Source organism: Microtus pennsylvanicus, chromosome 4 (assembly GCF_037038515.1).
Source record: "Microtus pennsylvanicus isolate mMicPen1 chromosome 4, mMicPen1.hap1, whole genome shotgun sequence".
Taxonomy (NCBI): domain Eukaryota; kingdom Metazoa; phylum Chordata; class Mammalia; order Rodentia; family Cricetidae; genus Microtus; species Microtus pennsylvanicus.
The window spans coordinates 3,649,675-3,793,853 of record NC_134582.1 but is presented as its reverse complement, the minus strand read 5'-3'; the positions used below and the strand labels follow the sequence as shown (position 1 = coordinate 3,793,853).

Sequence of the window (144,179 nt, the reverse complement as noted above, 5' to 3'; positions counted from 1 at the left end):
TGGAGGAGACAGCGACCTGCTGGTGTAGGTGCATGCAAGCATGTGCATGGAGGAGACAGCGACCTGCTGGTGTAGGTGCATGCAAGCATGCGCATGGAGGAGACAGCGACCTGCTGGTGTAGGTGCATGCAAGTATGTGCATGGAGGAGACAGCGACCTGCTGGTGTAGGTGCATGCAAGCATGTGCATGGAGGAGACAGCGACCTGCTGGTGTAGGTGCATGCAAGTATGTGCATGGAGGAGACAGCGACCTGCTGGTGTAGGTGCATGCAAGCATGTGCATGGAGGAGACAGCGACCTGCTGGTGTAGGTGCATGCAAGCATGCGCATGGAGGAGACAGCGACCTGCTGGTGTAGGTGCATGCAAGTATGTGCATGGAGGAGACAGCGACCTGCTGGTGTAGGTGCATGCAAGCATGTGCATGGAGGAGACAGCGACCTGCTGGTGTAGATGCATGCAAGCATGCGCATGGAGGAGACAGCGACCTGCTGGTGTAGGTGCATGCAAGTATGTGCATGGAGGAGACAGCAACCTGCTGGTGTAGGTGCATGCAAGCATGTGCATGGAGGAGACAGCGACCTGCTGGTGTAGGTGCATGCAAGCATGTGCATGGAGGAGACAGTGACCTGCTGGAGCAGCCTGATGACCAGGTGACATACACTCCTGAGGGTGTAGAGGGCAGGCATTCCCCAGCCGTGTCTCTGCATCGGTGCCTGCATGTCACTCATAGGCTGGGCATGCTTAGCAGGCTATGGTGGGGCTTTGCAATTTTGGCCTATACCCCACCCCTAGTTTTTTAAAAGTCAATTTCTACTAAGTCCTTGGCATCTCCTCCTGGCATCGTAGGTCCTGGTATGTTAGCACATTGTCTCACATTGCTTAAGCAGCAAGCCTTGGCCAGGCATGTGAGCATGTCGTAGGCATGTTGTCATTGGGAACCATAGTTTCGTCCAGGAGAGAGTATTGATTTACATAGGCCTCCGAGGGCATTAGCAACTGTAGCTCTTTACCTGATGTCGTGAACTCTAAGTGAGAGCTGCCCCTACCCACTCACTCGTCCTTGTGGCTTTCTGAGGTTGAGGAACTACTGTTCCTGAAATGGGAATGGCCCCCATCCACTCGTGTGTTTGAGTGCTTGTCCCATAGAGAGTTATTAGGGGGTGTGGCCTTGGAGGAAGTGTGTTAACGTGGAGGCAGGCTTTGAGGACTCAGAAGTTAGGCTCAGTGAGGCATTCACTTCTGCTGCCTTCAGATCAAGATATAGACCACTCAGCTCCGTCTCCAGCACCATGTCTGTCTGCATGCTTACTCCCCACCATGGTGATAATGGACTGAAACTCTGAAACTGTAAGTCAGACCCAATTATATGTTTTCCTTTATAAGAGTTGCCATGGGGTCAGCAAGTGTCCAATCCAATCCAGCCTTGCAGAACATGAATTCTATGCAAGCAGGTGTCCAGAGAGCTGGCCTGCGCCAGGAGCAACCCCAGGAACTGCTCCAGTCACACAACAAACCCACTTCCCCACCTCCATCTGGGTTACTGGGCCACTGTTGCTGGTGACATGCCTCCCTCTGAGTACACGGCCCACACGTCTGGAGAAGTGTTTGTCCGTTCTTCATTCTCCTGTCACCCCAGACAGGTGACTTTCCTAAGCCACCCAAGACACAGTGAAAGATTCTGCCCAGTGCTTTCCTCCAATCTTGTAGTTTTCCAGGAGGGAAACCCAGAGTTTGGGAAATTGCCCTGATTGGAAACAAGTATTTGGGTTCTGGGTCCTGAACTCGAGAAGCTTAGCTCTGGGTAGCTCCTTCATGCTCTTTGGAGGCTCTAACCACTTGGCTCCCCCATCACCTTCCTCTTCAGCAGTCTCTCTCTGGCTCCCCCATCACCTTCCTCTCCAGTAGTCTCTGGCTCCCCCATCACCTTCCTCTTCAGCGGTCTCTGGCTCTGCTCCTGCAGAGGACAGAAGAGGGCACCACACAAGCCTGCAGCTGTCCCAACTTCCAGGCACCATGGTTGGGGTACCAGACTGGCGTAGCTTGGGAGCACAAGGCATAGAACAAATCCACAGACAACAGGATTTTACATAGAATCTCTCTGGAAAGCAAAGAGTGTGGAGCAGGGTAGTGTTGGAGGAGACCTGCTTTTCCTGGAGACAAGCAAAGCTTCATCACTCAAGCAGGGTGGAAAGATGTCCTTGGAGAGGGCAGGGGCAAGCGCATTGACACTTTAGGATTGAAGACCAGCCAGGGAGTAACAATGGGAGGGGACTCAGGATGCTCCTACCCACTGCTCTCCCTGTGCAAACTGAGCAGCGAGGAGCTGATGCTACACAGAGGTGAAGCCCTCACTAACCAGGAGAGAACCAACCTTCCTCCCTAATTCTACAGTGAGGGATGCTATAAATGTTTAGAACAAGAGAGCGTGTGGGGGAAGGGCAAAGGGGCAAAGCTATTAATCAAAAGTTCAACTCTTGCCTGGTTTTAAGAACTTCATATTTCAGTTCAGGTTTGGTGACTCAGACCCCCAGGAGGTGGAGCACATTACAGAAGCCACATCTTCCCCGAAGCAGTTTGCAGCCTGGAAACAATCACAATGTTCCTTTTTACAATAACGTAATTTATGTAGGCTCTTGCCGGCAAATGGCCAGATTTAATTCTTGAATAGCGTAATGATGAACCACTTTAGGAGCACAGAACACTGGGCTGTTTGGGAACATTCACAACCAATATGGCTGAGAGAAAGGTGCATCCCAGGCTGGCCCAGGTCACTGGCTTTTCTTGCTCTGAGGGGAGAATTTCTCACTTGCAGGGCTGGGCACCTGGGAACAGATAATAAATAACATGTATAATGTGTAGTGAATTATGTATTAGCAGTAGGGGATGCATGAGAAAAGATGCTGAGTACTCTGGGAAGAGGCAGAGGAGGACAAATGGGTGGACCCTGGCCAGGAAGCAATTGAGTGTGCTGAAGAGGCTGGAGAGGAGAGTGTCCAGACAGTTAGGCAAAGGTCATGAAGCTGGCCCAGTGTGGCATGAGAGGAATGGGGGAGGAGACCGCATGTACCCGGCCTCAAGCAGAGAGAGGACTGCAAAAGAGCTCAAAGGGCTCCTCCGGGGACGGGGCTTTTATGAAATGCCAGGAGACAGGGTTTGGAGCGCTGTGGAGAACGGAGTTAAAGGCACCAGGAAGACAACATGGGGGTTTAGTAGGACTCCCGGGCATGCCCAGTGAACAGACAGCTTCTGAAGCTTCTGAACAGAGTCTACTGACTGGGTAATGGGCAGACAGAAATTCTTGGAACTCTCCAAGCTTTCCGGCCACCAGGGCTGCAGGATGGGGCTGCCATTCCTGAAGACGTAGACTGTGGGTAGAGCAGCGGAGAGTTAAGTCTTCAACAAGCTAAGTACAGCTGTCTGTCCACGTCCACGCGTCCAGTAAGTGGATGTTTCTGGAGACGGATGCTGGGGTTGAATTCTGAGGTGGTCGGCAGAGAGACTACGTTAAAACCAAAGCAGGGACTTTTCTGGTCTCAGTTCTTGGTTTCCCAGGGAAACTTATTTTGAACTGCTCCGTTTAATAAGATTATGCGCCAAAGCCTTGGGGAAAAAGTCCTGGTCTATAAAAATCGAGCTTATTTTTGCTCCGGCCATCAGCGTAGAGCTGTTCTGTGGAGGAAGCCATGAACCCTGCCCTACATGTGATTGAGCGCCTTGCCTGGAGTGATCCTTACCTGTGTGTCTGTGAAAAGCCTTGTATGAATGACCCTGGAGAGACAAAGCTTCTATGGTAGGCCATGCCCAGCGCAGGAAGAAATCCCATATTTGAGCCAAGCATTCATTCTCTGTATGACGTAACATCTGAAGTGCGGGTTGCCCGGTCCACCCAAATAAGGCTCGATTTTATATACCAAATCTAGCTCAATTTTAGCTTGTCTTCTGCTATTGCTTTTAAATTAGTTTAAGTAGCTTTCTTTTCTTTTTAAAAAGGACTTTTATGTTTATGTGTTCTATGTGTGTACCTGAGTGTATGTATGTGTACCATGTGTATGCAGTGCTCCAAGGCCAGGGGAGAGCATGAGGTTCCACAGAACTGGGGTTCAGGCAGCTGTGAAGCCCATGTGTGTGCCATGGACAGAACCTGGGTTCCCTGCAGGAGCAGTAAGTACTCTTGATGGCTGAGCCAGCGCTCAAGTCCCTGTTATGCAGTTTTATCATCTCCCGCTCCCTTTTTCTTTGAGATAAGGAAAACTGGGTAGCAAAGATGAGTGAGGCTTGGAGCGGGTGAGGTAGCTCAGTGGATAAAAGCGCGAGCCACCAAGTCTAATGACCTGAGTCCAGCCCCCAGGACCCGCAATGTGGAAGGGGAATACTGACTGGTAAGGGTGTCCTCTGGCCTCCACACACACATACATGTACCGACACATACAACATATCACATATGAATCTATCTGTTCTCACATTCCATGTCCTTCAGAACAAATAAATAAACAAGCAAACAAATAAATAAATACTGTTATTTTAAGACAGATTAGTAAGGCTGTATCTTAAATATAAGCTAAGCGTTAAGTAGAAACACATGGCATGGCTTTAAAAAATCTCCTCCCTCTTCAAAGATGGAACAAGCTTGTGGTTGGTGCTTGCTATTACAGAGAGACTGATCACGGACATGGAATTTCTGAAGTCTTTTTCTCAGGCTTTGAAGAAACAAGCAGAAGATGCGGGTGTGTCAGGCAAAGGAAGTGAGAGGTGTTCTTTCTGATGGCTGTCTACTGAGGCTGTTGCTGGGGTCTTTGCTGCTTGTTTTTGGTTTGTTGGCCTGAGGACTACTGAGACAATGTGTCTGTTTCTGAACCCTGAGGACAGCTGTGACTACAATCTGACCTACATCTTTTCTGTACTAAGGAGAGGTGTGAGCACGCATACACATCCTCTTGCGTCCAGCCTGAGCTGGTGTGAGGTCTGTTGGACGTGAGCTTCTGCGCATCTGTGTGCTGCCTCTACCTTTTGTTCTTGGACCCGTCCTTGCTGTGTTCTCAAACCTTCCCAGGGCTCCAAGATCCCTACCAGGGGCCAAATGGGAGGGACTAGGGAGGACAGGAAGCGCCAGATGGTGACTTGGAAACTTCATGTGGAGGTAGGGAGACGGTCAGGAGTGTGCTGGCTTTCAGGTCCTTGGCAAGGGCCCCAGAAGGCAGCAGCTGCTCCCTCTGCTGCTCCTCAGGGTTCAGATGGGACCATAATAAATCCTAGTGTGGATTTTCCTTGGAGCACGCAGGTCTGAGATCCCTAATGAAGTTGTCAGGGAAGCTGTCTCCTCGCTGCTGGGAGAACAGCTGTGTGGGGAGAAAGATGGAAGCAGGAATTCTTGGGTGCCTGCTCTGAAGAATGGCTGGAGTTAGGGCGGCTTTGGAGAGAGTAACTATTTCTTCTTTATCCATCAGCGGGTCACATACCCACCCATCTATTCTTCACCCATCACTATCTACCCATCCATTTGATTGTCTCTCTATTATATAGATATCATCTACCCTCCGTACACTCCCTTCTCCACCTCTCTGTCCCATGGCAGTAGTTCCTTAAAGAATATACACTGTAGTTGCTTCAGCTTGAAATACGAGGGGAGCTGTGCCTGCCCTTTTCAAATTGATTACTAGCGCATAGGGGGGCACACTTGTTTCATGGTGTGTGTGATTATATGTGAGTGTGTGCAAGCACGTATTTGAATGCGGGTGGTGTTTAGGACGGTATGTGTGCGTGTGTGGATGTGTATTCAAGTGAAAGTGGATGTGAGTGTGTTTGAGTGTGTCTGGATCGTGTGTGAATGAGTGAGAGAATGTGAATGTGTGTTTATATTTTCTAGCCAGCCTGATGTTTCGATGGAGAGGAACATCTGAAATAGAGGAAGAGGCCACAGTAATGTAGGGGAGCTCACACAGCTGAGGTCACTCTGGTACCCAGGCGTGCCCGCTAAAGGGGAGTAGAGAACACCCGGCTGTTTCCTGGTGGGAGTGCTTGACACTGTTAAGGTCTCAGCCTCTTAGGGCCTCCCGAGCCTGCAAAGGTAGTTCTGCCTAGCTCCCAGGAAGACACCCTGTACCACTTACAGGTAGCTCTGCCTTGCTCCCAGAAGACACCCTACACCACTTGCACTAAATCTCTGGTTTCTCCTCCAACTTTTTAGGAAAATCTGCTCATCTCCATGTGCTGGGAGTGGGAGGGTGACCAGCTGTCACCACGAGCCCCGCCATCCTCTGATGAAGGTGACCGGCTATGACCACGAGCCCACCATCCTCTGCTGAAGGAGTCTAAAGCTAGGAAGGGATTCTAATGTGAGGGGAGAGAAGCACTCACACAGGGACCTGGGCAGTCCTGGAAGAGTCATCTGGTTTCACATTCAGAGAAGAAGCCGCCTAAGGCTTCCTTGGTCAACTAAGGTGGGATCCCAACAAGTCAATTAGCAGCTGTGAGTCTCTTCTAAAGTGCAGAGGCAGATAGTGAAGCTGTCAGTTTGCCATCAGTGAGAGGGAAGTGAAGTGTTGTTACAGGGCTAGCAGGAAGAGGCATTGAGATGCTTCTTGCCCAGTGGACTTCATTAGTTACTGGCAAAGCCATAATGACGCCCACAGCTAATGGGACACAGTGGAAGGGGCAGCTTTCTGCTCCTGTAAGCATTTGCGGTCTCTACATAAAAACCCGGCAGAGGGAAAAATGACTAGTTTTCTGTCTGTGTGCTATTGGCTCCTGCTTCTTTGTAGACAAACCCTATACCAGGTCATTACTAATTGCTCAGTATCAAGCTGAGAGGGACTATTGATCTGAAGAAAGCTCTTTTCTCAACTGCTACCAGCTTTGGAAATCGAAATTGACGTTAAGCCTTTGAATTCCTTGCAAGACATAAATGGGAATCAATAAAAGAAGGTTTATTGGGGATTAAACAAAGAAATTAGCTGGGAAAGAAAAACTAAAAATAAATAATGAGCAATGACAGACAGAGTGGGTAAGAACACACCCTTGGTGACTGACAGAGACAGAGTGAGCAAGAACACACCCTTGGCAGCATCGAACCCTTTCACGAGAGAAGCCTTGTCTTTCCCGGTCACCATGGCACTGTTGTTGTGGATAGCAACTCTGATCTGAGACCTCATGATCAGCTGCCGTTTCTCATGAGGGGCTGGTCTATGTGCAGAATCGTGCCCCGCCCCCAATCTTCAGCTCTAAAGAGCCCCTGAAGTCTGTTAGGGATAAATGTAATATCATAGTTAGGTTTCTATTGCTGTGATAAAAACACTGACCAAAACAAACTTGGGGAGGAATGCATTCATTTGTAGTTCACGGTCCACAGCTGAAGGAAGCCCAGGCAGGAACCCGAGGCAGGAACTGACGCAGAGGCTGTGGAGGAGTGCTGCTTACTGGCTTGCTTCCCATGTCTTGCTCAGCTTGCTTTCTTCTGTAGCTCAGGACCACCTAGCCAGGGGTGGCGCCATCACGGTGGGCTGGCCTTTACACATCAGTAATTAATTAAAGAAATTTCTCCCTGTACTTGCCTACAAGGCAATTTAATGGAGGTGCTTTCTCAATTGACTGTAAAAGTACCACAGTCTTGGAAATTTTTCAACATTTTAAAAGTCCAAGTTCTCTTTCAAAGCGCAATGTCTCACTCTCGACTGTGGGCACAAATAAACTCTCAAACAGTGAGCCAAATCAAACCTTCTTTAAGCTGCTGCTTTAGACACTGCTCACAGCAACAGAGAAGGACCTAATTTGCATGCTCTGTCTTGCCCTCTGTCTCAGTTAGAGCTTCTGTGGCTGTGAAGAGACACCACCGCCACGGTAACTCTGAGGGGAAAACATTTCACTGAGGTGGCAGCTTACAGTGTCAGAGGTTCAGTCCGTTATCATCATGGTGGAACACAGTGGTGTGCGGGCAGACATGGTGCTGGAGAAGGAGCTGAGAGTCCTACATCTTGTAGGCAGCAGGAAATGGCCTCGAGGACAGGGAGTAGCTTGAACAGAACTCAAAGCCCACCTCTACAGTGACACATTTCCTCCAACAAGGCCACGCCCACTGCAATGAAGCCGCACCTGTGACCTAATGGAGGCCAATGGCATCCGAACTACCGCATCTCCCATGACTGATACAACAAATTCCACACATTTAGGAGTTTAAAACAACATCTTACCATTCTGGAGGTCAGAAGTACAAAGTCAGCGTCACTGCGTCAGGGTCATAGGTCACAGAATTGTGAGGTAGCAAGGTCAGCCTCTTTCCTTGCCTTTCCCACTTCCTGTAGTGGTGAATGTTTCTAGGATGGTGGCCCTACCACGCCAAAGTCTGTTTTCATTACCATATCGTCTCCATTTCTGAATTGCATCCGCCACACCCACCCTTGTATCTAGGATATTCTGTCTGTCTCAAAATCCTTAATCTAATGTAAGGCCCACTCCACAGCATGGAACTCCTGGTACTGTAAACCTTGCCAAGAATTGGTGCCTGGGATGTTGCAGACCAGAGGGGTGAACTTACTATTTGAAATTGACACAATATCGAAACTGCCTTTGAATACTTATATCGGTACCCATAGATTTTAACTATTAATAGAGGAGTTTCTCTTCACAGTAGCCATGAATTAACCCAGAGCGTCAGCTGGTCAGGGTTCAGAGAATGAGTGTGCACCACTCAGCCCTAGATGGAACATCCGTATCTCCCCCTTCTCACACGGCTCCGAGAACATCGCGGAATGGGGTCAGAAGGACTCAGAGCCGAGGTTGGGCAGAACGGTTAGAACTGCCTTCTGGACACAACAGGGTTGCTATATTCGTGAGCCCACATGGCACTGGTTGTCCAAACAGGACATGCAGACGATCAAGCATAGATGAGCGAGGGGCTCATGAACCCAGCCCTCTAGCTGAGAAGGTAACTGAAGGTCGCTGGAGAAGGGAGAGCCAGTTTTCTTCAGAAAAGCAACATCTATTGTTGCCATGCAAAAATGGACAACCCTGATCAGATCCAGAGGGCTGTGAATGGAGAACATGGAGTTGGAACAGGGACACTGCAAGGCAGGCTGAGAGGAGAATGTGGCATTGATTTGGTCAAAACACATTGCCTACCTGTCTGAAAATCTCAAAGAATGAATATATTTAAAAACCAGCCTTCATTGGCTTCTCGGCTCACTGGAATGAGAGAGAAATGATGTCTCCTGTGACCAAAAGTCCTTCATACTCCTCTTCCTTCATGACTTCTGCATTCCATCTCTTCAGTCTTTAGTCACACTGGCTACTTCCTTGCAGCTTCTCGAATGTGCAGATATGCTTTATATGCTCGCTCAAGCCCTCTGCCTGCAGGGTCTGTCCCTCCTTGGGATTTCCTTGTATACTTTCCTTCTTCCTTGTGTCTTTACAGAATGATGTCTTCTTCGGTGTGTTCGGGACGTGTGGCATGCAGCGCTATTTCACTTCTCAGGTCTCCCATCATTCCCACTCCTTCCCTGCTTGACTTTTCTCTTAGTACTGTCAATATTTTTATTGTCTCTTTTCCCACTCAGAAAGGAGTCTCATCAATGCAGAAATTCATGTTTCTTTGTTCATGGCTGGATATCCAGCTGTAGACCAGGCCTGCATATTGTGGACAATATATATTTATTGAACACATGAAAGAAGAATCCATAACCACGTCTGATGTGATTATGTCAGACGCGCAGAGTCTGAGAAGGCAAGGCCCATGTGACTGTCACCTGAGAGAAAGGCAGAGTCTCCTGCTGACTGACTTACAACCTTTGTGTCTAATCCAGAGGGCCAGCGTCATAGACGTCGAGACCTGTGCCCGTTACTGCTGTCACCCAAGCCCCAAAGGTCATTCCACACTGAGGCATCATGGAAACAATTTTCGCCTGCTTAGTTTTCCCCTTAGCCCAGAGCCACACTCTTCTGAGAAATCTTATTCTCCTGTGAAGTAAGTGCTCACTGAGCGGAACCTGGGGGCGTTTCTCAGCTTCACAGCTGCAGATATTACAACACAGGCTCACAGAGCACAAATCAACACACGCCTTGACAAGGGTGGAGAGCAAGGGAAGCCTTCTCAAAGCCCGTGGAGACTGTGGATAGCACCGCACATAAACTAGCTCGCTCGAACAGACAGGCGTTCTTTTCCTTAAAGAAAGGGCGAATAATGCCTTTGTCTATCACACCAAATAAAGTCATTTAAGACGGAACCCCCTTTGAGCTGCCAGGGCTTGCCATGACTTGGAAATGCAGTTCTGGGTTCCCCCTGAGTGTGGGAATGTGTTCTCTCCCTCGTCAGCTTTCCCAAAGGGAAAAGAATCTGTGTGGCTGGGGTAGCCAAGAGGAGGCCCCAGGGAGGGCAGTCACGCAGGTCCTTGCAAAAAGTCAGGGTCTCAGGGAAAAGGCTGCACGGTGACATGTGTCCGTGTTCCCCTGGAAGACAGCTCCTGTCCTGGCTGCACCGCTCCTGGTCTGATTTTTAATGTGGGAGATGTGTTGCTGGCGTGGAGTCTTGGGTGTCAGCACGAGGTGCTGATGAACACACCCAGGGCACAGCTAGCCTTGAAGGCTGCAGCCTGGCAGGCCAAACAGGCTATTTCTGGAAAAAATGAAAGTATAGATTGGAGCACCCCTTGTCTTCCCTGTCTGAGAGTCGCAGGTGGCTGTGTCAGGAACAATTACCGCAGGGTTGTGTTGTCATTGCTCTGTGATCACGTTCCCATCACTCGGCCTGCACTCCTGTCTCTAGCGTCCAGCGTGGTGCAGTCTCATAGCTGCCGCTCACACATGTTTATTGAACGTGACAGTGTTTCTAACTAGCGAGCTCTGTGAACAGAGAATGGAGGGTGATTACAGTCCGTAAAAATTCAGTTAACATTCCCAAGTCTGATTTTCTACTTAAAATGGCCACTCTATCTAATCTCGTCTCTGCGGCTTGGTTGATAGTTCCCCTGTACTGAGCATGAGGTCATGAGGGTTGTCACCTCAGCCTGGAGTCAAGCAGGAGTGAGAAAAGCACAGCAGAGAGGGGCTGGGTGCGGGGTACACAGTGCCATCCCAGCCCTGGGGAGACACAGACAGGAGGGGCTGGGTGTGGGGTACACAGTGCCATCCCAGCCCTGGGGAGACACAGACAGGAGGGGCTGGGTGTGGGGTACACAGTGCCATCCCAGCCCTGGGGAGACACAAACAGGAGGAGCTGGGTGTGGGGTACACAGTGCCATCCCAGCCCTGGGGAGACACAGACAGGAGGGGCAGGGTTTGGGGTGCACATTTGTAAGACCAGCACTGGGGAGACACAGACAGGAGGGACTGGGATTTGCTGGCCAGTCAGTCCACAAAATGTTACAGTTTCAGTGAGAGACCCTGACTGAGGAAGCCACCAACATGTATGCGTGCACGCACGCGCACACACACTCTCAGAAGAAGAAGGCTAGGACGTATGTTGAGATTGGTGGAAGCTAAGCCTTTAGCAAGTGGGTGGGAAGGTCCTGTTTTAAACGCTGCTTGTGTCCCAAAAGCTTTTCCAATGGTGCAAGGCCAATTATTTCCCCAAATCATTCTCCCTGGAAAGAATGTCAGCCACTATAGATTCCTCTCCTCCGACGTACAGCTTGGTTTCTTTCCAGTATACACATTACTGTGAGCTCTTCATCATAATGGGGCCTTGCTGGGTCACTCTGGTTTTCCCTGATAAGCTTTTATTGTATTTACACGCTGACTGAGGGGCTAGGAGCTCGCTAGATCCTTGACAGACAGACAGGGAAAGAGACCACAGAGAGATAAGAATGGTGGCAAACTTCCAGCTTTTCCCCTGCCCTCTTGACCTGAGATAAAGGCCTGGTGGGCATTTCCCACAAGGGCTTTCTTCTAGCTGATTGGTCCTAGCTGGTCAACCATGCTGGGGTTGGTTCTAAACATGTGACCCTTTCTTTGTTTAAGCTGAACAATCCAGAATTAGGGGAGGGAGTCCCATCCCAGGCCACCAGAGCCACTTAAAACCCTCAGCCCTCTGGGGGAAATTAGTCTTTGGTTTCCAGGTGCCCTCTCTGCCCCCTGGGGGTGGTCTTCTCTGTGTCTTGCTGTGTATACATCTTCACTTTTAATAAATCTGTTGCCTGTCACTGCCTGCTGTGCCTGAGAATTTTCCTGCTTTCTAATTCTTTAATTGGTAGAAAAGATGAACCTGATGAAGATCTGTGGATGGTAACAGGACCTCACTGCGGAGCTCCGCGTCTGACCTCAGGGGAGAATTCCTTTCTGTCAGGAGCGGATGACATCTGAGAGATCAGACATAGATTTCTTCTTCTGTTGCTCTTGTCCCTTGCTGTATTCTTACGTGACCCCATGGCTGTGCCTGTGTTTTGCCAGTGATTACACCACTTGCCCTGGAAGAACCATGCCTCCTGCCAGAGCCTCCTATCTGTGTTGACCTTGGTATCCAGCCATGGGCTGCTTTCTAGATAGGCACCCTGGGCACTGCTCCAGAGCATAGATGACCTAGGGCTCAATCACATTCACACCGAGACAAGAGTCCCAGAATACCCAGCTATGGATCATAGCCACTTACTCTCGAGTGATGCCCGTGCAAATGGCTCCAGAGGGCAGACCCACACCAGAGAGGCCAGCACTGGGTGTTAAGCAGGAGGAAGTGACCGACATCCACTCCTGGGTCTCAGAGCTGTTACCAGTGAGCTTTTACTATGGGGATCCTGAGGGCTTGGATCAGGTCCTCATGCTTGCGTAGCAGGCACCTCAGTGACCGAGCCAACTCCACTGCCGAAGTTCTGGCCTTCTTAAAGCAGACAGCGTCCTAACCCTAGAGCAAGGCTGCTTTTGCCTCAAGCAGGCTGGTCTCACAGCTCTGTTAACCTCTGGGCAGAACCAGAAATAATTAACAAATCCTTATACAGTCTGTCTTAGGGTGTAGTGATGCCATTTTTAAAAATCACATTTATTATTTTTACACACACACACACCCCACACTGGGCATATGGAGGCCAGAGGACACTATGAGGGAGCTGGTTCTCTCTTTCTATCAGGTTTCTATTCTGGGGATGAAACTTAGGTCATCAGGTTTGGTGATAATGTCCCTGGAGCAGGCTTTGACCATGAGGACTCTAATCTGGGTTCCTGAGCTGCCTTTTACAGGAAGCCAGTCCTCCTGCAAAACACTGCTCATAAAAGCAGGGAAATGTCTACCTACCCACACAGATAGGAGCCACACAAGTGTCTCACGTGGCAACCAGGGCACAGTGTCATGGAAACACTCCCCGAGCGCCAACATATACGCTCTCTCCCGTCAAGCTCCCCCAATCCCCCAGAACGTCTCTGTGTAGTTTGCTGCTTATGGCCTCGCATACTCCGGACAGATTGTAGTGTGTTCTGTAAACTCTTGATGTCTGCCTCTCCTTGGTCTGGATGGATCCCTTCCGAGCATGCACAGTACCCTCAAGACTGGAAAGGTGCAGAATGACCAGGTCAATGGCTGGGGACCCTGGCAGAGGTGTCCTGCCACCCTGCTGTGTCACTTCTCTTTCTTTTTCTTCCCCGTGCCCATGGCTGGGACAAACGGGCCTCTCCCTTCTCCTCTCCAGAGAGGGTATCATAGGACCATCCTAATCAGGACACTGCCCCATCCCCTTCACAGAGCCATTATGGGAAGGACAACGTACCTGGTATGGGCAGCTGTAACTAGACACCCTCCGTAATTAGTTGGCCACCCACGGAGAGCTACTTGAAGCTATTTGGGTCATCGGTTAGATCAAGTGAGCCATTGTAGTCCAATGAATGGGAGGCCTTGAATAGACGGGAAAACAGCCCTGCTGGAGGAGTCCCAGAACGGGGCATGGGAAAATCTGCATAGACCTGTTCCACTAGGCAGGCAGCCTTTCAAAGTGTCCCTAGCCATGACACCGTAACTCCCAGGAACAACTTTGGATGTTTGAATTGGTATTGAACATTCTTTTTAGGAATGTTTTTATTTATTCTTTGATAATATATGTGTGTGCAGTATATCTTGATCATATCCACTCCCAATTTTCTCTCCCACAAAAATATCATATGACTTGAAATCTGTCTCCGTTGAAATTCTCTGTATTCATTTTCCAGATTATGGGGGGTTGGGGTGGAATATGCCTCCTCTCCTCTCCATCCCCTCTCCTCCTTTTCCCTCTCCTTCTTCCCTGCCTCCTGAGTTCATGTGTTCAGTAGGCAGAATCCATAACACAGCAGGAGCCTCAAAGGCTGGGAAAGACTTCAGGTAGGTGAAGGACTAATTTCTCCCTGGTACCAATCTTTGCATTTCAAAGCTGGAGCTGGAAACACTTCTAGTTAAAGCAGTTATGAGAGACAGAAGTCTGACCATGGTTGCTGGGGCTGGCCATGGACTAGGGATAAGGAGCTGACCTGTGCTCAGTGGGAATGGAGTCTAAGTTCCTCAGGCTGGAAGAAGATGTGCAGGGACAGGGTCATGAAGGTGGCGCCACTTTATGCTGAACTTAATACCATTAAACTACACCTAAGATGCCAAGCATATTTTACCACAAGGAAAAGAAAAATAAAAAATAAAAACACTTCCAAAGGTTATACAGATTAGAGAAAATAAGGCATCACTTTGTAGTTACAGGCAGGGCAGACACAGGCTGGGGAGATTTAAGATTTATCCCTCCATGAAGGATTCAGTAGCAACTTTCAGAGTGGAGAATGAACTGTTGGCACAAGTTACACCATAGTGGGCCTTTCCCTTTAAGCCAGACTTGGCTATTGTACCATTAGAAATGCTGATACCATCCATGACAGAGACTTTGGGCAGCACATCATGGTTGGGAGACAGCACATGAAGATGCCTGATAAAGACCCAAAACATGCAAAAATTAAGACCTTGCTGAGAATTTTCTGATTAAAAATGAGAAAGACTCAAAGTCACAGATGAGAACCAGGAAGGGAAATTCATGGCTCAGGACTCTTGGTTTTGTTTTAGTTTTGGTTTTTTGAGACAGAATTTCTCTGTGTAACTTTGGAGCCTGTTCTGGCACTTGCTCTGCAGACCAGACTGGCCTTGAACTTATAGAGATCCGCCTGCCTTTGCCTCCCAAGTGCTGGGAATAAAGGCGTGCACCACCACAACTCAGCCAGGCTCTGTTTTCCCTGCAGGCAGAAAGACGGGATATCTGAGGATGTTCTCCTCCACTGAACACATTGTGCTTAATGCAGAGCTGGGGTTTTTTATTCAGCAGTGAGTCAGGGAGGAATTGACTGCCTGGGATCCTGAGACTAACAAGACTTGCATCAGGTCAAAACCATGCTGCAGTGAGAAGGCTGCAACCCGCTGTCAGGGTTAGGGGCTCTTGCCAAGTAGGAAGTTTGACTTAGAGCTGGTAGAATATTCCAGAGCTCAGAGTGTTCCCAGATGCCTTGTGAATAAGGAGTTAACATTTGGAGCTTTGAGAGTTAGAAATGTATGTGGGAACGGAGGCAGAAAAGGAAAGGGGAACTAAAGAAAGTTGAGTAACCAAATTTGAAAAATTTAAAGGGAAAGGAGCTAAATAAAAAGCAAGGAAAATAAACAAAATACTATGGTGGGAAGAATCTATTTGGAAGTAGATGCAGACCATGGCAATGCACAAATATAATAAAAAGTTAAAAAGGTTTACAAACACGGGAAGAAAGAAACAAACTTGCTGTTGGTTTTTGAATCACGTGACGATCTTAAGTAGAATTTGTTATTTTGAACATTGACTGGATGAGCCTGGAGGACATTGTGCTGGATGAAGTTACCCAGGCAAGTGGTCCCACTTACATGTGGCATCTTAATGTGAAATCCAGAAGCAGAGCTAAGTGGTTACAGCAGTGTCCTCTAAAATGTGAGACCCAGAAGCAGGGTTACTTAGTTATAGAGCATCCATCTAAAATGTGAGACCCAGAAGCAGGGCTATGTGGTTACAGAGTGTCCGTCTAAAATGTGAGACCCAGAAGCAGGGTTACTTAGTTACAGAGTATCCATCATCTAAAATGTGAGACCCAGAAGCAGGGCTACATGGTTGCAGAGGTGTCCTGGTTAGTTTTGTTGTTTTTGTTGTCATCTTGACACAATCTAGAGTTACCTAGTGTGATGGTTTGAAGAAAATGGCTCCCAAAGGGAGTGGCACTATTAGGAGGTGTGGTTTTGTTGGAGTAGGTGAAGGAAGTGTGTCGCTGTAGAGGTGGGCTTTGAGGCCTTTTGCTTAAGCTATGCTAATTATGGAACACAGTTTACTTCCTGTTGCTGGTGGATCAAGATGTAGGACTCTCAGCTCCTTCCCTAGCACCACGTGGTCCTGAATGCCGCCATGTCCCAGCATGATGATAAAACTCTGAATGGTAAGCTGCTGATGCAATTCAATGTGTCCCTTTGGAAAAGTTTCTGTGATCACGGTGTTCCTTCACAGCAACAGAGACCCTAACAAAGACACCTGGGAAGAGGGAATTCCAACTGAAGAACTGTGATCAGAGTGGCCCGTGGCCATGTCTCCGAGGGACTGTCTTGGCTGACAATTGATATGGGAGTGCCCATTCCTTATGAGTGGCACCGTCCATAGGTGGGTGGGGCTAGGCTATGTAAGAAAGCCAGCTGAGCATAAGCCAGGGCGAGACCCAGAGGACAAGCCAGGAAGCAGTGTTCTTCATGGCTTCTGCTTGGGTTCTGCTCGGATTTTCCTCAATGATGGTCTATGACCCAGAACTATAAACCAAATAAACCTCCCTTTCCCCTAAGTTGCTTTTGACCAGAGTGGTTTTTATCACAGCAACAGGAAGAAACTAGGACAAGGGTCAAGAGGAAAGGGGATGGAAGACGGTGGTCAGGAGGCACAGTTAGAATCAACAGCAGCAGAAGCCCATAAGAGGGTATCTACAGATGAAATACCGGTTAAAATTCATAAAATTAGCAGTCTTCCTCTAATCAGTAAGTGATTTAAAAACACAGTTGATAGAGCTGCTGTTAAAAACAGTGCTGGGAATCAAACTAAGCATGGAGTGATCAATCAAACCAAAGATATGTGACTGTGTATGAAATATTGCCTGATAGGAGCTATAGTGAGTGCAGAGACCAGCAATGCAGACATGAGTGTCTAGAAATGTATTATGAAAACATCCTGTGTCTTCATGGAAATGGCCAAGAATATGGTGGTGTAACTACTGGTCATCTTTACCAGGCTTACGAAATCTGTGGGCAAGGTTGGGAAGACCAGAGTACGATGACCCTCCTTCTGGTTTGGCCTGGTCAGGTGGGGCAGAGCCCTGCTTTTATTTTGGGTGTCCTTCATCAGATGGCTCTTCACCTGTGCTAGCTTGCAATTCCAGCCAGCTGGCACTCACTGGAGCTCCCATCTACAGATCAAATGCCACTGAATCTCCTTAGGTTACAGAGAAAGCACACAAACGCTCTGGGGGGGGGGGGGGAATGTGCAAATGGCATCAAGTTTTTCTCCTTCCTGGAGACAGTTTAGTTTCCCGCTTGGGGCCTAGAAAGTCCAGACTTGTTGCAAAACTGATTGTTCTTTAGTGAGAGTCTTCCACTTGTCTCTCCTTTAAGATTGGGATAGATGTACATCCCGCTTGAGAAAAGGCTCTCAAAAGGAAATTTAACTTCATGCCTTTTAGCAAAAAAGAAAAAAAAAGCAAACAAACAATCTAGGTTAAATCAGTTTTCCTCCAGTTTGACCTCCTATGATGAAACAGTAACTTTTGGCCACTGTTCATGAGACAGTCCACATACCCCTCCCCTAGAATCTAAGCCTAATCCTAATTCTGCATAGCTGTGTGGTGTAGAAGGTGTCCTCATCAGGGTTACTATTGCTGTGGTGAAACACTATGACCAAAGCAAGTCAGGGAGCAAAGGGTTTATTTGGCTTGCACTTCCAGATCACTGCTCATCATTGAAGGAAGTCAGGACAGGAACTCAAATACGACAGGGAAGTGGATACAGGAGCTGATACAGAGACCATGGAAGGGTGCTGTTTACTGGCTGGCTCAGTCTGCTTTCTTATAAAACCAAGACCATCAGCCCAGGGATGGCACCATGCACAATGGACTGGGCCCACCCCCATCAGTTACTAATTAAGAAAATACCCTACAGGCTTGTCTACAGCCTGGCCTTTTGGAGGTGTTTTTTCAACTGAAGCTCCCTCCTCTCAGATGACTCCAGTTTGTGTCAAGTTCCTATATAACTAGACAGTACAACAGTTACTTGCCTATCCTTCAGTTTTATTTATTTTTGTGTGGTATTATGTGTGTGTGTGCATGTGTGTGTACCTGTGCACACATTTGTGTGCAAGCCAGAGTTCCTGGGATCTGAATGTCTCCACCCTCTTCCTTCAGTGGGTTACAGGTGCAGGTGGCCATACATGGCTGCTTATTTGTTTGCCTGGGATTAGAACTCAGGTCTTTATGCTTGTGCAGTGAGTCCACTGAGCCATCTCTCCAGCCTCCTGTGTCTCGGTTTTCTAATCAACAAAAAGAGAAAAAAAAAAGTCTAAGATATCTGCAAGAACACAGAGTACTAGAGCCCAGAACAGAAGGCAATGCATTTTCAGTCCCATTGATGTGAACTCTGCAGCCACAGGAAACAGGAAGCAGACCCACTCTGGATTCAGCCTCTCCACTGACCACACCATTAGGGATTTGTAATGTCTTTTGCTAATCTGGACAGATCAAACCCAGTGGGCATTCTAGACAGATCCGAGAAACTTCTCTTACCTGCAGAACTCATGTCTACTCTGTTCCCTACTGGGCCAGCTGACTTCTCAGAACACCAGCAGAAAACTGGGTTAGGGACGAAAAGACTTACTACCAAGAAACCAGCAGCAATGCCGTAAATGCTACAAGCAGACAAGCCCTACATCAAGTATTCAGGACACGAAATCTTGGCTTAAAGCCATTTCTGAATGAGCCAAAAATAATTGCCCAAGAGGCTTGGGTTAAAGCCAAGGAAAGCAGAGAGCAGAGCCGCGGAAACATGAAACCTAGAAATGCGTTTGCCTCGAGGTTGGTCCTCCTGTCCTGTGCCCTGTCCAGAAGGAAAGGAGGTGACAGCTGCAGGCTTTGTGCAGGTCTAAGGTAGAAAATGTTCTACTGTGGGGAGCCTGGTCTTGGTGTGGTCACACCTCTTAGTTCACGAGAGCTGTGGATTTCATTGACTCCCAATGGGCCAAGGAGAGGGTGGCAATCGGAAAGGGGGTATGGAGTCAACTTTACCCATCATCCTTCATTCCACGAGTCCCAGGTTCCAGGGAGTCAGGTGCTAGGCTGAATAACAGGGACTCAGACACTCATATGAGGTGGAGGGAAGGAGGACGGCCACTCAAAGCATGTTAGTGAAGTCATGTAGCTGTCCTCCAGCTAATACTGGGACTGTCTTGATAAACCATCACAGTGTGATTATATCATGAACTGGAAATGCACTATTTACACCTATCCTACAGAACACTACAGTTTAAGCCCAGAAAAATCATCTATCATGAAGCCCCCTTTATGAGAAAACACTGAGTATATTATGAGATTGGTTGGAGACTGTCCTGAACATAGAACATTGGTGTCGCACACTTTAAAACCTCCTTAGAGTCAGGACATCTCCACTCGGAGGGTCTGTAGTATAGATACCTTCCTGAAGCCCGTGAGGGACACACTTGGTGTCTTGGGTTTTTTTCTCTTGTGGCTGTGCTAACACATCCCAACAAAAGCAGCTTAGGGAGAGAGGGTCTATTTCAGCTCACAGTTCCCATTCCATCACACTGAGGAAATCCAGACGGAAGCAGCTTCAAACAGCTGGTCACATCATATCTGTAGTCAGGATAGAGAGTGATGTGTGCTTGTGAACATCTCCTTCTTCCTGGGTCCCATCCCAAGGAACTGTCCCGTCCATGGTAGGTGGGTCTTCCCACTTTGATCGACCTGCAAAGGGTAACCCTTAGAGGGGCAGCCAAGGGCTAAGATGACCTGACCGTCCACTGCAGGAGGGCCTAAGGCTTGCGTCTTAGTTAAGTCTGCATTTGTTAAGCTGCCAATTAGCACGAACCCTGGCACTGACACTAACTTCACACTTGCTGGTCTGTCTTCTTCAGCAGACGGCTGGGCTATCCTGTGCAAAGTGGCAAAGCTCGGGGTGGAGAGGAATTGAGTAAAGGGCGGTGAAGAATGGGGATCGATCAACTGCTACCAGGAAATCATCTTGGAGGGATGATTTTAGGTGAACTTCTGAAATCAATGAGATATATAATATAATATAATATAATATAATATAATATAATATAATATAATATCCATCTCCACCTTTTCATGACTATTCAGTAAAACCGACATTTTGCACTCAGGCTCCTTGAATCTGCAGCTGAGTTCTAGGGTGCAGCAATAGCTTTATATGCCTCTTGGGCTATGTAAACATAAAGTCCATAGTAATGATAATAGCGATAGTGACAATAATAAAGCAGCAACAGTACTAATAAAATAGTAATAGCAATCATAATGCAACAGTAAGGGAGATATTAACAACAATAAGAATAATGTCCTGGCTGATTTTTTTTTGCCACCTTGACACAGGCCAGAGTCATCTGGGCAGATGGAAACTCAGTTGAAGGATTGTCTCTGTTAGACTGGCCTGTGGGCATTTGTAGTATTTTCTCCATGAAAGGTTGATGTAGGAGGGGCCACCCCACTGGGCAGGTGGCCCTGAGTGACACAAGGAAACAGGCTGAGCAAGCCATGGGGATCAAGCCAGTAGGCAGTGCTTTCCCACGGCCTCTGCTTCAGTTCCTGCCTTGAGTTCCTGTCCCGGCTTCTCTTTACAATGGACTATATGTGATTGTACGCTAAAATAAACCCTGTTCTTTTCAAGTTGCTTTAGGTCAAGGTGTTTATCAGAGAAGCAGAAATCTAAGATGGTTAATAATAGTCATAGCGATGGTGGTGGTACCGATGGGGACAGAACAGTGATAATAATAGTGATAACAGCAGTAACGACGGTGCAGGAGTAATGAAAACTGATAAATAACAGTAGCTGATAGTAACAGCAGCAGGGATGGTGACGGTGCCTCCAGGGACGAGTGTGTCCTCTCTCAAGCAAAGGAAATCCTCCCGCAGTGCAAGGCAGGTCCTTGACGAGAAGACTTGCCTAAGTGACAGCAATGCTGGCATCTGGGCTCACTAATTAGCAGTTTTTATTGCAGTAAAACATACATAGCATAAAATTTACCCGTCACATTGCTGTAAGGTATGTAATTCAGTGTGCTGACAAGGCTGGGCAGCCTTCACCACTGCATGCTTCCCGGACTTCCCTTCACCCCCTGCACGGCCACTACCAGACACACACCCTCTGCCCGGCCCTCTCTCCCCACACTGACTGCAGATACTAGTCTCCATATACTTTTTCTTTTTGTAGTTTTCGTTTGCCTAAGAAACATTCTAGAACCTGCCGGAACAAAGGGATAAAAACTTCAGGAAGGGGGTGGGTAGCCTTTCTCCATCCATCCCTAAGTGCTCCTGTGGGGCAGAGAGAGGCGGGGCAGGTTCTGAGGCAAAGGGGGCAGTGCAGGTCATGTGCATTTTAAGGACAGAAACATGCCACAACTTTAGACCAAGTCTGCATCTGTTTGGCACTGTCCTCCCTCATCCTGTACAGCATGGCATACACTCATCATGGAACTGAGGATGCCCCTCAACCCCTGACCTTTCTTCCTCTACCTCTCAAGTGCTGGGCTTATAAACTCTGCCACCGGGACGAGCTTGTGTGGTGTTTGAGGTGGAAGCCAGGGCTTTGTGGATGAGAAGCAAGCACTTGACCCACAGACCAACAGCCTCAATGATAGACTGAGTTGTGGTTGGTTTTGATATTTAATGTGTGTGTGTGTGTGTGTGTGTGTGTGTGTGTGTGTGGTGTGCTACATGTGTGCAGGTGCCTGAGACGGCCAGAAGAGGGTGTCTGATCCTCTCGAGCTGGAGTTACAGGCAGTAGTGAGACATGGCGCTGGGAACTGAACACCAGTCCTTTACAGGAGCAGCAAGCACACTTAGCCACCGAGCCTCCCTCCAGCCCATAGACTGGGTTGTTGGTTTTCTGCTCTTCCCTTGACCAGCAGCAATGCTCACACATGCTCTGGGTGTAGAAGGACACATTGGTTATTTAGCGAATGTGTTCTAGACTGGAGACAGGAAAAGAACAGCACACTGGGTATTTACAGCAGGAGCCCGTGGGCTTTCTGTTTGAAAGGTGACGGTTTCCAAGCCTAGGAGGTTTTGTTTTTCAGTTAATAGCTACACTTTTCTCTCTTAAAACTTTCCTTCTTTTCTCACGCGATTTTGTTCAGCCGCTTTGTTGTTATGAACTAAATTCTTGTGCCTCTGTAAAATTCATATATTGAAATCATTTCCCCAAATGGTGGCATTCTGTGCTTTGTGGGTGACTAGATCAAAGGACGGAGGCTCCCTGGAAGGGATTAGTGCCCTATGAGAAAGGCCGCAGGATGCTCTTCTGTGTTTTCTCTACCATGTGTAGATATAGCAAGGAGGTAGCTGCTGCAGCCTTCTAGAGCCTTGGTTGGAACCCAATCTACTTCCTGCTTGTAAAACTCCGCACAATAAGTGGTTATTCTTTGAGTCCCAGCCCTTGGTTGTCTGTTACAGCTGTCAAGGATGACTGAGCTCTCAGTAACAGAAGTTAAGGAGGCGGCTAGGAGGGTCACACACAGGCCATCATTCCCATCCAGTGTCCGACTACAGCTCTCTTCCTGGGAGTCCGCTACCTAGGAAAGACTCCAGCCCAGGGGTGCTTCTTCGACCAGTCTTCTATCAGCCATGCCTGGGAACTTAGAAGGCCTGGGATGTCTGGGTCAAGAGCAGTCCTGAAGCAGCACAGACTCGAGAACCATATCCTGGTGGGCATAAGGCAACTTTGGGCTGTGAGAAACAATAACCCTTACTGCACAATAAAAAATGTCATTTCATATAAAGAGCACCAGAGAGAGTCATGACCTCGGGACAGTTTATGACCTGACAAAGTTGGTGTCAGCCTAAGAATGGCAGGCGCATTGATTGAGTGCAGGGAACAATTTATAAACCCTGCACATGGCTTCTATTCCCTTTTTAATAATCAGGAGGGGCAATCTTACAGGTTATCTAGAGCTTGCCTTTCTCTGTCAAGTTTGCCGTTTTTGTTTTTTCATTTTTTTAGCATTTTATTTTATTTTTATTATTTTTATTTTTTATTTTTTTTGGTTTTTCGAGACAGGGTTTCTCTGTGGTTTTTGGAGCCTGTCCTGGAACTAGCTCTTGTAGACCAGGCTGGTCTCGAACTCACAGAGATCTGCCTGTCTCTGCCTCCCAAGTGCTGGGATTAAAGGCGTGCGCCACCACCGCCAGGCCATTTTTGTTTTTTCAACAAGAGCCATCCACAGAGGCCTCATCTCTCCAGTTTACATCCTGTTTATTTTAAAGACCCTTGATCTTGCAGGCAAGTCTGGCTGCTCGTACTTTTCTACAAACCTGTTTGTGTTTGTGTGTGTGTGTGTGTGTACGGTAGCTTAGAGTTTGAATGGGTGGGGCTATGAGCTAGACCAGCAGCCATTCGCAGAGACCTAGTTCTTTCTCTTCATTTGTAGTTGGATCTAAGCTGTCTCAAGGCACCCTTGGAAATGCCCCGTCAGAATTTATTTCTAAGAAGGGCCCATTGTGGAAGCTATGACTCCATTTGGATCTCACTTCCCGCCCCACCCTAACTCCTGTGTGTCCATCCACGAACTTCATCCATTAGCACAGGCAGCAATGCTCTCCCAGTGAGGCTGACCCTTCTCTTTTCAAAAACAGGGGAGCTGAGAAGCACTTTTACTCACCTAGTCCTTCTTGTCGAGGGGCTCCTCCGGCAGTTCCTACACCATCAGCTAGTTGACCGCACAGCCAAAGATTTGTGGTCCCTCACATGCCTTGCTTCAGAGAACATGGCCTTTAACAGCTACCACAGGTGTGATACAATGAGACGCAGACGTGCGAGGACACGGGGGCTCCCCGGTGTAAACATCACAGGTGATGGGGATAGTCCGGCAGTCGAGCTCCAGGGGTAGCAGCCCCTTTCTCGTGGGAGGGTGACTGGCTGCAGCAAGCACATCTTGGCACTTGTCACAGACACACCATGACTCTGTGGCCTTGAAGTTACGCACGTCGATGTGACACAAATTTGGAAGTGGCCTACCTTAGGTTTCCCAGACCACAGCTGCCTTTTCATAGGCAAGGTGCTGAGCAATAAAATACCTTAAAAGCATTTCAAAGTGCTTAGGTAGGAACAGGCTGCCCAAGGCACACACACTTGCTCCGCCTCTTTTCCTCCTGGCTCCCAATTTCTGCAGGTGCCAGGGAAAGAGCAGATTAAATCTGACATTGGTGAGTACCCGGGATTGCACTGCAATGCCGATAAGTTCACTGTGGTATTTCAAGTTGGGAAACATGAGACCATAATATATGAAGTGGAATCCGAAGTACTGACCACGCTCTCCAGGGAGCTTTTAATAGATGTGAGTAGCAGTATTTCTTGAGAATGTGCCCAGAGGTCTGGCTCCGGACACATGCTTTCTGAGTCTGAGACGTGGAGACTACTGAGGCGCTCTGGTCTGGAAGAGCGCTTCTTTGTTTCCTCAGGGCTGGGGTCAGTCTTTTTATTTCCCAGTCTAGGGTCTGATAGGGCCCGGGTTGGTCGCAATGCTTCTTCCTGGTGTAGGCTGGACGGTAGGGTCTCAGCTTATCTCCAAGTGGTCATGTCAGCCATCAGGCCTTGTTTTTCTGCTGTGCACATGAGCAGTGCACTTTACCTTCCTGGCTCTCACTATTCATTACTAGCTTCTTTAGCCAGGTGCTCCCACGGGTTTGTACACAGGGTTAGGGCGGAGGACTGGCGTGAACCTGGGAGCTTAAGGGTGCTTGTCATATGAGAAGCTCAGGACATGTATTCAAAATGAGGAACTGTGCTCTCCATCGACTGTCTAATGTGGGGACATGAATCTACTTCTAGCTAAGCAAATGCCATCCTGTTTTTTTCCATGCGAAATTGAGTATTGTTATTTCAAGGTCTGTGAAGAATCGTGCTGGAATTTGGATTGGGATTGCAATGAATCTGTAGATTGCTTTCAGTAAGATTTTTTTTTTACTATGTTAATCCTATTATTGATCCATGAGCATGGGCACATCTTTCCACCTTTTGACATCTTATTTAATTTCTTTCTTCAAAGACTTGAAGTTTTTCCCATACAAGCCTTTTACTTTTTCTTTGGTCTGGTTTCTGGACTTGTCCTCATCTATACCTTCTTTTCTGTCCATGTCATTTGAGGTTTTATTTCTCATCACATTTTCTCAGTTATTTTTACTTTCTCAGTGTTAAACCACTGTGATAAACACCATTGAGACATATGGCTTTTATTGCAAAATGTCTGCCAATATTAAAAATGAATCTCTCCTTGTTCCAAAACTTACATTTAAAATAATTTATTTAGCAGATAGCCTGGCAGATATGGGAAATAGTATATTTCTGAGAGTAACTTTGGCACTGTGGGATATACTATTCAAAGAATGAAAATAAGGCCGGAGTCGTAGCTGGGGTAAAGATTTGCTCAGCACAGGAGGGCTTCAATTGATCCCCAGCGCAGAGGGGAAGAGCCCAAAGCGTAAAGACAGCAGTGGCGACGATGGGATTGAAATATTCATCACAGAGGACTGACCGAACTCCCAGACATTTAAGGAGGGAATTCTACATAATACTTAGTTACAGGGAGATCTCCGGCTACTGATAGATGATGATCAGAAAATTTTTCAAAGATGCTGCTATGGAGAGTGAGCTGTGGGGGAGCAGGGATATTCTTGTACACGTGTAGGATGTCTCTAGAAGGATATAAAAGATGTTGGTGTTAAGGAATAATCTTTTTGTACATTTTGTCCCTTTGCCAAGACACCTTCTGATTGAATTAATGAAGAGCTAACTGGCCAATATTTAGGCAGAAGAAAGAGTTTATTCAGGAGAGCCAAATGGAGAGGATGGTGGGGAAAAAAAGGGTGGAGTCGGGGGATCTCCAGCCAGATGCTGATGAAGCAGGCGATAAACATGCCGTACTGAAAAATGGTACCGCCACATGGTAGGGCATGGATAAGAAATGTGGGTTAACCTAAGATGGAAGAGCTAGTTAGTAACGAGCCTAAGGTATCAGCCAAGCATTTGCAATTACTAGTAAGTCTCAGTGTGGTTATTTGGGATCAGGTTGGCAGGGCAGAGATGACTGGGAGTCCAAACAAAAAACTCTGCCTACAAATGGCGCCTAACATGGGGCTTCAGATATAGCAATTTTGTTTGTTTGTTATAAAATAAAACTCAGGAACAAATATTAAAGATAAAAACCTGAGATAATTGAAAGCAACCATGACATAAACCACCACCATCTGCTTCCCAGCTCAAAAGGACCATGCAACCTTCTGGCCCCACCTCTTCTTCCCAGGATCCTTTTTTTCCCCAGTCGGTCAGGGAACTAACTTCATGATCCGTCCCCACCAGCTGAATATGGACCCTGACTCATGAACTAACACTTGACTCCATTGGACATCGAACCACAGCATAGACAAAATTTCTGTAACATGTTAATAATTATCAGATACCGGGAAGAAACTGTGTATGTAAAAGTCAAGGGTGGGAAGGAAATTTGATTTTCCTCTCTTTTTTATAACCCATGAATTTTGTAATACAAAATATCTCATCACAAATTTAAAGTGTTATATAGACAAATAAGTTAAGAAAATGAGATGCATGCATTTGACAGTTAAGAATGTCGAATTCTGTGAAGCTCATGACCATTTAAGGAAACAGAAAGAAATGGGCACAAGCCCCTCCACCCTCATCATAACTATGAACCATTTTGTCTATAGCCTGTGGCTGACCTTCCAGCACACCCTGTCTCTGTAAAGGAAGTCATAGCTGCTAGGTAGTAAGGACCTGGGATGTTAGGGGTTGCTTTTCTTCTGACTCTCAGTAGGACTGGAAACTATTAACAATTGATGGAGAAAGAAGGAAGAAATATTGTCTTCTTTTAAACTGTTTCTAAGCAACTGGATTATCCTTTTAACTACCAGATTTCAGGATTCATAAGCTAGGCTGTGCGCTCGGGGTACATACTACTGCTGAGGGCAGGGACGTTTCCACATCATCCACCTGAAGGTTATTGACTGGTAACCCTTCGTCATAACTTCTCTATCCTTACTCTTCCTTCTCATTCTTTGACTGAGTTTTAATCTTACTCACGTTTACAGACAGAGCATTACTCTCCTCTCTGAGAAACAACTACAGTATTTTGGGAGTTGCCCTCTTCCTATGGTTGCGCTTCTCTACACGGCTTAGGTCTCCATCTTGAAAATCAGTTCCTCCGAACTGGATCTAAGGTTGGAGCTCTGAGCATTTGGAAGGTTTTGAGCAGTGCTCAGCTCATGTGATCTGCTGAGCTTTGTAGTTGGGCATCCTAGATACTGGTAGTTGTTGGGGAATATTATTTTAAGGTGTGTGGCTTTTGTTTATGCTGCATTTGTTTAACTCTCTGAAGCTGTAATTCTTTGCCTGTCTAAAACACTTGATGGTCTAATAATAAAGAGCTGAACAGCCAATAGCAAGGCAAGAGAAAGGATAGGTGGGGTTGGCAGGCAGAGAGTATAAATAGAAGGAGAAACAAGAAAGAAGGAGGAGCAAGGGACCAGGGAGAAGAGGACTTCAGGGGCCAGCCACCCAGCTACACAGCAAGCCATGGAGAAAGAAAGAAAGGTACACAGAAATAGAGAAAGATCAAAGTCCAGAGGCAAAGGGTAGTTGGGATAAGTTAACTTAGAAAAGTTGATCAGAAACAAGTAAAGCTAAGGCCAGCCATTCATAACTAAGAATAAGACTGTGTGATTTATTGGAGAGCTGGGGGTGGTCCCACAAAAGCCAAAAGAGTAAACATATCATACAACAGGTAGTGTCTTTAGGATATTATCTGCTGATTTCTTCAGATTTCCCTCACCAATCACTAATTAAAAAATGCCTTTTAGGTTTGCCTTTAATCCCATCTTATGGAGGCATTTTCTCAACCGAAATTTTTCTCAAGGTGAAAAGACCAAATTCACAATTGTCTAATTAAAGCAAGCTGTGTTGCTGGCCAGAAGGTTGTTTCACTATAATTGGGCTTTCTGAGAGCAGGCCCTCCTGGCTTCTTGAAGTCCCTTTCACAAGAGAGATAAAGGGGTGAGAGCGTCGGCTGTTCTACATTGTTAGAGAGATGATATGAAAGGGAAGGACTGAGGGTAAGGATGTAGATCATTTAAATGGGGTCACAAGCCATTAACCTCAGATCTAAGAAAGAGGAATTTATTCTTAATTAGAAATAGAAACCTTAACTTGCAAGGACTTGACAAAGGACAAACAGGAACTTATTCCTAACTGTCTTAACTGCAAGCAGAACCCATGACCTGCAAGTTATATTGTTCCTGTTAGGTGTCATAAGGCTCTCCCGACTCGGATGACTCCAGCTGGTGTCCAGTTGACATAAATCAGTCAGCACAGCAGTGGAGCCATAGGAAGAGGCCCAATAAAATATGCAGAGTGAAGGGCAGTGTACTGTATGGGCAGGTCTCTCTCGTATAACAGATTTGATCAATAGAGTTACATTTACTCAAACGTACATGTGGGTAAGCTTAAGGATTCACGAGAAGTTGCTAATACTCATTGCCTTGAGGACAAGAATTGAGGTGCTAAGAACTGCACCCCAACCCTTGAAACCACAGCTTTAGGGTCAGCTGCATGCCTGCGGACTCTCTGAGAGGCCCTTAGTGCAGCTGGTGAGCCCCCATCTACCAGGGATGGCTGAGGGAAGACAGCAGGACCTTTTCAGAGTCTGAGGTCACACTCCTTGCTTCCTGTTGGCGAGGAAGAGGTACTCTGCTGTTTCCCTGAAGTCAGATGGCTGAAGACCAATGGGTCCCATAGGAGGTCCCCAGTGTCTGCAGGAACAGGGTACAGTAAATCCTTCCCCACTGGATGTCTGTGTGGCACATGAGGTTCATGCCTGCTGCCCTGAAGCAGAACTGTGAGCAAAGATGGTGGGTACATTGTAAAAGGACAATCGAGACGGGGCAAAGACTGTGGTCATAAACTCCTAGCCCTAAAGAGAGGTCCGGGAGAGCCAGCGAGTATACCAGACTTCCCTGGAACCAGGGTGCAAGGCCCAGGGGACTGTGGGTAGGACAAAACTGCTGCTCAGTTATATGCATATCAATGCCACGCCTCAGAATCTCACTCAGGATCAGCCAGGTGCCAAAGTCTCTGATTCCATATCCCAGGGTGTGTGTGTGTGATGTATGTGTATGTATGTGGTGTGCAGTGTGTGTGTGTGTGTGCGTGTGTGTGTGTGTGTGTGTGTGTGTGTCTATACAGCAACGAGCTACCATTTCGCTGATCTGTCGCTGGCCTGGGTTCCTAAGTGAAAGATATTTGCTACCATTTTAATCTTTCTTTTCCCAAATAAATGGAAGTCCTGGCCCCTGAGTCCCCACACTATGAAAGAAAGACTTGGATGTTTTCCTGTTACTGCACTCTCAGGTGCCCAAACCTTGTCCTGAGCAGAACCTGAATGCAGCATTTCCTTGTTTCTGGTCAACTGAACTGAGAGTTCCACTCTGTTTGCATTAAAGCTCTCCAGGAAACTGCTTTCCCATGGCGTTTTCCACAAGGTGCAAATAGCCAGTCCCCTGTCTAAGGAGCTCCAAAGGCAAAAACTCGCATTTACTCCTTTGGTCAAGGGAAACCAAGTCTCAGTCAAGGTGATGCTCCACAGCCAGACAGGCATCGCAGCAGACGAAGGGGAACACAGAGGTCCTAGGGGGAGATTTTAGTAGTGAGCAGAATTACCCACAGTGTCTTTCTGAACACCAACATTGCCTCTGTTTCTAGGGTTGGATGACCTGAAAGATGACAACAGTAGACATCATGACACAGCTGGACACAGCTGGACACAGCTGGAAAAGGCTTCACCTGCCCATGGCTTTAGGCAACTAATAGTGCTTCTACCCGCAGGTTTCAAGAAGGTCTCTGTTTAGGGCTCTGTGGCTTGCATTTATTTTGGGCTCATTCTTACCTGAATTACTATGATTCTGTAATAAGCAAACCTTCAGTGTGCTCTGGGCGCAGTGGTCCTTGCTGACACTTGTTGAAGAGTCAGGATGGAGACTGGAGGTATCTGGTGACCTGCTGCTGGGTCCCATTGCTGGGAAACATCTGCTGTTCTTTTCTTTCCCTCCCCTCTCTTATTTTAATCATGAGGATGTCTGTTTTCCTTTCATCTGGAGGAAAGGGCAGCAGATGTGCAAAACGGCGTCATTAGCTTGGGAACAGAGACCCAAGCTGTGCATGCTCCCTCCACCATTTGCTACGATTGCTTGTCTCGGCACAGCCTGTTATCTTAGCCCCAGCCATCTGTCTTGTCCCTCCATTATAGCCAAGCTGGGTTCCCTATTCCCACCAAAATACCTGGGGCACTATACATCTTCAGTTTGCAAATGTCTGTTTCTCAGTTCTCTCACATCTCCAGCTCACTGAGAAGTCTTCCCTAATGATCTAGAGAGAGGCGCACTCGAGAAGGCAGCTCTGTCATCTACGTGCTGGTGGCAAGTGCCCCCTTGTTCTTCATCATGCCGCACACGAGTCTTCTTCCCTGGGTCCTGTAGAACAGCCCGTATCTTTGCTAACTCTAAGCTATGGAAGCTGTAACTGCAACTCTGAAGCCCTGAAACCATTAGGGGGCACTGGACAGAAGATGCTACCCATGGTTTCTCTTACCCGGGGTCTCTGGATTTCAGTACAGCTCACGTTTTCCTCTGAGACTCTTCATTCCCTCAACAGATGCCTTGCTGGTCCCATCCATTCTCTACTCCCCTCCCATTGGTTCCTTCAAATATGTTCCTCTGTGGATTACTTTCCATGTAATCATTTTAGATAAAAACTATCCACCAGCTTCAAAGTCTTTTAAGTCCACCATGAGAAGATGAGGGAGTCTGTAATAAAAGGCCAGCAGAAACTTCCAAAGCACACTGCTGTTGAAAAAGTAAGAACTCTGAACCACATGCCTGGTAAGCAGTGACATTTATACGTGACCTGATTTTAGAAAACTTGTATAAAAGACTCGTGGGATTTTGGCTGCACCAGGGCCTGGTGGCTGGCTACACCAGGGCTGTGCCAACAGTTGACATGAAATAAAAATGTGGAGAGCATGTGAATTGTCATTGCCCCGTCTTGGCTGCATCATGCATGAGGAGGTTCCTATTTCCGTTAGAGATATTAAGAGTGGAATGAAGCCGGGCGGTGGTGGCGCACGCCTTTAATCCCAGCACTCGGGAGGCAGAGGCAGGCGGATCTCTGTGAGTTCGAGACCAGCCTGGTCTACAGAGCTAGTTCCAGGACAGGCTCCAAAACCACAGAGAAACCCTGTCTCGAAAAAAAAAAGCAAAAAAAAAAAAAAAAAGAGTGGAATGACATTTCTTCTCATCAGGCTGTGGTTAAATGGTTTGTGGGATTCAAAGATGCAGCTGGGTGAAGAAACAGAACACAAGGATAATCACTACCACAGAATTTTCCAAGATGTTGACCAGAGATGTAAATGTGATATTTCAGACAAGTGGCTAAGAATTCCCAGCTAAGTGGTGACGTGGGATTCCCCTCTGTATGCTGTCAATGTTATTGGTTAATAAAGGAACTGCTTTGGTCCTATAGCAGAGCTATAGGGGAACAGAGCTAGGCAGGGAAAACTGAACTGAATGCTGGAAGGAAGGAGGCGGAGTCAGACAGAAGCCATGTAGCCCCGCCAGATACAGACTCAGATGCTGGTAAGCAACAGCCTTGTGGCAATACACAGATTACTAGAAATGGGTTAAATTAAGATGCAAGAATTAGCCATTAAGAAGCTAGAGCTAATGGGCCATGCAGTGATTTAATTAACTAGTTTCTGAGTGGTTATTTCGGAGCTGAGCAGCTGGGAACCGACAAGCAGACTCCACCAGCAAAATGGTAGAGACATGGTTTTAGTACCCAAAGAAGAAACACACTTCTAAAGAGAGTGAGAAGGGCTTCCAAGCTGGCTTAGGTTAAAACTGTTGCAAATGACCAAAGGATTGCTACCCTTGCTTAACAGCTGCTCTAATTCATTCCACCTCCTCTTTCAAACTATGATGTTCTGGGTGACAGAAATTACTCTGTTTGTTCTTTAAAAATATTACCAAATTGCTTAAAATTTGGGATTTTAAGTATTAACAGGATTTTAAGCTACAGACTTCAGGATTTTTTAAAAAAAGTTAAAATATATACTTTTATTTTTTCAAAGTTTCATATATTTATTCAATGTGTATTGATTATATTATTACATATTATATTATTATTATACCTTTACCTCCTTCAGCTCCCCCTACTGCCATCTCAGCCCGTCCTCCTCATAACTTCATGTCTATTTTACTATTATTAATAACTCACTGAGTACAGTTATTGCTGTCCATATGCTCACTGGTGTTTGGCCATTTACTGGGTCATGAGCAACCTACCGGTAGCCACTTGTCTGAATGAGAGTGACTCTCCCTCCCTCGGCAGCTATTAACTGCCTCGTTCCTTCCAAAGGGGCGGCCCCCAAGGCTCCTTCCCCGTCCCTTCTGAAAGTTTGGCTGGCAGATAATCACAGTCACCATGTCATGTTGTGTCCAGACAGACTTTAGGATTTCTCCACAGAGCCGCTGCTTTGTCCTGCCCCCAGCATGGCTGAAGCTGCCTGTTACACAACATGATTAAACAGTGTTGGGAAACAGATGTGGTGAAACCCGGACTTGGCATTCTGACGTGCTGAGCTCTGACTTGCAGGCACCCTTTCCAGTCGTCGGCATAATTAGGGAAGGGCAGAAGGTAGAGGACCCTGAGGCTCAGGTCGCCCCCTATGGCCATGTTTTTAACTACTCGTTAAGTACTTATTTTAACTACTTAAAGAGAACAGAGTGGATTACACATCATCTAGCTCGTGTTCCCAGATCAACATGTGATTTCCCCTCACCCCCTTTTATCAAACAACAGCAAAGGACTGTGACCCAGGGTGATATCAGATGCCAAGATTTTTATATCTAAGTCTTCAGCGAGGGAAGACTTTCATTTGTGGTAATATTTTGCTTTGAGAGGGTAGGAGTTTAGGTTTGAACTCGAGACATGCATGTACATCTTTCTTTAGATGTACCACACTTGTGGGGAAGGAGTTTGCTCAGTAGCAGCAGGCTATAGTTGCTGCAGCCAGAGCTGCGTTTCTCAGACTGTGCTTCTTTAAGTTCTGGAACACTTCTCTTCCCTAAAGATGGATTGATTTGAATTGCACTGTTGGGATTTTATTACTTATTCCTGTGGAGATGATGTATAGAACCTCCTGGGTGACTCTAAAAAAAGATCTCTGGGTTTGGGAGGACAAATACTACATAGCTTCTCTCCTCTGGAAAAGATGACTCAAAAAGGAAATGGAGAGACTATTGGCAAATGGGAAGAGAAAATAAGGAAGACAAAAGGAAGGTACAGTCAGGTGGGGGTGGGTCTAAGGAAGGAAGCAACTGGGCCCAGTGCAGGGTGGGATCTAAGAGCATCAGTGTTTCTCCTGATGCAGTGTTTAGAACAAGGCAGAGCTGGGAAAGGGATGGATGCTGGGCGTATGTAGTAATAGGGGGCGCGGCGGGGCTGTGTCCCCAAAACCCCAGCCGCCTGCCCGGCTAGCTTATGCCCAAAATAATTACACAGACACTGTATTCTTTTAAACACTGCTTTGGCCCATTCCTATCTAGCCTCTTCTAGGCTAATTCTCACATATTAATTTAGCTCATTTCTAATCATCTGTGTAGCGCCCCTAGGTGCGCTTACCAGGAAGATTCTAGCCTATGTCCATCCTGGGTCGGAGCTTCATAGCGTGCATCTTCCCTGGAGCGGGCAGCATGGTGTCTCTCTAAAGGCGTCTGCTCCCGAGAGGAGAGCTGCGGAGTCTGACCTCACTTCCTCTTCCTCCTGGCATTCTGTTCTGTCTACTCCACCCACCTAAGGGTGGGCCTATCAAATGGGCCTAGCAGATTCTTTATTGCTTAGCCAATGAAATCAACAGATTGATATATGACACTCCCACATCACTTCCCCTTTTTCTGTTTAAACAAAAAAAAGGAAGGCTTTAACCATAACATAGCAAAATTACATATAACAATACAGTTATCAAGTAAAAGTTACATCAGAAACATTTATACATATAACAAAATTGACCGTAAATCTCTATCAATAAAGAGAAATCTATACTAATGCAAATTATTTGTGTCTATATCATATCCCCCTTTAAATGTAAAAGAACGTTTATAAACCATATTTGGGAACATGGGCGCAGTTTTTTCTCTCCAAACTGCTTCCTGCTGAATGGGGGCGTCGTTAATTAGGTCTTTCATGGTATAACCTGTGTGCTAGTTTCATCTCAGTTGGCAGTTGAGCAAATCAATTTTCTGAAGATGTTCACAGCAACCCTTCAGGAGGACGTGGTCCATCATACCAAATCGGAATTGAAGAAATCCATAGAGTCTCATCCTCTGTGAAAACAAAAGAAGAATCTCTTTTCCAAAGTATCATATCCTTAGATCCAAATTCTGAAATCATAATATCCTTATATCCATTATGGTTTAGCTTGGCAGCCCATGTAATGAAATGTCTCTCTGTACTTAGCTCCTTCACAGTCAAAAATTTTAAAGAAAACACAATGTACATAATCCAGACTCTCTGTGAATTTTCCATCTTTACGCGGCTTATTTTTATTTATATCTATAACTATCTGTACTCTGTCTCTTTAAAGACTTTATTTTTACTTTTTTCTTTTTAAACCATTAACTTTATTCTCTATATTCTTTTTCTTCTCTCTCCCAAGCCAACGTACATTCATCCAACAGTGTGACTCATTTAGTGGTCTGAATCTGTCCTATTGTGAATCAACAATTTTTTACTATCCAGGAGCACTTTTGATTTGCGCCTTTAAATCACTAGGCGCTTAAGAATCTACGCTGTGACATTCCTAGGTTAACTTTTTGCTTTTTGAGCATATATCTTTGACCTGGAATAACCCTGTAGACCAGGCTGTCTTTGAACTCTCAGAGATCCGCCTGTCTCTGCCTCCCAGGCATTGGGATTAAAGGTGTTTGCTACTACTTGAACTCACAGACATCTGTTTGTCTCTGCCTTTTAGGCACTGGGATTAAAGGCGTGTGCTACCACACCTTGAAGTCACAGAGGTTTACTTTAAGAATTTTAACTTTTAGTTTGCATATATTTTTAACACACTGTAAACCATTTAGAAATTTTCATTGTCTTTGAATCTCTCTTTACTGTGTATCTCTCTGTTTCTGACCACAAGAGCCTTTAATTTACCAAGCAATCTCAGTAGGACTAAAGGCGTGGCTTTGCCAGCTAGATCCAGTCCATTCCTTAACTTTCCAGCCTCATGGCATTTCAAGGTCCCTGCCAGCCAGCGAGCTACAACAGACAACACTCAAGTCCTCTCTCGGTAGCTGGCCCTCCTGCCTCAAACAGTCAGAGTTTGCCCTGGCAGGATGGCCCAGAAAGCCAGCATTTTTAAAACAACACAGGTTTGTTCCTGCTGCTGAGTCAGGAAAATTTCAAAATGGAGGACGTACCATTTTGTGCTAGCTCTGGGGCTACCAGGTAGGAGCGGCACTCAGCAGTTTAATTCTGAGACTGAGCGTGCAGCACAGAAATTCTTTTCATCCAAGTAACATCCAAATCTGACACGCAGAGCACTGCGCAGTCTGAAAAAACGTCCCTGTATGGCGGCAGGAATCCGCCATGCTCTTCCGCCTGCCTAAGCCTGATTCTGCCTTCTGCCCAGGAGCAGGCGGGGAGCTCTGAGTCATCGTCAAGGTCTCAGAGCACTCTCCTTCCGATCCCAAGCGGGAACACAAACATAAAGTCAGAGTTTGCACTGGTGGCACAGCCCCAGGAAGCAGCGCTTTAAAATAACGCAGCTTTTTTTCTTCTACGGCTGAAAACCGAAAAGCATGTGTTTAGCTTTTCGTCAACACCGTTTAAGTGTTTTGTGGCAGGACCTCTTAATGAGCTGCAGGCTTTGCAGCTAAAGCTGAGTCAGGAAGCCTCTCTTAGATGAGGCGCTTGCTTGCCTCTAGCAAGCAGAGCAGACCCAAGAAATTGCCATAAGAAACATACTTTATTCTTTTCCAAGCTTTTTCAGGCTTTTTGTGGACTCAGTTAGCCCCACGTTGGGCGCCATTTGTAGTAATATGGGGAGCGGCGGGGCTGTGTCCCCAAAACCCCAGCCGCCTGCCCGGCTAGCTTATGCCCAAAATAATTACACAGACACTGTATTCTTTTAAACACTGCTTTGGCCCATTCCTATCTAGCCTCTTCTAGGCTAATTCTCACATATTAATTTAGCTCATTTCTAATCATCTGTGTAGCGCCCCTAGGTGCGCTTACCAGGAAGATTCTAGCCTATGTCCATCCTGGGTCGGAGCTTCATAGCGTGCATCTTCCCTGGAGCGGGCAGCATGGTGTCTCTCTAAAGGCGTCTGCTCCCGAGAGGAGAGCTGCGGAGTCTGACCTCACTTCCTCTTCCTCCTGGCATTCTGTTCTGTCTACTCCACCCACCTAAGGGTGGGCCTATCAAATGGGCCTAGCAGATTCTTTATTGCTTAGCCAATGAAATCAACAGATTGATATATGACACTCCCACATCAGGCGTACACTAAAGTTCTTGGAGAATATTGAGCAGATTTCCGTGAAGGATTTTTTAATTAATAATTATTATCATATACACACATGTGTATATATGTGTGATATGTGCATATATGTGCGTCTTTCTGTTTTTCATATATATGTATATATATACATATATATATATGATATGTGCATCTCTTTCTCTCTGTGTTTTTCCATCTGTGAGCTTGCAGACATCCCACAGCGCCCCTGTGGAAAGCAGAGAATGGCTTGCAGAAGTTGGTTGTCTTCTTCCACAGTGGGATTCAGCGATCGAACACGGGTCATCGGGCTTGCTCAGTGAGCGTTTCTAAGTGCTGCACCGCCTTACCAGCTCTGGGAATACTTTTCTTTCAAAGTGTATGGCTGCATCTACTGTTGGCTATGCAGGGCAGGGGTTACCAGCTCCTTGCAAGGGAGCCTCCTGAGGGTGCAGAGTGGGGTGGATATACTGAAGGCCAAGGTTCTGAGCAAGGTGTTCTGCGAGCCCATACTTCTGTGAGTGGTACGTAACTTGGATTTGGGCTGTGCAGTAACAAATGCATCAGGATCTGACATTCCCACTCCATTCACCGAGGGGAGATGTCAGTTGCTGTCCCTATGAAGGATGTCGCCATACACCCGCTGGTCCAGTGGAAACCTTAGGCATCCATACCTTGCTCTTCCCATGGTCTCCAGAGAGGGGCTGGATTTCTGTGGAGGAAGGCCACTTTCTCCTCTAACACTGGCACATAGGACACACCAGGCAGCTTAGAGAGATGTTGAGAAGTCCCCCGGACCATCTCCACATACCCAGCAAAGTTACTGATTAATTAAACCCAGTAAAACAGTTTGATTTGTAAATCCCCATTTCTTATTCCCCGATTCTCATCCCTTGGGAATTACACAGCCTTGCTAGAGAACCATCTTTGAATATCTCAAAGTCCCCTTCTGAATGTAAGCAGTTTCTTTATACTTTGAGGTCTCCAGAGATGAGGCTGCCCGTCAAGAACATCATGGGTCCCAGCATCAGGGGGCCATACTGCCTGCCCAGGCAGGACAGGTAGAGATGGGGAGCATGCCTGTGTGCATGTGTAGAGAGAAGAGCAGCAAGGCATGCTGGTTAATGTTCTCCTTGGCTTTATACACCTCGCTGAGCAGATCCAGCAGGCGGACTATTCAGTGGTCTCTGGAAGGAGACCCTTCCTGTGCCATGCTGATGTTCTGTCAGGCAGGGGAAGCCAAGCCGTATGTTCTGATGAAAATATTTTCTGATGATGTGGAACAAACATTCTGTTTCTCATCATCCCTCAGAACTGAGCTGCACTTGAAATCAGGTTAACAAGAGCTAAATTTAATCATCGTGTGACTGGATTGGGTGCTCGCATCCTGGGGTATCGAGTATCCTACTTTCTGTTGCTCTTCTCGGTTTCATCGCCTTATTTCCTTAGGGACTGCAAAGCTATGGGAGGCAGCAAAATAATGAAATGTGGTAAATCTGGTCAGAGAAAAATATGACTAAAACACTTTCCTTTGTTTCATTTCTACAACCCCATATTAAGTGTAGGTTATTTTGGTTTACAAAGTACAAAAGCTGGCTCTTAGAAGGAAAGAGGCAGGCAGAATTATTGCTTTGCAGGTTACAGGGATTTCTCTACTTTATAACATATAAAGGTCCTTATATATAATATACTTATATGTATTTATTATAATATATACTTATATATTATAATAATATTCATTTATTTATTATACTTATATATTATAATAAGTACCTATTATGAAAATATATGTCATAATCATTTATTCCCACCTGCACAGTTATGCTGAGCTTTCATGAAATTGTCTGAGAGGGCATGTCATTGGTCCCCAGCACACACAGAGGGCTGTTCTGCATTCAATGCTTCTGCCCTCACCACTGGCCAACTGTATGGGTCTGGAGACCAGAGGGGTCAGGAAAATGTGTCACTGAGAAACTTTGGACTCCCTGGTGAAGGAGACTGAGTATCTGGCCTTTCTGTTGGTAACTGTAAAAAATAACAGTTTCTCTGGTAAGTCTCAGCTCAGCATTGTAAGCTAGGATCTCATCCTTCTAAGCAATCGAGCCATAGACACTATTGTTGATACCCCAGAAACCCCTACCCTCCAGTTGGTAGGCTCTACCCTTCACAAGACACCAGGACCATTTCGTAACTTCCTTACTTGCACCATGGTGGTCCTGCATTTATCAACTGCCAGGATTCTGAGCTGGTCTCTCACCTTCTCTCCTATTCCCTGAGCCCTAATCTATCCATGCCACAGCAGCTACAGTAGCCTGCCAAACCCTGTGAGATTGGGTCACCCTGTGGAATAAAGCAAATGCTCTCCAGGGGCCCATGGGACCCGGTGTGGTCAACTCCATCCTCCCTCTGGCTTCTCTACTCCAGCCACTCTCGGCTCCTTGGTGCTCCTTGAGCCACAGGCTGGTTTTGTGTCTAAGAACCTCATCTTTCCTCCCCTGCTGTAAACCAACGTCACCACCCTCTGATAAACCTCACAAGTGCTTGACACATGGCAAATACCTTAATGAATATCCCTTTTCTTTTCCCAGACAGGGTTTCACTGTGTAGTCCTGGCTGTCCTGGAACTCTGCAGACCAGGCTGGCCTCAAACTCAGAGGTCCACCTGCTTCTGCCTTCCAAGAGCTGAGGTTAAGGGCACACACCACCACCGCCCAGCTAATGAGTAACTTTTTAAGATGAAATGAAGATCTTTTGAGAGTAAAACTCTGTGATGTACTAAGGACCTAAGCTGGCTTAGGAAATGAACTACAGTGGGAACGAATTTGCAGGGTCTGTAAGCCGGCCCATCTCTGTACAGTCACCCGTACAGACATCTGAAAAGTACATACATTTGAAATTCTCTGTTTGTCATCTGAAAGAATATACAGCATGAACATTCTAAACATAAGCACATAAGGGTCATGCATCTGTAAATCTTTTTATTGATTATTTATAATTATCAGCAAACAGTCATATATTAGCATGTCCAGAATAAAAGCAGATCATAGCAGTTTGGAAACAGAGAGTGAGAACTGGTCAGTAAACCAGACAAATAAGAGCCATTCAACAAGATGCTCAAAATTTTATCTTATTTGCGACAGACACAATAAATAAAGTAATAGACACAAATAAAGTAAAAATAATTGTAATATATAATAAAAACATAAAACCAAATACAAATATAGCAAGAAGCTAATATACATGAGAAACACATTTTTACATAACTATAAATGTGATTCTTGGCATTGAGTTTCGCCTATTTCCACAAGTTTGTCTTGGTGTGGTGGCTGATTTCTAAATCTCTGGATATAGGCAAACATAAAACCGCTTATTGTTTAGCCCTAGAATGGCCCTGGAATGCAGAATTTTAAAAAGTAAGGATTTTTTGGAAGGGGTCCAAACTACAAACAAAGCATCAAGACCCTATACAAAGTAAAATCTGTTTTTTTCCCCAACTGACTGCAATTATTTTGGCTCTCAGAAATTGAAGTCTTTAAAAACATTTATTTTTTCCTGTATGTATGTATGTATGTATGTATGTATGTATGTATGTATGTATGTATGTGTATCGTGTGCCTGGGAGGTGGAAGAAGACGTTAGATCCCCTTGGAACCGGAGTACAGGTGGTTGTGAGCAGCTCTATGGTGCTGGGAAATAAACGTGAATCCTTGACAAGAGAGCAACTGCTTTTAACTGCTGAGTCATCTCCAGCCCCCAGAACTGAAACTTTAATATGAACCAAGATCTTCATTGATTTCTCTGGTAATCTGAGCACAGATTTTTGGTGTGTGTGTGTGTGTGTTTCATTAGAACAATTGTGAGACAGAAATGTACTATAATGAAAACAGACTCATAGAGAGTCATGTTAGCACAGCAAACCCTGTACATATGTGGACACTCATCTAAAATGAAGCACTAGTGTGGGCTGTGGCTCAGTTGGTAGAGAGCTTGCCTCACGCGCACAAACCCTGGATTCAGTCTCCAGCGTGGCGTAAGCTGAGCAAGCTATAATCTAGCAGCGTGGAAGCAGAGGTGGGAAGAGCAGCGGCTCAAAGCCGGTCCACCTACACAGTGAGTTCAAGGCCAACCTGGGCTGTGTGATGCCCGTCTAAGAAGAAAGCAGAAAGGAATGTTATGCTGTCAGTTCTAAGCAGTCCAGATTAGTAGAGTGGAGGAAGAGGGATCATAAAGATTCCATGAAGAACTGGGAAGCGCCATACATCGCTTCAGCGTAGACTCATTATCTAACTAGTTTGCTGAGTTGAGCAATACGATGTCTTCCTAGCCTAAGCTGCAATAATGGAGCAGCTCGAGGAAGCACCCGGGAAACCTGGTCCAAGAATAACCACGTGTGTGGATGACTGTGCTGACCACACATGTATATTTCAGTACATCACTCTCAAAACGAAATACATTTCTACACAAGCAAAACAATGTCCTGGTCTTTACTGTGGTCAGCTGACTTTCCACAACATGGGCTTCATGAGAAAGAAGCATTTAAAATGGGCTTTGAATTAAATGTACTTTCTTCCTATGAAGATGATAAACTAGGAACTAGAGATAGTTGTGAAACAGAAGCGCTCACAGTAAGGCACAGAGCAAACTAAACTAGGCATAACTCCGGGAGCAGGAGCCACAGTCACATGGGAAGGAGGTTAGGACTTGCTTTGTCTAACTCCAGTGTTTTGACGAATTGATTGGTAGCAACGGCAAACCATATGTAAACAATCATGGGTCAGCTTACACTTGATTCCCTGCTGGGTCTTTCATATGATGAAGGATTATTGTAGTAGGACATGCAGTGAAGAATTTTGACTTTAAAAGTATCTTTGGTATGTTATCAAATCCACTTAAAGTCTTAAAGTTTTGAAAGAGAGGAATTCTCATTTGTGAGAAGCACTATTTGTACTTCTCATTCCCGTCCCTCTCAGTGTTAGAGGGTTGTTCATGGAGGACAAGCAGGGGATTCTGGACACTTGCTCCATCACCTACATAACCCTGAGCCTGAGCCACAGCCTACATGAGTTTGCTAAAGACCAGACTCAGCCTTCAGGGCAAGGCCATCCCTCTGCAAACTGAGGGTGAGCTTTGAGATATCCCCCACCCCAGCCACTCATGACCAGCCACTGATGTGAGCTGAGTTAACTTTTATTGTGCATTGTCCCACACCCTTCTGGCTAAGCAAATCTGGCAGTATCCAGAGACTGCAGAGCTTTGGTAAACACCATGAGAAAGTGCCAGATAGAAACAACGGGCTAAATACAAACACTAGTTTGACTGAAAAACCCTGTTAATGGAAACTGTAAAAGAAAAAAGCACTTTGTATCTGAGTTTTACCTCGGGATTGTAAAAATTCTTTTGTTCATGCCTAATGCTTACTTCTTGCTATAAAAAGTGGAGTTTGGAAACTGCCCATGGCCACAGTCTCAGAATCCCAGTCTGGCTATGGTCATTGCTATAGCTGATATGTTTTTGTGCCCTGCAGAGATTTTCCCTTTTTCTTTTCCTGGAATGAAGTTTGCTTCTGGTTTAACAGACTTGGTGGTTTTTTTCCATCCTTGTGCAACCCCCGGACCCAACATTATATTGGATAAAGTGGTACATGGGAGGCAGATGCGGGGAGATCTCTGTGAGTTTGAGGTCAGCCTGATCTTTATAGCAATTCCAGGCTAGCTGGGGCTACAGAGTGAAACTCCTTCTTTACAAAAATAATGTACCATATAAATTCAGTATCTTGCAGCATTCTGTATAGAACAATTTACATGCCTTATAATACTGAAAGTTTGCAAACAACTGAAGTATTAACCAGTCGGGAGCTAGCTAAGCATGGCATATCCACATTCAATAAAAGACTGTGCAAAAACTGAGAAGAAAAGAGCCGGGCGAAGCAGCAAGTCCCAGGGCAGCACACACAGCCTGCGTCTCACCCACAGGCCCAGTCTGGAAGACTTCATCTGGGTTCTAGGAGATCATCCCTGAAAGAGCAATTGTAGGTGGTTTTCACTTTTCAGAAATTTATTACTGTATGTGTATGGGTGTTTTGCCTGCATATATGACTGTGTGCCATGTACAAGCCTGTTATACACAGAGTCCAGAAGATGACATTATATCCCCTGGAACTGGAGTTATATATTGTTGTGAACCACCATGTTGGTCCTGGGAACTGAACCTGGGTCTTCTGGAAAAGGAGTCAGTGCTCATAATTGCTAAGCCATCTCTCCAGTGACCAATTTTTTAAAACTTGTTTACTGAATTACTCCATGTTACTCAAAATTTTTTACATAACTATGTATTAATTTTATAGTGGGGGGATACAGAAACTACAATTTTCTCATCATGATATTCTTCCTAATAGTGATTTCATGTTAACACGTCAGGCATTAAGCAATTCAAAATGAGAAAGTGACCATATTTCTAAGACCATGGGACCTAGAGTAGATTCTCTTATCTCTAAAAATGCAAAAAGCCATGTCCAAGGCACATACAATATTTTCCTCAGGCACATGAGAGTATTAAAATGAAGATGTTTAAAACTACATAAGATACCACATCATAATTTATGTAAGAATAGACTTAGGCACCTTTTAGTTAATTCAAATCAGGTTGAAAATTCTATTAGCTCTAGAAAGAACTGGCGTTGGAACAGAAAAGCAACTGTCTAGCTGGCTCTTAAAGGATCTGAACGCAAGCCAATGGCTTCATGTGAAGAGTGTCTGTGGGTACTTCAGTCATGTTTGTTCTCAGGACAGAGCAGATGGCAACAAGGGATAAAATGTCATTGCCAGATGTACAGTTTTGTGAATTTGGTGCCAGGGACCCAGAATGAAAATTAAATCTCGAGTTTGAGCGTAGCTGGCATCATCCCACTTCGTGAGTCGATTTCAGTGTAATGGTTAGCTCTGGGACGTCACCTAAGGTCTGCTATTTCGGTCATGCCCAAGAAGAAGGATATTTTAGTGGGGCCATAGTCTTACATATTCAGTCAGCTGCTGTGACCACAAGGCAGACACTGGCTTCCTAGTCTGTGGGACCCAGAGCCCGAGGGGTCCTTTCTCAAAGCCATTCTTCTTTGGGTCCACACAGGGAAAACAGTCGCTTATCCACAGGGGTGCTATTCCTATTCCCTTGCTAATCTAAGTGCAGCTCTCTCTATTTAAGTAATATAAACAAGGGCACGCCCTGCAGTTACCTGATGGGAGGTCTCTATTCCACACTGTACTCTGTCTTAGGAATGCCAAAGAACTTCTTAGGTTTTGTTGTCTTAGGTACCTGTATCAAATTGAAGAATGGCATCTTGTTACAAATTAACCAGATTACTAACAGTTTTGATTCTTAAGAGAGTTAGTCTCTCTTTTAAAATTCTTTGACAATTTCATATATATATATATATATATATATATATATATATATATATATATGTAGTGAATTCTAGCCATTGTCATTCCCAGACCATCCTCCAACCCTCCTCCCTCTTCCACCAAAACCCTTTAAAATAAGTCTTGCTCCTACTCTGATGCCTTGAAATTTCTGACCAACTGAGTTCAATTTTGGTGACTTGTGTGAGCATGGTGGGAAGTCATTTGTTGGAGCATGGTCAACATGTCAGTGATTACACCATCTAAGCAAGCCTAAACAGCTCATATTCTCTCAGAGTGAGTGGGAACTCATGATCCTCTTTCCCCAACCCATGAAATGTTGGGGGTGGGGGCCCCAGTCTTCCTCAGGTCTTTCTTGCTACAGTGTTCATGGTTGCATGGGCCCTGTCTTGTCCAGAGACACTGTTTCATAGCATCCCCCATCCCATCCCACCCCAGCCTCCAGCTCTTCCATCCTTTCTGCTCCCTTTCTACAGTGTTCTGTGAACCGTGAATGTCCTTAGATGTCCTATTTGCTGTCGCTTTTTTTTTTCGAGACAGGGTTTCTCTGTGTAGTCCTGGCTGTCCTGAAACTTGCTCTATAGATTAGATTGGCCTCAAATGCACAGAGACCCTCCTGACTCTGCCTCCCAAATGCTGGGATTAAGAGTGGTGCCAACATGCCAGGCTGAGCATCCTTTTTAAGGATTGGAGCAGAGTTGGCTTTCTTAATAACCACATTTCTACATCGACTTGTGCAAGTTACTTACATTCTTATTCAAGGCTCTAAAAGTCTAGCCAGCGTACCATGAATTTTTTCCAGGCTGAAAGAAAAACAAACCTTTACCTGTTTCCTAGAAGAACCAGATTGCCTCTGATGAGCAGCATTAGAACGATGCTTTGTAGAAGATTGTGAAGACTCAAGGCTTAGTTTCCGTCTGTGCTTGTGGGATGCTTTGCTCTCTGTTAGGCCATGATCGGCTGCGTCAGCTTCTTCAATTCGATCTGCTAACTGTTGCGGTTGGAGTCGGGAGTCTTCCATTTCTAAGTCTGATTCAAAAATGTGTGGCTGGCTTTTGAGTTTTAGTGACTCATGACTTTTCCCCAAAATTTGTGTTATAAATCTGCTTGTTAAATTGCGTTTTCCACTGGTGTGGCTGTCAACCGCACTTTTTCTCGCACTTAAACTACCTGACATTTGAGTCATGGCATTGGTAGACAGTGGCCCACCTTCAGTGAGGTGCGCAGCCCGCTCCACCTCAGAAGAGGGACGTTTCCCCTCAGGCTCACAGAACTCAGCGCTTTTCCCTAGCAGAGGTCTGACGTTCTTCTGATTTAAATTCCTAGCCTGGACTTGAATGTTACTATCTGGTCTTTTTCTCGGAGCTGAACCTGAACTTGGTTTGCCCCCCTGGGTTACGCTGGTTTTCTGCGCCGGTAGGGTAGGTTGTGTAACCGCGCTCTGTTTTCTTTTCGCGCTGCTGAGTGTTGAGATGTCTTTGTTCACTTGCTCAGATTTCCTTTTGAAAACTGGTATGAACGCTGGGGCCCTCTTACTTTGTGAGCAAAGATTATCGCCTTGAGTCTGTGTATTTTCACTGCTGGGTTTTGACTCCCCCACACGCAGGGGTGGCGCCCTGAGAGGCCAGGCGGGCTGTCTGTGCTGCGGAGACCCTGGCTGGAAGCGGCCCGCTGCAGACAAGCCTGCACGCTGCGGGCTGACCAAAGGCTCCACCTTGTGGCTGGCTGCTGCTGGCTGTGGGACTAAAGGCAGAGCCCCTGTGGGCTTCAGCAAAGTGGCTTGAGTCAGAGCCACTCTGAAGTGGCTTTTCGTCGTCAGATTGGGGGGTTTGACTTTGTTTTCCTGGAAGGATGGAGATTAGGGAAAGGTAAAAATGTAATATTAATAATATAAGTGAAACAAGAAAAAAAATACAAAGTATCAGAATACGAACGCAAAGTAACACTAAAATGCATAGAACCGCTGAAGAGAAAAATACAAACGAGCCTTCTGGTGCAATGTGTAGGTTTCTCAGCCCCATGTAAATCAACTGTAAGATCTAATGGAGGGGTGCATGCATTTGCCTGGGATCTCTAAGTGGGGTTTTGACTTCAGGGCAGGGTTGCATGTCTTAAGCCTGCCTGTGTTTGCACCACCAGTTTCTGGTGCCTAGCAGTAACTCGGAGAGACAGTCTCAAAACGACTAGTTAGATACAGCAAAGAAATCCAAGTGTGTCCCCATCTTTAAAAACTCTGTCTGCATAGGAAATCTGATGTGGGAGTGTCATATATCAATCTGTTGATTTCATTGTAAGCAATAAAGAAACTGCTAGGCCCATTGGATAGGCCCACCCTTAGGTGGGTGGAGTAAACAGAATAGAACGCTGGGAGGAAGAGGAAGTGAGGTCAGACTCGACAGCTCTCCTCTCCAGAGCAGACGCCTTCAGAGAGACGCCATGCTACCTGCTCCAGGGAAGACGCACACCATGCCCCAGCTCCGACCCAGGATGGACTTAGGCTAGAATCTTCCCGGTAAGCGCACCTAGGGGCGCTACACAGATGATTAGAAATGGGCTAGTCCAGGTGTGAGAATTAGCCTAGAAGAGAATGGGCCAAGCAGTGTTTAAATGAATACAGTTTGTGTGTAATTATTTCGGGGCATAAGCTAGCCGGGCAGGGCAGGCGGCTGGGGTCTGCCGCCGCTCCCTATTACTACAGAAATCAAGTTGTCCCGTGCTCACTTGTGAGCCCAGACTAGAACTGGACGAGACAGAGATTAGTATGGTCCCTGTGCAAGGATGAAGCAAATTTGTGAAGTGCCCCATATTTAAATAAAGAAACAAAAGAAAGGAGACGTCGTTTCCACTGCTTCAGTATAGGCGCACAATTTAGAGGACTCGAAGTGCACTTACCACTGCCCTGGGGGTCAGAACTGTCACCTACAGTTTCTTCTTCCCACACAAAACCAAAACTTAGACCTTTGTAAATAATAATCCGCACTTCCCCTTGCTCCAGGATGCTAGCAACACCTGCTCTATTTTCTTTTGCTATGATCTGCCCATTCCTGATACTTCATACGAGATCATACAATATTTTCTTTTAGTGTTGGACTTATTTCACCTAACATACTATTTTTTTCAAGATTCAGGTATGTTGCAGCACATATCAGGATCTCTTTTCTTGTGACTGACTATTGCACAGTATGTATATATGATGTTTTTCTTGTGACTGACTATTGCACAGTATGTATATATGATGTTTTTCTTATCTGTTCAATTGCTGATGGAAGTGTTTCTATTGTTTTGAAATAAATATACACTGGGCTTTCACTGCTGTATAAGAAAAGCAGAACTAGTTAGAGTCACCAGGAAAAGGGGGTGTCAACTGAGGAACGACGTCTGTCAGACTGGCCTATGAGCACGCCTGTGGAGGTATTTTCATGATTCATCGTTGATATTGGAGGGTCTAGTCCACCATGGACGGTGCTACTCTCAGAAAAATGTTCCTGAGTTCTATAAGGAAGTAGGCTCAGCAAGCTACGGAGAGCCAGTCAGTACCATTTCTCCATTTCTGCTTCTACTTGAATTCCTGATCTCAGTTTCCTCAATGATTGAATATTATCTGGTGGACCAAATGCCTCCCCAACCTGTTTGCTTTTGGTCATGGTATTTACAACAGAAAGTAAAATAATATAGTAAATTTTGACAATAATATGAAATGTAGATCACAGATTTATTTTCTTACTCTTACAGATTAAAAATATGTCACAGCTTCAAACAAAAACCATAAAAATTATAGGAATAATATGTAAGCCAGAACGATTTTTCCTTCCTTCTACTGAGTTCCAGTTTTTGAATGAGGCTGGGAAGACACCAGTGGAGAGTTCAGGGAGATTAGAATTATAGGTAGGCACAAAAAATGATGAGATTGACCCAGTCATCTAGGGCATAACAAGGCACATAAAAATGATGTGGCTTAAAATTAAAAAAAAAAACAGCAAAAATGGGGCTTCAATACATACACTTTGGGGGCACGATTCTTATGCTCTGGAGAATGAAAAGGGTGATACAGACATTCTGATGGAGGAAGATCATTGGTTAAATAAAAAGAAACTACTTGGCTCTCATTGGTTAGGAGATAGGTGGGAGGAGTAAACAGAACAGAACGCTGGGAGGAAGAGGAAGTGAGCTCAGACCCGACAGCTCTCCTCTCGGGAGCAGACGCCTCAGGAGAGATGCCATGCTCCCGGCTCCTGGGCAGACACACGTGATGAAGCTCTGAACTAGAATCTTCCCGGTAAGACCGGTGCTCACAGATTGTTAGAGATGGGTTGATTGGGATATCAGAATTAGCCAGTAAGGGCTAGAGCTAAGGGCCAAGCAGTGATTAAAAGAATACAGTGTCTGTGTAATTATTTTGGGGCATAAGCTAGCCAGGCAGGTGGCTGGGGTGTTGGGGACGCAGCCCTGCCGCCGCTCCTTATTACTACAACATTCTTCAGACTCTCCTCTTCAAGGGAACTAACAACAAACTAAAAGCTATCTGATAGGCATAGCATAGCCTCTCTGTCAAGACATCATATGAGCAAAGACTACTGCTACCATCAGACCCGGGCAAGAAGCAGGCATCTCCCACTCACGATGGGAGCCTGGCCTCTGCTCTTCCCATTGTTCCTTCTGGAACAAGCACCTGTGAAGTTCAATGTGCCATTTTCTCAATGATATTTAGGGTGTTGACTTACAGCCTGTCAATTAGACACACATATCAACTATGGGAAGTTGGAAGAAGGGGAAGCAATGCCTGTCCCAGCTTTGCTGAAAAAGTCAACTATAAACACTTCCCTTGACTTCAGTCACTGTTAGGCAGAAGTCGCACTGTTCACTCACTGGATTTTGGGGTCCAGTGCAGACCGATATTAGGGTGTCTGCTCTTCTCAGAGAGAACTAGACACCCAACACACTCCCCACAAACCACAGCCCTTGCCTTGTGCTACATACACACACAGATGCTGTCATTGGAAATACTCTTAAATTATCCCATCAAATACCAGGAGACACTTTGTCACAACAGATGGCGTCACTCTGGTGAGCGAGTGTTTTCCCACTGCCTTGAAAGAAACATATCTGAGAACTAAGTTGAAACTAATTATAGACAAGCAAAGAACACTTGCTTTTTAATCCTTGGGTTTCACAAACTGCATGTTTTTAAAAATGTACCTATTACTTGAGATGCACAAAGAAAACTCTAGGCGGATTAGGATAAGGACAACTGACTTGCGCTCTGCGGACATGTGTGTCTGCACCTGAGACAGCTACACTCGCACCCGCTTTCCAGCCCTGTCTGAAGCACACATCAGCGAGAGCAGTGCCCGGGGCACCGCTTGCTCCCTAGCCTGTCGATACATTGTCACTCATTGTTTTAACTCTAAAATACTGTACATAGCCACAAGGGAGGAAACTTAGGCTTATATTCAAAATGTATAGAAAAGCAAAAAGGGCCTGTGTAAACAGCAGATGAGATCATAAATAATTCACAGAACTTAAATATTTTTAAGCTGTCAACAGCTGAAGCTCTGTGGAGCCGTGAGCCAGCTCAAGAGCATGTGCTTCACGGCACACATCTCTCTTCTAGGCGTCGTCGGAAACGCAGCTTAGTAGACTTTTAACTTCTCGCACTGACACATAACGTATACAACTTTGGATAATAATATATAATTGTGTAAACTAAACATTTTACAGTTATCTAACGGGATTCCAGTATTAAGGTAACCGTTAAGAAGAATTTGAGAAGCCCACGACTTATCTAGGCTATGTGGTTGGATGTTTCTGAGAGGGAAAGCTCTTCTGTTGCATCCATGCTTTCGGTGTGGGAAAATCAGGACAGTGTCTTTCATCCTGTTAACCATTAACATTCAGGAAAGTTGAGGCAAAAAGAGGTCAGTATGCTTAGGCTTAGCCACACACATGTGCACACGCATGCACGCACACACATACATGCATACACACAAATACACAAACACAGGCACGCATGCACACACACAAACACACAACACACGTACACACATATAAATGCACACACATACATGCATGCACACAAACACACATACAAACAAACTCACATACGCACACGCACTCACACACATATGCACTCACACACACACACACACACCCCATGATTACTGAAACTGGAGATAATGTAATCCAGAGAGGCACACTCTACCTCAACTAGCAGTGATGGGCAAGTGTTATAAAATGTCAGGGGAGGTAGAGAGAAAATTTAAAAATGTTTAAAAAGAAAATGGAAAAGTAAGCAGAATGACTTATCAGATGTGGGTTATTTATTGCAGTCTGGTTCTGTGTGTGGCACCACACTTGTCTGTTTTGCTAAAGCCGAGCCCCTAGCTTAGGAGAAATAAAAATGTTGGCTTCAAATGACATATCACACAAGGAAGCAGCTGCTCACATCCAGAGTGTAGAATACCCTCCAGGGCAAGTGTTCCTGTATCTAGCAAGCAACGGTCATAAATGATGCTATAGAATAAAACACACTTAGCAGATAGAATGGCCAAGTGATCTGAGATGGTCCTGTTTAGATTTTAACTTGGCAAAAGCCTTAAAAACAAATCTTTGAGATAAATGAGAAGTGTATGACCTGGGTTTGGTGATACTTAGGAAATATTCATTCTGTTTGGTATATAGTGACATCGGGCCACGTGAAAATGCTTTTTCAATGCTGCATGTGGTACAAATATATTCTACAGGATTTAGAGAAGATGAAATAATATTTTACCTGATGTTTGCTTCAAAACACCCATTTTACCCCTTACTTAAAACTCATTTTCTCTTAAGTAGTTTTGAAATTTTCCTTAATTAAAAGTAAACCTAGTCTGGCTAACCACTCCTGGAAAATTAATTTTTTAAAAAGTCAGCTGCGTGTAGAAAGTTCCAGAAGGTTATGCAGCTTAGCTATTGTTCCCCATGAAGAGCACTCCTGACAGGGTTGTCCATAGCTTCCTTCCTAGCTTCCCCCATGCAGCTCTAAGGGCTGCCTCCGACAAGCATGTGTGCCCTGGACTCCAGCCTACACTTTCCCACCGCCCAAGCTCAGACAAGCGCTCACATCACCGCTGTCACCTCACTCTGTTTCCAGACACAAGGAGATCACAGGTCTACTCCAGTACACAATGGCCAGGACTCGGGTCTAGACAGCCAGTTCTCAGAGCCCGAACTCTCAGACAGGAATCAATGGTTAATTTTAATTTATTTTCTGGATTATTGTGCTAAGAATCTGACCAGGCTTCAATTTTAAGTCAGAAGTGTATTTACTTCATGTTGGCGAAGACACCTGAGCTCTGTGCTGTGGGTCCTCGCAATAGAATAACAGACAAGGCAGAATGAATTCCTACTGTCAACAGCAGTGTGCAGACGATTTTGGGGAAGTGCTGCTGTACACTTAAGACGCAAGCTTTGCACATTGTCTGGATTTACTACTCACAGAGCAGATATGGCTGAAGATATGCAGTATGCAAAAAGCAGTCAATACGGACATACGATATAAGTGTCTGTTCAGCAGCAATTCCTTAGATTGGATTTGGCAAGCAGTCTAACTTTTAAAAACTGTTATGCGAGCCAGATATGGTAGTGTATGCCTTTAATCCCAAGACTCGGGAGGCAGAGACAGGAGGGTCTCTGTGAGTTTAAGGCCAGCCTGGTCTACAGAGTGAGTTCTAGGGAAGCCAGAGCTACAAAGTGAGATTCTATCTAAAAAAAAAAATAACCTCATACCTATCTTTAAGAGTAAAATGTAGGTATCATATAGGTATCTGTCCACTTACACCCCCTTCTCAGGAAAACACAATGCAGAAAAAAGGGAGATGAGGAGCCCTATACAGCTGACGAAGAACTCATACCTAGCATGCCATAATATCTGTAAATGAAAACTAGAGATATATCAAAATAGATATCCAAATAACCACTATACACAAGTGGTTATATATAATCATTATATATATATATAATCAAGAACACGCACATTGAAAGCAGATGATAACAAGCGTATGTGCGAGAATCGCTGGAAACCAGCAATGCCACATGAGAATAAGGGAAAGAAGCAACAGCCAGAGGCTCAGAGACGGCTACAGACACTTTAGGAGGAGCCTGGAATATGTCCTACGCTTAGGAATACACCTGCTGATTCTGCATGCATGGGATTCACGTCCATGCACCTAGAGGGTGTGTACTAGAAGGTTCACTGCCACATCACCACAGATAGCCCTCACACAATTCAGCTGTCAATCAACAATATTCTGGAGAAATAAATGATAATGTAATCATATCACCACACAGAAATGAAAGTGAGTGAACTACAGCTGAGTGGAACATCACGGCTGAGTGTCACAACACCATTCTAAAGCCAAGGGACAGACTGGGAAACACAGACACGATGGTTTCTCTTGCATAAAATTCAAAACTGGACATCACTAAAGCCTAGTTTTTGTCGATGTATGCTTAGTAAAGACAAAGAGCAAGCCCCAGAAGTCACGGCAGTGGTTGCCTCTCTGAACACATAATGAGGACGGTGGAAGTATGCTGTATTTATTGGGTTACATAAACAATTATTCAACAAGACGTATGCATATACTTCTACATGTGTATAATATGGTACAATAAAAATAGATTCTAAAATGCAGGGGGATAAAGCCAGAGGTGACTCTCCTCCCCTGAAAAGTTTCCAGCCCCAGAAAATATAAAGACTCAGAATCTGATTTCAAGTTGCATCTTCTTCCCCTGCTCTGCTAAGTCTGGGGCATAACACAACCCCAGGCAGCCATTTCTTTTCTTGTGTCATATGTCTATCTGCGGGGAGCCAGGCATGCTGGTTTCCTCCTGAAGTTAATGTCTTGCCGAGGCAGGCACGGGGGTGCCCTTTCTCCTGCTGCACCCGCCCAGTGGGCAGCAGGCACCTACTTCTCCTGAACAGGCTTTCCCTGTCTGTCCAGCTGAGCAGTTCACAGCATTTTCTCTCTAATCTCCAGTAACCCAGTCCATGTATATCCAGATATGGATGGAACACATCAGGAATAATGATTGTGTGTCATGAAATGCAGTGATCGCAACGGCAGGGTAAACAGTTAAGTAACAGTAACGACAAATAGCACTTGCGAGATGCTGTACCAAGAAAAGTTCGTGATCTGCTAAAGAATTCAGAGACCCTGGGTGAGATAAGAGTACGTCTTACCTGTGTTTGTGGTCTGCTTAGCTCCTGTGTGTAGTAGCAAGGCTTACTTGTCATCTTTATGGGAAATCCACATATATGAGGCAGTTTAGATTTTAAGTCTGAAAGAAAGCTTTTCAGCACACCTTCCAAATCCACCCTCGGGAAGAACTGGATGGGCTGACTCCTGATGCAGCTGAGAGGGTACCTGAGCAAGGGGAAAGGTTAAAGAGCAGAACAAAGGTGGGCGTCTGCAAGACAGCAATTTCCTTCTTTAAAAAGGCGGCAATGTTGACAAGATGCAGACAAATAGATTCTATTTTTATGTTATATTCTTCTGTTTTTAAAGCTAAGAAGCATTCCATCTTTCCTTCTATTTTAAGTTATTTTTATTTAAAAATTATATGTGTGTGTTATGAGACAAGATGAATTACCGTGTCTTTGTTTTATAAATAGAATTGTAAGTAGAGTAGATCACAATGCCATCTATCACCTGCACAGAGTATAAGGACAAAATTAGTAGACATTAAGCTGCTCTTATCTTCAAAAGCAACGAAAAGCTTGGCATGGAGAAGAAACCCATTACCAATTATATTCAGACTTCAAAACCAGTCCTTCAAGGAAAACAGTCACTTTTCCTAATGAGAAATCTTCTAAACACGTGGGATAGTGTTGGCCCTAATGGAAGGGAATTGCTGGCGGTGTTGATCGTGCTTTGCCTGGGTTAGGAAAGAGCACAGAACACTGGCTCTTCTAGTCCTAAACCTCACTGTCAGAATGACGAAAGCCATGCTAATTAAGATTTAAGAGCTCCACCCAGGGTCTTGTGTTCTGTTTCTGTGTATATTTTAAAGTAATATTAAGAAAGCTATTTTCCTATATCAATGCAGCGTGTTAAGTGCAAGTCAAATCTAAAAAACAAATCTTCCAAAGAGGAAGGTCTTAGTGACCTTTAACTTAACCCGTTCAATACTGCCTGGGCGACACTGGGGGGAGCTCTTGGCTAAGGAGAATCCTATGATTGGTTTCTTAATGTTCTACTAGCAAATACATGTACATACTTTTGCTATTCTGAATTTTCTTTTCTTCTCTAAATTTTGCAATAGTCTTTAAATAATAGTCTTTATAGCCTGTAGTGGTGGTAATTCCGGAGAAAACTGAGGCAGGAGGATGGCCCGTTCAAGAATAGCCTGGGTTACATAACAAGACTTTATCTCCTTCCTGTCACTAAAGTAGTTTCATATTAGAAGCAATTAAGATCTGTTAGAGATTAGGAGATGAGAGGCTGGGGATGTAGCTCAGCTGGCAGAGTGACGTAATATAGAGTCTTGCAGTGAGTGCTGGACCCAATCCTATCCTCAGCAAAACCTAGATGTGGTGGCCTATGCCTGTAATAACAGCACTTGAAAAGTACAGACGGGAGTATCAGAAATTCCAGAGTATCTTGGGATACACAGTGAGTTCCCAGCCAGTCTGGGTTATATGAGACCTGTCTCAAAAACAAGACAAAAATACCCAAGATAAGCATCCACAAAAACTCTCCCGAATATCATCTTCTGAGCTAAATTAAAAGCGGCTGTGCAGGAAACGTGGGTCCATGAAATAAAGACGGCACGGGATGAGCAAGCCTGGCTCTCAAGGCAGACAGGAAGTCTCTGCTGTCACCATTGTGCAAAGGATACGTGAAGGTCCTTCCTTTGGTCATCCTGAAGTAGATGCTGCAGTATGTTTTCAGGTCTCCACGGTCTTCCGGAAGTTTATAGCCGTACTATAAATTAAACACACAATATAAACCTTGCTGGGGGAGTCTGTCCTTGTGTTACACGGAGAGCAAAGAGATCAAATGACACTGAATGAGATGCCCATGTGCTTCTTACCAGGTCGTCCCAGTGCCTCCGGAAATCGTCGAAGGAACGGAAGGGACAGTCAGGTGGTGGAGTATGAAGAACGTTTATTATCTGCCCCATTTTCATACTGTGAACAAGGAGATTTGATACAACGTTATGCTGCTGCTTAAATATAGGTAAGCGTTGTTTGAGAAGTTAACTGTGCTTTAGAAAGTATTCCAAAAGACTTAGCGAGTAATATCACTATTCACATATAAATGACAAACTAATCGTTAGCACCGAGTTCTAAACCCCATTACCTTAAATCTTTGGTCTTGACATGTAAATTTTAGATAATTTGGTATGCTTTAAATTATAAATAGGTTACGAAATGCCTTAATCAGCTTCATACATACATTACTTCACATATGTACATGTTTTGTGGTACAAATACTTAAATCTATTTGTAGTAATTTTCAAGAACAACAATTTGTTGATATTCACTAGAGTGTGTCATACACAGATTGTTTAATGTATTCCTTCTGTTTGAGATTCTTTATCATTGACCAGCATCTCTCTGCTGTAATCTAAAGCCCCATCCTATCCCTGACAACTGTGATTATCAGCATCTCTCTGCTGTATTCCAAATCTCCATCCTACCCCTGGTAACTGTGATTACCAATATCTCTCTGCTATAGTTCAAATCTCCATCCTACCCCTGGTAACTGTGATTACCAACATCTCTCTGCTATAGTTCAAAGCTCCATCCTACCCCTGGTAACTGTGATTATCAACATCTCTCTGCTATAGTTCAAAGCCCCATCCTACCCCTGGTAACTGTGATTATCAACATCTCTCTGCTATAGTTCAAAGCTCCATCCTACCCCTGGTAACTGTGATTATCAACATCTCTCTGCTATAGTTCAAAGCCCCATCCTACCCCTGGTAACTGTGATTATCAGCATCTCTCTGCTATAGTTCAAAGCCCCATCCTACCCCTGGTAACTGTGATTATCAACATCTCTCTGCTATAGTTCAAAGCCCCATCCTACCCCTGGTAACTGTGATTATCAACATCTCTCTGCTATAGTTCAAAGCCCCATCCTACCCCTGGTAACTGTGATTATCAGCATCTCTCTGCTGTATTCCAAAGCCCCATCCTACCCCTGGTAACTATGATTACCAACATCTCTCTGCTATAGTTCAAATCTCCATCCTACCCCTGGTAACTGTGATTACCAACATCTCTCTGTTGTAGTCCAAAGTTCCATCCTACCCCTGGTAACTGCAATTTTACTATTTTCATGAGTCAACTTGTTAGATGCAACATATAAGGTCACATAGAATTTGTCTATCTTATTTTGCTTAGTATAACATGTTTCAGGTTCATCATGCGTATTGTCACAGATGACAGGACTGCCCTCCTTTAAGGCTGAATGTTGCTCCATGTGTATACACACCACACCTTTATCTGTTCTATCAGGTAGATGCTTAGGCTGTATCCATGTTTCACCTACAGTGAAGGGTGCTGCAATGGATGTGAGTGCAGAAATATCTCTGACATGCTGATTTTATTTCTTTGATGACTTATTCCTTTAGACATATAGGATTAATGATCATATGATAATTCCATATTTACCATTTTAAGAAATTTCCATATTGTTTTCTATAGTATTTGTACTAATTTACAGTCTCATGAACAGCATGTTGACATCCCCTTTACATGGAATACTTACAATTCTTTTAATTTAAGGATTTTGTATATGACTATACTGCATTTCTATTCTTTCCACCCTGCCTTTGCCCCTCCCTCAACTTCCCTATCCTCCCAACCACTTCCTTTTAATTCATGAACTCTTTTATATTTGTTTGTTAAATATATATGTATATGTATGTGTGTGTATGTTGTAGAATATTAGTTAAAGATGTGTTACATTCATTTATGCTGTGGAACATTTGTTTAATGATGCAAAGAATGTGTTGCATTCTTTCATGTTGCATTTGTTTAACTCTGTGAAGCTGTGTTACTGTGCCTGCCTAAAACACCTGATTGGTGTAATAAATAGCTAAACGACCAATACATAGGCAAGAGAAAGAAATGGGGCAGGGGAATGGTGGGCAGAGAGAATAAAGAGAAGGGAGGCTGCCAAGCTAACACCAGGCACTCATAAGCAAAAATGGTCTCAGTGTATTTCTTTGGGAGCTGAGTGACAGGTCCCCAAGGAGTAGATTTTTTTAAAAAACCAACTACATATGTGTGTGTATGACCTATTGAGTCCAATTACTGTGTACTTATTTGCATAAGTGCAAATATAAATAAGTTGACCTTTTAGAACTGAGGTCTTGTCCCTAGAAACAAAACAAAACAACACCAAAAGCTGGTTCTTTGTCCCTCAGCAGGCATTGCCTACAGTTTTTCATCTAGGGGTGGAACCTTATGACATTTTTTTCCAATCCACATCGGTGTGTTGATGGGTTTGGTCTTTGTAGGTTTTGTACAGGCAACTACATTGTTGAGAGTTCATGGTGCGACACCCTGTCCAGAAGAAACCACCACAGATAGAGAGGCATCCCAGTTGTCTGGTTCTAACAATCTTTCCACCCCAACTTCCAAGATGTTCCCTGAGCCATAAGTGTAGGTGTTGTGTTACAGATTTCCCCTGCGGGTGGGGAAGCCATAGTCACTTATTCTCTGCATTTTGATGGGTTGTGGATCTAATCGTCTGCTGCAAAAAGAAGCTTCTCTTGTGAGATGTGCGTGTGGCACCTATCGAGGAGCAGATGGATGAGCATGCAGAAGAAAACTGGCAGCTTATTACTTTAACAGTATGGGCCCTTCCCAGGTATAGATTCTTGGGGAAATTAGCAGGCAGGAGTTATCTCCAAGTGAGCGGTTCTTATTAGACACTGCTCGGCTGCCATTGGGACACAAGGGCCACTATTGCACTATCTTGTGAGTCCCGTTATTATTGTGGCTCTCAGGCTTTAGAGTTGGGTAAGACTATTGATATCTTTTCTCCTGAGGCATCTGGCACAGCACCTTCTAACACAGGACTATTACCTTCAGGGAAGAGACTCCCAGATAAGTTTCAGCTTGGTTTCTACAGGTCCTGGGAGCAAAGTTTGTAGTGTCTTCAGCAAGAGGGTCTTACCTTCACGCTTATTAGGCAACCAGGAACAACAGACTCCTTGACTAACAACTCAAGTGAAGTAGTCCCTGCCTGACACTCGGGTTTTTGTAAAATAGTCTAAATCTTCTGAGAGGCAATTTATCCTGCTCTGCCGGGTAAGTGCTTCAAAACATGTTCTGACTCTCCATATATATCATACATAGATTATGTTTCCTCACTGCTACCAGTTAAATGCCCCATCCCGTTCCCCTTCCCCCTTCATAGCACCTATGTCCTGACATTCCTCTAGCCCTACTTTTCATCTCTCCCCCATCGGCCCCTTTCTTCTTCACTGGCTTCCGTGGTTACTCTAAGTTATACATTCAAACCTATAGATTTAGACTGAGAGCCCACGAAGAAGAGAGAACATTTGTCTTTCTGGGTCTGGGTTATCTCACTCAGTATATTTTTCAGTTCCATTCCTTTGCCTGAAAAGTTCATGGCTCCATCTTTCTTTATAGCTGAGTAGAATTCCGTTGTGGATGTGTACCACATTTTCATTATCTAGTAATGACTTGATGGACATCTAGGCTGTTTCCACTCTCTGGCTCTTGTGAATAGAGTAGTATTGAACACAGCTGAGCAAGTCTTTGTAGTAGGATATCAAGTCCTATGGGTGTATGGTAGATCTCTCTCTGTGTCTCTCTTTCTCTCTCTCTCTCTGTCTCTCTCTCTTTCTCTCTCTCTCTGTCTCTCTCTCTCTGTCTCTCTCCTCTCTCTTTCTCTGTGTGTGAGTGTGAATGTGAGTGTGTGTGTGTTCTCTACACTGATTTCCATAGTGGCTGCACCATTCTATAATCCTACCAACAGTGGACAAAGGTTCTCCTCTCTATATCCTTGCTAGCATTTACTGTAAGTTGTTTGTTCTTAGCCATTCTGGCTGGGGTGAGATAAAACCTTAAAGTAATTAAATTTCCACTTCCCTGTTTGCTAATGATGGTCTTGACCACTTTTGTTTTTCTTGCAGAACTTTCTGTTAATTATCTTGTATTAGCTACGTTTCCATTGCTGCGATAAAATATCATGACCACTGTGGCTGACACAGCAGCAGGAGCAGGGAGGTGAGAGATCCTATTTTCAACCACAAACACAAAGCAGAAATAGTGAACTGGAAATGCAGTGAGGTTTAGACTCTCAAAGCCCGCCTCCAGTGATCTAAAATAAAAAATTTATAAATTATAAAGTAAAAGAAAGTATAAAGTAATATGCTTTCTTCAGCAACACTGTACCACCTCCCCAAGTATCCCCAAGTAGCATTATCAACTGGAGACCAAGAATTCAAATGCCTGAGCCTATAGGAGACATGCTCATTCAAACCACTATAGATATAGCCCCCTTCTATTGGATTGTTTTTCTTTATTCTTTTATTGTTTTAAGTTCTTTGCAATATTCTAAGCATTAGTTCTCTTTTGGATCTATAGCTGGTAAAGATTCTCTCCTCTTCACTTATTATTTTCTTTATTACACATAAACTTTTAGTTTTATAAGATCCCATTTGTTTATTGTTGGGGCTGATTCCTGGGCCATTGAAGTTCTATTAAAAGAAAGTCTTTTCTATACCTATATCCTATAGGGACAATCTGTTTTCTTCTAGCAATTTCAGACTTTCATGTTTCTTCCTGAAGTCTTTGATCTATTTGGAGTTAATTTTGTGCATGATAATAAATATAAATCTTCTATATGTGTGCATCAAATTTTCCCAGGACTGTTTGGGGAAGATGCTCTCTTTCCTCCAGGGTGTGTTTTTGACATCTTGGTTGAATATCAAGTGGCTATACTAATGTGCATTTGAGACTGTGTCTTCTATTGTTCCATTGATCTACAAGTCCACTTTTGTATCATGCTGGTTTTTATTACTATTGCTGTGTAATGTGCCTAAAACATCGTATGGTGATAATGGGTCATTATTATTTTTTAGATACAGGATTGCTGACATTATTCATGCCTTTTGTGCTTTCATATGAAGTTTAGAGGTGTTTTTCTATCACTCATATAGAGCTTAACTGAGAATGCATTGAAACTATAAACTGCTTTTTGTAGGATTTTCACAGTAGTAATTCTAACAATCCATGAGCATGGGAGGTCTTCCCATTTCCTAGTGACTTCCTCCATTTATTTCTTAAGAAATTAAATTTTTCATTGTAAAGACCTTTCACCTTCTTGGTTAGGTTTATTCTCTCTCTCTCTCCTGAAGATATAGTGAACGGGCATGTTTCCATGGATTCTGTTCTCAGTATGTTTGTTATTGATGTGTGGAAAGGATGTTGAGCTTTGTAAGTTAATTTTGTATCCAGCCACTTGCTGAAGTGATCATTTCTAATTTTCTGGTGCAATATTTGAGATCTCTTATATATGATATCAAACTATCTGCAAATAGGGATAGCTGTATCCCTTTAGTTTCCTTCTCTTTTCTTAACACTCTAGTTAAGGCTTCAAGTACTATATTAAAGAGGAATGGAGATAGAGAGCATCACTCTCTCATTCTTTAATGAGATTGCTTCAAATTTTTCTCCATTTAGAATGTTGGCTAGTGGGTGTGACATTATATAGGCCCTTTCTATTGATATTTTTATTTTTGATAATGCCATTCTAACAGACATGAGGTTATATCTCATTATGACTTCAATTTGGATTTCCCTATTATTATTGAGTGTTCTTTTCCATGTGTTTATTAGCTATCTGGGATATCTTCTTTTGTCCATGTAAGTTGGGTTTAGTGGCATCTGCTTTTAAACCCAGCACTCACAAGGCAGAGGGAAAGGGTAACTCGGTGAGTTCAACATCTGATCGCGAATTCTAGGACAGCCCGGGATGCACAATGAGACACTGTCTGCAAGAAGAAGAGGAAGAAGAAGAGGACGAAGAGATGTCTATTTCTTTGTTAATTTGAAAATCAAGTTGTTATCTTGCTGTTGAATAGAGGTTTTGTATGTCTGCCCTGATGTGGGGAGTGTTTGCTCCCTCCTAAATTTAATTGACATTGTAACCACTGAAGAGGCAATTATGCTGGTAAGGTTCTGCTGACAGTGACTACAATGATGTAATTATCTCAGGTTTGAGTTCCTGATAAAATAGCAATCTTGGCCTTTTTGTGTGTCTTTCTGGACCTCTCTTTGCCTGTTCACTCTGGAATGACAGAGCAAAGAACTCAGTAGAAAGTTAATGTGCCGGCACTTCAGTCTCAGACTTCCCAGCTTCCAGCCCGATATGAGAAATAAGTTTGCATTGCATATAAATTATCCAGGACCAGACATTCTATTACAGAAGCACAAAATATTCTAAGAGGAAAATGGTTTAGAAGCATTTTCTCATACTTCATGGTGATGCTCATTCTTTTGACTATTTTCTTTGTTATGCAGAAGAGTTTTAGTTTGATGAAGTTCCACTGATCCATTTCTACTTTTGTTGTACAATGTTTTGGGCCATATAAAAAATTCACCCCCAGATCAAAGCCATGATGCTTTCCTGAAGTTTTTAATGACGTTTTCATACATACTTAATTTACAGAATGCTGTTCTGTTCTGTTCTGTCAGTCTATGTGTCTGCTTATTGTTTTAATTATTATAGATTTGTAGGACAGTTTGAAATCAGAGTGTGATACCCCCCAAATTGCTCTAGCTCCTTGGGGTCTTTTATTTCCATATGAAATAATTTTTTTTTCTATTTTTGAAGAATAGCATAATTTGGTAGGGACTACATAAAATCTCTAGACTAGATTGTGGTTATTTTAATGGTTCTAGTTCCTCTAATCCATGACTGAGCTCTCTTTACAATTATTTATGTATTTTTCAATGCCTTTTAGAAGTATTTTTAAATTTTAACTTTCACTTCTTTGTTAGATTTATTCTAGAATTTCTTTTTGTTAGCTACTTTGAATGAGATCGTTTATTAATTTCTTCCTTCTATAGTCCCTATTGAAGTATGGAAATGCTGCTGGATTTTCCTGTTGTTGACAGTGGTGGTTTGAGACACAGGCTTGCTAAGTAATCAAGGTTAGTCTTGAGATCATGGTCTTCCTACCTCAGCCTCCTATGTTCTGGAATTATAGGTGTGTACCAGATACTGTGGGTTATAAGTTGGTTCTATAGCATGCAACTCTTTGAATTCACTTCAGAGTTCTAGGTTTTGATGGAATCCTTAAGGTTTTGTTTGTAGCATTAAATTGTTGAGCAGTACAGTTAACCTCTTCCTTTCCAGTTATGGGGCTTTTCATTTTCTTCTCCTAGGACCAGTATTGGGTTGAATAGAAATTCTTGTCTTGTTTCTGATCTTGATGGAAAGCTTTCAACCTTCCACCATTAAAAATGACCTTACTGTGGGTTTATTATGTATGGCACTTACTTGTATTAAATCTTAATAACTGAACATGTTAGGAAAAACTGAGTCGACCTGCTACAAACAATGCACCAACCACAAATACACACAAAATAGAAGAAAAAATGTTTCCATCTGCTGTGTGTCTGGTGCTTGTTAGATGGAGGGAAAGTCTGGTAAGAACTGAGCCACAATCATGCCCTTCCCTTGGATGCTTTCCCATCTGTAAATCCTTTCTTAATTTTCCTGAGCAAGTTAAAACATTTTGGTAATAGAAATGAATCATTTTTTTTCTGATAATACAAGCAAAACCAGTTCACATTAAATTATAATAAATCAGTATTAAGTAAACATTCATATATTTGGTATTAGAATTGTTGTGGTACTGAGAAATTAGATAATTTTACTCTTTATTAAAAGCAAAATCAGCAAAAATGTGAATGCAGAATAAATTATTGTAGTGCTTCGAGAAGGGAGAGTTACAAACTCTGACAAACTGTTCTAGCACTTTTTAGTTTTGTTTTTTATGTATATAAGTGTTCTGCCTACATGAATGTATGTGTACCACATGTGTGCCTGGGGAAGAGGCCAGAAGAAGACACCAGATCCTCTGAAAGTAGTTACAAACAGTTGCAAGCTGCCATGCTGGTGTGGAGAACTGACCGAGGTCCTCTGCGAGAGCAACACGTGTCCTTTACCACCAAAGCCATCTCTCCTGTCCTGCTCCAGTACTTTCTAGTATTATAATTATGTTTTTTAAAAGTTCAAAGGAGTTTATAGTTTTGAACAAAATGTTAAGAAACAAATTATCAAGTATTATAATATTCTGAGTCCACTAGTGATGGTTGATCTTCATTATCAACCCAACTGGATTTAGAATTAAATTAAATTAAGTGTTCTGGCTACAGAACACTTCTAGATGTCTCTGTGACATTTGGAGAAACTCCAGAAAGGACTAACTGCGGGTGAAGTGAAAGCTTTTCCTAACTGTGGGTGGAACTTCTCATAGCCGGGGGCTCATAACAGAAGAGGGGAAAGATAAAGCCTGCCGGACCGGCATTCTCCAGTTGCTGCTTCTTGGCCTTTGATACAAACTTTGCTGCCCCAAACTGTGATTCCACAATGTGATGCTTTGGACCCTCTAAAGCTGTCAGCCCAGAAAAACCTCCCCTCCCTGAAGTTTCTTCTACTAGATATTGTGGTCATGATGGTACAAAATAAGTTCTTACATCGGCTGTGCCTTACAAACTAAAATCTTACCTTGGCAAAACGTAGCACCAGTTGCTTAGAATGGAATGTCTCTCAATGACAGCCTTCTGGTTGGTATAAAAAGCCTCTATCACATGCTGAGAAACATCAAACTCCTGCAGCTTTTAAATGAAACAAGATTTCAACACATAAGTCCTCCAGGAATTTGCCGCATAAAAGGAGACATTACGACAATACACACTGACCGTGGTTATGAACGTTTAGGGGATTCACGTCTTTTTGAATCACAACCTAATCAGTGCTGTGACACACCCCCTCTCTGCCACACAGGACACCTCGCAGGCCAGGCTTTCCTTTCCCTTTCATCCAGAGCTTTTGTTTTGATTATGTCAACTTAGAGAAATTAAATCCCTTCTGAAGGAATCTGTGTGTACATGTTTGTTCATGTGGTCATGTGTGAGTGGGGGCAACCTGGCAGTCATTCCCTGGGAATATAATCCTTTTTGTTTGCTTTCTGAGACAGGGTCTCACTGGTCTGGAACTCTCAATTAGGCCGGCCAGCAAGGTGTAGGGGTCTGCTTGTTGCTGTCACGCCAGTGCTGGAATTACAAATAGGTTCCACAATGCCCTTCTATTGTTAATGCGGGATCTGGTGGATCAACCCAGCAAGCACTAGACCAGATCAGGGAATCTTCCCAGCCCTGCGTTATACTTCCCCAGATTAGGGGACTTTCACAGCCCTGTGTTACACATCACCAGATCAGGGAATCTTCCCAGCTCTGCGTTACACTTCCCCAGATTAGGGGACCTTCACAGCCCTGCGTTACACATCACCAGATCAGGGAACCTTTCCAGCCCTGTGTTACACATCACCAGATCAGGGAACATCCCAGCCCTGTATCACACTTTTAAAAGACCAACTTCTGACAGAGCCGGTGTCACTCTCCTTTGATATCCCAACCACTTCCTAGAATGCTTTTTTCCTCTTGCTTACAAATCCTACCCAGAGAGGATTCCAGCTTCTATACAGACAGTAAATGTTCACAGCTTATAGTTCAGCTGCTCTGAAGAGTCCTATAAGATATTTCTTAAATTTAGACAGACAAAGGGAGGCCTCAAGTAAAAATAAAATATTAGCGGGTAAGGAACACTGAGGATAGAGAGATGTGTGTCATGATGCCTCACTCCCTACAAAGAGCAAAGCAACTCGGAGGAACAATGCTCTCATTTCATTCATTGCCCACTTCTTTCCAGACCCTAACATAGCTAACACTGCATTGTCTGTAGAAGCCATTAGTACGCTAGTGATGTTGCTTAAAGCACGACTTACATTTTGGTATTTCAACTCCTATTAGTCAAAGTCTTACACATCTAAGTCTACACCCATTCATTCTAATATCACTTTTCTGAATTCTTATCCCATTCCTTAAGACTACCAAAGTTCCACACCTTCCATGGAGCCATTGGCAATTGTTAACTACTGGGAAAGTAAGGGTCAATATTCATTAAGAATGTGTCCCCTTCCAGTTGACCATACTCCAGTGGAAAAACCACACATCCAGGAATATCTGGAAAGCCCACATTTGTCTTAAAGGGTTTTAAAGAAAAACAAAAAGGGGGATGGAGAGATGGCTTAGAGGTTAAGAGCACTGACTGCTCTTCCAGAGGTCCTGAGTTCAATTCCCAGCAACCACATGGTGGCTCACAGCCATCTATAATGAGATTTGGTGCCCTCTTCTGGCATGCAAGCATACATGGAAGGAATGTTGTATACATAATAAGTAAATAAATCTTTAAAAAAAATAGAAGAACAAAAAGTTGGGTGAAGAGGGATAGTGGATACGGGAAGACTTGGGGGAGGTGAATCTAATCAAAACATCTTACAAAATTTGAAGCTCTCAAAGAACTTTTGAAAGAGAGCAATGGAAACCAGGGAACAGAGGAACTAAGAAAACATCAATATGGAAAGAGATGATAAGATATGTTAGGGACATACAGTAGTGTTGTAGTACTTGTGTGGCTTATGAAAGATCCCAGGTTCCATCCTAAGCAGCAGAAGAAGGAAGAAAAAAAATAGTAAGAGCAACAAAACTCAGAACTGATAAGGACATAGAATGTCCCGTGCAGGACAAGAGGTAACTTTTAAATTTTTTATTACTTTTACATTCCAACCACAGTTCTCCCTCCCACCTCTCCTTCCTCCCCTTCTCTCCCATCTGCTCCTCCCAAAGGGTAAGGCCTCTTCTGGGGAACCAACAAGGCCTGGTGCATTAAGCTGAGGCAAGACCAAGCCCCTCCTCCATGCATCAAGGCTGAGCATGACAACCCACCATAGGGAATGGGCTCCGAAAAACCAGCTCATGCACCAGGAACAGATCCTGGTCCCATGCAGGCTCCACAGCTGTTGGTCTAGAGTTCGTGTCTCCAATTAGTTGCAAATCAATGAAACTGAACAGTGTGGAAAGAAAAACTCTCAATCGTGACCTTCTGACTACCTTTGATACCTGAGTTTCAATTCTTAGTTCTAACAATAAAATTTACACAAAAATCTGAGATTAAGGGAAACTAAGCAGAATGTTCAAAGTGGCACTGTTATTGAATGAAGATCTGAGAGTTTTAATGTGACTCTACGCCAACTCTGAATGTTTCAGGTGTGCAAACAATGAGTATTTTGTAAGTGTTCTCATCTTTATGCTGGCTTTTCTTCTGACCTCGACAAAATCTTTGGGAGGAGACACTTTGCACATGTACATATTGATACCCAATAAATGGCTGTCTGTAGAATAAACACAAATTGGCTTTCAGTTGCTTATTTTCCATATAATTAAAATTTCAGGGCAACAGTTTAATATTACATAAAACTTTTGGAACATATCCCTCAGGTAGTCATGTATTCAATTATAATCTGAATGTATCACTTTGAGTCAGTTTACACACATACATTTCGCATGGATGTCATTGGCTCTGTAATCTCATAGAGAGTGGCACTATTAGAAGGTGTGGTTTTGTGGAAGTGGGTGTGGCCTTGGAGAAAGTGTGTCACTGTGGGGGTGGGCTTTGAGGTTTGTGATGCTCAGGATACCACCCACTTTCTCAGATCATTTCTGTTTCCTCAAGGTTTAGGGCTCTCAACTACTACTCCAACACTTGTGTGCTTGCATGCCCCATGCTCGCTATCATGATGACAATGGACTGAACCTCTGAAGCTATAAGCGAGCCACCCCAATTAAATGTTCTCCTTATAAGAGTTGCTGTGGTCACGGTGACTCTTCATAGTGATAGAAACCCCAAGACAATGAGTTTTAGGAAACTAGTATAGTTTAACACAGTTTAAATTTGGAGAAATAACTATTATTTTAAAAATATGTATGGATTTTTTAAATAAAAAATAAGAGCTGAAATACCATTTCTTATAATAATGATAAACTATCGTTAAAAGTTATCTAAATAAGATCACACTTTAGAAAACTACTGGAATTTCTACCTTAGAAGAATAGATTTTAGGTAGTAAGTTGTCTAATTCAAATTAGAAGCCTACAGTCCTACTACTCAGGAGACAGAGGGAGAAAGATAACTACAAGTTCAAGGCCAGCAGGGCAGATACCAACTGCTAGAACTAGGAAATGAGACCTTGTTTCAGAATGCCAAAACTAAACAAACAACAGCAACAAACAACCACTGAGCCCTTTAAAATGCTAGCACCAAACAATGGGCTTCTCTAAGACTTTGATTGATGTGTATATTTGTGCTCGGTTCACAGTAGCCCTTGGTCTCTCTTGTCTATGCTGCCTCCTGCTAGTCCCTCCAAATACTCCCCTTCTGTTTTCACGTATGTATGTCTGTGTGTATGTATGTATGTCCTGCATATGTGAGAAAACATTGCAATTGCTTTGGTAACAAACCCTTCCAATCAGCTTCTATGTTAAAAATTAAAATCAAACAGTAATAATAGCACACATACACTAAGTGTATTTAAATATAGGAACTTATAGAAATCAAATATTTTGTACCTCAGGCGGTGGCAATCTGATAGTATAGACGTCTACACTCAAACAAACTTGTGTTTCTGTTACGTTGATGTCTAATTCTGGAAAAGAATTATCCATGAATTTTCTAGAATTAGTATTCTATCATAACATAAAATGAAGCATTTTAGTAACACATATTACTTTATCCAACTTATACATTAAGAATTTTTTACACATATAATAAAGTTTATATAATGGACTGTAGATTTGGCAGCCCACAGATTCCACTTCTAAGACAAAGATAACAAACCATAGGCTATGTGTGGGAAGGAGGCCCTACGACAGGAAGACAGTAGGAGAGATAGACTTCCTACAGCCTACAGAACACTCAATACCTGCTTTCCGCAAACCTGACGTGAGGTCTCGTCAGGCTCCTGACTTCAGAAGTTGTCCCTGAAGCCTCTTCCTAAAGACCTTCCTTTCTCTCCTATATAAAGCTGTGCTAATATGGGGGTCATGGGGACCTTGAAAGGAGACAGTATCCGAAGAGGCTCTGGGAGCTTCAGGGATGTTGACGATGCTGCTTCTTGATCAGAGGACCAGTTACAAGGCTGCTCTGACTTTGTAAAACTTTAGCGAGTATGCACTTAAAATATCTGAGGTTTAACTAAGTATGTTACATTTACACAAAAGTAAAAACAATCTTTTGACAGAAGCCCAAGAAATTTTCTCTTCTAAATTGTTATCTCAACTCTCTAGCTAAGGTTTCATTCTAATGAAGCTAAATTTAGGGAACAAACTCACTCATCCAGAGTGAGGTCCGAGCGACTGCCGCTGTCAACTGAATCACGGTTCAGCAGGATAGTCTGCTCAGCTCCAGTAGCTGGAGGCTATAGATGAGGACTGGGAGACTGGGTCCAAACGATGGAGAACCTGCCATGTCTGGTTACTAATGCCTACCGGAAGCTGATGATCCATCTGTACCTCAGTAGGACTATTTACCAACCTACCTACATTCAAGGCAATACGCAGAGCAATCAATTAGATTGGATGTTATAATAAAGATTGAGATTATTGATGTTCCTTTAGATTATTTTCAGGAGAAAAATAAGATTCTAATAAAAATAAGTTTTGACATAATTAATACAATTTTTGATAATATGATTTTGGAAAATATATTAAAATACTTAGAGAATTAAACATCTTCACAATCATTTTCTTAAGTAGAGAAGTTAAAATATAACTTTCCTCCCAACTAAGTGAATTTTTTTCTCAAGTAAGTAAATATATGTTTTTAATGAGAAGTAACTTCCTACATGAGTTCTGGTTATAATTATGTCTTATTGTCTCCTTGCATATGGTAATCACCAAGACTGTAACAACTCAACATTGGTTTTTAAACAACTGTTTGTCATCTTAATGCTTTTTCTATTGTTTTGAGCACTTTTACTTACCAACAGCACTTTGCTTTCCCATATGAGAAAGAAAATCTCTTCCTTAAAAAATTCAAAGAAAATACCATATTATTATAATTCAGAAATAATCATTATTGACAAATATAACCATTTGAAGTGCTATAAAAATTATAAAACAAATTTTTAATGACAGCTCTTAGAAAAATATATAATCACTCAAAAAATACTTGTTCGCTGAAAAGGACCAAGATACTCAATACTTCCTTCAACAATCTATCTCTTGCTATAAAGTAGAAAACCATCAAACTTTAGAAGTAAATTCAAGATGGCCCTTTAGGCCCAACAAAAATGACAATCTGTTTATTTTATCAAATCTTCATAAAGTGTTCATTCTTAAGTATCAAGAATTCTACTAATCAAAGCACTTCAAAGCAGCACCAGCAGGGCTCTGCATATTATCCCCGTAGGGAGATGACAGTGGTGTTATTGTGGGCTTGTGTAGGAACTCTCTTCTCTAAAAGGAAGCCACCTTGAAATCAAAAATAGAAGTTCATATAGAATCAGTCCAGTGACTGGCAAGGGAAGTCACCTTGTACCAAGAGATGACCTGTTCTATTCCAGGCTGGAGCAAGTCTTGTGCTGAGGGAATACGAAAGGCAGCTTTGAAGAATTACAGGAATTACTCTTTGTGGAGTCTCCATCTGAGACAAAGAGAGAATATGGGCAAATTAAGAGCAATGCTACATATCTATATATCTATAATGCTACAAACTCAGATACTGTCTGTAGTCTCAGATCAGCCTCCAAAGAACTAAGCAATTCTAGGTAAAAACAACAGTTGTTCCTGTAATTAATACTACTTAGTTATAAGGCTAAAGAATTTAAGAGATGCTCATTTCGAAGCCACCAGTGCGGCATTGTTAACTGTCAAAATTTCTTGCTCAAGACTAAACCGTACCCAGTCTTTAACCATGCAGCCCGCTCTACACAGAGAAACTCAAGAAAGAATGATATTCTGGTTTGTTTATTTTTTCCACTGTAGTTTAGCATTAGAAATGACTAAGTACAAAATTACTCATGCAACCAAGCATTTATCTATATATACAGAGTCAATCTTTAATATTAATGCTTTCATTGCTGACTCCCAAGTAATTGGAATTGGATTTATTTCTCCCATTTGAAGTTTCTAAAAAAAAGCTGGGCAAATTATTTGAAACAATGCTTCATAAAATACTGGACATTATGGAACAAGGAAGAGGTATTCTCTATAGATGAAAAGTCAACAAGATGAGCCCTGGGAAATCATAGAGCCCATCTTGTGGGCTTTTCCTCTACAGAGGTTTATTGTGTAAAGAGGGGTTTCCAGTCTGTGGTCACGAAAGAGGCAATCTAGAGAGACTCTGTTAGTCTCTGTGAGCTGAAGAGACAGTGCTGAGGGTCCACAGAAGACAAAGAAGCTAGAGAGCCCTTGAGAGGAGGACACTGCAGAGAACAGACTGCAGGCCAGCAGAGTCCCTGGGTTTTTGCTGAGTACGGACCAGCACACACAGGTGAGGAAACCACTCAAGTCAGAATGAAAACCAAATGGACATGAGCATTAAATACAATCCAGAAAGATCTGCCCTGCACTCTTCAAGAAAGCAAGTGGAGAAGTCAGAGGGCCAAGAATTGTTTGGCAGTATTGATTGCTGGGATGTCCACAATTACAAGTAGAGATTTTGATACCCTGATCCTAATCATTGGCACAAGCAAACAGAAAACAAGAATGTGGTAGATTTATCATTATCAACCAATGAGACCCAGTTCACATCTATAAAATGCTGAATAGTATAATAAGACCAGAACACAAATTGTTGTCAAGAGGACAAGGAACATTTATTAAATCTATAGTAGTTTATATTCTGGACCCTAAAAAAATTTTTTTTTAATTAAAATTAAATTTTTTTAAAATTAAAGCTTTATGAAACATCTTTCTAAATAATAATTGAATGAGAAAGCATAGCAGAAAGACCCCTGGGAACCATTTGGAAACCATGCAGCCTGTTTGTAGCAGACCTTAGGAAGCACTTGTAACTGAAAAGTTAAAGGGCAGAACTATTTAGAGAACACGTAAAACACTAAACATATCTGTACTAGGCAGGAATGACGTTCTTAACTCAGTGACATCGGTCATCATGTTAGGATGCTAAAAAAAGGAGGGCAAAACAAAACCAAATTAAGTAGAAGAAAATATTATAGACCAAAGTGGTGGGTGTGTATGTGGGGGGAATCAATGAAATACAAAGTAGCAAAACAATAGAGAAAATAAATGAAACCTAACACCCTCCTTAATCCTATCAATGATTGTCAACTCTCCAGCTGGATTGATCAGAGAATTAAGAAAAAGAAAAGAAAAAAATTCAAAAAAGATCACACATATAACCAATGCTGGAAATCAGAAAGGAAGCCAGGCGGTGGTGGCACACATCTTTCATCCCAGCACTTGGGAGACAGAGGCAGGCGATCTCTGTGAGTTCGAAGCCAGCCTGGTCTACAAGAGCAAGTTCCAGGACAGGAACCAAAGCGACAGAGAAACCTTGTCTCAAAAAAAAAAAAAAATAAAATAAAATAAAAAAAGAAAGAAAAGAAAAGAAAAGAAAAAAGAAAAAGAAATCAGAAAGGAGAAATAACTTCATACTTTATAGCAAAGGAAAATAAGAGAACACCAAAGCAAATTTATTAAAACAAAATCCAAGTTCCAGACAGCCCTATGGATGAATTTCATGAAACATTTAGGGAAGAAATAACAAAATCAGACATGACTTCTTCCAGAAAAGTGTTTTTTTAAGGGAGGTGGTATTTATTTCTTACGATTCCTGGTGGTAGAGATCTTAACTGATCCATAAATATGACGGTTAGCCGGGCGGTGGTGGCGCACGCCTTTAATCCCAGCACTCGGGAGGCAGAGACAGGCGGATCTCTGTGAGTTCGAGGCCAGCCTGGTCTACAAGAGCTAGTTCCAGGACAGGAACCAAAAGCTACAGAGAAACCCTGTCTCGAAAAATCCAAAAAAAAAAAAAAATATGACGGTTAATCTTAATTGTCAAACTGATTGTTTGAGAAGTGCCAAAGGGGTGAATAAGACATACATCTGGATGTGTCAGGGGTTTACAGGGAGGACTGGGGGTAGAACCCACTGTGAACGTGGCAGTGCCATCCCCACAGGCTGGAGCTGAGGCTAGGGAGAAGAAAGTCCGAGAGTGCAGCTGACTCTCTCTCTCTCTCCCTCTCTCTCTTTCTCCCACCCACCCTCCCTCCCTCCCTCCCACCCTCCCTCCCTCCCTCCCACCCTCCCTCCCTCCCTCCCCACCTAAGTGACACTGGTGAACTACTTTTCTCAGCTAAGCCTTCTCACCACAATGTGCTTAACCCTCTGAAGCCAGGACGCACTGCCCCAACACCCATGCCCACTTTCTGCCTTTTAAGAAGCTCACCATTAGTGGAATACAGTCTACAATTTTGTTTCTCTTACATATTAGCTATATAATTGTGGCAATAATTCCATCTCTTGGGATTTTGTTGTTTTTCTATGTCAAAATGGAATAAATCCCTCTCTCTTTGTGTCCTTATATAAATTTTTGAGAAAAAATCTTGAAGTCTTTTCACATGTTTAACAACAACTTGTGAGAAAGAGACTCCAAATTTTGTTTGCTGGTTAAGTTTTGGCTATCTATTTATTTTTGACAACTCTACACAATCTAGGGTCATCTGGAAAGAGGGAACCTCAACTGAGAAAATGCCTTCATCAGATTGGCAAGTCTGCGGGTCATTTTTAAATTAATGATTGATGCTGGAATGAGGGCAGCCCAGTGTGAGTGCTGCCACCTCTTGGCAGGTGGTCCTGGTTATGTAAAATCGCGAGTTAAGTGAGCCATGTTATAGACAGGTGAGCTCCTCTATGGTCATGTCTGTTCTTCAGTTCCTGCCACTCCGTTCCTGTCTGGAACGCCTGCCCTGGCTGCCTGTGGAGATGCACTGTGATGTGGAAGGGCGAGCCCCATAGACACTTCTCTCCCTAAGTTGCTCTTTAGTTATGGTGTCTATCACAGCAACAGACAGCACACCAGGACACTGAGGAAAGAAACAGACTATATATTATTATTTTAAGCACATACCTTAGCTCCATATTTTTCAACATAGGCATGAAGTCTCCCAGATTTGAAAAACGGTATCTGTAACAGAAAGTCCTTTGTAAAAAGGACTAAACATAGATCTTTAACAAAATACTGTTATACATAAATATTTTAAGTAAAATACAACAAAGGGCACAGATTTTGGCTATCGTTCTATATTTCTATTCTATATCCATTTGAAGAAAGAGACTATGAAAACCACTTTTTCCTTGACATAGGATCTGACATATAAAAGAAAAGGCAAATACATTTCATATAAGTACTTAACAACTTTTAAATATACAAGACATACTTAGATGTGGATGTGGAAAATGAACTAAATAGAAATTTAAATTTAAAAGGCTTCCACCTACTAATGAAAGAAATGTAAGTACTAAAAGAATAGCAGACATTATATGCTAAATGGGCATGGTATCACATTGACATCTAAATACAAACATCTATGCCAATAGGTTACGCAGCTCTCAGTACCCTCCAGAGAAGTGTCTTTATGCCAATGGTGATTAATACAGAGACCCTCGGCTAGTCTGTGCACATTAATGAATGGTTAGGAGCTGCTCAGCCCGAAACGGGACAACTATATCATACTGCCTGCCCCTCAGGCTCATGGGACATCACGGAGGAAGGGACAGACAGAACAACCGTAAGAGCCAGAGGTCAGGGAGGACCGGTGTGAAATAGTTTCTTCCATAGCTGACACTTAAATTCCCAGCAACTGTGGTGGCCTGCACGAAATCAAGACAATCAACATTCCCACACGGGTGAGGGAGGGGCACCCAAGGTCCCACAACAAGCTGGAAAGTTACTGAGAGCTGATGACTGCTAGGGAAGGGGTGTGATTCCTGTCAGGGTGACCACTGTGGTGGATGGCTCTACCACCACGCATGCCTGCTCTGATTAGAGTCCGAAGATAATTTTTTAAGAAAGAGTACATGAAGTTGGGAGGAGGAAGAGGTGTGTATGGAAGGATTTGGAGGGGGAAAGGTATGATGGAAATAAAGGGTATAAATATATGATATTCTCAAAGAATAATAAAAATGTTGATTTACTGAGATGAGAAATTTAAGTATAACTAAAATATTGATCAAAAGCATTGAAACCCATGCTATCTTATCTATTGTACCATAACATGTTCTGTTCATTAGTGGTCTTTATTTCAGCACTTATATAAGATAAAGCTAAATATTAATTTAGAATCACAAGATAGATTTAAATGTCACACCTATCAAGTTAATGTGACATTCAGTCAAACTGAAATAGGGGTGGTCAGTCCCCATAAACAATCTTTCATTTCTGCTACCATACTTATTATTATTTATTAATATTGCTTCTAGGAATCAGTGATACTAACCGACATCACTACCCAGATTTGGTTTAATATTCCAGGCACAGGTGCTGTAAGAACATCTTCATGCAGCAGTAGCAGCTGCCTGTGGAGAAGGAACACATTATTTTCAAACTGAACTTGTCTACTGTCTATACTTGTATGCTACTGAAATATTTAGAAACTTCATCTAGCCTTTCACTTTTCCACCTATTTTGTTATTTTTCAAAGAGGTCAGAGATAACTTGTATTAAGTATGACTAAATTACACCCAAACAGGAAGGCTACAGATTTTCTGATATACTTGGGGATTTAAGATGGGCTAGCACTCCAAGACTGTCCTCCCCACTTCTGTCCTTAAGATTTTGTTTTGTTCTGCAACCGTCTCACTATATAGTTCAGGATGCCTCTAATTTGAGATTCTTGCTCCTCAGCATCCAGACTGCTGGGATTATGTAAACTCAGTATTACATTCAGCTTTCTCCTAGCAATCTTACAGGCTTTATTCTCCTCTGAGATAGTTATTTAAACACACAAGTTTGTCTTGAGTCCTTTGGGTACCTCAAACAGTTAAAGGCATGATACAGTGAGTCCTTAACAATCAGATTTCAGTTGAGCTGTTCCTTAAAGATTATCTTGAGTCAGGAGTTGTAAAATAATTCTTATAGAAACATGTAGACAGAAGTTCCTGTCCCTGGTCCCACAGCTGTTAAATCCCAAAGAAACACAAAGAGACTTATATTAATTATAAACTCTTTGGCCTATTATCTCAGGCTTATTTTTAACTAGCTCTTATAATTTAAATTAACCCATAATTCGTATCTATGTTTAGCCATGTGGCTTGGAACCTTTTCTCACTGAGGCATTCTCATTGCTTCTGGGGCATCTGGTTGGTAACTCACTCTCCACCTTTCTTCTTCCCAGAATTCTCCTAGTCTGGTGGCCCCACCTATACTTCCTGCCTGGCTACTGGCCAACCAGTGTTTTTTAAACCAATATGAGTGACACATCTTTACAGTGTACAAGAGCATTATCCCACAGCAGAAATATTCTCCGTTGTCATGTTTTGACATAGAAATTTAGAAATTATGTTAATCTTTTTGTATCTTTAAGTGCCTTGTAAAGAGTATATAGCAAATATATATTACTTAGTGTATTTGGGGGGAATCTGATTTAGTTCAAAAACTAAGTCTTATAAAGAATTAAAATTTATTTTTTTATTTTATGTGCGTTGATGTTTCGTCTGCATACATGTCGCAGACAGTTGTGAGCTTCCCTGTGGGTGCTGGGAATTGAACTCAAGTCCTCTGGAAGAGCACCCAGGGCTTTCAACCACTGAACCATCTCTGCAGCCTTGAAAATTCAAAATTTTTAAAGCTCACAAGAGGTCACAAATATAAAAACTTAACAGTGAGATATTTACCTCAAGCATTTTAACTCCCTTTTAAAATGTAATCTAATATACCTGGATTCATTGCTTTCAAAATAGAGATACAGATTTAGTAGATGTTTTGAGGGAAACCCCCCTAAAGCAGCTATGATGGGATTTGTAATGTCCAAAGGCTCGGAGAGAAGGCACGTGTTTTTACCTGCACATCTTGATCTGTGTGCTCCTGATCTCTGTCTCTGCCACGCTGCTACTCAATGTTATCTGGACAGCACAGACTTTGTGTAGGTCCGGAAGTAGGATGAAGAACAGGGATGGCTGCCTTGTCTCATTCATACCTTCGTGCTGACTGTGTTCCAGCAAGCAGGTCCGTCACAGACACACAGCTGTAGAAAAGCGCACATCAACAGTTTAACCATAAGGTTTCAGTACTAACTCAGCAGACTGTATTTGATGTCATGTTAGAATAAGAAAATAAAAATGAATTAGTAAACTTTAGACAAAAAGCCAAAAAAAATCACCATTTCAGCTTCATGGTCTTCTAAATCACTTGTCTTTAGACAGGTTTTATTAAAATATTATTCACCAATGATTATCCAGTTAGAATAAGTTCAATACTTTTGTTTACTATATTCATAGAGCTACACACCTATTAACGGAATAGATTAGAAAGAACAGTTTTATTGCTTCTCCCAAGATTCTAAATCTTCAGTTCTACAACACAAATTGAATGTCTAATTTCTGTACTAATAGCTCTAATTTATTAAACGCCTACGTCTTTTCTATACTTGCTATATGCCTACCATATTGTGTTTAATAATTTCATTCTACAGATCTTAGCTAACCTTAAAGTTTTATTTAAAAAAAATGAAATCTTTTCTCTCAAATAATTTTTTTTTAAAAAGAAAAGGTTAGCCAAAACATGTCACTGTGTAACCATTAAGTAGATTTCATTTCCACGAAATGACTTGGTTTTAAAACTTGTACTTGGGGGCACATTTTAAAACTGCTAGTTCACAGGCAACCTTTGAAGTGTGTGTTGGGCATTACAGAAAACTGGAACCCCAGTGCAGAGCCGGCTAGGGAAAGTCAAGTACACCAGTGGGAGGTGACTTGGACTCTAGAACGACAGACTTTACACAAACATACCTTTTCTCTTTAAAGAGAAACCACCAGCCCTGGAATCTGAAGTGTGGGTGGACTTTAGTCTGGTCACATCAACCAAATGCCTTTGGTTGTCGTTTGAGGAATGCTGGCCCTGAACTTTGGCTTGAACAAGTCTAACGTACTTAAACCACAGTATTTGAAATTTTCTTCAGTAATATTTCAGTCCTGGGTTCACTTATGCTTCCCATAAGTGAGTTCACAATAAGTTTCCTCCCCTCCTTTATTCTCCACTTTCTCAGTGACAGCAATACCTCTGAAGCCCTTAAAAACAAATTTAAGGTACTTCTAGACATTTCTAATGCTCTAAAAATCGAAGCAAATGACATGGTTTTAACAGAATTCTTTTCCTGGCCCTTAAGCTATCCCAGTGCAAAACCAGCACGGGTTGTTTAACTCTGGGGTCTTCAGTGTGGTTCTTAAAGCAGCGCCCCAGTTTTCTCAGGGCGATCATGAAGGTCTCGCTCGACCGGCGATTCTGACCTCCTCCTTCATCTCTTTCCTTGCTTCCTAATGATGTGGCGCCTCTGAGAAGCCCTTCCTCGGGAGGTGAGGAAGGCCAGGCTGGCATCAAAGCCGCCTGCAGCCGGTCCTCTCTTACCTCAGTCTGTCTGTCAGCCTCCGCCCTCTCCTCAGCCTCCGCCCTCTCCTCAGCCTCCATGCTCACCTCAGTCTCCGTCCTCTCCTCAGCCTCAGCCTCCGTGCTCACCTCAGCCTCCGTCCTCTCCTCAGCCTCCGTCCTCTCCTCAGCCTCCGTGCCCTACTCAGCCTCCGTGCCCTCCTCAGTCTCCGTGCTCTCCTCAGCCTCCGTCCTCTCCTCAGCCTCAGCCTCCGTGCTCACCTCAGCCTCCGCCCTCTCCTCAGCCTCTGTCCTCTCCTCAGCCTCAGCCTCCGTCCTCTCCTCAGCCTCCGTCCTCTCCTCAGTCTCCGTCCTCTCCTCAGCCTCCGTCCTCTCCTCAGCCTCCGTGCTCTCCTCAGCCTCCGCCCTCTCCTCAGCCTCCGTCCTCTCCTCAGCCTCAGCCTCCGTCCTCTCCTCAGCCTCCGTGCTCTCCTCAGCCTCCGTCCTCTCCTCAGCCTCAGCCTCCGTCCTCTCCTCAGCCTCCGTCCTCTCCTCAGCCTCAGCCTCCGTCCTCTCCTCAGCCTCCGTCCTCTCCTCAGTCTCCGTCCTCTCCTCAGCCTCCGTCCTCTCCTCAGCCTCCGTGCTCTCCTCAGCCTCCGTCCTCTCCTCAGCCTCCGTGCTCACCTCAGCCTCCGTGCTCTCCTCAGCCTCCGCCCTCTCCTCAGCCTCCGTCCTCTCCTCAGCCTCAGCCTCCGTCCTCTCCTCAGCCTCCGTCCTCTCCTCAGCCTCCGTCCTCTCCTCAGCCTCCGTGCTCACCTCAGCCTCCGTGCTCTCCTCAGCCTCTGTCCTCTCCTCAGCCTCCGTCCTCTCCTCAGCCTCCGTCCTCTCCTCAGCCTCCGTGCTCTCCTCAGTTGGTCCTCGCAGTCCCAGGAGCTATTAGGATGCTTAAGCCCCGTGCTCCCGTCAGAACGTGCTCTCCTCACACCTAGCTCCTGTCAAGTCCCGCGCTCGAACTCCCATCAGGCCCTGCGCTCTGGGCTCCTGGGAGCTCCCATGCTGCCTTGCGCTCCTGCTGGCTCCCGTCAGCCCCCTGATGGCTGCAGGGTCCGCCCTGGGGTCTGGCCCCAGTCGGCCTAGCCCTCCACTCAGCCCAGCAGCCCCCAGCCCACATCCCTGCCGCCCAGCAGGGGGTCCGGAGCTCCCAGAGGCCTGTGCTTCCCAGTGCCACCTTATGACCCCTGGCAGCTGCTCCCGCGCAGCCCTTGTTCCCCGCGTGCCCTCTGCCGACAGATGCCACGGTGCCTAGGGAGCCGATTTCAGCGTGGCCTTCGGTGTCATAGGCCCGGAGGGGTCGGCCCCACCGTGCAATACATGCAGTGCCTTCTGTCACCGCCCCAGCATGGCCCATGGGATTTCCTGAGAAAACGAGAGTTTGCTTAGCACCTCGCAGGTCACCCAACCGCCCAAGTGCACGTGGTTCCCGGGCTGTGTGCAAAGGCTGTGTGAAGCCGCAGGCCGCCCTGCTGGCTGGGATGTGTGAGCCGCAGTCTGGTGACAGGAACAGTTTCTGCTCAGATTCTGGTTGCTCTCTAAGCAACTGTGGTGATGAGGCTCCACCGCGGTGATACGCTCCTCGCTCCTCGGACTCATTTGACAGGTAGTTATTAAGCACACGCCACACTTAGGTGTTTGCTAGGCGTTTGGCGATGGAGCATTAAACAGCATTTTCTACCACCATAGCAGGACTTACTCGGAGCAGGAAAAGTTACTGATCCCGAAGTGAACTCATTCTTGTCAGACCCACAGAAAAGGAGAGTTGAGAAGTCATAAGAGTCGTTGCCTGTCTGCGATCAGTTCTTTCGCAAGATTCCAACGAGCGTTCTCCTTGCAGATACGCAGGTTCCTGTGTCAAAGTTCACCTATAATATTCTTCAAAACTGCAGCAGTTCAGACACGATGTGCTTATTAGACCCTTTGTCCAGCAACAGATGCTCCACCAGCGAGCTCACTCTAACTGCTGGTTAAGGCCTCCCACGCTAGTGAATTTTGTGTACCAGTAGCTCACCTGGAGTACTTCCGTTTTTCCACCAGATAATCCTTTTCCTCGAGCATCTTAAATAGGTCATCGTGTGCCATAACTCTGAATGGAAAAAAAAAATGCGCCTCAGAAGACTTTAGTCTTCTGTGCCTGGCCCTGTTTTAAAATGAGTGATTGTTTTCTAAGCAAAGACAACCAGTTTATTGGTGATGGCTTTGATTCTGAGGATTGCCTAGACAATTCCCTAACTCCTGGCCAGAGAGGCACTGTCACCTCTGCATCCTGGGACTGTCAAGGACCCTGAATGGTTTGCACAGTTATGTTTAGTATCTGGAATTCTCACAGACACAGAAACCCAAGAAATTAAAAGTACACAAATATTACAAATGCCTCCTGACTTCCACAACTGGGACATTATAATACCATTGAAATTATCAATTCTATGTCTAACCTTGTGCAAAAATATATATACTTTAAGAAGTATTTGCTCTCGATCTCCTCTGTCTCTGTCTTTCTGTCTGTCTCTCTCTTGCTTTTCTTATCAACTAAACTTTTCTGCAAAAAGACTCCAATTTAGATATGAACGGAGGAAAGCTACATCCTATTTGTGTCTTTTGAATATCATGTTAATACAGAACAGCTTTTCCTTTCCAGAAATATCTGTCTCTGTCTCTTGTGCATATTTAGTTAAACCTAAACAGTTGTGCATCTACTTAAGAATAAAGCATCTTTCTGTGGTCTGATTATAGAGGTTGCCATGACTTCAAGAGAAGGCTCTGCTGGAGGTCATAGGTCATTCAGCAGTCCTAGGGTTTCAAAGAAAAAGGTATATTATGGTTCCCTTGTCAGTTTTTACTAAATCTCAATCATTTGATTTTACCAATAAAGACTTAGGAGTCAGATGCTGGGGTGAAAGAAAGCTTGCTAGCTCAGAGAGGCAGAGATCTCACCCAGCTGACTTCCTCCTAAGGCCCTGTATTATAATATTTCCCATCATTGATATGGGAAAGATTTTCCCCTTTAATATTACTTAATTCCTTCCTTGAGAACCTTCCAGGTGTCTTACCAAATCTGATGGCTTCTCAGTTTGTCCACAGCTGGCATGATTGCTCAGTCTGTGTGGTTGTGCCATGTGCTGGAACACCAAATATTGTTTTCAGCAAACTCTCAATGTTTGATTTTACCAATAAAGACTTGGAAGCCAGATGCTGGGGTGAAAGCCTGCTAGCTCAGAGGGGGAGAGAAATCACCCATCTGACCTTCCTCCTCCACCAATGACCCAGAAAAAGACCTTTCTTCTAACACTGTCTCAAACAAGACTCTTCCAACTCCATGTCCTTCCCCCTTCTATGTCCTGCCGTCCTGACTCCCTCTTACTCTCTATGGTTTTCTTCTTGTTCATTTCCTGTCAACTGGCTGCTTGCTCTGTCTCTTGACCTTTAGTTAACTTCATTTAATTCTGTTTATAATAAACAGAAATCTCTGGGATTAAAGGTGTGTACTGGAGCTGAGCCACACTACAAGTATAAACAGTTTTTTTTCAAGTACATAATGAAATCTCAGGGTTGAAAGTGTGATCAAATATTCTGCAACATTCACTAAATGCATCTATTTGAAGAAAGGAAAAGTTGTAAGTCAATAACTAAAGGGGGGATAAAATAAGAAGAAAGTTATATAAAGATGCTTTTTTAAACCAAACGATTGAGATTTTGCTAAAAACAATATTAAACACCACACATAAATGAGGTTTATCCTACAAGCACAATGCTAGTTCAATATTTAAAACTCAATGTTGACAGACATTTCTGTCCCGCCTGCTCTCTCAGCCGTTCAATCCCAAAGAAACACACAGATGACTACATTAGTTGTAAAGTGATTGGCCTATTAGCTCAAGATTCTTATTAACTCTTACACCCTAATTAACCCATTATTCTTGTCTATGTCAGTCACGTGGCTTGGTATCTTTTATCAGCGAGGCATTCTCATCTTGCTTCCTCTGCATCTGGGTGATGACAGCAGACCAAGACTTTCCTCTTCCCAGAATTCTCCTCTTCTGATCACCACACCTATTCTTTGTGCCTGGCTACTGGTCAATCAGCATTTTATTAAACCAATACAAGTGACAAATCTTTACAGGGTACAAGACCATTGTCCTTCAGCAACTCAATGCATTCTATCATTGGAAAAGGCTAAAGCGGTGAAACCATAGGACCATTTCTACAGATATAAACAAGATTAAAGCTCTACGTCCCTTGTGATAGCATCTGTCAGAAAGCTGGTGGACACCGAAAAGCAATTCAATTACTAAGGGACATCCACAGAAATAACCAATCACCTACAGTGATCATTCTTAATTGTCCACTCCATGGGATTTGGAGTCACCCCGGAAGGAAGCTTCTGACAATGTCTGTGTGGGTTTCTCTGGACTAGTCTAATTGAAGTAGGAAGACCTGCCTGTTCCATGGCTTTGGGTCCTGGACTGAATGAAAAAGAGAAGACCAGGTGAGCACCAGCGTTACCTCTGTTGGCTTTTCTTAAATGGCCTTTATTTGTATGTACGCGTGTCTTGCCTACATGTGTGTATGTGCCCCGCGTGCGTGCGTGCCTGGTGCCTGTGGAGAGTGGAGAAGGGTGTTGGATTTCCTGGAACTGGAGTTACAGATGGTTGTGAGCTATCACGTGGGTGCTGGGAATTGAACCCTGGTCCTCTGCAAGAGCAAATGGTGCTCTTGACTGCTGAGCCATCTCTCCAGCCATTCTTCTGAGTTCTTGCCTGCAGATACAACATGACCATCTGCCAAAAACCCCTGTAGCCATTACTTCCCCAGTAGGCTGGACTGTACCCTCAAACCATCAGCCAGAAAAACCTACCCTTCTCTAAAACGTTTTTTTTCCCCCCAGTTTTTATTGCAGCGACAATCTAGTACCTGATCTAGTAATACAGCCACCTTTGAACATGGTACAGTCAATGAGATAAGGGATTTATAAAAAAAATGATAGGTTATTATCAGGTGACATAGTTGGCTATAAGACAATCTCAATACACATGCCAAGAAGCAGAGTTATGAAAGTATAGACTCAAGGAAAATGTAAAAATTAGCTAAGTAATTATATGTTGAAATGAATATGGAGTGGTATACAAGAAAATACAATACCATTTATAATTACTAAAAACGAATGTTTAAGACCGGCAAGATGCCTTGGTAGTAAAAAGCACTTGTTCAGCAAGCCTGGGGATGTGAGTCCACTGCATCAAACCTACATAAAGGTGGAAAGAGGGTACTGAAACTGTCTTCTGACCTTCACACACGTGCCATTGACACGTGCATCCCCCCCCCTCATCACACACACAATAATGATAGTGAATACCTAAAATTTATGTGAGAACATTCTGATGTATATCCAATGAAGATATAAGATTTGTGTGCTGAAATTGAAATAGCTGATGGAAAATATCTAAGAAAGATCTCTGTGCTCATATCTTAGAAGGGGTGGCAGTGCACAATTTTTCCCAGCTTAACATATAGCTTTAATGAAAAAACTGTCATTTAAAAATGTGTATTTGTGTGCATCTGTTTGTCTGTATGTGTGCCACATACATGGAGGTGACATTTGAGGCCAGAGAGAGCTCTGGGGCCACTGGAATTGGAATTACAGAAATTACAGTTATGAGCCCATCCCTGTGAGGGCTAGGAACTGAACCCAGGTCCTCTGCAAGAGCAGCCCTTGCTGTCATCCAGCTCTCCTGTCTTTTATAGGAATTCTTATTAAATTCTCAACAATACATGAGTGGACGTTGTGGTGATCTGAATGAGAAATGTTGCCTATGGTCTTGGGCATTTCAACATCTGGGCTCCCCTGGTGGTGCTGGGGGTTTGGGGGCATGGCCTTGTTGGAGGGAGCTCGGCCCTGGAGGTATCTTTAGTTTCAAGACCCATGACATTTCCAGTTCTCTCTCTGCTTTATTTGTCTCAGTTGCAGTTCTGTTGCTGTGCAGAGACACCAAAAGCACACAAACGGGTCCTGCTTACCCTTGGTCCAGAATCGGCATGACAGGGAGCATGGCAACCTACCTGCAGATATTATACTGCTGGAGAGGTAGCTGAGACTTCTCATCCGGGTCTGCAGGATGAGAGAGCCACTGGGCCTGACTCGTGTTTTTGAGACCTCAAAGCTCACCTCTAGTGACACATTTCCTCCAACAAGGCCACACTTCTTTGGTGACTAAGCATCCAATATATGAGTCTATGGGGGGGCATTCTTATTCAAATTACTACAGTGCTTTTGGTTCAAGATGTGAGCTCCCTGCTTCTTGCTTCAACCACCATCCTGCTTCTTGTCCCAGCAGCCATGTCTCCCTTTGCTAACAGACTCTCATCCCACTGCAACCACAAGCCTGAATAAACTCTTTCTTCTGTAAGTTGCTCTGGCTATGGTGTTTTATCACAGTAATAGAAAAGTGACTGGGGCCGACACAGACATTAGCTATGCTTATGTGTATGTGACAAGGAAAGGAATTGAGATTATTGGAAGCAGTTTTAGAGAAGGAAATAAAGCAGGTGTTGTGGAATATTCTTTTTGGACACTGTGAAAACGTGTCTCTGTTATTGGCTTAATAAAAAGCTGAATAGCCAATAGCTAGGCAGGATTTCCAGGCACAAGGATGCTGGGAAGAAGAAAGGAGGAGACAGGAGGAGTTACCAGCCAGAGTGAGAGGGAGCTAGACAGGCAGGAGGACAGGCAATTGCCAGGAGTCCCATGACAACCTGTAGGTGAATAAAAGTTTAAGTTATAAGAGCTAATGATAAGTAAGCCTAAGCTATCGACTGAGCTTCCATAACGAATAGGTCTCCATGCCATTATTTGGGAGCTGGTTGATGGGACAGAAACATCTGCCTACAAGCAGGAGGACTCATCCTACCTGATCTCAGGAATTATTCAATAATTATTGTTGTCAAGACTGTATCATATTGGTGGAAGCATAGATATATGGATTAGTGGAAAAGAGTATACAATTCAGAATTAATTTCACTAATATCTGATAAATAAGCCAAAAGAATTTACTGAAGACAGGCTATGGCAGGAGTTAGGGACTTGTCTCCAATCATGTGGCCCTGGCATAGTGGTTATTTCAAGCTGAAACCTGAAACCTTACCTTTCTAACACCAGGAGTACAAACAGCCTTGCTCACTAAGTATTGATGAGGGCAGCCATAAACCCACACAGATAAGTTCTTCATATGACCTTTGCCTTCCTCTAGTACTTACCTTTATCCCATCTATCTCCTGACGACCTCCCCTGATTTTACCAGCATAGCTCAGAGGTCTGTCATTTCCTCATGAGATGATTGTTCTTTATCTAAAATGTATAAAAGCATCGTGCTTTGCTTGTATTTTGACTTTTGTCTCTAGTGTAAATCTCCATGTGCACATACATACACATACACTACTTCTGTGCTTTCTCTTGCTAACCAGCTCCCGTGTTTAATTGTTAGGTACAGCTAACCAATCCACACACGAATTACTGTAGGGTGTGCGCAGGGTATATTTTACTCCATTCCTTTTCCTTTCAAGTCTTCCCAACAAATAATGCTTGAGGAATTTGATGCAAGGAAAGGGAACTCCACTGTGAGTCTTTCACTTTACACAAAGAAAGGGAACTTGGAATGCATTGCAATTGGGACGTAGTGGGGGTGTTCTGTAGTCCATGCTACTCAAGAACCAGACAGAAAGACCTCTTCAGAGAGGATTTGGAAGCCAGTGTAGGCTACACAGTAAGCTCCCAGCCAGACTGGACCACACAGTAAGACACTATCTTAGAAAACAGCAAAACAAACACAAAGAACCAAGCAAAAATGGGATGTCTTCAAAATTAAAACTGTTTGCTATGTAGCCCAAGCTGGCTTCAGACCCGTTGTCCTCTGTCTCCCCTGTCTGAGTCAGGGTCTGCAGGTGTGTGCTGCCTTTTGCTTTTATTGTATAGTTACATTATTATATTGCCAGGTGAGGGATACAGAGAGCCTATCGTTGCATATTTGAAACTTCCCATGAAGCTAAAAACTCCACTGAACTTCTTGGCAATTGTTCCTACTTTATATTTTAGTTGGTTAATGTAAAATAAAATCCATGCATGTTGTATGTGAATTAAACAGATTTCTATCCTAATACAAATAATTTACCTTAGAAATACTTCTGAGTTGCAACTGGAAATGCTTCCTTTTGGTTAAACGAAAGAAACAAGGAGAGTAGTTTGGAGTACTTTCCAGTGTTTTCTTCCCCATGAGTAGGTCTTCCTGGAGAAGGTAAAGGGGAAGGAACTTACCTCTAAGCACCTACTGTGTTCAGGACCTTCCTGATTTCCCCGGAAATCACGGAGGTGGAAATCACTAATGTCATTTATTTATATTTATTTTTGGAGTTCATTGTTTAAAAGACTTAAATAACTACTAAGGGCTTTTAAAATAAGTTAAGAGTCTTTGTGCCCCCTGCTATCTTATATGGTATTTATTCCCTGTCAAAAGGGCAGGGGAGTGCCAGGCGGAGGGGGGTGCCCTTCACAGTGCACAGCTCGGTTCCTTATTTAGAATTTAAATTAACAACATTGTGGAGGGTAAGAGAAAGTCCTTGCCATTTCGGGGTGTCCTGGCACAGAAGCTGTTTCAGGTTACAGAAATTATTGTATGCTTCTAATTTTTATGTAGTAATTTCTTTAGAGTCTTTGTTTGCCTGTTAGATGAGCCATCCCTAAGGTACCGGCAGAGTAAAATGCATGGCTCGTTATTTGGGACCACATATTCGATTTCAGGGTTTAAACTGTGACACTTTGTAAGAGACTCTCTTTCCTATCTTCTTACGGTCACTTTGTGGACTTGAACCACTGCATTTTTTGTTCTAAGTGATTATCAGGACGCAAGGCAGGTTTGAGTAGGAAACACGCAAGGAATTAGCGTGGAGGTCAGGGCCTAAGGCTGGGGATGGAGTTTGCCCCGGCCCTACCGCTTCCTCTTCTGTTTGGTGCTTAGACCTCCGATCTTGCCTCCTCATCACCCAGTGACCCCACCCGCTGCCTCCGCGCAGACTCAGAAAAGTCTGTCCCTGTCCTCGTCGCAGGCAGCGGGTGACTGTGAAGGGCACCTCTTGTAGCCAATCAATACCAGCATCCTGAGCTGAGGGGTGTGATTGGACCGAAGGAGGGCGTCGACCGAGGGCGGGAGCACCATATTGGCCAATCGCTGGAGGAGGCGCCACCTCACGGTCCTGGGCACGGGTCCCGGTAAGGCTGGGAATGTCCCGGGCGGAGGCAACTCAGACTTGAGTAGCACACCACCCTGCACGGTTGAGTCGCAGGGCCCGGGAGGCTCACTGTTCCGAGATGGCCGGACAGGCAAACAAGGATGTGAAGTACTACACCCTGGAAGAGATTCAGAAGCACAAAGACAGCAAGAGCACCTGGGTGATCCTGCACCACAAGGTGTACGATCTAACCAAGTTTCTGGAAGAGGTGAGTTGGGCACGCGCGCTCCAGTGGGGGCGCGGGGAGGGTGAGCCGGGGCTTTGGGTCTCCCCCGCGTGACCCGGGACCGAGGTCTGAATAGGCGTTATCTGTGAGTACGCATTCGTTTGCATAAGTTTAGGAGGGCCCTCCGCGTCTGCACACTTGTGTTCGCTTCTGAGCATGCTCACCTGCATGTGCACCCCTGTGTCTGTGCCCCTTGGGTTTGCACACCTGGGCATGGCCCTGGGAGGTCGGGAAGCATCCTAGCCTTTGTGAGCGGTTTTTGCAGGCTGCTACGGGAGGAATACTTGCGGGCCAGAGCTGGGTTCCTAAAGGTGTTCAGGAGGGTCCTGAATAAATGCTAACCACTTACTAGGAGAGGGCATAACCGCACAAGGATTTTAAAAGATCCCCTTTTATTTTATTCCGTCTTGTGTTTGCATATAAGGCTCTCTCCTTGTAGAACAGATTTATGAGTGGACTTCTTATACCAGCGGGTTGGAGACCGCTGGTCTGAAGAGGTGTGGGTTTCCAGAGGGTTCGCTAGGGTCGGAAGTCCAGGACGGGACACCCCCAGGGCCATTCTGAAGTCGAGACCTCTATGTTCACCAGTGTTCACTCAGCAGAGACTGAATGTTGACCGCCTTACTGCAGTATGACTTGGAGCCCAGCGCCTGATTGGTGGGCATCCGGAAGACTCCCTAGCCTGCCCTTTGAGCTCGCACTAGGGTAGGCAGGTAGGCAGCATGGTACAGCCAGAAAACTGGAGCTTCATCCTTAAGCTACTTCGGAAGTTTTAAATGGCTTAAAATAAATGGCTTAAATTTCCTTGGGCAATGCTGGTCTCAAGGTTGTAATTTTTAATCTTTATTTCCTCCGGACGCACTTTTGCTTTGAGTCACAACACAACACACTTATTCCCAATTAAATAAGAATTCTGATTGATGGGGATGGTTTGCCTGTGTTTTGTATTGTTTTGGTTGTGGACTAGGCAAAAGAAGAGGCTCAGTTTTAGATTATAATTTAAATCAAGAGCCCTTTTTTGCATACAGTGTTAAACAAACACAGGGAAAACATGCAAGTTTGGAGTTGATGTCTCCTAGTAAAACACTTGACTGTTAGGGATAAAAAGGGGTTCCAATTTAGGTGGAAATGGAGTGCGGTGTGGACTCAGGTCTGCCTCCCTTCTGCTGAGCCCAGAGGAAATTTGCATCCTGGCTTCTCAAACTGACATGCCTGCATGACATGAGGAACCCAGGCCCCTGTGCCTGGCTCCTCACATGGAACTGTCCCTTTAGCCCCTTCCCTTGCCATGGTATCTGTAATCATACAGTGTGCCTTTTGACTTCATGCGTGCATGCGTGTGCTTGTGTGTGTGTGTGTGTGTGTGTGTGTGTGTGTAATAAAGTGTAGCATTTGTACAAAACAAAACATTGGGATATTTTATACTATGAAGCAGTTTTAACTTGTCCTGTTGTCCTCTAGAACACGGTCTTTAGACTCAGTCCTGTTGACTTGTTAGGTCGCCTCTCTAGCTGTCCTTAGTACCCCCGTCCTAACAGTGACACTGTCTCCAGATCCTGCCAAATGGCCCACAGACCATGCAGTTTCTCTAGTGAATACATTGTGTATGACTTTTAAAAGTAGATGCTTGAAATAGATAACAAGGAAGAGATTATTAGATCCCATTCAAAACTGTTTATTCTCTTGTTTTATTCTCACGAGGCAGGAAATGGGGGAGAGGATCCTACAGGTTTCCTGGGCCCAGCTGAAGGCCTAAGAGGCAGCCACTCAGTTGGGAAACAAGTTGGAAAGCAAATCCTTTGTTCTCCTGAAGTTATCAACACCCTGTCTTTGAGAATTGCTTGGGAAGAACACTTCTTGAGCAACATGCTCCCCAGGAGCCAGCCAGCTAGGGAGATGATGAAGAGAGCTGAGTTTGGAAGATACAAAACGGTTGGGTCCTGTTGACATGAGGGTTAGAGGAACCAAGGTGCCCTCCTGCCTTTCTTACCCCTGCCACTGTTTATGAATGTTCTAGCATGTTGGAATGTAGCAGGAGCATTTCCTGTGACTTCTCAGTATGTCCAGATTCTGCCGGGTGTCGACAGGTTTTTCCTCTTGACATCTTTGTAGCTTGCTTTTCCTACGTACGACTGCTTGTTTTGCACAGTGTTTTAATCATTGGTTTTCCACCTCCAGGGTAGTGTTGCCCTTAGGTTCACTGTGCACAGCCTTGTGTGGTCCCTGCAGACAACTGCCCGTGTCTGTTCGGGTTGCAGCTTCACACAAGTCTCCTTCAGCTCTGCTGCGAAGACATGCCGCCAGACAGCTTTTCTCCTTCCTAGGTCCCTCCAGCTTCAGTTATCTTTGTTAAGTCTATGCAGTTATCATAGGCTTAGGCTTAAAACAGAAATATTTTACAAGACCAGAGTGTCTGGCCGTCTGGCCCACTTTCTCTGCCTTTTCCTCCCATTCTTCTACATTTCAAGGCCTCGGCACTTTCGCGAAGCCGGTGTACTGAGCACTAGTCTGTCCTTGGTAATTTACAAATGAAAGGGGGGGTGGGGGCAGCCTCCTTACCTCCGTCTGGAACTTTCTGTCACCTTGAGCTATGTTTCCACAGCTCACCCCTCCACTGAGGTGGTTTTCTCCTTTTTTAAGAATCCCTCGTTTCTGTTGAAGAAGCGTGTGTTGTAATGTTGGGTGGTTCCTGCTCTGCTCTCTACCTTCCTCTGTGCCTTTGATCCCTACATGCAAAGGGGAGTCCGTGGCAGTGCCTGCCTGCCTGCCACCGACACAGGAACTGAAGCATGACTGGTGTGATGTGCATACATGTAATCTCAGCATTAGTCAGAGGCAGGAGAATGGCCAAGAGTGAAAGAGGCTAGCTTGGGCATCAGTGACAATCTGTCTCCAGAAACCAAAACTAGAAGAAAAAAAAAACAAGACATACAGACAAACAACAGAACCCAAAGCAGGCTGAGTGCGTGTGCTTTTGTCAGCTGTTGTCAGGGGTAGACTAGGGCTGTGGTTTCCACTTCGCAGTGCCGGGTGTGTTTGTAGGTAACATGTAAATCCAGAAGGTAATCTTGACATAGGGGAGTATTCAGAAAAATTATCTTTCTGGTCAAGAACACAGATTGAAGGTTACTTGTGCAATGTGAACTCTGTCTTGCTGAAATAATGTTTAGAGGTTCAAAGGATGGGTAGGAACCCAAGAGGGAGGGCAGGCCGATTGCCAAGGCAATCTAAACAGCCGCAGGTGTTTGCTTTCTAGCTGGTGCCTGCAATGGGATTATAAGTCTCATTACCTATATTTTGAAACCCCCTCTTTTTTTTTTTTTTTAGTTCCAACCCGTAGGTTTTTAGTTTATTTTTGTGAAATTGAGTCTTGTCCTATCAGACCATGTTATTAACCAGGTTAATGATTACAGAAATTTGAGACATCATGATTTGAAATGAAAATAGGTGTTTAGGGCCAAGAACAAGTTTGCATTTCCCCCTCCTGCGGTTGGGCCAGGTTTTAACAGGCTGTGGATGGGAGGGAAGGAAGCATCCTGTGATAACCCTGTTAGCTACCTTTCCGTCTAGGCAGCATGGGTGTTGGTAACATAACATCTCCTGGACCGTGTCACAAGGCGAGTTGACCCTCCTCCCCATGGACATTTCCTAGTGGCCCCCAGATGCCCCTGTTTTCTAAACTGAGTCTTGAATATCCTTTGAAAGCATTCTGCCTTGCAGAAGCTCTTAGCTTCTGACGCGCTTTGGCTTTGGGGTCTTGATGAAATCTGTTGTCACATTCAAAGGAGCCCTCAGTGATGGCAGTGGCTTATGCATCCTGGGTAAACAGGTCGCAATGTGACATCCTGCAAGGCCACCTGGGTATGCACCTAAGTTTCTTTTAGCTATTTCTGCTGTTTCGGGGAGGTGTACCTTTTCTGAAAATAGATTCCAGCTTTGTTCTAAAACAGTGAAAACCAAAACAAAGGCTCCAGACCACACTCAAGGCACTTAAATCTCTCTTTTTTGTCCTTAAGGTGATGAAAATTTTATAAATAAGGAAGTGAAACAGGTTCTACAGGCCAGTGGGGGTAAATCAGGGACTAGGTAAGATGCTAATCACCACTTACTACGGATATCTGTTATTCTAGAAGATTCCAGAACCCTGGGAGACAACCCACAGTGCCTGTCTTGTGTAATAGAATCTGAATAACTCTGGTCCTCCTCCATTCATGCGAGCATGTCGGGCTGTGGTGCTAAGGCTGGTTCTAGTCTTAGGACATTGGGAAGAATAATATGCGTGAAAAGCGCGTAAAGAGGAGGTGTCCAGACAATTAAAAATTTTGGGTTTTTTTTTGTTATTGTTAATTGTGCTTGGAATTGGTTTTGTTTTTGTACTGAGGTTTGACCTCAGGGCCTTGAGTGTGCCAGACAAGCCACTAAGCTATGTCCCCACGCCTTGCTATTTTGTTTTACTATGGAGACAGGTCTTGCGCAGGTTGGCCTTCAACAGATGGTCCTCTCACTTCAGCCTCCTGAGTGCAGGGATGGCCAGCGCGGCCACCATACCGTGTCACATGATTACATTTTGATTACTGCCTACTTGGGGTGAGGGTCCAGCTTAATGGCAGAATACAGAATACTACGTGGCAGGCTCAAGACTGTGGATTTGATCCCTGGCACTTGTTATGTGGGTGTGTATAGTTATCAGAAAAACAAACAAACAGAAACGTGCTTGGCACCTTTCACACGTAAATCTGTTACTATGGCACACACCCGCCTGTCCTATGGGAGCAGTGGCACCTTTCACATGTAAATCTGTTACTATGGCACACACCTGCCTGTCCTATGGGAGCAGTGGCACCTTTCACACGTAAATCTGTTACTATCGGCACACACCCGCCTGTCCTATGGGAGCAGTGGCACCTTTCACGTGTAAATCTGTTACTATGGCACACACCCGCCTGTCCTATGGGAGCAGTGGCACCTTTCACGTGTAAATCTGTTACTATCGGCACACACCCGCCTGTCCTATGGGAGCAGTGGCCATCGCACCAGCACTATTCCCTGTCTTTGTGCCATGTGCAAGACCATTTGACAGGTGCGTTCTTGGTGTCTCCTGGGATGTAGTTTCCTTGGGAATGAACCCTTAATTGTATTTATGAGCTGACTCCTGAGCTTCTTGCAGTTATCGGAGCCATGGGAATGGGTTGAAGATCGGGTGCACCAAGCTCTATGATAGGCGGCGTCCAGAACTTGGTCTTGGTGGCCTCTGGTCAGGAGGATCACAAAGATGAACTTAATTTTCTATACCTATAAAGTATATTCTAGTCGGGTGAGTGTCCAGACAATGGGAGCCCGGGGAGACTCTGGAAGAAGGCAGGATACTCCGGGGAGCTGGAGGCGAAGGGATAAGATTGTGTTAACATCCTTTAAGCCCACACTGCCTGGCTTGCTGGCTGGGGATGCAACTGTTTCAGCGTTGCAAGCTCCTTGGTACCAGAGTTCTCTCCTGCCTGCTGTTCTTTTGTTCACCAGGATTTGTACAGCTGAGCCACCATAGGCTGGGACACAAAACACATTCTGCCTGCTCTCCATTTTTTTACTATGCAAGTAAATGTCACTTATTAATTCCCTCCTCCCCAGTGGGGTGATAAAAACTATAGCAGGGAACATTTAGTGGACGTTTATTAACATTCATTACGTCGTATGCTGTAATGCCGAGGACAGTTTGCTTCTAAAACCCTTGTTGGGGTTAGATAGCTCAGTTGATAAAGTGCTCGACCCACAAACATAATCTGAGTTAATCCCCAGGGCCCGTGTAAAAGACCCAGGTGTGGTGGTGCAGACATGTAGTCCCAGCACTGAGGAGGCAGAGTTGGGGAGATTCCTGAGGCTCACTGGCCAGCTAACTTACCCCACTTGGTTAACTACAGGCCAGTAGGAGTCCCTGTGCCTAAAACAAGGTAGACAGCATCTGAGAAACAGTCCCTGAGGTTAACCTTTGACCTTCACACACGTGTGCACACACGCATCCATGTATGCATGCATTCCCATGCTGCACAGGTACACACATACAAACCAGACCAGAAAGAAAACAGAACTTTACATTTGTGTTATAGGTCACTAAAACAGACCTCCTACTGCATGGGGGGCAGCCTTCTTCTCCTAAAGGCAAAGGCATGTGGCTTAGAGAGTCTCCCAGCCGGCTCGGGCATACAGCCTGCACTGCGCTACCAAACCTGAGGCCTATAGGGTTTGGAAGATAACCAGGATAGCTTTCAATGAAATCATATCCCATGGTAGGAGTGCCCTTTCTTGCTCTGAGGTTTCAAGGCGAGCTGTGAAACAGATGGAAGGAGGTGAAAGGGCAGACTCCTGTCTTCCTTCTGTCTGCATAGCTTTCTAGAAGGGAAGGGAAACAGCCATTTTGTTTCTCACAGGAGCTGTTCAAGTCTCGCCCAGTTGGTTCTTGGCATAGGGATCTTTGCCACTGGGCCCACTTAAACCATGCGTGATTTCCATCCAGAGAGGTTCAGTTCCCACGTGTCAGGCGTGTGTGAGGAGGCTGTGGATGTTCTGGAGAAGGCTTCCTCAGTGACTGCCTTTAGAAGATACGCAGTGAAGCCGCTGCTCTGACTGATCCCTGGGTGTGTCTGGCTGCCCTCCCGCCCCCTCTTCCTGTCTTCAGCTTTCTCCTGCCCCATAGTCCTCTCCTGTGAGTCTCCCATGCCACCACGGGAGTGGCTGGGACATCTTTATCTGGGCTCATCTGTCACCAGCTTCAACGCCCTTCCGTCTCCAGCCCATCTCACCTTGACCTCTGCAGCAGGCCTTTGGTTTTGTTCACTTGGTGGCACCATGAGCCTTCAGCTAGTTAAGGCATGCTAACATTACACTAGGGAGTGCATTTTCCAGAAAACTAAGCTCCGTCTTGTGAAAGACTGTCACGTGACTGTCATGTGACTCCTTCCTGGTGCGTCCCATTGCATTTAGAATCAAATCCCATCTCTGCCCAATCTAATGGTGATGGGTCTTCCACCTCAGGTAGTGACACTGTCTCCTGTCCACCATGGCTTTGTTTTTCAAACCAGCTAGACTTGTTTCTGCCTGAAGCCTTCGTTCTTCTTCCTCCCTGCTTGTCCTGTTTCCCTGGTCAGCTCCACAGAGAGGACAGTTCTCTGTCTTACTTTCTGTTGCATGTGCCTGCTAACGGTGACATCAGTCAGGACCGGGCATTTCTTTAGCCGCTGGGCTTTGTCTTCTAGACGGCAGACTGCACGTGTGTCTGCTCAGTGCTGTCTGCCCTGGCCGTAGTAACTGCTGGGCATTAACCCTGGGGCGGAGCAGGAGAGCCTTCTGTGGACCGCAGCTGCCGGCTCATCTTCGCTGCTGTCGGGTTTTCCTCACCCACTCATGGCCCTTTGTGGTAGCGTCAGGATCTCTTCGTCACAGACACTTGGTGGAATTCTGTCCTGAGGGATTTGTCACTCAGCACTAATGGGACTTGGTTGTGGAAATCCGGATTATTATATAACCACAGAGCAAGGAGCAACACTTGAGTCAGATCCTGTGTTGTAAGACAGAGTGGAGTTCAGTACACACAGAGCACATTCGGAGACGCTTCCCGGCTTCTTCCTATCGAAGCCCATGCCGCCATGTTTCCTCGGGTTCTGCCTTCTCACTTGGTGATGTGACAAGTCCCAGCGTCAGAGCCTCACCCCCCACGCCATTCTCTTCCTTATTCAACATGGGGACCCCCTCCTAAGAATTACATGAACACGACGTCTCTGGACAGCTCTCCCCACTGTCTCCTCAGGGTTTGCTCCCTTGCATAGTGCAGCCTTTGAAAGTCCTGTTAAACCTCTCCATCAACTCCCCGCTTCTCTCTGTTTCATCTGCTCCTTTCTCTTAATTCCACGACTGCTCCTCTCCTGGGTTGTTCCTCCAGTGTCATCTGAAGGTCATGCAGTCATTTCCTGCTTGGCTTCCTGGATAGCACTCACTTCCTCCTCTCTCCATGGTCACACCTTTGGCCACCTCCTCTTCCTTCTCTGCCTATCTCTGACCTCTGTACTGGAGACCCTAAGGCCAAGGGTTTTTCCTTCTTCCTGGACCATCTTGTCCAGTGTCACAGCTTCCAACATGTGGGTGCCTTCTGGATTATAATATCCAGGCCAGAAAGGCCCCTCTGCTGAGCATGGCTTCACGTATGGTGTTTTATTTCATATCCCCACTTTGGTTTCTGATAGGCTTCTCAAACCTAACATCTGAGAAACAAATACCTGGTTTTGTGTTCCAAAACTTTATCTTTATCCTTGCCTGCCTTCCCCAGTCGTGAGTTTCTTACACCTTCTATTAAACTCACCAGAATACTCTGTTGGCTTATCTTCATATGAAAGTTAGACTTTGGTTAACTTTTCCTCTCTGCTGCTGTCACTGGTCTAACCCTCTGACAGCTCATGCCTGGCCAGGTCTCCTGTGACCCTGAATTTGCTCACCACAGTAGATTGACATTTTAGAAGTAAAGCCAATTTATGCCACTTTGTTCCACTTAATCCCTTTGTGGAAAATCACTCTACCTAATTAAAAAACTTAGAGTATATCTACAGTATTCCGGAGAGTGTGGTGCTGGCAGAGGGACACATATGTAGATCAGTGGAACAGAAATAGAAAAATCCAAAAATAGACCTGCACAGATATTTCTCACTGATTTTTTTTTTTTTTTGCAAAAATATAAAGGCAGTTTTAGGGAGGAAGGGCAGTCTTCAGCAAATGGTTCTGGAGTGACTGGGTATCAGTGGCCAAAAATAAATCCTGTTTTAAACTTCACATTTTATGGAAATTGGCTCAAAATGGATCACAGAAGCAGTTTTTTTTTTTTTTTGGAAAAGGTTAGATTTAGGCAGAGTGTTCATAGCATGGTACCGAAAGAATGACCCATTCTAAGATCTATGCCTTGGAAAAAGAAACTATCTCTACAGTTCACTCCTTTGTCTCTCAAGTATTAGCCAGCTGTTCCACTTAGCCCCCAGCATTTCAGAGACCAGGACTGCTTTGACTTCCTAATGCATTCCCGGGCAGCCTGAGCTACACAATGAGAGCTTCTCAAAACAATGGACAGACAGACAAAGCCTATCCTGACCAAATTAATCCAGCTGGAAGTCTGTGTAGATCCCTGAGTTTGTCCTTCCTTCCTTCCTTCCTTCCTTCCTTCCTTCCTTCCTTCCTTCCTTCCTTCCTTCCTTCCTAATCCCCCATCTCCTCCTAATCCCCCATCTCCTCCTAATCCCCCATCTCCTCTGTGCTAGGGAACAAATCATGGACTGAGACATGCTGGGTAATTGCTCTATCTCTGAATTACATCCCCAGCCTTGTACTTGGTAATTGCTCTATCTCTGAATTACATCCCCAGGCTTGTATTTGTCTTACATGACCTCAAAACACTAACTTGCTTGCTTATTGTATTGTTGCATATCTGTTTCCTACTAAAGGATGCCCCCTGTGAACCCTGGAGCTCCTCAATCTTATTCATAGGTCTCTCCTAATTCCTAGAATAGCCCTGCATGGAGAAGGGACTCCGTATGAATGAAATGACTGAATGAATAGAATCTTAAAAGTGTAAAATAGAAGAAAGCTCCTAGGAATGGCTGTTGGATCAGACTGAGTAATTTCCTGACAATTTTTATAATTTTTTTCCTTGCCCGCCTGCAGATTTCAGCCCCATTTATTATTGTTTGTTTTTCGAGACAGGATTTCTGGCTGTCCTGAAACTCGCTCTGTAGATCAGGCTGACCTCAAATTGAGAGATCTGCCTGCCTCTGCCCCTCAAATGCACTTAAGGAAGGGCCCTGATGTTTTTGGTGTGGGGGGGAAGCAGGGAGGATGGAATGACACCACTGTCAGCCCTCGGGTGCCCATAGCTTCGGCTCTTCTGACTCACTCTGCATTTCAGGTAGACCAACAGCCCCTCTCAGGTCAAAGTCAGCTACCTCTGCGCCCCTGGTTTTGGGCTTTACTAGTCTTAATTGAAGTTGGGTGGTCAGTCAAGAAGTCCACTGTGACGCCACCTGGTGGCATCTGTGCTTGGTTCTGTCCCTGGGAAGCAGGCCTTGTCCCGAGCCTTTCTTCCCTCTACTTCAAAGCCATTGCATCATAACTTGGGGCTTTGTGCCCTTCAGGATCCAGAATAATAGTTATGTCTTCACTTTCTTTACTTGCTTTATTTTATCTGTTGAGAAAGACTTAGTAATGGCGGACTGAAAATGCTGGTCAGGGCATACTGACCAAGCTCAGAGTCATCATTGACGCATGGAATATTTTAGTCTAAACACTTACTGTTTTATTTCTAAAAAGTGAAGTTTTGTTTGCTTTTCTCAAGGAGGGAAAGCACGAGCTGTCTGCCCGCTCACAGATGACCCCGTGTTTCATAGGTGCCCTCCTCATGGCTGACCTAGAGAGTGAGGTCACTCTTTATGATGTTTCCGTGAACTCTTTCAGTGCGGGCCTTGGTAGAATCGAGATACTAGGAGTCAGATAGACTCCCAGATAGGTAGATTTTGTCTCAAGTCGGGACGTTGAGGAAGAAGCTGGCCAATATGGAGATTTGTCGCCTTCCTTGCCTAGCCAGGGCCTCTTTCCCTCTCTGTCTCCTCACCAGGGAGTCTGTCTACCTCCCAGTTTCTCAGAATCGTGGTAGCTGATTTAAGTTCGTCATCTTGATGATGATGGGGTGGGGGTGGTGGGAATGGGGTTCTTTGGGCTTTGGTGCTAGAACTGACTTTTAATGGTTTTAGGGAATGGGGTCATGGGATAGGGAGAAATGGGAACTATATTATTATTTGAACACTCTTAAGTGCCAGACTTCATACTGTTTTTTGCTGTTTAATTCCCTGCAGTTTGAGGGTCTATTTTAAGATTTTGATAAATGATCATGGGAAGTGATATCCGCTTTGTTCTCTCTTCTTTCTGAATGTTTCCTCAACACACAAAACACGTAAGCAAACCATTAACCACTATATTTTTATACTTGTAAAATCTGGTTAAACCTTCAAGGGCAGCCTTGACCTAGAGAAGAGGCCCCCAGAAAACATCTGGAGAGGTTGGAGGGAGGAGGGCAAGTGCCCGGCAGATAAGCATTGCTTGTGGCGCAGAAACCATCCTGGACTTGGACTGTGGAAGCATCACTCACGGCAGTGCTGTGGAGACGTGGTTTGCAGCCAGCCTGCCCGGGAACCTGCCTCCGGTTCTCCCTGGGATGATGGTAGAAACATCCCACTTGGAGGCATGTGGAGACAGCCGTTCTCAGAACACTTCCCATTTGTCACTGTTACCTCACACTGTTGTCCCTACTTTGTTTTCCCAGCTAAGAGGAGAATGCTGAGTGAGTTTTCTCAGGGAGAGATGAGGCGGTGCCTGTTCACCCCATGAAGAGCTATGACAACAGGCCGGTGAAAGTCTTGTTGAACCTATGAATTTGTTGGCATTACTTACAGGAATATGAGTGAGGGGGTTGCTTAACCTCCGGAGTTTGGGTGCCTGGGGCAGGGGCATCACCGGAAAAGCCCACCCAGCATGAGTGAGGACCCTACCACCCCTTGCAGCCTTTGGGCAGCTGCACCTCAGAGCAATCTCCCCTCCTCACCGCAGGCCTGTGTGTCAGCGGGGTGATTGCACAGGGGTCTTATGTGCGTGCCCAGCTAAGAGAAGTCGGATAAGCTCGAGCCAGCGTCAAAGCTTTGCCGTCTTAGAAAAACAGACCTCAGAAATGAAAGGAAACATCTGGTTGGACTTCTTGTGATTTTAAATCTTACTGCTTTTTAAATTCTTTTGTATTCTTTATTTTGTTTTAACTATTACAGATAATCTCGAATAAGTTTTTGCTTGTGATTTTTTTTGGGGGGGGGCATTATTTTCTTTTTGTGGGTTTTTGTTGTCTTTTTGCTTTGTCATTGTTTTGGGAACTCCGTGTGTGTGTGTGTGTGTGTGTGTGTGTGTGTGTGTGTGTGTGTGTGTGATGAAAGAGCCTGTTTCAGACTCCAGAACTGGTGGACTTTTGGCCCACATAGTTAGATTACGTGGCAAAGTGTATTTGTCCTTTGTAGTTGTTTTGCAGTCTTCGGTTAAGTAAGCTCAGTGCAGACCCTGACTGGATGTGATTTACAGTGCTGTGCAGTCTGCTCACCTTGGGGCTCCGCCAATCCTGCTTCTCCAGTGCTCTCTCGCTTTTTATAGGGGCCATTTCGCCATCAGTTAAGAGCTCTGACATAAGAGTGTCAGGGGTGTGTGTGTGCGCGTGCGTGCGTGTGTGTGCAGAGGGGTGTGTGCAGAGGGGTGTGTGGGGGTGTGAGGGTGTGGGGTGTGTGTGTGAGGGGTGTCTGTGTGCGCACGCGCATGTATGTAAGGTGTGTGTGTGGTGTGTGTGTGAGGTGTGTGTGAGAGAGGGAGAGGTGTGTGTTTGTGTGCATGCGTGTGCGTGCGTGTGTGTGCAGAGGGGTGTGAGGGTGTGGGGTGTGTGTGTGAGGGTGTGGGGGGGGGTGTGAGGGTGTCTGTGCACACGCGCATGTATGTAAGGTGTGTGTGTGGTGTAAGGGGTGCGCGCATATGTGTGTGTACACGCATGTGTGGTGTGTGTGTGAGGTGTGTGTGTGAGAGGGAGGGGTGTGTGTTTGTGTGCATGCGTGCGTGTGTGCTATCCAAATTTCCTTTGGGTTATTTTTAGTTGGAGCATTTACGGTGGTAAGCATTTAGTTTTCTTGGTTTTACAGGAGTGATTTCCTTCCAAATTCCCCGATGAGAAATTTATGAAGAAACTTGGTTTTGTATGTAAAGTTACTTGGTTCACACTTTTTTTAAAAAAAGTAATCCATCTGCGTCAGAAAAGTGTCTGTGGCCCCATCCTTTCTTCTGATTACAGCCTTTCTGTCATTTGTCCGTCAGCTTTCTTCACCTGTAAATTTCAGAAGGGCGTTTCCCATTTAATCTCTATGGTTGGGGGGGAGGGGGGTTTTGACCTTCAGCCTTTTTGGAATCAGGAACTTTGACCCAGATGGATGTTTCTGGGCTGGGCTCTGGATTCAGAGGAGGCCAGACTTAGTAGAAGTCCAGGACTGGTTGCTGTGAGGCTAGCTGCCCTGGACTAGTTCAGATCAAACGAGTGTGTGTGTGTGTGTGTATGTGTGTGTGTCTGTGTGTGTGGTGTGTGTGTGTGACAGTTTTTATTACAACACTGTCCTGCAGCATCGCTGTGATTTCCTGGAGTTGGGTTGCAATGGCTTTCAGCCTACATGTGGCTGGGTCCTTCAGTTCGTTGTGTTGGGTGGGGACAAGGTACTTTGGCACATCTGTAATGCCATGTTCTTCCGGCCTCGGAGTGACCCTTCCTTCTAGTCTCCTGCAGCATGCTGGCTTCCAACACCCTATGTGCTTACTTACTTCCAACCATCTAGTCTTTCATAGTTTTTTTAAATTTAAACTAATTTCTTTGTTAATAACAGACTTTTTAATATCCGTGAGTAACCTGTTATTTTTTACCTCTGCTCCTTTATGTACCAGCTCTGTGAACTTCAGTTTTTGCAATCCAGAAAGCACTTAGATTGTTTTTTAAAAATCCCTGTTTTTCTACCTAGATGTCTAGTCCACTGTTTAGTCAACAACCCAGAAAGAAGACTTCTTAATAATTCTCTCATTGATATATGCCAAGACACTTGTCCTTGAACTTGTTTGAGGGTTTTTTTTTTTTGTGGTTTAAAACTGTACTTATGCTGCTAGAGATGATATCAGACAAGCTGGATTTCTTAAGTAGGTAATTGATGCAGTTATTAGATTTAAACTCAAAGGAAATTCAAATAACCGCGCACACAGGAGCTGAGAGTTGATTCTCTGTCAAAGCAGGTAGCTTTCCTGCCCAGGGCTATGGATAAACCGTTCTGTCCTGAGGAGTCCACACTCGAGCTCCCGCCCTTTTCAGGCAGCTTGGGGCAGGTCCTCCTCCTTCAGCTCAGGAGCAGCTGTGGAGTGGAGGAGATGAAGAAGCTAGGGCAAAGGAGGGAGTGCTTCCCTTAGTCCGAGGTGAAGAGCGAGCCTGGGGACCAGTCTTGCCGAGGAGATAGCATCTCTAATGACAGCCGCAGGCTGCTGGTTTGAATCTAAAGTGATGCTGATGTCTGGCAGCAGCATTTTTCCTCATCTGAGTTCATTGCCTCTATGTCAAGAATTATTTATTATTCATGCAAATAATCCATATCATAACTAGTATCAAAAGTTCTCTTATCAGTTTTTGTAGATCCACAGGTCTCAGAAAATCCAAAGTAGATTTTCCCCCTTGCAGTTTAAAAAATACATATTCTGGGTCCTGTAGAGCAGTGGTTCTCGACCTGTGTGTCGTGACCCTTTCACAGGGGTCCCATATCAGATATCCATACCAGACATTGCAGTCCATAACAATAGCAAAATTATGACGTGTCAGCATACATAATGTTATGGTCGGGTCCCCCACCATGAGGAACTGTATTAAAGGGTCACAGCATTAGGAAGGTTGAGAACCACTGTTGTAGAGTCTGATATGTCTGTCTCTTATCACTTCTCTTTGGCCTCATTCTGAAAAGGGATGAAGTGCCAGGTTACTAATATCTTATCGTTCTTGTCCTCATAACTTAGAAAGTAACCCCAGGTCATGAGTTTATTATAAATGCATTCCAGGGCAGTGTGATATGCCTGTGATACTGTTCTTTAGAGAACGCTTTCTTCAGTTTTACTCTGGTATTACTGTCTTCTGTGTATGAAAAATCTCACTCTCTTCTCCACCGGCAAAGCCATTGCCGGGTGTGCGCTGTGTCATCCTTACTCCTGATTGTACTGAAGTGGAGACTTAACAAGAAGCTAGAGAAGGGGGTGAAGATAAGGACCCTCTGGGGACAAGTTTACCACATGAACAGTACTGGGTCAGACATACGGGCTAGCCAGCTTGGCCTGTAATGTTTGGGTTCATTGGCCTGGAGCAAACCTATGTGCACTGTAGTCTTAACAAGAGACATGCACTCTCACTGAGGTTCCTAGAGCTTGGCTGTGGATGGTGTTATCATCTGGTCCCTTAGGGAGATTTTGCGTGTGCCATTTTGATAACTTTGGTGTCTCTTCTTGAAGAAAGCAATCCCAGGAACGGTGGTCTCTTCCCAGGCTGTGTACTTTTCATTAAATTCCTTTGGAAATTGGGGTGGGTAGGGTCATGGCCGGCCCTGTAGCTAGATAAGCCTATATCTGTGGTCATGCTTTTAACTGAGTTCATTTCTCACAGCAAGTAATTTAACTACTTACTTAAAAATACTAGGTTACCATTATTAGTGAAGATGGGACAGGAATCCGAGCTTTTATCAATCAGCATTGGCCAAGGGTCTGTAAATAGCACACTCAGGTTGTTATGGATAAATGTTGCTCAGTGAAGAATAATGACCAAGTTTGTGATATTATCTCTTTTTTAGGAAACCAAAGATACACCTGTTACGTTTTTGAATATTATATTAGCTCTCTGAAAGCCACTGACTGGGATGCCCAGTTAACGCAGTCAGGGGTAGCCCCACTTTTCCAGCCAGTCATTCTGAATAGTGAGGGTTCCTTTCTTGTCTATTTTCCTCTCTGAAATGACCTATCTTTGCCTGAGTTTATTGCTCTCATTCATTTAATGCTTACTTTCCTCCCTTATTTATTTATATTTCTCATTTTATAGGTAGGCCCTTGAATTCTAATTTATGATGTATATTGCTATATTTTTCATTTAATAATTTAACCCCAATTATTTAAATAAATCTTAAGTGAGACGGTCAAGAAATCACTTCAGATACTTAGTGATTGCAAAGCAATGATTAAAGCTATAACACTTAATCTATTTAAAGTTAATATGAACGAAATGTTACATAAGCTTTAATTCCACTGTTCAAACAAGACTTAATCAGAACCTCTTCAAAGTCCTACAGTTGGGAGGATTGTAAAACAGGTTTGGCTCGATCCTAATACCCATTCTGTAGTTACAGAAGAGTCCTTTGGCCCTTTGCCACCTCCGCTTTTCCAGGGGTGTGTCAGCTACGAAGGGTTTTTCTTCTGAAACATTTTGTGTTAGATTCTTCCTCTGATGGTTATTGCTAAGTAGAATGTATAGTCGATAATTGCTAAGAGTAATTGGCTTGATCGAATCATTTAAAGATGTTTATATAGAGGGGGAGAGCACCTATTTTACACTAAAGCTAGGGAGAGGTTTTTTTTTTTTTTTGAACATTAACAGAGATGAAAATCCTGCAGTTGCAGTGTGAGGGGGACACCTGGGAGCCCACAGCGCATTCGTCTTTGCCTCTTAGGGACCTTGCTCCAAGTCACGCCTGAGGTGTAGGGCCATTCACGATTAGTCAGAACTGAGGCCCTGTCTGTGCCAAAGGAAGTACATGCTTCTTCAGGATTAGAGCGCGTACTTTTTTTTTCTTTTTATGATTTTTTTTCTCCCATCCAATTATGAACATGCCTGAGCCTGTTAAGCTGTTCAGTCAGACAGGATCGGGTGTGTCCTTTTCTATATGCCTCACAGTGCTTTGCATATAGATTTTAATTTAGTGGGTTATCTCAGGGAAAGGAGATTTGTGTGAACCGTTGGGAGTGAGAAAGTTCAGCTGGCTGGCATATGTAGCGATCCTAAAAGCAAAGATCCGTGCTGATCTCGTGTATTTAGTTAGCGCATACTTGACGGCATTGATGTGAGTGGCAAACACAGATGAACAGAACAGGCTGAAGTCTGAGTCATGAATTTTGCAAACAAATGTGTACATGATTTGAAAGTGTAGCAGTGTGAGCTGAGAGGGAATGGAGAGAGGCTGGAGGCCATGCTGGGAGTGACTGGAAACTGTCACTGGAGCAGGAGCGAGATGCCCATACAGCTGAGGTCACGGGGGCGACATTAACCGAGGACCAAAAGAATCAAAAAGAGTGTATTTAGGGCAAGAGAGAGAAATGTTTTGCTTGAAATGGACACTGGGCATTGGGTGAAGTTTTCAAGTATTATAGACACGCTAGGAGCCTGGCACCAGGAGGTCACAGAAGTTGTTACTCAGCTGTCTTCGTTAGTGGACGGATGGTATGCAAACTGAAGATGCAATCACCAGGAGAGATACTGCAAGTGGATTGGGAGCAGGGCCGAGGGCGGAGCCTCAGTGTTTGCACTTGGATATCGGGTGGCTTTGGTGGGCTGAAGGACGGAGAGAATGTATCTGAGAAAGACAACATTTCAAGAAGAGACCCATGATGAGAAACTTTCCTGAGAGCCAGCTGAATTTCAGGAGTGGGTAGCCAATTTGAACTGTCTGTGATACAGTTTGGAAATGCTTGGTACCAGAAGTGTTTCCGGCCTCCGATTTTGGGATATTTGTGTACTCACAATGACCTTTTAGGGATGGGACTCACCAGTGTGAGATCCATTTGTTGCACACGCTTCTTTTTGTGTTTCTTCCTAAGCCTTTTGTGTTGTCAGATACCACTAGTTAGAGTTCTGCTCTAGACTTTGCTTCTATAGATGTGTGAAGTCCCACTAGACCACTGCACCGTTCCTTTTGCAAAAACAGATATCACCTCCTTTTTTCTGTTGTCCTTTAGAAACAACCAGACAAAGCTGTTGTAGCTCTCTGAATCAGAGCCGCTAAATTTGAAATAAGTTCAGCGTCATTTCTCCAACCATTGTGAACTCATCTCTCTGGGCTTGAGAGGCACAGCAGGCACCCCTTGTCTGCATCCAAACCCTACAGATGGATCTTCTCCCCAGTATATTCTGGATTGGAACAAGAGACACACTCTCCTGAGTATAAACCTTGGTGATGACATGAGCGTCCACAGATCTCGTAATGGAGGCCTGGTGCGCTGTCCATGGCTATAGACAGTCTGCACAGTCATCAGCTTCCAATTTCCCTGCCGTTGCTCCAACCAGAGTCTCTCTTCCTGTCTGAGAAGACTGAGCTGTGTAGCGATGCAGTTGTTGGAATTGGGTCCCTCTGCAACAGATGCACATCCCTCGAGTGGTGCAGACCTCTCTGGAATGTCAGCAGCTATTTAATTTAATTGCTGAGAATGCCCTTCATTCTTTCAGGATATGTATGGCAAGGCCTTGTCCTTCTTACACACATAACCCGAAGGTAATTTTATATGATTTTAGTGTACTTACATTTTTCTGCAACCCCTTACATGAAGTTGGGGTATCATGTCAGCACTCAGTAAGTTTTTATTTGAGGTTTTAGGATTAGGAGTGTACATTGTACCATGACTTCCTCAATGTATCCTTAGTTCTGAGTTGGAGATGTGGCAGAAAATTTCTCCATTTATGGACCATGTCAACTTTTAGTATTTTAAAACAGAGTTTTCTTCCTTCCTTCCTTCCTTCCTTCCTTCCTTCCTTCCTTCCTTCCTTCTTTCAGATAAAAACATGAAGACTACTAATACCATTTATTGGCATTTCCTTATCTCTGTCTCTGTTCATCTCTGTCTCTGTTCTCATGTATTGTCAGGATGAGGGTGTATCAAAGCAGCTAAAGAAGTTGGGAATTCACAAAAATACGTGGAAGGAACTGTGATCTTGCAAGATATGTGGGCAGAGTGCTGAGGTTATCCCAACAACCAATTTAGATCTGGTCTCTCTCCCTAATCCCCACATAAGCCTCCCTCCCTCCTCCCATCTTCACCTTCTTCATCTCCTTGTGCTTCCGCTATGAGCTGTCATTCTGGCCTAGCACACTTGCTGTCCATTGTCGCCCTCAGGACTCTCAGAGTAAAGTCTGACTTCATCACCTTCATTTTGATGACTTCCTGTTGCTCACCAAAAAGATCAAGATCCTTGAAGAGACCTGGGATCCCTTCTTGGCCTGGCCTGGCCTTCTCCTTCCTGGGCCTCAGGCAGGCTTCCTTCCTGTCCCTGAACTCAGGAACTTCTGCATTAGAGGGACTTCCTTCTGTGACCCTTACCTTCTCATAACTCCAGTTGCCTCTACTATTTTCTTCTCCATTGGCGATACTCCTTTTTCATCTTGGTGGCACTCACCGTGTGATTTCAGCAGTGACAGTCACTTGTAGTTCACAGTTGAGCATTGTTCATGTTTGCCTGTTAGCCTGTGGTCCTTAGGGGCAGGAACCAGACTGTCTTGGCTTACTCCTGAGGCTGGGTTTTGAGGACACAAGGCCTGCATTTGTTGTGTGAATTGACTAGAGCCACAGAAAATGAAAGCTTCCTTTGGGATAATGGGAACCCTTCACAGATGCGATTGGCCCTCTTGCTCTACTCTGCCCCGCGTCCTTCTCCACCTTCCCCTCTTTCTCTTAATTTACATGGAGAGCACTTTCTCTTTTTCTGTGTGTGTCACATGTTTCAAGGAAAATACTGGCTATTGCTAAGAGCTAGTCCCTTATCTTTGCTCTTTTATCAGGACTTGAAGTTTATTTTCTCTTAAAACAATTTTTCAGGCTTCGATTTTCTTATTGATTCTTTCACAAAGCTTTTAGGGTAGAGTTAAAATGTTCCAACATCAATCAGTTTATTTGGTATTGTGTTTTTCCTAAGTTATTCATACACACACACACATACTCACACACACACACTCACACTTGCTTAGCAGTGATCAGTGAGACCAGTAACCAAAGTGTTTTCTTCTTTGCTTAGAAAATTGCCTGGCAGATGATTTAGGCCAGGTTCACACTGGAGACGGAGCTTCAGGTAAACGGGCCCTTTGCTTTGTTTTCTGTTGGAGCTGAGGTGAGGGCTGCCCCCTTGGCATCGCTCTTTTAGGTTAAGACTGTTGTATAATTGAGATGGGATGTGTGGTTTCTCCACCTCAGCCCCTTCAGTCCAGGATCCTCATGACTCCATAGCAGACCAAGATGATGACCTCATTTGTCCCGGAAGATAGGCTGTCTCTGGTGGACATCAAGACTCCGGGAGATCCAATGAGGCTCACTTGTCCTGAGCAGGAATCCCAAGTTGAGGAACTTGTGAATTAGGTCATTAGCTGAGGAGCTGTAGTGTGGGGCTGGTCACCTCTGGGCTCTGGGGACTTTGGTCACTTCATATCTCCTACGTCCCTGCCTTTCTGCTCCTTGGTCAGATCAATGTTTGGCAGTTCCAGATCATTCCAGAACCAGAAAGTCTTGATTACCACTGCCACACCTGAGGTGCATCTAGAGCCGTTAGTGTAAATTTACGTCTTGCCAGTCACTTCTCATTGTCAGAATGGCTGGAGCAGAGCATATTCCAGTGACGTAGAGCAATGTTTATGCAAGTCAAGTCATGCTGAGGGCAGACACTAATATCGGAAAGTGTTTATTAAGGTACACTAAGCGTAATGATATGTGTCTGACACATAAAATATATCCTCCAAAGTTATGACCAAGATTTCCATCCTTGTTTATTTTATGTGTATGTGTGTATGGGTGCTGTACCTGAGTGCATGTATGTGGATCGCATGTGTGCAGGTCCCCACCCCCTGCATTAGAATTGCAGGTGGTTTTGAGCCACCATGAGTGCTGGTATCCGAATCTGGGTTTCTGCAAGTGGCAAATGCTCTTTCCTACTGAACCACCTTTCCGGCCCCCAAGTCCTGGTATTTTCTCTAGTTCCCATCGTGTCTTAGTTGGTGTTCTGTTGCTGTGAAGAGATACCATGAGAGAAAGCAGTTTTAATCAGAAGCCTGCTTGCAGTCCATGGTTATTACAGGAGGAGGAAGACACGGGTGACCCTGGAGAGTAGCTGAGAGCTTTACATCATGAAGTCCAGGCAAGCAGGCAGAGAGAGTCACACTGGTCTGGTGTGGGCTTTGAAAACCTCAGAGCCCATCCCCAGTGACACAGGTCTTCTGATAAGACCACACCTCCTAGGAAGGAAGGCCTGACTGCCTTCGGCTACACAGGGAGGTGGCTTATGGACCCTAAGGTAACTTGCTTAAAGATCGGGATGAATTTGATCCAGGTACATCTTCAAGCTTAATTTAAGAAGAGTTTCAGGGGTGAGAGAGGTGGCTGAGTCATTAAAGGCCAGGCTCATAACCAAAAACATAAGAAATGGTTTTTGTTTTGTTTTGCTTTGCTTTCCTGCCAGAGTGTTTTGGATGACTTAGCAGAGCGCGTTTTCCTTCTGCAAGTCTGAGAACTCTTAGCCAGGAACCTCTGGGCCTCATCCCCTAGGGTCTCTTTCCACTGTTGGACTTGGCTTCCTGAAGCAAGATTGTCCTTTGTTTTTCCAGTTAATGCAACTAAAAGCACTAATATGCTTCTGCAAAACAAAGGGTTCTTCCCTCCGCTCCACGTAGATGTTCTGGCTATACCGATGGCGGTTACTTGGATCCCTCCAGAAAGAATCCCATGCTCGCTCATTCTGCACCTTCCTGCTTGTCCCCTGAGCAATGCCAGCTGCGCAGTGTAGCTGTACGGAGTGCGTCCTGAAGGGAAGCTTTGTGTTCACCTCTCTCTGACCAATGGACGGTCCCTCCTTGGTCCAGAATCAGGCTGAGAGGGTCCCAAGTCTGAGCCTTAAGTAGATGGCTGAAGAGACAGTTTAGGGATGGGTGAAGAAGCAGAATTTGGGGAATTTCCCAGAGAAGCAGAGCAGGCATTACTACATCTTTTTAAATAGTTTACTTATTTTCATTTTATGTACATTGGTATTTTGTCTGCATGTATGACTGTATGAGGGCATCGGGTTCCCTGGAGCAGGAGTTAAAGACAATTGTGAGCTGAGCTGCCAGGTGGGTGCTGGGAATTGAACCCGGGTCCTCTGAAAGAGCAGCAGTGTTCTTAACCCCTGAGCCATCGCTCCGGTTCCCACCACATTATTAAGGCCACCACCCATATAACAGTGTTGTTGCTGGGCCAGCACGGTGACAGATAGCATCAGAGGAAGCTTCTGCTGTATGGTCACCAAGGAACTGGATCATGAAGAAGCATGCTTAGAGTTCCCATCGTAGACACTTAAAGTCAGCCATGGTCATCAGTGACTTCTGGGGTAGGCTATTGGATTCAATAAAGTAACCATTTCCTTTTAACTCATTGACCTGAAAGATTTTAACGTTCATGCAATCTGTTCTCTGAACAGCATCCTGGTGGGGAAGAAGTTCTAAGAGAACAAGCCGGGGGCGATGCTACCGAGAACTTTGAGGATGTTGGGCACTCTACTGACGCACGAGAACTGTCCAAAACGTACATCATCGGGGAGCTCCACCCAGTAAGTCAGTTCTTGGGGTAGGAGGTGCCTTTCTTCTTCTATAAGGCTAGTGTTTGACATGGGTAAGTCTAGATTTGCATCAAAGAAAGAGAGAGAGAGAGAGAGAGAGAGAGAGAGAGAGAGAGAGAGAGAGAGAGAGAGAGAGAGAGAGAGAAACTTTAAAAAGCAATAGAGCAAAACCAATTTCTTCTGAGTTTAGCATATTTTGAGACAGAGTCTCAATACATAGCCCAGGCTGGTCTGGAGCTTCCTATATAGCCCATGCTGACCTGAAAGAGGCTCCTCAAACCTTTAACTGTGCTGGAATTATCACTGTATATCACCTTGCCTAGTCAGGACACCATTTTGTCATAAAATAAATTGGCTCAAGCTTTCTTTGCTTGGCATTTTTTGGTTATGGTTATTGCTGTACTCAGGGTCAGAATGCTGTGCTCCAAGGCTCTGCCCTGGGGACACTCCCCAGGCTCTGAGAGCCCAGAGAGAGACACATCCAGAGGGTGGGGAATCAGTCCAGTCAGTTTGTTCTCCTGCAGCCCGGGGAGTGAAGGGGGCCAGGAGTACACATTCCTTGACGAGAGATAAGTAGCTGCCCCAGCCCGTTATGCAAGCAAGAAACGCTGAAGATAAATAAATATAGGTATATCCCTATTTTTATGTCTTACTGTATATGAATGGTGGTTTTTGTAAGAACCAAAAATGAAGAAAAGATAAAAGTAGGTTCTTTTTAGAAGTCCCAGAAATCACTTTGGAGCAGGTTCTGTTGAGCTGTCTCTGTGTGTGTGTGTGTCTGTGTGTCTGTGTGTATGTATGTGTGTGTCTGTGTCTATTTTTCTGCTTGCCTGCCGTCTTTTGGATTTGCTGGGAGGTTATGTATACTTAGACTCTACTCTGTCTTACTTCTCTGGAAGTTTTATCAGCCCACACATTTTCATACTTCCCAGAAATACCATGGTTGTATTGCATCGGCAAGGTCTGCCCTTGTGATAATTCCTCCCCGTCCTGTTCCTTTAAGTTCTCTTCCTATAAGGAGGGCGGGTGAGTTTCATTTAGGTCACCTCCCTGTGAGGTTCTTCTGTGGTCAGCATTTAGATGCCCTTGGATTTTGACATCCTCAGCCTGAGGGTTGGATAGTTTATAGTCATATTTCTGGGAGATTGCAGGCTTCACTGAGGCCATCATAGCAGAAAGATGCGTATCTCAGTGAACTTGAGAGCAGAGAAGGAAGGGAAGGATTTTGTTTTCAGTTGTTCTCTGAATTGACAACTCTAGTAAGTCTCTAAACCCCTCCACATATAACCAAGACAGTCATGGGTCCATTCTGAACTCTGGGACTGCGGATGGAAATGCCTCTTGTTCCTAACTACTGTGAATTTTTGTTGCCAAACCACACGGATCAAACTTTGTATTTAACTTTGCTGAATGCCAAATGCTAGTCACTGAGTAATAATTTAAAAATAAGTCAGCCCTTTGAATATGAGACTTTTACAGATAGATGTCCTGTTATTTTTAATTCCACCCTTTTCTTTTTTTTCCCTTACAGGATGACAGATCAAAGATCGCCAAGCCTTCGGTAAGTTTGCACAACCATCTCAGAGTGGTGAACAGAGGTCACTGTGTGTCTTCATTGCAGGTCAAACTGGAGCAAAGGTCACCGCCTGCACAGGTCTTTCTGGGTTAGGTAGATGTGTGATTTACTGGCTTTGCAAAAGCTTGGTTTGGGGTTTTTCCTTTGTTTTTTCTTACCAGTCAGTGTGGTTTTGAGGAGTCCTTGTGTGTTACAACAAATGTATTAATTACTTTGAAAAACATCATAATTATTAATAAACAAAAGTCTGGGTGTATAGCTCGATGGAAAATGCTTGTTTAAATGGAAGCGTGTTCTCCTCCCTGACTCGGAGAGGACTTACCTATGGCTCTCCCTTCTCTGTAGAGTGGGGTGTCCTGGGCATTCAGAAAAGGCGTTTCACATTGGCATCCCCTAGTTCTTCAGTCTAAGCTGACTTTCTTATTTAATTTGCTCATTAAATCTAGAGTAAGAATTTATGAGAGCAGCCAGCCAAAGTTCCTGAAAAGTATACCTAGGCCAAAGTTAATTTTTGGCTCATAAAAAATGAAGGGTGAGGGAAGGTTTTGCTTTAGAAACGACAGCAAGGAAACCCAGCTTTTCCATCTTGTTCTGTGCTTCTGGCCTTAGTGGAGAAGGCACACAGGGCGAGCCTCTCTGTGGAAAGCCCACTGTGCTGTCTCTGCTGCCGAGATGCTGTTTGCATACATAGCATCCATACTCAGGAGCATGAGTGCAGATGCCGCGCTCACTCCAGCTCTCACACGGTGCAGGAAAAGCCATGTGTGAGCCTTCCAGTGCACATTTAACACTGGTGATAGGCGTGCTTCAGGGAGAGTTAAGAAAATGAAATGGTGTTTAGAATCTGAACTATGTCTGTGACAGTTGCTCAGATTCTGACGAGTAGGTAGCTTTTCTGGCTGCTTTATAGGCAGCTGACATGCTGGAATACCTATGGTTGTTTCCCCTAGAGTCTGTCAGGGAAGAGGTCCGTTTCGGTCTTGTTAGATGTTTAGTATGTTAGTGGTTTTGTCGTGAGTCAGTCACCTGCAGGAAAACAGGCTTTGGGGAGGCTTGTTTCCTGAGCTTTGATCTGCTGCAGGCCAACCACATCCCTAACCGTAGTGCCCATGCAGGTGTGTTTGGTGGTTAGCCTGTCTCATACCCCAGACCACTGGAGGCCACCTTCATCCGTTTGTTCTTAGAACATGTTCGCTCTGCAGCTGTGGGTCTTGGAGATCCACATGCTGGTGCTCAGCATGCACGAGGTCCTCGGGTCAGTCTCCAACAACTGGCCGTTATTGTGCTCCCCTGAAATCCCGAGTCCTTGGGAAATGATCACAGGAGCACCAGAAATCATCCCAGGCAACAGCGTGCGTTTTAGGCTAGCCTGGGATATATGAGACTGTCCCGAAGGGCAGTGTCGAGGGACGAGCGTGTGTGTGCCTGCTATGTTTGCTGCTCTCTGTGAGTGTTTAGTTTCCATTACTTTCATGTTTGGAGTAGCTGGTGGACGGAGCACACGTCACAGGATGAATTCTGGGACTCGCACTGTCAGCGTTAACAAAAGACCTCCTGCCCATGTTTGCAGGAGGGAGCAGCTCTCTCTCAGTCAGACACTGGGCCCCCATTTTATCACACGTGGCTCAGTGGACGTGGAGCCTCTCACTGGACTCCACATCTATTGGTGTGCAAAGCAGATACTTTTCCTCTCAATATTTTACAGATGGACCAGCTTTGGAGTATTTTATTGTTTTAAAACAAACAAACCAACAAGCAAAAGAATCCCTTTATTTCCTGTTGTGATTTCGCTTAAACTGGAGTGGAGCTGGGAGAAAGGGGTGACCCTTGCTGGTTACTCCAGAGGCTGGAAACAAGTGACGTGAAGAAAAAGAGTTGCTGCTTTTCTGGGTGCTTTGTTATTTCTGCCAAACAAAACTGTGTATTTCTTAGGGTCCCATGTTATTGATAGGGGTTTCTGTCCTGCCTGGTTCCTGCAGTCCTTAAGTCCCAAAGAAATCACACAGAGGTCTGCATTAATTGTAAACTGATTGGCCCATTAGCTCAGGCTTCTTATTAACTCTTATAACTTATATTAGCCCATTATTCTTGTCTGTGTTAGCCACGTGGCTTGGTACCTTTTTCAGCCAGGCAGTCATATCTTGTTTGCTCTGTGTCTGGCTTTCTCTCTGTCTGGGTAACAACTAAAGACTGCAACTTCCCTCTTCCCAAAATTCTCGTTGCCCCTCCTCTACTTCCTGCCTGCCTACTGGCCAATCAACATTTTACTAAAATAATACAAGTGACAGGATAAAAGACCATTGTCCCACAGCCCCATGTAATCATCTTTAGGCTAGAGGATGTGTTCTGTGGTCTGATGTTTTTAAATAATCATCACACTTGGAGCCGGAGCTCAGCGGTAGAGCACTTTCCAAGTCTGTATAAGGCCTGGTGTGTGCGTTAGTCCTCGGTGTTGAAATAAAAATATTGCTTACCTAAAATATCTAGTTTAGTTTTGAGAAATATAATGGACTGGAGAGTATTCTCTAGAACTTGCCCAGAAGAAGCTAAACTGCCAAGTTAAGGAATTTACAGAAATTACACATCCATGAATGAATCCCCAGCAATCAAATTTGCTTACATAGAAGGTAGTAACAGTATTGGGGTATTTCCTTGTTGATACTTTTCAAAGCACTGTGATATACAAGGTTGTATTAGTCTCTGAGATCCTCAGACCTCGAGGCCCTGAAGCTCTACTGAGCTGCCATGAAAGCTGTGGAGATCACGTGTCCAGCGTCTGGCTTGTCAATTGGTCTCTTCAGTTCCTGGAGTCTCCGAACTTCTTAGGAAGACTCCACTCTTAGTACTTCCAATGAAGGAGTGAGCTAGGTTACGTGAACTTCTTTGAGATGACTGGATTGCAAAGGCTTTAGGGATTTGTATTTTTTATATGGAACTAATCATGATTTATGCTGACTCACATGGCCTTTGGAAGTCATTATACATGCCATACCGGTAGTTTTTACTGCACGTTGGAAGTCCTCCAGGTTGCACAGAAAACAGGCAGCAGAGAGTTCATTGCTGGTTCCCTGAACCCAGCTGATCCTCTCGGAGCACAGGCCACTAAATAAAATGGGCTTCTTTATCCCTCTGTGAAGTGGAGATTATAGCTTCAACTCCCAAGCATTCTGGGTTTTAAGGCTATGAAGAAAGTAGACAATCCAAAAACTCTATGTTTTTTTTTTTAAGTTCTACCTTTTGGAATGTTATTGTTAGTGGTGATGGTGGTGGTAATAATACATTAGGATTATTTTATTTACCTATATTTAAACTTTAGAAATATTTATTGTGTGTGTATGTGTGCGCACACGCTTGTGTGCCACAACACACACACACGCACAGGTCAGAGGATAACTTTCAGGAGAACTGGTTCCCCTTCCATTGCACAGGTCCCAGGGATCAGGAAAGCCCAAGTTGTCCGGCTCTGAAGCAAGTACCTTTCCCTGCTGAGCCAAGTCACCTGCCCTTATATCCGTATCTTAAATGGTGTGGGCACATTTGAGCCTCAGCAATATTTTAACCTTATATTGGTGTCTTTGTGCTCTCAATGTGGCCACAAAGACAGGGGCGCAGGGAAGGCTACCTGAGGTTGCACAGGGTCTCCTGAAATGCATGCACCCCTGCCTGTATCTCAAGCGAGTGGTCCTTGCGTCCTCACACTATCCAGCATGCGATAGTATCGTGCCTTCAGCGGGCTCTTCGGTATCGTCTATCATTGTGTTTCTTCTAATGACTGAATAATATTGTTTGCGTATTTAATTGTCTCCCACAATTGGTGTTAATTATACTCAGATGCTCATGAAAATTAATCTTGTGCTGGCTATGGATTCCTGTCATCACCACTATTTAAAATTGCTTAAAAGGGTAACAGATGTGACGTTTTCTTTTTAAATGATTTGTTTTTCTTCCCCTACTATGTCAGGAGTCTTAAAGGTGATGTGTCAAGGTTGGTGTGTGTTGCTGGGCTGCTTTGCTCATGCACCCCTAAAATGAATTTGCTTTTGGGGGGAGGGGTTCCCTAACATACCTCTCAGGGGCACCGCTTTGCCTTGCTGCTTCCAGGTGCCCGCCTGGCTGATATTTTCCATCTATGCTGCAGGAAGCTGCAGACATGACTCTCTGACGGAGCTGGTCTGTCTGTGGCTGCTTTTGCTGGCGCACTAACAGTTTCGCTGGTGTGGAATATTACAAGTGCTTCCTAAAATGTGTTAAAACCTAAATGCGTGTGCTTCGGTGGGACGCAGTCCTTGAACGGTCTGAGAAAATATGTGGTGATTTTTTTTTTAACGGTCCTCCTGAGAAGGCCTGTGCTCAGAAAGTGCTAGAAGGTAACTAACACCATTTGTTGGTGAGGCAGAGCAGTTCCCGAGTTAGTCTGGGCTCTTTCTGGTGCCGTTCAGTGAGCTGAAGAAGTCTCAGGAAAGGCGGTGTAGCATGTGCCATGGTGGTTCTTACCATGTTGGTCACGTGGTGTAGGTGCACTCTCGTGCCCTGGCAGGTGTGACTGCCATAAATGACACTTACAGTTCATACTCCGTGCTTTGAAGAGTTAAAGTTCCCTTCCGAAGGACAGTGACACGGCCTTGCATATGTGCCCACGAGTACTCTGTTTACAGTTTTCATGATGAAGTGCTTAAATGTTAAGTGTGGATTATTATATGTATTCTATTGACATTTTCAAATTCACCAATTTAAATGTAGTTCTTAAAATTTCATTTTCTTAAAAAATGGTGAAATCAGGCTTTTTAGTAAGAAGAAGTTGAACATAATTGTTCCTTTTAACAATTTTTAAAGGACAGAGTTGAATAAAATGGTGATTTTTTTTTTTTTTTACTCTTAAAGCATGTTTTGAATCAGATGTTAATTTCATGTTTTTTGTGTGTTTCAGGAAAGTCTCATCACTACCGTGGACTCTAATTCCAGGTACATGCTGCTGTCTTTCCATTTGTTTGGTTTTGAACAAAGGCTCCTGTAGGGCTCCAGAGCCAGAATTAAGACATCTTCCCATCTGATTTCTGTCTTCCAAAAAGTTGAAATTTATAGGTTGAAATCCAATTTGAAAATTTATAGCTACATTAAAGTTCTTCCCAGCTATGTCTCTAATTTTACTTATAATCTCTAATTTACCATCCACTGGAAGCTTAGAAAAACTGAACAGTGTAAATCAGATATGCTTTTGAATTTGGGAGAGACACCACAGACTAAATACTCTGGGTATGGTTTTACTTAACAGTTTAAATCCATATGGCATAGATATTAAGTTTGGGTTTTTGAAGAAGTATCTGAGAATTTAAAGCTGAGTTTGAGTGGCAGCCGTGCACTCGGGGTTCAGGCTCCTTACTTGGTGGCTCTGGGGACAAGGTCTGGCTAACAGTGTCCTCTGATACTCATCGTAGTGCTAAGTGGGCCCTGCAAGAGGACAAGACGCATCCGGAGCATTCCCCTGTGTGGTCTATGATTTCACGTCAGGAGAAAGTCACTGCTCCCAGGCAGTGTCTGTTGAGAGAGCCAGCGCAGCTCTCTGTATAAAGGATATGGGAATAGCTGGAAGCAGAGCAAGGGTGTGAGTTTTCTCATGGTGACAACAGGAGAGAGCAGTGACGTCAACATTCTAGAGTGTGCCCTGTGCTCAGGTTTAGCAGAGCTGAGCTGCCCTTTTAGCTCATGTGGTTCTAGAAGTAAGAAAACTAGGCTGTGGGAGTTTTCTATCAGAGGAGCACAGAGGTTGAGGTCTCTGTAGTGAGGAGCATTCAAGCATCTTGTTGCTCTTGTGTCTTTCTAGTTGGTGGACCAACTGGGTGATCCCAGCCGTCTCAGCCCTGGCTGTCGCCCTGATGTATCGCCTCTACATGGCAGAAGACTAACTTGCCTCTCCAAACCAAGGAAGGGGAAAGACTGCCCCCCAGAAGGGAGAAAAGAAGCCAGTGTTAATCATGTCCACTGACAGCCACCTTCCGCTGAGAACGTAATTGTAATATATCTGTTTCCCTTTCCTTCTGTGTTAGTGGAACCAACGAGGAACTCTTTGTACCCTTCCACTCTGCAAATGTGCCTTTTTTTTCATCCACTTCATTTTGATGTTTCTTCACTACATAATTTACTTATTGTAAGCACGATCTTTTTAAAATATATCTGGCTTTTAAGACATGCTGCCGTGTGTGTGTGTCTGTTTGTTTGGTAGGACGCCTCCAGTGCTTAGTGTTTCGGTTTATTTCACAGAGTTGTTTGATGTGCCGATTATCCAGACCCGGGTTGTCTTGTCTTGACGCGGTGATGATGGCAGCTAACACACACCTGTTACATGGTTTGATCTTAGTTGCCTGACAAGCATAACTGGCTGCTGGAGCGGAAGGAAGTCTCCACCATGGCGGGAAGGCCGAGGGGTGGGGTGCGGGTCTACGACAACACTTTTGGATCAGGAAGCAGAGCGCTAAGACTGGAAACAGAAGTGGATTCTCCTCTTTAATGACCCGTTCCCGCTAGCTAGGCCATAGAGGCCAAGGTTCCACAGCTCCCCGAGACAGCGCCACCAGATGGGACCCAGATGTTCAAACATACAAGCGGTGGGGACATTTCCTAGCCAAGCAGTAAAGTGCCAGTGTTGTTTCTTTTTCAAGAAGATTAAGATTCAGAAATTATATCTCAAAGATTGGTAAGTTTTCTACTTGAAATGCATGGTAGAGTATAGAAGTGACCTACAAGATCTAGAAAAGAGGCACCGCGTCCTCTGTGTGTGAAGGATAACGGCAGCGTAAACCAGGTCATGGACTGGGGAGCGCTGTTGTAACGGCCTGTTCTCTGTTTAAAAGTCGTTCCCTAGAGACTCACAGTTTCGTAACTTTTGAAGTTCTACAGATTCCCCATCCAGAGACAATGGCAGAGTATGTCCTCATCTTAGGAAATACTGATTGAGTGACTCATCAGAGCACAGATCTGGACAGACTTGCTGCTTGCTCTTTTGGCGGAGCCTTAGCTGCTGAGTGATGAGCCGTGAGAAGTGTGTGGCTCTGCTTATTCTTCCCTGGACCTCTCGGGAAGCTTTCGTTATTATCCCCTGCCTGGTGTGTTATTAGCATCCACGACTTTTTATTTTAAATGCAGAAACCCCAGGGGGTAATCTGCTAGGTGGTACTTGTACCTAGCTGTGACTAGGTGACCAGAAGTGGCGTTCTTAAGAAATAGCACATCAGAAAGGAGCATTACCGTTGCTACAGAGCTCAGATTGTTTCTTAAGGATCCTTTTCAGTTATTTTTATCATATGTGTGTGAGTGCAAGCCTGTGTGTATGTACGCATGGGTGCCTAGTACCCACAGAGGCTAGAATGTCGGATGATTGTGAACAAGGTGGCGACCTGCCACGTGGGAGCCAGGAACTAGGTCCACGTCTTCTGCAAGGTCAGCATAACTTAACTGAGTCATCTTTCTAGCACCGATGAAGAGGGATTGTTTTATAGTCAGTGGCATGCATCGCCCTTTCCCTGTAGTGCCAGGCCTTCCTTGCGCATGCTCAGTATATGCTGTGTCACTGAGTCACGCCCAGCCACTCTTAATCATCACAATTCTTGTCCAGCAGGGGAAGGGTCAGGGTCGGACGATATTGTAAACTCTTCAGAGCTTGAGACAGAAGAATGAGGAGCTATGAGCTGCAGTTGACCAGGGCATGTGCATTTTAAAATAAGTTAAATACTTGTTAAGATGGTAATATTTTGCTAGAGACTCACAATTGGTATAGAGAGTAAGTGACTGGAACACTGAACCCGACTTGGGATGTGTATCATATCCCCTGTTCAGGGCTCAGGGAGCATTGCGGAAATGGGCTGTGGAAAGATTACAAGAACCCAACTCAGGTTGGGAGGATTTCTGGGCACGTCAGGACTGTTGCATTCATGAGCTCAATGTTCTTGTTTCCTGGACAAGAACAGGAGATCAAGTTAAAGTTCCAGAGTTGATGGGGAGGGGCTCACTAGGCCCCGCCCCTAGCTGAGGCACTATTGGTGGCTTCTGTGGGCGGGCGAGGGGTGTGGCCTCTAGCTGGTTGCCCATGTTCTCACAGGTAACTCAATGCCTGGGTGCATTGGCTTCAGTGGGTAATAAAAAAGAGGGGAACGTGAAACTGGGAGGAGAATGGGGGCAATCTGAGAAGAGCTGGCTGGGGAAGGAGACGAAGATATTTACGCAAACTGTATGCCTGTGTGAAATTACCAAATAATGAATAAACTAAAAAAAAAAAAAAAAAAAACCTTTCAAGACAGGCAAAAGACCAGTATACCGCTGTCACTTTAGCAGGCTCAGTGACGTTAGTTGTTAGGGAAATGCAAACCAGAACTTTAGTGAAGACTACCTCACCCCCACTAGAATTACTATAATAAATTCAGAAACAAGTTTTGAGAGATGTGGAGACATCTTGCCTTTTGGGTGGGGATGTAAAAGGTGTGAACAGCATGGCCTCTGTGGAAATGGCAAGAGCTTCAGAAGTATAGAGCTTCATAACCGGCTGTCTCTTTGCTGGGTGTATGCCTGGAAGTAAACATAAAGACTTGTCTGTGAGCCTGGCGGTGGAGGCGCACGCCTTTAATCCCAGCACTTGGGAGACAGAGGCAGCAGATCTCTGTGAGTTCAAGGTCAGCTTGGTCTACAAGAGCTAGTTCCAGGACAGGCATCAAAACTACAGCAAAACCCTGTCTCAAAAAACAAAAAGTAAAAAACAAAAAACAAAACAAAAACCAAAAGACTGGTATGTGAATCCCCATTCATAAAACCACCAACTGGAGACAAGTGGAACTTGTGACTAGATAAACAAGACACATTATGGTCATATGGGCCACGAGATGACTTAATAGGTAAAGGTGCTTGCCACCAAACTTGGTCCTCCTCTGGGTTAGATCATTGGATCATGGTAGAGACAGAGCTGACTCTCACAAATTCCTCTGACTTTCATATAAGCTATAGTGTTAGCACACACACACACACACACACACACACACACAGTTTTTCTCTTTGACTTGTTGGTTCAAGAACTGCTAACTCGTCTCCCCTGATCTGCCAGGCTATTGTCTCTGCACTATGTTCCTGGGAGCTTAGTCCAATTCCTGAGATACAGATGGTGTTTGTTAACTGAATATCAAAGCTCATGGATGACTGATGTCTCCTAACTGCTCTTCCATCTTTAATCTGTATCTCTGATCATTTGTTGCCATCGTCTTTGAGCCATTCTTCGTTGACAGCATCTGGATATGACATTTGCTGCAAGCCTTGGCAAAGGCACCAAGTCCAGGGCCATGCCAAACTGCTCACCACCCATTTAGGACAGGGTGTTCTGAGAACTGCAGACAGATGGTTAGGTCTGGGTTTTGCTTGTTGGAGTATAGGTGTGTTCAGCTCCAGTGGTTGTCCAAACTGGCAAGAAGCGAAGAAAATCCTGTCTACTATTCTTAGCTCTCCAGATCTCTTGGCTTATGAAGTGCTGGGGAGATGGACGTGTCTCTCTTGAAGTCCACCCAAAACTCCAGGGCGAGGGATGGTAGGAGATTATCAGAGGCAAACACGGAGGGCGGGGCCAGCCTCAAGCTCTTGAGACCAAGGACTTCTGTTATCTTTCCTCAGCCACAGTGACTAGCTACAGCAACTGGCAGAGGTTCAGGTAGTGAGTTCCTTGGGGCCAGGAGAGTTCACATTTCGAGTAACAAGTCCAGTCCTGACTCCCCTCCGTTCGTCCCAAACCTGCAAGTGACACTCTCCTCCTGGGAAAAAGATGATTATTTTAGCACCCAAAACTTCCCGCTGAGGTCTGGCAGTAGGAGAGAACACATTCTTGTTTCTTTGGGGTAGGGAGCATGTGATTCATTCACGGGCCTGTTAGGGAAAATCTTAAAACGGGCCTCTCAGCCGGTGCAAAGAATTCTAATCAAACCAGGTTAGACTGAATTAAAAATGCCCACATTTAATAAATGCATAAAAACTCTTTTTAATAAAACTCTTGGGTGGCTGGGAACATGGGGGGCGGGGGACACGAGACACACAGAGGAAGAGCACAAGCAAAACCCAAAACCTCGTGCTCCTTTTTCTGGTGCAAGCCTAAATAGCCTGTGGGAGTGGTCCTGACCCTCCCCAGGAAGGGGTCAGCGCTTGGCAGGCTGGGAGTTGGAGTCCAGAGGTGGAGTCTGGCTCAAGGCAACTCCCAGGGAGAGGGGACTTGAGATGGAGCTTTCTGCTAAACCTTTGGCGCCCCTAGGATGGATGCCAGGGACTGGGGTGGCGCTTCCAATCAGTGCCCACGCTGAGCACCTAGCAGTTCCCAAGAGATTGGTTATAGTAGCTGATGTTTTCATAAATCATAGAAAACAAAATCCTGGAGGGAAAACATGTGTGGCAATGCCACATTAAAGAAGAAAGACTAAATCCCATTGTGTAGACACGTGTAAAATGGTGACCTGATTTACTTGGAGGAGTTTGGTCTTTCTTGTTGTAACCCAGGAGGGTCTAATCTAAGAATAGTCATGGACGAAGGTACTCCTCTCTCTCTATTGAACAGCACAGCAAATACGGTAGCAAAAAGGAACGAGGGACGTTTGTATTTATCTTTTCTTTTTGCTGTTGTTTATTTTTTTAGATTGTAATTTAATTTAAACATTTTCTCTTTCCTCCCTCCAAGCCCTCGCATGTACTTCTTCTCACTCTCCTTCAAAATCATGGCTTCTTTTTCCATCAATTGTTATTGCATGCGTATATGTATTTGTATATACATACATACATACATATATATTCCTAAATATATGTTGAGTACATATAATGTTCGTGTGTATGTGTGGTGTGTGTGAGTGTGTGTCTGTTCTCAGGGCTGATTGACAGGAATAACTGACTAGTCACCATTCCCTGGGGAGGATCACTCTCAGCGTTCCTCAGATGCCTGTAGTTCTTTGTGTAGGGTTGAGGTCTAATGGTTTTTTCCCTCCCATCCAGTTCGTCATGTCCTTTAGTGTCCTCCTTGTTCAGTACACATTTGGGCAATCATGTCGGTGAGACTTTAGGGGTGCGGTGTCTGACATTCCTAGGAGACCGACTCACAGAAACTCGCCGGCCTTTGACTCTGCCAGTCTTTCTAACTCTCTTCTACAATGTCCCCTGGACCTTAGATGCACAAGTGCTTTGTAGATGCATCCATTGGAACTGGGCTTCACAACTCTGCATTTTGAATGCTTGTGGTTTTCTGTAGTGGCCTTTATTGTAAAGATAAGTTGCTATTTCAACTTTGTCACTTTAAACTGCTAGTATCCAACTGCTAAGGCCGTAGCCTGGGGGGAATTCTGTTTCCCCCAGACAGTGGCTCTGCTGCTATTGTTAAAGGTAGTTAGTTCTAACTAAATCTCTACAGTTCTAATCAAATTCGAGACTCAAAGGCTAGGGTGAAAACCTGCAAGCTCAGAGAGGTCGAGTAGCAATAGCCAACTTGCTCTCCTTGCCAGTGTCCTGGAAGTCACTTCCTTCCACACCGACCAATGAAAAATAGCTCATGCTAAGCTCCTCCCTGCTACTTCCTGTCAACCTGTTGCTAAGCCCACCTCTCTGAGCCCAGCTTAATTGTATTTAATTAATGCAAATGCAACACATCTTTAAGATAACAAATGCAGTATGAACAAATGTAACTTCATTGCACAACAAGAAGTTTCCTTAGTGAGAGATGGAGTTTTTTCTTAATCTTTTATAGGACCCTCATAAGGGAGAAAAAAAATTATTTTTCATCTTACTGACTCAAAACAGCATGCAAAGTCACAATCAAAGTTCTAGGAGGTCTCTCTTCAGTATCTGTTATAGGCAACTTCTCTTCTGTCTGTTGTAGGTGATTTCTGTTCTGTAGCCCTTCCATTTGTTGTGACTTGGCCAGGGAAGAGGTGGGACAAGGCTAAGGTGTTTCAGCAGCAAGGAAAGTGTAACTGGTACTCTTACATGATCTTCCTTCCCTGGGGCATCCTGCTTTTCCCATCTCTTCTTAATAACTGTAGGCTTGGATTGCCCATTGCTCCAAGTCAACGTAAGCAGAAAGTCATAATAATTTAATTTTAACATGCTTGCGTATTTCCTTGTTGTCTAAGACAGTTTATTCGCTGCCACTAAAAGATTTCTTTCTAATGCAACCTAGACCTTGGACTCCTGGTCTGAGGAAGGAGCTTGTCTTTGATGCTGTTGCTGCCACAGGGATCCTCTTTGCTACAGAAACTGAAGTTCTGCTATGGGTGCTACCCCCTGTGTATGTGTGTGTTCCAGAGGTCGACTTTCGGTGTTGTTCCTCAAGTGCTGTGGATTTGTGTTGTTATTTGACTTGCTTCTTAAAAATTCATTAAATTCTCTTGCATGTGTATGAGTGTCACATGTATGTCTGTGCACCATGTGTATATCTGGTGCCTGGGGATGCCAGAAGAGGAAGCTAGATCCCCTTTGGAGTCACAGACTGTTATCGGTGTTATGAACCATCATGTTTAGGCTAGAAACCAAACCTGGGTCCTCGAAAAGCAGCCCATGCTCCTTACCACTAATCTGCCTCTCCAGCCCTCGCTGTGTTTCTCTGAGACAGAGTCTCTCACTGGAACCTGGGGGTGGGAGGGCTCACTAGTTGTGCTGTGTGGACTGGTCAGTCAGGCCTAGGGATCCACTTGTGCCTGCCCTCCCAGGAGTAGGTTTACATGTGCATGCCGCATGCCTCCCTCTTTTACATGGCTATCGGGACCAAACTTTGGGCATCATGCCTGCATGTCAAGCCTTTGCAAATTCCCAGCTTGAACTTGAGCAGTTTAAGCTGTTTTCGGGGATGGCTGTCTCGAGAGAGTCATCTGTACCAAGCAGGACCTTGTCAGTTTTATGGGCGGAAAGATCACTTTCTAGGTTAGTGCACCAACGAGCTCAACTTGGCTTTTCCGGCTCATGCTGTGTAGCTGGCTTTTTGCTAAAGGTATGGGCTAAACTGGAAGCCATGGTTAAGTGCTCAACACACAGGTTTCCTCAGGCACAGTTCTTGTCTTTCGTGGGGAGAGAAAGCACGCCAGAATTTGCATAGAAATCTCCAAGTCATTTGTGCTTTATTCTCTGTGCTCACCGAGAGTGCCCACATGCCATCACAGGGCTATCCTAGGCAGCTGGGACAGTGCTCAAAGAGACCCTTTATCTGTGTCTTTGTCCCTCAGCCACGCCATTCAAGCCCTCCTCTGAGAAGAGCTTGTCTTCTCCGGGGAGTGTCACTGCGGGTGACACACTCACTTTTCTGTCTGTCTGTTCTCAGGGGAGGCAGCTACGCCCTCCTGTCTTCCCAGTCATCAGAGGATACTTTTCAGTGGGATGCTATGGTGAAACTTGTTGTCAGAGCCCAGACTGGCCAAATCAAAGGCCTCTCTTGCTTGTTGGTCTCTAAGCAGAGACCCAGTTCAGCAGAGTTCACTGGACAAACATTGCTGCTGTTCTATGCTGTCTATTTCTCCCTTTCTAATCTCTGACCCCAGAAAAAAGTTCCTGTGTTCTTTACTAAGCCAAGACAGATAAAGGACACTGTAATCTTTTAGTGAGCCCCAAGTTAGGTAATCACTGTCATTGCAAAGGTTAAAGTTCAAGCAGTGATCTCAAATGGCAGATGCTGTGTGGGTTTTGAAGAGTTAGATTCTGATCACCTCTCAGTATTTATCTCTGGTGAGGAAAGTCAAGTTTCTAGAACTGTCACAGAATTTGATATTTAGAGGAAGAGAGGTTGTTCTCAAAGTAATTCTCTGTCCCCCTTAAAAAGAGGTTAAAAGCTGGCTACCACCTTGACTGGCACTGCCTAACCAGCTTGTGATTCTCGTGTGGGCATGAGAAAACTAAGGTCTGTAGAACTCCATGTTAGCCAGAGCCAAACCAAAGGATTTCATCACTCGCAAGTTATAATTTTGGCACTAAAATATGACTTCCCATGATGTAAGCTTTTCACCTGTTGCAAGCAAAAGAGAATGGATTGACCTCATAAAGCAGTAATTCTCTACGTGTGGGTCATAAGCCCTCTGGGGATTGAAGAGTCCTTTCATAGGGGTCACATATCAGAGATCATGCACAGTCAATATTTACATTACAATTTATAACAGCAGCAAGATTACAGCTATGGAAATAATTTTATGGTAGGGTCGCAGCATGGGGAACATTTGAGAACCACTGGTGTATAGGGGACTGTGGTTGGAAACACCAGTGTGTGTTGTTTCGCACCATCTTGGAAGTGACAATGGTGACCAGGACCTACCTCTTTAACAGCCCTGAGTCACCAGAAGGATAATGCACATGGTAATCAAATAGTTGATAAATAACAAAACCTGTTCTACAAGCCAAATGAGTTCAGTTAGATACATGAGGGACCGATTAGAAGTCTGAGTCACGTTACTCTCTACTTCCCTGGGGTTAAACAAGTACACGCAAGGACCAGGGAGCAGCTGATGTCTCTTCATTGATTTGGACACTCTAGCTAGTTTACACAGTGCTGGAAGGTTCTATGCAGGGCACTGGGGGAGAGAAGACACGAGTCGTCCTGCCCAGTGCGGGACACTGTGTGCTATACGATCCTGACCAATCAGACAAATTGTACCAGTTGGTGTCATAGTGGTCATGATGGTATCTAGCTGACAAGTTTCTGTACCCCAATAAACCTCTCCTCTGACATAATAATCCGAATCAGACCAAATCAAACTTGCATGTTGGTGAGATGGATGTCTGTTTATTTTTCCATAAAGAATTAAATTTTGACTGACTGCGGACACTGTAGGACATGGAACCCCTTGAACATTTTCAGAGCTGACCAGTGGTTTGATTCTATGGTGGTCAACGCTGAGACTACCATGGCACAGATGTGATGCAATGCTGTCTTCTGAGCAAATATATCAGCCAGCAACGTCTTAATCACTACACATAAGAGACTCTCAGGATCTGGCCTCTTGATACTCCCTCCTAGGAGACTCGACTTTTGCCTATACATCCTCTCAGCTGTATGTAGTTCTGGCTAAAATATGTAGCATGGGGAAGGGTAACTAAGGGAGAGGACCCCATCCATGCTGGTACACAGAAGTTGTCCATGCCTGTAAGAGTTTTCAGTGATAGGACTGTTTGGGGATCATCCATCTGCCATAAGTAACTGTGGCGTTACTCCTGGAGAGGCACTATTAGAAGGTGTGGTCTTGTTGGAGTAAATGTGGTCTTGTTGGAGGAAAAGTCTCCCTGTGGAGGTGAGTTTTGAGGTTTCATACATGCTCAAAATACTGCCCAGTGTCTCTGTCTACTACCTGCTGTCTGCAAGATGTAGGGTTCTCGGCTCCTTCTCCAGCACCATGTCTGCCTGCACGCCGCCTTGCTCCAGAACCATGAAGATAATAAGCCACCACCTCTACTGAACGTGTCTTCTTGCGAGCTGTTGTGGTCATGGTGTCTTCTCAGCACAATAGAAACCCGAAGACGGTAATCCTTCAGGGATGCTCCTGTCAGTCCGTCCAATCAACGCATGGGTTCCCTAAGCTAGACTGGAGTGCAATCAGGACTTTGTTCTGTCCCTGTATTGTAACTGGTAAGTGGATGTATGTTGATGCCTTCCCAGGAGGCGTTCACCCGACAGTATAACACAAAATGGAGTTTAGAGCCATTTTAGAAATTGTTAGGAATCCCACCCCAATTCCAAGCCAACATCAGTTCAATGAATTTTTTTGAAGCTCAGTTCAGCAACTCATCTGCTTTAAAAGTAAAACATTCTAATGCAACCCAATTCAAAGGCATGGTTTGGTATTTCCGTGCTGACGAATGATGGTTTAAATGAGTACATATCCACTCACCGTAGATAGGGTACCAGTGGCAGGCCAAAGTCGTGATTCCTCCCGAGTCTAGCTCAGGGAACGCATGCGCTTACTGGACTGACTGGCAGGAGCGTTCGTGAAGCATTACTGCCTTAGAGTCTCTATTGCGGTTTCTTATCAGTGCGGTGGTTATTTGATCATGCTTCCTGCACTACCCTGCAGACCTTTGGTAGAAGGGTTAGTCCTGTATCAGTGAAAGGGTTCAATGTGTTGGTCAGGTTCCGGTGTGCTGCCTCACTTCAGAACAGCCAAGTGACCTGCCGACATCCGATAGGCAGCGGGTGTTGCCGCCTGCCTCCAGGGCTCTGGATCTTACATTGTTACTTGCTCCTCTGCACCTTAGGTTGCAAGCTTCATGGTGCTTGGTTCACATCCTTATTTATTTTTATTTGCTATTTATATTTTCATTCAATTTATTAACAACCCCCCCCCCCCAAGCTCTCCTAACTTGGAATGCAGGAAGTGACTTAAACATTCGTCCTGGGCAGGTCGGGCACTGAAACCCTAGTGTACCACTTCCAACAAGAGTGTCACTTAAGTACAGATAGGAAGGGGGTTTGGCAATTGACCTTTATTTGGACCTGTGTGTGGGTGCTTAGGTTATAGTGAACCTGTTTATGAAAGGTGTTAATGGTGAATTACATGACGCCCCAAAGCTAGAGAAGTCCTAAGCCCTAGCGTTTTTTGGAAAGAGAATCACCACAGGTGTAATTAGTTAAGAGAAGGCCGTGCCAGAGCAGGTTGGGCCCCTGATCCAGTCAGATAAATGGCTTTATAAGAAAATAACCACTGAGGATCAACACACAGAGAAAACATAACTTGGCAGCAAAAGCAGTCGCTGGAGGGCTCTGGCGACAACGGACGAGTCAATGCTGTCAATACTAGTGGCTGGAAAGAGACAGAGATCTCCCCTTCAGGTCTCAGAGACCAGGGCCTTTCTGACAGCTTGACACCAGACTTCCGGCTTCTGGACTGTTAAGAAGGATCTCTTGGCCTTGTTTTAGTCAACTCAAGGAAATAGTTCCAGGAAAGAGGATGGTGCATGTCTTCTCTGGAAGATCAGATCCTGAAGGGCCGAATTGGTTTCCTCTTCCCGAGTGATGCTTATTGCCCCACTGACCTCTTCGTTCCTGTGAACTCGGTTCTGTCTCATATTCAGCCATGAAACAGAGATTAAGGTAAAGGTGTGGGTTAAACAAAAATAATTGTGATAAAGGGACCGATTTTCAGAAGTGCTCTGTTTGTTTCTTTTGAAAGACTATAAAATGAGCTAAGGATTAGTCCATGGCAGGACTAACGAAGTGGGGGTAACCCCTGGCTGTATGAGTGTCCCCCAAAGCACAGTTCATCGAAGGGAATGCCACAGAGCAGACGCCAACTCTGTAATCAGCTTCCACAAGTTTGGAAACCAGGTCATTGGTTTTCCTGTGACAAACAGAGCGAGCTCATTGGTCAGTGCTCAGCCTACCTACTCCCCGGTGGGGTGACTTCATGTTCCAGTCTCAACAGTGCTTCCCTTGATTAGGATTGCAGTCTGCCTTCCTCTCTTTGCTTCTCACTTTCCTTTGGACCTCTGTCCCCCAACTAAAATGGCACCTGGGAGTCTGTCCTTTCTTCTTTAGTTATTGCTGAATCACTTGTATTACTCTCTGAGTCGGTGGACACGTTTTCTTGTGCTAAATGGTCCTCACAAGAGTGGAGTGTCAGTAGAAAGTCCCATAATACTGCCCAGGTTCTCCAAAAAGGACAGAACATTAAAAAGAAGAAGAAGAAGGAGAAGGAGAGGGAGAGGGGGAAGGGGAAGGGGAAGGGGAAGGGGAAGGGGAAGAGGAAGAAGAAGAAGAAGAAGAAGAAGAAGAAGAAGAAGAAGAAGAAGAAGAAGAAGAAGAAGAAGAAGAAGAAGAAGAAGAAGAAATGTTGCACATGGATGGCAGAGGCAGTTGGATCTCCAAGTTCAAGTCCAGTCTTGTCTATAGAACAAGTTCCAGAACAGCTAGGAATACACAGAAAAACCCTATCTCATAAAACAAAAACAAAATAGAATTCTTAAGCATACTGCATATGTCTTTTTTATTTACATCTTCCCTTAAGCAAAGTATAAAAACATATTTGCAACATAATTGGAGAAAATTCAGAACCGGCTGGGTACTAATAGATGATAGATAATTGTAGCATTACTTGCAATTTGTTAGAGATGACAGGTGAATGATGAAGTGTGTTTATAGTTTGCCTTAAAAAATTCTTTCTGAGAGTGTTGGAGAACAAGGGCCGTGATGAAATAAGAATTTCAACCATGCTCATATGAGGGTCTTCCATGTTTTTGCATGTTTGAAAAGTTTCAGAGTAAAATGTTCATGTGTGCGTGTGCATATGTGAATGTGCACACCTGGTGTGTGTGCATGCACACATGTGTGAGTGTATACATACGTGCATGTACATGTGTGCTCATGTGTATGTTTGTGTGTGTTGGAGGGGTTGCATGTGGAGGTCAGAGGTCAACCTTGGGAGTTGCTGAACAGGCACCATTCACCTTGTTTTTTTCCTCTTTATTTTGAGACTTGTATATCTCTCACAGGCCTGGAATTCAGTGTATTGACAGACTGGCCTAAAACTCGCATCTTGTTTTGAGACAGGGTCTCTCACTGGCTGGAACTCATCAAGCAGGGGAGGCCTGATGGCCATTGAACTCCCAGGGATCCCACTCAGTATTGAAATCACAATTGTGTGCCTCTGTGTCCCACACTCCTCTTTAACAAGAGTTCTGGGGAATCACACTCAGGTCACCATGCTTGTTAGAGCAAGCACTTTTCTGACAGAATCACCTCCCAGACCCGTCAAAACATTTTTCTTTGTTTGTTTTGCTTTTAAATCAGCAAGTGGGCTTGTCCTATCGGTACCAGAACTACCATAGAGTTATCCTTAGGGAGGTGCCCAGGCTGTGGGTATTCTGAAATGGCACTGATTTTATTTTATCCACACAAAGACATGGTTCCACAGGTGTCCCAGACAGGACATAACACAAATTTCTAGCTCCAACAGTCTAATGTCTTACTGCCCAGACTGAGGTGAGAGATGAGAACCAAGTCAGCTGGGCTGGGCTCCAACTTTGAAACACTTGTCCTGAGGGCCCCTGGGTCCTAGCAGCCCTGTGTGTGGAGAGACATCCTTCACACAGTGACTCATCAAATCCTTTCACTGCGTCTGTATCGATTTCCTCCCTTGGCTTGAACTCTGGTACTCTTTGTTTCAAGGCAGAAACAGAATCCTGTTTTATAACAGTGGTTTAGATAAAACTGACCCTCTGAAAGTTCATCTCTGATGGAAACGCTCCTATTAGTTCATTCCTGCCTGAAATTGTTGGGCATTGGCTGTTGGAAGGCCCAAAGGCAAAGCCATGAACACAGTTGTGTTCTTCAGCGCCCTCCTCATACAGGGATCCAGGAGTCCTCAGAGAAGAGGCTGGTTTCAGCATTAGCGGCACTGGTACAGCATATGTGTGTAGTGCATTGTCCTGCTGGCAATGTTATAAAAGGGGGGCACATTAGGGCAGAGTGGGAGAAACCGAGGGCTCCATGATCGAGTCTGGGACAAACCGAATATCTAAACAATGAAGTCCGGTAACGGATTGTGAACCATCAAGGAAAATATGAATATTACATTCACAAGGATGAGCTTCCGCTGAGGGCAGCTCTACTGAAAATTGGAGCGGCAGGGCTACCCTTCAGAAATGCTCTGTCATTAAAGATAAGCGAAGGGTGGGAGAGTCCTCCAGACTCCAGGGGTCAAGAGCAGTGGCAAACACTGGAAATACCCTGCTCTGGGGGAAGAGGGGCTGTCAAGAGGATCAGGGAGGCCAAGATTCTAAGAGAAAAGGAGGGGGGAGAGGAAAGAGGGAGAGACAGGGAGGAGAGGAAAAAAAGGAGAGAGGGGAGAGAGAGAAGATGGGGTAGTTGGAAAAATGAAACAGAAGAATGTAGGTAGTAGATGGGGTAAATATATTGACATTAAATTGGTAAAGAACAGACTGTCTTGAAGTTACCTAAGCGCTCTCTGTCCTGAAGAAACACATTTAATGTATGTTTCAGAGGAGGCTCTATATGTGCAGTGTGCTCTCAAGCAGCTTACCAGGATTCCATGCTTGGTGGCAACAAAACAATAAAGCAACAGGATACATGGGAGTTACTGACAAACAGTGATGGGTAGAGGGTATTTTTTTTTGAGTTTTCCATAAGTTTAAAATTATTTCTAAACATAAAATAAAAGGATCCAACTGTTCAACTATTCTTGGCATTTGAACCATTGGCCCACAATTTGATATGCCTGAATGCTACAGAAATGGATTGATGGGGTATTGCCTGCTTCCATGTTTTCTGCCATCCTTGTTTAAGGTCAGTGAAATGACCAAACATTTTCAATAAATTGGAAAAAAAAACATAGAGCTTAGAATCAGCTCTGGATGTTTAGGAACACAGAAAGCATCATGCAGCTATGAACAGCAGTAGGTTCTGAGCTCCGCAAGGGTAGAACAGGTCTGACTTCCGTACCCATCAGTCCTCCAGATCCAATGAGCTGCTGATGGTAAGGGTTCAAATATTTGTTGGATAAATACACAGTTATTCCAAACTAAGATTTGAAACTTAACGGTAACATCTCATCAGGATTTGATGCAATTCACAAAATTAGGTACAAATGATTCCACTATGTATGTTCAGGTGTGAAAAATGGTGTCCTTCACAAAGAGACTTTTGCTGGATTTACTTCTCAGCTTATTCAAACCTTCCTGGTTGACAATCAATAAAACCATATGCTAAAAAGGAGAGAAAAACTTGGAAGAAAGCCCTCAATCTGTGCATATTTCTTATTCAAAGTATTTCTATAAATCATTTAACCTCTCTGAGTCTTTATTATACTTTTGCTATAAAGGTAACACACAGGATCAAATAGTGTACATTTTCCGAAGGAAATGATTTAATGGTGTCTTGATTCTCTAGATAGTGGGAAGCCACATCTTCAAACTGCTTCTTAGAGTGAGCTGGTGTGATAACCCAGAGCTGGCAGTCAGAATGGTGGCAGGGGTGGGTGTGAATGAGGACTCAGTTCCAGGAAGGGTGGATTGCTGAACCCAACCTGGACAATGGAGATGAAAAGCTGCCAGCACCTGGGTGTGTGGGGGCAAGGAAGGGAGGTGCACAGCTGCAGCAAGGAAGAGCAATCCATGGGCAATGGGCTTGGCAGAGGTGTGCTCCGAACCCAGGAGAGCCCATGATGAGAGGCCAAGCAAAGATGGAGAACTCAAGCTTGAAATGTAGCGTCTGAAGGCGAGTACGCCTTATTTCCAATGAGAGCTAGAGCTGACCAGAGTTAGAGCTCTTCTCACGCACACATTGCTGTCCTCAGAGTGCAGCCTGTTACAGACTGACCTGTGATCTGAAGCCAGCTTGCAACACAGGTTAGTTCGGTGTAACCCAAGAGATGCGTTGGAAGGCAGTGTGGTATTGCCTCATGTTCAACTGCTGGCAGCTGTTGGTGCTCTTGTTCTTGTCTCCTCTTGGCAATATTTGATTATTGAAACAGAAGGAGCACACTGGCTTAGGAGTTCGGAATCATCCTTTAAACTTGGTCTTTCCCTTTGAATGACTGGGTGACCTTGGATAAGGAGTCCCACGCTTCTTTTGGGTCCAGGTTTCTCCATTTGTAAAATAATAAACCCCAAGTGCTAAGTAACACTTCATTGAATCGGAGGCAGTTTAAGAAAAACAAGGGGGCAAAAGGGAAGTCTCCTGGTTAAGAGTACCTGCTGTTCTTGCAGAGGGTCCAGGTTCAGTTCCCGGACCCCTCATCTTGCAGTTCACAGCCATCCGTAACGAATTCCGGGAGATCTTGTACCTTCTGGACTCTGGGCACCAGGCATGCATATGGTATGCATACTTTTGCCTTTTATGTGTATGCATAAAGTAAAATAATCTTTTTTAAAAGCAAGAGATGGTAACTCACACCCCTTCCTTTTATTTTGAGACAGGGTCTCATATATTTCAGGATGACTTCGAAGTTAACATGCAGCAAAGGATGAAAATCTTACCCTTCTGCCTCTGCTTCCCCAGTGCTGGGTGTATGAGTATTTCCTCATTCTGGGTTTAGGCAGTGCTGGGAGATGGAGCAATGGTCTTGTGTAAGCTAGGCCAACACTCTTCTGTTGTAGGCACAGTTCCAGCTCCGAAATGACAACTTAAAAATTATTCATTTTTATTTTATATGCATGAATGTTTTGCCTGAATGTGTACCACGTGAATACTTGGTGCCTCCGGAGGCCAAAAAGGGGCATCAGGTCGTCCTAGCTGGATTTACAGATGGTTGTGAACTGCCATGTGGAATTGAACTCAGATCCTCTGTAAGAGCCACAGGTATTCTTAGGCACTGAGCCATTTCTCTAACACCCCAAGAAACGATAACTTTTGAATTGGAAGTTGCAATATTGTGTCTGCTCCTGAACTAAATATTTGGCATCTCTTTCTTGGGAGTTAGTGTGTTACATTAGGATAGCACATTCACAGACAATTCATCTTCAGAGCTCCTTCTTTATAAATTTGCATACCTCAGGTGGTATGTGGTATCTAAGGTTTAATTTGACACCTTTTTAGGACATTCAATGGCTTGAAATTTTCAGTCTAGTTTCGGGAAGGAAGTGTTTAAACCTGAAGTTTGGTTTATCTTCCTAATGTTCCTGATACACCTGTTGGTATTCAGAGGCAGTGGGGTGAGGACGAGTGGGCCAGATTCCCACCTTCTGTTTCAACTTTAAACAAAATATCATGTCACCATCTGTTTTATATCAAAGGCATCCACCCACCTAGAATACCACATCAAAAATGCTGAACTTATCAGACTTGAATTTGGCTTATTAAATTCCTCTGGCCTCTTTTTCTTTCCTTCGCTTACTTGTGTTCTAAGAGGCCGTTTGAACTGTTAGAGGCTATTTATTGTCACTAGACCCCGCCAGCAGAGACAGTGTTGCTTGTTTGTTTGTAAACACAACAGGCTTAATGTGCACAGCTCCTGGCCTTTCTAGCCTTGCTTCCGCACCGCTCTGTTCTTTCCTGCCCACTGGGGAGGCTCTGATCATCAGGGGGTGACTCCGGATCATGACCCAAATTCTCAGGCAGTGTATTTGGCCATTGGAGAGAGAAGGCAAGATGAAGAGAGGGTTTTCCTTCCCTGTGTTTGCTTTGGTGTCTGAGGCAATGGCAACAACTTTGCTGTGGTCTTAGTTAGCGAGGCCCCTTGTTTCCTTCCACCAGGGAGCGCTGGACTGTGACTCTAGGACCCGTTCCTTTGTCCCTCCAACCAAGGACAGTATGTCTTCCTGTGCTGCTCTTCTCTAAGTGTGTCCTTCCTTTGGTTTCTCTGCTCCTTTGCCACCTTTATTACTAGTTCTCTATGTGTGATTCTCTGTTGATGTGCATATGGGTATATGTGTAGGTGGTGTGTATGTGTGTAGTGTGTGTGTGTGTGTGTGTGTGTGTGTGCACATGTTTATGCATGTGTATTGTGTACATAGCAGAACAGGGCACAACCTCTGGAATAGTCACTAAGTACTGTCAACGTTTTTCTGAGACAGGGTCCCTTACTGGCCTGTTGATTCCCAGTAGACTTAGTTGGTTGACCTGGGAATCTGCCTGTCTCTCATTCCACAGTGCTGGGATCACAGCTACCCTCCACTGTGTCCAGAATTTTTGTGGGGTCTTGGGGATCAGACTCAGTTCCTCATGCTTGCAAGGCAAGCATGTTGTAGACCCCCACTCCCAGTTCTGTCTGTTTTAAGTGCTAGAATGATCTCTCTGGGTTTTTTAAAGCTGGATCCTGAATAATAAAGTTGTTATTATTACCAGAGGTATTGCCAAAGATGAGGCCTTTAAGATAAAGTTTTAGACCAGCTGCTCACCTGTTTGAGTGGGTGGTGATGTGCTTTTACAGATGGAAGAGGGGACTTTTACATGACTTGTTCTGATCTTGGCTGCATCAGGTTGCCTCCTGAGTTTAAATACTGGCTGAGAAGGTGATTTTTACTCCAGTCCTCGGGTGTTCTGACCTGACAATGAGGTGGTTTTTACTCCAGTCCTCGGGTGTTCTGACCTGACGCTGAGGCAAGCCTGCGGGAAACTAGAATGTCCACAGCTTGGGCATCCAAAGCCCAGCTCTCTCAACCTTTCATTCCATAAAATATATTTCCAAGCTTGTTTACGTAGCGTTTGGCATGTGAGAAACTCTGGAGGTAGGGCAGTTCCATGTTTGGTTACCTGGGGAAGGTTGATATTGGGCAACTGTTAACCAAAGTCCACACGAAGTTATCTGGGCACAGGAGGAAGCAGTAAACAAGGCTGCGGGCCCAGGAGGACAGAGGTGGGTCTCTGTTGATTTTGAAGGAGGTGCCTTGTTAGCTAGGGATTGTTGTGTTCCTGAGGAGTGTACTGCGCTCTTTGAATTTCCCATAGTATTAGGTTATGTAAAGCTCCCAAAGTATGCCTGTCATAACCCTCAGTGTCAGAGGGGAAAGCGAGAATTGCAGCCAGAAGGGAAAGTCACTAAGTGGAATGGGGAAGAGACTCTGGGCAGAGGAAGGATCAGGCCCCACTTTCTCCCTCTGGCGCCAAGGGTTGCAGCCTCAGAGGAAGCATTAGAAAGGCCAAGAAGCTGGAGCTGAGGCTGAGCCAGGCTAGCTTATTCCCCATGAGGAGACCGCGACTTGTATCTATCCCAGTTCCACCTCAGTGTTGAGAGTATCTGGGGGTTGTAGGCAGTTAGTGCTGGGAGGTGTCACAGTCATCCCGTGACCAGCGACTTATGGAGGGGTCGTTGTTCTAATGCTGAGTTATTGTCTTTTCTGCTGCCCTACTGTTTCACTTCGAAGGTGTACAGCAGAGTGAGAAGGCCTCAGCCTTGAGGATGTTGAATAGGTCTCTGATCCAGGCGACGGAATACAGGCATGGATTCCGTTCTAAGGACACAAGCGTCCAGTGACTTCAGTAAATTTCAGGGTCAGTACTTGAGGTCATATGACTCTGTTTTGACCATCCCTAGTTGTGACTTTGGGCAACACAGGAAAAGTCTCTCTCTTTGTTTTTTCTGTTTCAGACTCGGGAGTGTAAAATTGTCTACTTTTTAGGTTGTTGTGAGAAGTAAATGAGCTACTTCACGGCAAATGTTTGGACCATTTCCTTGTGTTCAGCACTATTGTTGAATTTGGCTAGTAGTGTGGTGTGTATTTAGATACATCTTCTGTGCCTGGAGTTTTGCATGTTCAGACCGGTGAACCCTAAGTCTAGAGAACACTCTGGAGCTATGCGTGCCATATCTGGGATTGAATCTACTAGGTTTTTAAAAGCAGCATCGCTGAGGTAGTGATACACATACCCTATTAGAAAGTGAAAAATATTGTAATTCTGACATACTGGCTAAGATCAAAATCGTAAGACAATTATTGAGCATGCAGGTCTAAAGCTAGGATTTTTTTTAAAATACATCCTTTCCTACAGTAAGAATAGCATTTTGTTATTTGATGTACAATTGTAGTGTCAAAAGTAATATTAATTATACAGAGGTACTAGCTCAAATTAATCATTCTGTAACCATTCCATTATTCCATTATTACAATATCCATAATATTCCATTAATGTGATTTAGGAGTCTTTCATGAAGATATTCAATAATTCTGACTTCATAGAACATGATAAAATTATGTCATCTTGTTCATGACTGTTTATAAAGGGCTAAGTAAAATTATTGTAAAACTCAATGTTTTTTTTTTTTACTAAGGATACATTAAAAAATTCACTAGAAACCTACTAACTTGAAAGCTAATTTTAAAATATGGTATGTGTTGATATTTATATAGCCTTTATTTTATAATCTGAAATATGGATAAATTATATTCCAGAATAAACATAAATTACATTAGTAAACAAATAATATTAAAGAAATGAAATATGTAATTAAAATCTCATCCACAAGATTTCAGTATCATATTTTAGAGTGCTCTTACCTTTCTCCACTGTATTTTAATCTCTCTCTCTCTCTCTCTAAAGAAAAGGGAGTTTGTTGGGGCTGGAGAAGTAGCTCGAATCACTAGCTGCTCAGCAAAGAACCTGTATTAGGTTCTCAACATCCACAAGCTGGTTGTGTGTGACTTCGCTCGAGGGGATCTGACGCCCTCTTCAGGCCTCCACAGGCACTGCATTCATGTGGTGCACATACATTCATGCAGGCAAAACATTCCTATACATAAAGATAAATAAATCTTAAAAAACATTTTAAAAGGGAGTTTGAGCAGCAGTGTCCTGCATGAGTGGGCAATCCTGCTCTCAGAAGATATGGGCTATTTAATAAAAATCTCAATGTCAAGTGCTATAAATTCCCTATAAATTATTGGTCAGAGAGGTCCATATGGCACCCAACATAACAGAGGCTATGACCATTGCTTTTGGTCACCTACCATAGCTAGCTGGTAAGACCCTATTGGTGAAGACACTACCCAGTTTGGATGGATAAAATAGAGAAAGAGACCTTAGCCTGCCCAGGAAGTTCTCTTCTGCAGGCTAGCTCACCTCATGTCAGGGAAGGCTCTGTAGGCCTGGGGTAGAAAAGGGGGTCTTACTCAGTCTTGGACCCTGAAATTAACACTGACTTGGGGCAAAATGTGCTCCCTGCTGTATTAGTGGCACGGCAGCTGTGGGATATATATATATATATATATATATATATATATATATATATATTAGTATTTAAAGCATGTCTTCATCAAATGTGACTATTTGCTTTTGCTTCTAGCTCAGAGTCTGAATTGGGCATATAGGAATTTCACTATTTACTGTTCACTGTCCAAACGGACTTGGTCTCTCCCAGGCCTTTTTATTTCTGCCTTTAGAAGACCCAGATCTTTTTCTTTGGTTATAGTTGTCTGTACTTCCTGGGCTTGGGTAAAACATTCCCTGATTATGCAGACAGCATTAACAGAATTCCATTTATTGAGCTTCCATATCAATTAATTTTAAGTTGACAACAGTAAGGAAGAGCTAAAATCAGTTATTCTTTAGGGAAAAGCAGCAACAACAGCAATGCAGTCTCACTCACCTACACACACCTACACACACACACCTACGCACCTACACACACCTACACACCTACACACACACCTACACACCTACACACACACCTACACACCTACACACACACCTACACACACACCTACACACCTACACACACCTACACACACACCTACACACCTACACACACACCTACACACACACCTACACACCTACACACACCTACACACACACCTACACACACACACCTACACACCTACACACACCTACACACACACACACTAGTTGTAAAATATAACGGATCCTGGATATGCTGTGCAGTGGTAAGAACTGATCACCTTCATGCTTCATTATAACTGAGTTCCGATTACATCAGTTATTCTTATGGGCAAACCTGAGTTCTAAGAATTTTTGTCCACCTGTCAAGAACCATTTAAGAGAGTTCCTTTAGAATGGCAAGTCTACCCTATCTCTAGGTTCTCATAATTCTTCTAGATATCTGAAATACCCAGGTGTGCCTACTATGGTATGGATCTGAAATATTCTCCAAAGGCTTAGTCCCCAGTTTCTGAAGAGATAGTAGAAGTGTTAAAAGACGGGGTCTCTTGGAGCTTCCAGCCAATGGGCGTCTCCTTTCTTGAAGGGGATAGTGGAACTCTAGCCCTTTCCTGTTCCTCTCTCACTTCCTGACCATAAAACACCACATTTCTAAAACACACATTTACACACCCACACCTGTCTGCCCCAGCTTCTCTGCCACAAGCGAAGCAACAGAGCCACTTGGGCATGGACTGGCAAGTGTCTGCTCTGTATCCGGGTAGAGCTTCCACTCTGCTTTCCTGCCCCCATCCCGTTGCTATTGCTGATTCTAATTATCAGGCTTTATAGCAGAACTGTGGGCCTTGCCTGTAACACCTTCATCAAGACAGCTGGCTGGTCTGAGTGTGGCATCTTCCTGAAATAGAACCAAGAACGAACCAGGCTGCGACTTTGCCTGCTGTGGGTACTGGGAATTTGTTTCTGGTGATGAACAGGAGCTGGCTGTAGTGAGAGAGAAGATTACACACACACACACACACACACACACACACACACACACACACACACACACACACACCTTTCTGCTGGTCCCGAGGCTTCCTCCAGCTCTCCTTCAGAATAGCTGCATCTGTGACCTTCTTACATCTTGCTTGTCCTTCCCTTGGTCCCAAGGCTGTTAACATTTTTTTATGCATAGTTTGACTGAATTGGGTTTATGACAATTAAAGCTAAAAAAAAATCTAATAGATACAAGATTAATTTTCTAGGTTTTGTGTTAACAGCTGGTGTCTGCTACTGTTTGTCCTCCTGAAAAGGAGAAGCAGTGATTGTAAGATGAGAATGGACCCAAGTGCTCTCAGAGGAGGCTGCTGTGCTCACTCCCTGTGGGTACAGCTTCTAGCATCTGTCAGCCTTGGGAAGGAGCACATCCTGAGCTGACCAGTCTCTCCTTCCTCAGATGCACAGCAGCTCGCTTCAGCACCTTTGTACACATTTCTTGGTGGGGTAGCATCCCTTTCCATTTGGATACATGAAATGCTTTTGTACTTATCAACTCTTTGTCGTTAAAGCCAATTGCTTCCTAAGAGCACGCCGGGAAACACGAGGCTGTTTTACGCAGCTGATTAGACGTATTACCAGAGTCCTGACATTCTGTCTCCTGGTATGTCTTTTCTCCACAGATTCTCCTGTTCTAATTAGAACACACAAGAGCTCACATGCACTCAGCTTGCCATGAAAACAGCCATCCTGTATCCTTTTTTCTTTCTGGTTTTCAAGACAGGGTTTCTCTGTAGCTTTGGGGCCCATTCCGGAACTAGCTCTTGTAGACCAGGCTGGTCTCAAACTCACTAGAGATCTGCCTGCCTCCACCTCCCAAGTGCTGGGATTAAAGGCATGCACCACCACCGCCTGGCCAGCCATCCTGTATCCTGATGACCAGGATTGCCCCCAGAATAACAGCTCTAGTTGGTTTTTCCTTCTTAGTTTTTGTCTTCAATTTTCTTTGCCTATTGATACGATAAAATCCTTCTAAAAAGCAACAAGGAAAAAAGGTTTATTTTGGCTTTCAGTTCATCAAGGTGGGGAATCCAGATGTCAGGAACTTTGAGGCAGCTGTTGCATCAGGTCCATCATGACGTCCACAGTACACACATCAGGAGGCAGAGTGATGAAAACAGGCACACCCACCTCCTTTTGTTCAGTGCAGACATCCATACCTAGGGGAGGATGTTGTCAACATTTTGGCTGGATCCTCTCACATCAATGAACACAGCTAAGATCCCACCCCCATCCTGAAACTGCAGTCAGATCTCTGTGAGATTTGTGTGGCCTTGGGGGCTATGTGTGACATTCAGCAGCAATGGGGACAGGCTTCTGTTGCCTGCTTTCCAGATCAGAGTGTCATGGGACTGTACCCTCAGAGAGGGGGCAAACACCCCCACATCTGTCAGAAGGGAGACCCCTCAGTTCCATTTGTGAGCCTCTGAATCTCAATTGTTTCATGTGTGGTAAGCCAGATTGGCCAAGCTCAGAGTCCTAGCCTTCGGCTCTCAGACAGCAGCAGGGATATCAAAACAATCCTTGAATTTATTTCTCTCAGTCTGGGCAAGAGGAAAGGAGCGAGGATGAACTAAGCGCTTGCTTATGTAACCTCACTTAAGCCTTACAACCAGCCCACGAGCAGCCTACGTCACTGCTTTCGTTTTCCAACGCTGCAGTTCCAAAGTACCCAGAATTCTTGGTTTAAACAAGAAAGAATGGTTCTTTTGCAGTTCTAGAGGTCAGAAGGTCAAGTCAGGGCAAGGCGGTGCTGCCTCCAGAGGCCGCTAGAGGAGCATCCTTTCTTAGGCTTCCCTCATTCAGTGGTGGCTGGGAATCCGTTCACTTCAGTTTCTGCCTCTACCTTCAGCCAGCCAGTTCCCCTCTCCCTCTTACTCTCTGTGCTATGTCTTTTCCGAGGCCGTCAGTGCTGGCTAGATTCGGGGAAGTAAGTGTGGTTTATCTGCACTTGCATGTTAAGTTCGTCTACAAAGACGCTGCTGCTCTCAAAACGCAATGTTGCAAATCGCCGGTCACTACCTTGTAGGCGATGAAGCTGTGGTCTCAAGCAGTGAGGTCTTTGCCAGGCTTTAGTTCAGAAAAGGCAGAAACAGGGTTCAAGCCTGTTCTGTCTGGATCAGAGACTGTGACTCCTGCCCAGTGAGTGGTACAGCACCCTGGACTGCTGGCATCCCATCCACCTGCACAAGGACAGTTGACCTCTGTGCTTATGGTATATAATACGACTAGGACTCCCTCCATCATTACCTTAGGTCTATATCCATGGGATTTTTATTCCCTGTAAATTGGGAATACCAATCGGTTGAGAAAATCTCTGCCATGTGCCCTGGGGCTGCAGGGAAGTGGATTCCAGACACTTCCTACCATGTCACAAATGAGGAGTGGTGCAGACAGCAGGAGCTTCCAGAAGCTCAGCAGTCCTGGCCTCACAGATGTTACCGTTCTGTTACCTGACTTTGTATCCAAGTAACCACGAGGGAGTCTGAGTACTTGGAGCCATAGAACTAATGGGTTTCTATACTTTCTTGAAGAAACACTAATCCCAACTTTAGTTATTACCCAATGAGGACATCACACAGAGCAACCAAGTGCATGGTTGCCTTCCTACCTGGAATACTACCTCATGTCCTTGATTCCTTGGCCCCCATCAAAACTTTATTGAATAAAAATTATGATTTTTATGTGTATGTACATGTATATAAATAAATAAATAAATATATACATGCATATATAAATATATGCATATATACCATATTGAGTCCATTTAGCTTTATGCATGTGTAATGTGCCCTGTGCTGACCACGTGGTATTGAACTGATTCCTCCACTCTCAGCGGGCGTTGGTTATGTGTGGCTCTTCATCTAGGGATGTAACCTCACAGAAGTCCCCTGTCCTTGTTCGCATGTCCTCTGGTGTGGTCAACATGCTGACCTTCTCCCGGAAACAGTATTGTTGAGAGTTCATGGGTTCAACTTCCCTGCTGCGTATTGAAAACCTATCTCATAGCAGACACCCTGGTCTGCTAGCTCTTGTCATCTTTCTGTATCCTCCTTCTATCATTTCCCCTTAGCCCTAGGCATAGGATGTAGCACTGCGGACGTATCCGTGGCTTACTCTGCACTGTGGCTGATGTGTGTCTCTGTAGCTGTATCTATCTGCTGCAAGAGAAAGTTTCTCTGATGAGAAGTGCGAGCTGCATCTGTGAGCACAAGGGTTTGTTGTGCAGCTAGAATTTGCAGCAGTTTAGGACAATGGCAGCAGCAGGTCTCCTTCCGGGCCTTTGACCTCTCTGGTCGTGGACGGTTGGCTGGCTTTACAGCACCAGGAAGAGATTTCTTCTTGTTGAGTGGAGTTTATGTTCCATCGGACAGATGTTCTTACTCCTAAAAGTGCCGTGACCGCACTGTTGGGGTATCTTGCTGTCCCAGCCATTGATGTGGTTCATGGCCTTAACAGCTGGGCAGGACTACCAATGGCTTCTGCCTTGGCAGCTTGCACAGTATGGAAGGTGGGGTGTTGTAATGGTTGTTGTACCTCAGCCCCTTCCAAGAGACTGGGGAGAGAAACTGGATGAGATTCGCCTTGAACTTCCAGGTTATTCTCAGTGCTCGGAAAATTTGGGTCTATTCTACAATTTGGGGAAGTTCCCTGAGTCACAGGTACAACAGAGAGGCTCAGGGGATTCCCCAGCTCTCCTATCTGCACTGGGTTATAGTTCAGCTCAACTCTGAGGGCAGAGGTCAATCCACCCAGAGCAGAGGTCAATAGTACAAAGGGTAGTGTTTAGGTCTTTGGACTGGTCAAAAGTTACCTGATCACATTCTCTCCTGGATCTGGAGGACCTTCATCTTCCCCTAACCACAGCAGACTCAGTGTGCCTCCTCCACTGGAGTAGGAGACAGGAGGAGACAGGCCCCTATCAGCAGGTGCTGGCTACTCAGAGAGGTAGGTGAAGTCTCCAAAACAGCTCAACAAGGCTTTCGGAGAATACATTTAAAAACAAAACAATAATAACAACAACAAATCTTCCTCAAATTCAGACAAATCACTGAAAATTTTTACAACTTAAGTTTCTTATGAGAGAAAAACCTCACCAGTGTGTCCTCTGGGTCCATTTAGGATTCTGATGCTGTAGCTCTTGCAACCCCTTTCCTCTAAACAAACACACTCTGAAGCTACACATCGGTTCTCCTTCCATGTTAGATGCACAGTCTCTCAACATCTCTCTTTCCATGTCGAATGCACGGTCTCTCAACATCTCTCTTTCCATGTCGAATGCACGGTCTCGCAACATCTCTCTTTCCATATTGAATGCACGGTCTCTCAACATCACTCTAGGCTAAAGGATGCTCTTTCCTCCCCAGAGAGCTCATGGTTTCCTTGCTGTGTCTCCTTTGCTTGCAGTTTGAGTGACTCTGACACGCACAAGTGACCAGTCATTTGTTTACTCTTGAAGATAGGATCAGGTCTTTCTCGAGTCTGTGACGTCACTGCCCAGTACAGGCTTATGACATGTATGGAGTATAGCAGGTAAACCTTTCTGAATTCTTGAAGGCTCTGTGAACGGTTCCCCTGCTATTTCTTTAAATGGGCTTACTGGGCTCAGTTTTGTCATCAGGGCACGCTGCGTGTCAGAATACCCTGACAAGGAGAAGTGCAGGGAGGAGAGGACTCATGTTAGCCTGAGGAATTTAGTTAGTCATGTTAGTCAGCAGAAATTTGAGGCAGCTGGCTACATCCCTTAGCTAAGGAGAGGCTTGTAAGTTCTCAACTCACTTTTGACACGTAGACAGTCCAGGATCACCTGCACAGGG

At 44.5% G+C, this 144,179-nt stretch overlaps 2 protein-coding genes and 1 pseudogene across 2 annotated transcripts; 2 read left to right on the top strand and 1 right to left on the bottom strand.

The window, feature by feature from the left end:
- Window positions 1-39,779: 39,779 nt before the first annotated feature.
- On the bottom strand, window positions 39,780-76,549 carry C4H18orf63 (chromosome 4 C18orf63 homolog). The gene is made up of 13 exons (XM_075970798.1): window positions 76,416-76,549; window positions 74,854-74,932; window positions 73,485-73,541; window positions 69,920-70,031; window positions 69,370-69,411; window positions 67,958-68,034; window positions 63,999-64,108; window positions 55,306-55,402; window positions 55,111-55,196; window positions 53,453-53,636; window positions 45,062-46,078; window positions 44,049-44,128; window positions 39,780-42,834 (listed from the first exon to the last, which is right to left on the bottom strand). The coding sequence occupies exons 1-12, from the start codon at window positions 76,547-76,549 to the stop codon at window positions 44,063-44,065; spliced, it is 2,061 nt and encodes a 686-aa protein (XP_075826913.1). The 3' UTR covers window positions 39,780-42,834; window positions 44,049-44,062.
- Window positions 46,951-47,046, top strand: LOC142849096 (U6 spliceosomal RNA; annotated as a pseudogene).
- A 10,680-nt stretch (window positions 76,550-87,229) lies between the features above and the next one.
- On the top strand, window positions 87,230-117,473 carry Cyb5a (cytochrome b5 type A). Its single transcript, XM_075968128.1, has 5 exons — window positions 87,230-87,474; window positions 109,574-109,702; window positions 111,243-111,272; window positions 116,215-116,249; window positions 117,109-117,473. The coding sequence occupies exons 1-5, from the start codon at window positions 87,346-87,348 to the stop codon at window positions 117,188-117,190; spliced, it is 405 nt and encodes a 134-aa protein (XP_075824243.1). The 5' UTR covers window positions 87,230-87,345; the 3' UTR covers window positions 117,191-117,473.
- Window positions 117,474-144,179: the final 26,706 nt, after the last annotated feature.

What these genes read in the sequence shown, in the direction of transcription:
- C4H18orf63 (XM_075970798.1), bottom strand. Translation starts at nt 76,549, where the DNA reads ATGAATGAGACAAGGCAGCCATCCCTGTTCTTCATCCTACTTCCGGAC. An exon ending in TCAGATTGCCACCGCCTGAG is followed by an intron (nt 64,109 to 67,957) that starts GTACAAAATATT and finishes TTCATTTAAAAG; the next exon opens with CTGCAGGAGTTTGATGTTTC. An exon ending in GGAGGCACTGGGACGACCTG is followed by an intron (nt 55,197 to 55,305) that starts GTAAGAAGCACA and finishes TTTAATTTATAG; the next exon opens with TACGGCTATAAACTTCCGGA.
- Cyb5a (XM_075968128.1), top strand. Translation starts at nt 87,346, where the DNA reads ATGGCCGGACAGGCAAACAAGGATGTGAAGTACTACACCCTGGAAGAG. An exon ending in CAAAGATCGCCAAGCCTTCG is followed by an intron (nt 111,273 to 116,214) that starts GTAAGTTTGCAC and finishes TGTGTGTTTCAG; the next exon opens with GAAAGTCTCATCACTACCGT. An exon ending in ACCGTGGACTCTAATTCCAG is followed by an intron (nt 116,250 to 117,108) that starts GTACATGCTGCT and finishes GTGTCTTTCTAG; the next exon opens with TTGGTGGACCAACTGGGTGA.